The 144,179-nt window shown below is 41.6% G+C and overlaps 1 protein-coding gene across 1 annotated transcript; it reads right to left on the bottom strand.

The window, feature by feature from the left end:
- Window positions 1-46,729: 46,729 nt before the first annotated feature.
- Window positions 46,730-112,937, bottom strand: fn1a (fibronectin 1a). Its single transcript, XM_063006450.1, has 114 exons — window positions 112,693-112,937; window positions 107,949-108,074; window positions 107,720-107,857; window positions 107,508-107,639; window positions 106,881-107,018; window positions 106,417-106,575; window positions 105,239-105,436; window positions 104,931-105,113; window positions 103,404-103,580; window positions 99,969-100,124; window positions 98,832-98,960; window positions 98,363-98,506; window positions 94,839-94,960; window positions 94,573-94,741; window positions 94,306-94,491; window positions 93,095-93,223; window positions 92,489-92,578; window positions 92,202-92,402; window positions 90,309-90,587; window positions 88,781-89,044; window positions 88,573-88,667; window positions 87,496-87,664; window positions 87,301-87,375; window positions 86,755-87,012; window positions 86,436-86,530; window positions 85,961-86,129; window positions 85,790-85,867; window positions 85,261-85,518; window positions 85,048-85,142; window positions 84,781-84,949; window positions 84,610-84,687; window positions 84,243-84,500; window positions 84,057-84,151; window positions 83,678-83,846; window positions 83,516-83,593; window positions 83,155-83,412; window positions 82,967-83,061; window positions 82,641-82,809; window positions 82,479-82,556; window positions 81,410-81,667; window positions 81,173-81,267; window positions 80,788-80,956; window positions 80,630-80,707; window positions 80,269-80,526; window positions 80,078-80,172; window positions 79,745-79,913; window positions 79,582-79,659; window positions 79,221-79,478; window positions 79,033-79,127; window positions 78,680-78,848; window positions 78,505-78,582; window positions 78,143-78,400; window positions 77,955-78,049; window positions 77,602-77,770; window positions 77,427-77,504; window positions 77,065-77,322; window positions 76,874-76,968; window positions 76,524-76,692; window positions 76,363-76,440; window positions 76,004-76,261; window positions 75,816-75,910; window positions 75,463-75,631; window positions 75,301-75,378; window positions 74,942-75,199; window positions 74,719-74,813; window positions 74,331-74,499; window positions 74,167-74,244; window positions 73,804-74,061; window positions 73,623-73,717; window positions 73,235-73,403; window positions 73,071-73,148; window positions 72,712-72,969; window positions 72,524-72,618; window positions 72,203-72,371; window positions 72,064-72,117; window positions 70,975-71,232; window positions 70,786-70,874; window positions 69,422-69,590; window positions 69,227-69,304; window positions 68,560-68,817; window positions 68,380-68,468; window positions 68,047-68,215; window positions 67,867-67,944; window positions 67,506-67,763; window positions 67,325-67,416; window positions 67,039-67,207; window positions 66,893-66,961; window positions 66,027-66,284; window positions 65,847-65,941; window positions 65,588-65,756; window positions 65,403-65,489; window positions 64,972-65,163; window positions 62,774-63,046; window positions 61,361-61,552; window positions 61,182-61,271; window positions 60,600-60,866; window positions 59,427-59,543; window positions 59,180-59,344; window positions 58,776-58,931; window positions 58,511-58,624; window positions 57,374-57,643; window positions 56,948-57,138; window positions 56,716-56,803; window positions 56,430-56,609; window positions 56,239-56,328; window positions 55,947-56,135; window positions 54,080-54,169; window positions 53,389-53,840; window positions 51,864-52,002; window positions 51,593-51,760; window positions 50,203-50,328; window positions 49,117-49,223; window positions 48,452-48,568; window positions 46,730-47,561 (listed from the first exon to the last, which is right to left on the bottom strand). Exons 1-114 carry the CDS (start codon window positions 112,823-112,825, stop codon window positions 47,493-47,495), a joined length of 17,595 nt encoding a protein of 5,864 aa, XP_062862520.1. The 5' UTR covers window positions 112,826-112,937; the 3' UTR covers window positions 46,730-47,492.
- Window positions 112,938-144,179: the final 31,242 nt, after the last annotated feature.

Below are 144,179 nucleotides of genomic sequence, written 5' to 3'. Positions count from 1 at the left end.
AGCGGACGTGGTGGTACTTGGTACACCGGGTGAGGAAGTGCAGCTCCGTCTCTACTGTACTGAGAGTGCAGTGCTGGCACAACCTCTCCTTCCGGGGCAGCCAGGACCGGGTGTGTCGCCCCGTCTCCACGGCCAGGTCGTGTGTGCTCAGTCTGTACCTCGTCAGGGTGTTTCTTAATTTAGGGTCGGATACTGTGCTCAGATAATCTGCTGCACTGTAGTGTCTGTTTAGGGCCAAATAGCACTGCATTTTACTTTGAGTTTTAGTTTCAGTTTCCCAATAATTCAGATATTTAGTTCGGATTTTTTGTGTAATTTGGTTTATTCTAATTGGGTTTACAGATTTCTCTTGTTCCTGAGTCTTTATTGTGTTAGTGTGTGTTAGTGGTGTGTCGGCGTGTGTTATTACAGTGTCTGTGTGTGTTACTTGTGTATCTGTGTGTGTTAGTGGTGTATCTGTGTGTGTTAGTGGTGTATCGGTGTGTGTTACTGGTGTATCTGTGTGTGTTACTGGTGTATCTGTGTGTGTTAGTGGTGTATCTGTGTGTGTTACTGGTGTATCTGTGTGTGTTAGTGGTGTATCTGTTTGTGTTAGTGGTGTATGGGTGTAGTGACTCAGGACCAGTTGGATGAGGGGACTGGTATGTTTGCTCAGCTCTTGGTGTTTCAGGGCTTTATAATGATAAGACACACACACACACACACACACACACACACACACACACACACACACACACACACACACACACACACACAGGGTTTGTAGTTTTTGGCTGAGCCACTTCGTCCCTGAATGATGCATCATGCATCAGTACAGTGATAATGAACTCAAAGTCTCAGCCTTCACTGTTTTCTCTAGAACAATTTAAACAACTTGTTAGACGTTTCACATAGTCCTGGTCTGTTTCATTACAATACTACATAACATTTGGTGCAGGAGAGATACTGTATAAGGAAACCTTGATGGCGCATGTGAATCTCTGCAACCCACTAGGCATTACTATTATTATTTTTTTTTATATTGGTTAATAACAGGCATTTAACAAGACACCATTATTACAAAACACAGACCACAGCAAACACATAAAGAAATATAAAACCTAGGACGGATCCAAACCAATATTTTTAAGGGGGCATTTTGCTAGGAAAACACCTTAACAGCCCCGGTAGGAAAGATTTCCAGCAGTAATTATCATTCAGCTCGCAGCTTAACATGTTTCCTAAATGACTGAATAAATTATTTAGACTAAATGTTATACCATCTTAGGTCTTACAGCTTTCATGTTCCCCATTTGTCACCCTATACGTGTCTGATAAATTTTATAAACATACCAATAAAAATACATCTCTCCTTTAAATCTAAATGATCTGAGAATTAGATACGAAACATGAACCATGAAAGCAACATATTTTGTAAACATCAAGAAAAAGGTAATAAACACATTCTTGTAAACAGTAATTGCCCATTTAGTTACCCAAACAACTAGTTCACTCCATTAATTTGTTTAATAGTCAATTTAGTTAATTAAATACAGCCGGGATAGATTTCAGCTTCGCAGAATATTATTCGGTGCGTGGCACTGTGGCTCGGTGGGTAGCACTGTCGCCTCACAGCACGAAGGTCCTGGGTTCGATCTCCAGGTGGGGCAGTCCGGGTACTTGTGCGGAGTTTGCATGTTGTCTGCGTGGGTTTCCTCTGGGAGCTCCGGTTTCCTCCCACAGTCCAAAAACATGCAGTCAGGTTAATTGGAGACACTGAATTGCCCTATAAATGAATGGGTGTGTGTATGAGTGTGTGTGTGTGTGTCTGCCCTGCGATGGACTGGCGCCCCGTCCAGGGTGTTACTGTGTGCCTTGCGCTCATTGATAGGCTTCAGCACTAACACCCCCCCCCCCCCCCCCCCCATTATAGGATATTATAATGGATCATCCTAAACTTTGCTATGAAAGTTGAGCAGTAACCTTAAAGCTTTCTACATAAACACTATGCCACGATCTAAGGATCATTTCTAAATGATCTGCACTGTTTTAAACTGCCTGTACATCTGTGTTTGATACTCCTGATACCCTGGCATGAAAGGAAAATACATTTATCATGATGTATTGTTATATATTGGTATTATTGGTAGCTATTCTGTGCCCTATGATCATGTAGTGTTGGCTTTGCCTTACAACCTGTATTTTCTTTTCTATTTTATTTATGCATTTTCTCCCATTTTCTCCAAATTTAGTGTAGTCAGTTTGTCTTTCGCTGCTGGTGGATCCCTGATTGAAGTTGAAGTGGGTATATTGCTGCTCACACCTCCTCTGACCCACACGTCCTTAAAGGAACCCTTTTTCATCCATGCACTCTGCACAGACGCCTCTCTCTGCCAGTCAGAGTCCTTGCACAGCGTTTGAAGACCCCACCCACGTAGTCCGTGCATCCCGCCCTAGCAGAACCGTGTCTGCTGCAGGCACTGCCAATTATGCCCGCTAGATGGCACCCAGCCGACCGGTGGCAACGCCGAGGAGTTCAGAATCTCGGCGCTATTGTGCTAGCGGAATATCCCGCTGCTCCAACAACCTGTATTTTCTGTGCTATTAAAGGTTGATTAGGTTTTAAAATGGTCATTTATGGGTTGCTGGGTTTTTTTCACAGACTGCGATGCCTAAGCAGGGTGTTGCTGGCACGTTTTAAGGGTCACTGGCATGCAATTCAGGCTTTTTCTGCATATCCCAGCTTGTTTGAAAGCTGGTGTCAGATCGCAGGGTCAGTCATTGTACGGCGCCCCTGGAGCAGACAGGGTTAAGGGCCAGAGGCTGGATTCAAACCAACAATTCTGATTGATAGCCCAAAGCTCTACTCACTAGGCTACCACTGTCCAAAAATTTCCCAATTATTTTAGAAAGGTGAATAAACAGTACAGTGAGTGTTTGTGCTAACAGGATTTACAGCAGGACTGCGGAACAAGAAAACCTTAGGTGGTCGTGGCCGGACTCCAAAGAAAAAATGCTTGGATTTTGGACTGTCTGTTGCCCAAAGGAAGGGAACACTGACTGTTGTCCAAAATGCTGTTACTGTAATTAAATCCATACACTTTATTTACACTTGTACACTATTTACACTGTCCTTCGCATTGTAATGTATATTACATTTGGGTAAGGCAGTAATTGTCTTCATACTTAATGGACTAAAGATAAATAGCTTTTAATAACTAGACCTTATTTGATTTATATTGACCCCATATTTATGTACCTCAATCTCACTGATCACCTCTGGGATGAATTGCAGTGTCTAATACGCTCCAGACCTTATCACCCAACACCAGCGCCTAACTACTAACTGCCTCATTACTCCCACTAGACACACTCCAAAATCCTGTTGAGGGCCTTCACAGAATCAGTGTTGTTATTCAAGATCCAGGATTCTTTATTGTCACTACACAGAGTACAGTACAGGGAAATTAAGCAGTCCTACTAGTGCAATCCTGTTAAATCAATGTGGCTTGAGCTATTAAATCACAGTACACTGCATTACTGAAGACAGGAAAGCAATACAGTGCAGGCGGTATGCAGTGCAATCAAGGCAGTAGGTTACTGCTCGGTAGTGTGCAGGTAGCAGGAGTGCAATTGTACATTTATAGGTTAAAAGGTGCAGTGAAATGTGACCATACTGTAGTTACACAGTATATCTGCAAAAGAGCAGAGGGAAGCAAATCTACACTGATCAGGCATAACATTATGACCACCTTTCTAATATTGTGTCGGTCCCCCTTTTGCTGTCAAAACAGCCCTGCAACTGTGATGCTCTGTGTATTCTGACACCTTTCTATCAGAACCAGCATTAACTTCTTTAGCAATTTGAGCTACAGTAGCTCGTCTGTTGGATCGGACCACACGGACCAGCCTTCGCTTCCCACGTGTATCTATGAGCCTTGGCCGCCCATGAGCCTGTCGCCGGTTTACCACTGTTCCTTCCTTGGACCACCTTTGATAGATACTGACCACAGAGCTGCAGTTTTGGAGATGCTCTGACCCAGTCGTCTAGCCATCACAATTTGGCCCTTGTCAAACTCACTCAAATCCTCACGCTCGCCCATTTTTCCTGCTTCTAACACAGGGGTGGGCAAACTTTTCGGCTCAAGGGCCACACTGGGTTTTAAGAATTGACAGGTTGGAACTAATATAAATGACATGTGAAAGCCATGTGAAATATAAGGAGTAAAGATTGCCCACCTACCTTATTCAGTTTCAGTAGGAACAGTGTTGTTGGTCACCCTTTTTTGACAGTGTATTGAAGTTTGGTGACACTCAATACTTTATTTTCGTGATTAAAGGATGAATTTTTGAATATAAATGAAACTCCAGACTCATCACATTATGTGCATGTTTACACATGCGTGAATGTGATTTTTTTTAAATGTATTTTTTATTATTTTTATCATTGTTTCTACTTGGTGTATCACCGTCTAAACAAAACCAATTCTGCGTTTAAAGCAGCACTTTCAACATAAGTTAATGGTTTATGTGTGACGTTTTAAACCAGCCAAGTGGTTAAATCACGCTGGGGTGATGGGTGACCCCAGAGGGGTAGTAAAGCTCAGTGTGATGGCAAATGTGACGAATGAATAGTGTAGACCAGATAGACTCGGCTTTAGCAAAGATCGGTAGTGTTTGGCGTGCACTATCTAGTGGAATCAATTGAAACGCAGGGTATTTTAGGAAAAAGGTCAAATTAATGCGATTTTAGGACAATTTTGTAAATACACAGCGGCTGGATTAAACAGCCTAACGGGCCGTAGTTTGCCCACCACTGTTCTAACATCAACTTTGAGTATAAAATGTTCACTTGCGGCCTAATATATCCCCCCCACTAACAGGTGCCGTGATGAAGAGATTATCAGTGTTATTCACTTCACCTGTCAGTGCTCATAATACTATGCCTGCTCGGTGTATTTTAACACTAGTTTTAGAATAGGATGTTTAACGGATAGGTGTCCATATACTTTTGGTCATATAGTGTATATAGGAAAGAAAGTCAGAAGTAAAAGAATGTAAAAGAGCAAAAAGTGAGAAGGAATAAGAGTGCAAGCAGGACGCTTATGGAACCTGAGAGAGCAGCTATCGCCAAACAAAAGTAATTACACATGGGTTGCTTTTCCTGACGTTATTGCATTTGTGTAGTTGCACTCTGAGGGAAGTGGGGAAAGGAGGGAGTCATCCATCAGGGCCTGATTATGTAATTTTGGGGGTAATTGCCCCCTCCCTCTCGGTGTCCCTCATCTCTCCTGGCAGTGTGTCGGTGTGCCTGTGATCTCTGCGCCGCGCTAACCGGCAATAATAATTCTGTTTATCGGAACTGGCTGCCATATGCATATCCGCCCTGCTCCTCCGGCAATCAAATTACGGCCACCCCGCAATAAATCACTGACAAACTGTTTATTAAACAAAGAGGCTGCGATTGAATTATTAATGACAGAGATTAATTTGAGCCCCGCTGTGTAGAAGGGAGCACAACCCCTTGAGCCTTGAGGTTTATGGGTAATTTGATGCATGACTTTTATGTGTGGTTGATGCAGCGTTCTGATGAAGATGGTGTAAAAATAAACAAGATCGGAAACGTACTTCACCGTAACAACGTTATGTGTTCCAGATATGGAGATGAGGCTCGGTGGGTAGCACTGTCGCCTCACAGCAAAAGGGTCCTGGGTTCGATTCCCATGAGTTTGCATGTTTTCCACTTGTCTGTGTGGGTTTCCTCCCACAGTCCAAAGACGTCCAAGTGCATTGAATTGGAGATGCAGCAGAGTCCGAGAATTTCCATCAACAGGTTTTCAAATGCCAACAGGTAACCACGTGTATGAATCTACTCACCAGTTAAAAAAACAACATGATTATGATATATTATTTTTCATGTTCTGTGGTAATTTGAAGCACATCACTGCATCACATGTGTTGTAGGAACAATCCTAATAGGTATGAGTTTGTGTGTGTGTCGCCCTGCAATAGATTGCGTCCAGGGTTTGTTCCTGCCTTGTGTCCATATAATTGAACTTCTTTAAATAAGTAATTGATTGTGTCTTGCACCAACTAATTTACAGGCCCTGGTGTGATGTCACAGACCCTTTATGTCATTGACTGTAATAAAACTGATTTTCCAGTACGAGGAGAGGAAGAAATGGCTGTTTATAGTTCCAATAACTAAAATAAAATACTATATATACCATATAGAAGCACTTTGTAGATCTACAATTACTGACTGTAGTCCATCTGTTTCTCTGCATGCTTTATTAGCCCCCTTTCATGCTGTTCTTCAATGGTCAGGACCCCCACAGAGCAGGTATTATTTGGGTGGTGGATCATTCTCAGCACTGCAGTGACACTGACATGGTGGTGGTGTGTTAGTGTGTGTTGTGCTGGTATGAGTGGATCAGACACAGCAGCGCTGCTGGAGCTTTTAAATACCGTGTCCACTCACTGTCCACTCTATTAGACACTCCTACCTAGTTGGTTCACCTTGTAGATGTAAAGTCAGAGACGATCGCTCATCTATTGCTGCTGTTTGAGTCGGTCATCTTCTAGACCTTCATCAGTGGTCACAGGACGCTGCCCACGGGGCGCTGTTGGCTGGATGTTTTTGGTTGGTGGACTATTCTCAGTCCAGCAGTGACAGTGAGGTGTTTAAAAACTCCATCAGCGCTGCTGTGTCTGATCCACTCATACCAGCACAACACACACTAACACACCACCACCATGTCAGTGTCACTGCAGTGCTGAGAATGATCCAGCACCTAAATAATACCTGCTCTGTGGTGGTCCTGTGGGCCACTTGAAGAACAGCATGAAAGGGGGCTAACAAAGCATGCAGAGAAACAGATGGACTACAGTCAGTAATTGTAGAGCTACAAAGTGCTTCTATATGGTAAGTGGAGCTGATAAAATGGACAGTGAGTGTAGAAACAAGGAGGTGGTTTTAATGTTATGGCTGATCGGTGTGCTGATTCTTTACTGCAGTGCTTTCAGAAACTAGATTAAAATATACCACGTGCAGCTATATTAAATAAACGACAGTAAAGACTACTTCAAGTGATTTCTAAATACTGTGCACATTTCTTATAAAATGTCATTAGATACATTATTCATGCACTACTAGTTTTAAACACATGATGCTCAACCCAGCACTAACACTTCATTATCTAAAATGCTCCTCAATGCTGCTGCACTGATATCTGTGACACACACACACACACACTGCCATGTCACTACCATGCCAGTGTTACCACTGTGCTGAGAAAGGTCTGCCACTCACAGCTGAATAAATGGTCATCTGGTTTATCCTGGTTATTAATGGACTGTAGAGGGAAGCTAACAAATAGGAAACATCACTCTCCCTTTGTCACAGAGGTAAATTATTCCCTGTAGACTCATCCCTTAGTCCTTCAATCTGTCCATCCATCATCCCACCCGTACAATGTAGTAACTGTATTAAACAGATAATGTACTAAGTGCTAGAGGTTTTAAGTGGGTTGATTGATGAGCGTCCACTTTCCCACTATTCCCACGATACTGGGAGATCTACAGGACACCAGATCACTGGGACACTGGCGGCAGTGACCCTTCATTGCCAATCACCATCTACTGGCTGAAGTCTGTAAGGGTTAGGGATAGCATGTGCTTCCTCTAAGCCAAGTGAAGCCCCTTTTTTTAAACAAATACAGTTCTTCTCCCAGTACTTCTCCCCTGCCTTTAGGTACATGTAAATATCATTTACATTTAGCGGACACTTCTATCCAAAGCGACTTACAATTATGACTGAACACAACTTTAAACAATTGAGGGTTAAGGGCCTTGCTCAGGGGCCCAACAGTGGCAACTTAGCAGTGGTGGAGCTTGAACCGGCAACCTTCTGATTACTAGTCTAGTATCTTAACCACTGAGCTACCACTGCCCTACAAGAAAGACGTGGCCTTTACATTAACGTTGTTATTTTTTTTAGCATAAGTGGTCCAACAGTGGCAACCTGGCAGATGTGGGGCTTGAACCAGTATCCTTCCAGTTACTCGTCCAGTACCTTAATCGCTGAGCTACCACTGCCTCATCATCAATGTTTGTACAGTATATAAAACATTTACCTTTGAAATTAATACCTCAGAAGTCATCAAATATGCTACGCAAGCAGATTAATGCATATGTGCTTCATAAAATGCAAACAAGTGTACAACACTGGGCTGTACATGAGTGAGACATTTATTTTATTCATTATTATTCCTACTGTCCAGAAATCACTCGAAGCAAGGTAGAAATGCATCCTGGACAGGGTGCTAGCTCTTGGCAGGACATCACATGTTTACTCACAAGTTCCTCACACCAAGGGATAAATAAGACCAGGCAGTTTGCTAAGCTGGCGGGTGTTTGGGATGTTGGACTAAACCCAAGTACCCACAGTAATCCCACACAGTCACAGGAAGAGCTCTTAATTATAAGAAGGATGCAATGAATTTTTAAAATACCCCATTAGGTGCATATTCTGGGGCTCTGTTGGACTCTCGGCCTCATTATTTGAGATGAAACTAGAAACCTTGACTGGTACAGTAAAACTTTTGTGCCATTTGGGAACCACACTGGCAGTAAACTTTTCCTGGATTGTTCTGATATTTCGAAAGGGAGCGTGTAGATAGTGCTGAAAACATAACAGTGACGTTGCCTTTCAGCAAATCTGACATTATCTAATCTGTCAACCAAAAATCCAATGCAATAGAGACACAAACAGTTTTCTACAAGGCTGTTACCCCAATAATTACTAAAAAAAAACATTCCACAGATGACTTTTACCCCATAAATGTTACTGATAATGTTTTCATTTATAGACATGTAGTCAGTGCCTAGAGCAATAAAAGCCCAGACATGGACATGCACATACAGCATCTTTTCCTCAAAGAAAAAACAATCAATATAGCACTCATTCTGGGTTCATTCTGGGTTTAACCCAGAGGTTCACACACTGAGTTTGTTGGTTGTTATCAAGCTAAGCTAATTTGGCATCCATAAATATTAAAAACCACACGGAAATATAATATATGACATATATGCCGCTAAATCAATAATGTTTTTTTCACATACACTGATCAGACATAACATTATGACCACCTCCTTGTTTCTACACTCACTGTCCAGTTTATCAGCTCCGCTTACCATATAGAAGCGCTTTACTGACTGTAGTCCATCTGTTTCTCTACATGCTTTGTTAGCCCCTTTCATGCTGTTCTTCAATGGTCAGGACCCCCACAGGACCCCCACAGAGCAGGTATTATTTAGGTGGTGGATCATTCTCAGCACTGCAGTGACACTGACATGGTGGTGGTGTGTTAGTGTGTGTTGTGCTGGTATGAGTGGATCAGACACAGCAGCGCTGCTGGAGTGTTTAAACACCTCACTGTCACTGCTGGACTGAGAATAGTCCACCAACCAAAAATATCCAGCCAACAGCGCCCTGTGGGCAGCGTCCTGTGACCACTGCTGAAGGTCTAGAAGATGACCGACTCAAACAGCAGCAATAGATGAGCGGTCGTCTCTGACTTTACATCTACAAGGTGGACCAACTAGGTAGGAGTGTTCAACAGAGTGGACAGTGAGTGGACACAGTGTCTGATCCACTCATACCAGCACAACACACACTAACACACCACCACCATGTCAGTGTCACTGCGGTGCTAAGAATGATCCACCACCCAAATAATACCTGCTTTGTGGTGGTCCTGTGGGGGTCCTGACCATCGAAGAACAGAGTAAAAGGAGGTTAAAAGAGCATGCAGAGAAACAGATGGACTACAGTCAGTAATTGTAGAACTATAAAGTGCTTCTATATGGTAAATGGAGCTGATAAAGTGGACAGTGAGTGTAGAAACAAGGAGGTGGTTTTAATGTTGTGGTTGTATATATATAAAAAACGAAAAACTATCAAATGTGTCACCTCAGTTTTACGGCATAATTTAAAATCTGGTTGAGTAATAATTCATAAAACCTGAGCCAGTACAATGCAAAATTTTCTGTTTTGTCACTTATTGGACCTTAGAAATCAACTCAGCAAAGCAATTGGTTGACAAAGCAAATCTACAGGTGAGAAAACAGAACTTTACACAGAGTTTTGTTTGCTAATGACAGTCATGAATCCAATATAGCTAAATAAAAGCACTTGGTATATTTCACATACAAGAACTTGGTGTGATCACTGAGTAAGACCGTGGTAAATCTCACAAAGATGCTGCTTTTTAAGTCAAATCTGAATACTGATTAGCTGCAACCTATTTTAAAACAATTAACACTTTCAATATTTTAATAATAGTGTAATTTGTAAAATTAAAATTGATGAAACGCTGGCACTTGTAGCCTTGTGTTGTCGAGCAGTGTGGAGCTCTCTGCCATTGCGGCGGTGATGATCAGTTCTCTCCAGTCTCATTACAGAGACTCAGAGCAGCTGGTGATACGGTGGGGGTAGAGGGAGACATTTGTGCTGTATTTGCCTGGTACTCTCATGGCCAGATGGGTGCTGATTATTGGGAGGAACTGGAGAAACCATCAAGCCAATCTGAAGCCCTCCCTGGGGCCCACATTAGAGACCATAAGCAAAATCCAATTGAAACTGGAGCACACGAGGCTTTGAAAAGCGGGATTTCTGGCACTTTTAATGTGTTCTCTGTCAGACAGATTAGAGTTCTGGAAATGTGGGCTTAATAAGCCACTGTTCAAAATGGAGAAAAGCATTTTTCTTTAGTAGTTCTACATATGCATCTGTGAAAGAATGCTTAGGCTAAAAAACATTAACACATTTTCTCTCACTCAGAATGAAGCCAATCAGCAAAAACGTTTGATATATGATGTATGCTTACGTTAGCAACAAGGCTAAACAGATCTTAGTGTAATGTCCCCACCTGAGATTGCTCAGTTTGGTCTGCTAGGTGGAGGAAGCACAGTTGGACTGCATGCAATTGAGCAATGTACTGAATCCTCTGACTCCCTGAATCACTCTCTGGTGTTTTCACTAATGTCCTTGCTTGCAGTTCTTGCAGTCCATTCTTTAGTTCTTGTTTCCAGGGACTTAGCTGGTGAACAGTGGTGGCATTCCTGCAGTGTAGCTGTCATAATCATCCCGCAGGTTTGAGTTATTGAGTTATTGGCGTGGCAGTTCACTGTGTTTTTTGCAGCTACTAATTTGCTGGGTTTCCCTGTGTGGTTCTATGGTGAACATTTGGCTTGGACCTCAGTGGTGGACTGTGTAGCTCTTTTCGCCCATGCACTCTACACAGGTGCCTATTTTTGCCAAGCAGGGTCCTTGCACAGCGTTTGAGGACCGTACCAACTTAACCCTGCTGTAGGAACTGCCAATTATGCCCAGCCGATCGATGGCAACGCCGAGTTTCGAACCAAGGAGTTCAGAATCCCAGCACTGATGTGATAGCGGAATGTCCCGCTGCGCCACCTGGGTGCCTAAGCTCCTTTTTCTGTTAATTTGTCCACCATTTGTGATTGTATTGAATAATTTTACTATATTTCTATTGCTGCTCATTTTCCCTGATTGTGTTTTATGTTCTACATAAAATCCAGCTAATGTTAATGTCTTTTTTTGGACCTAAAAATGCTTCTGGCCAGGATTTCTAAATCACCAAATATGTTTTTGCTTTTGTCGCCTGTACACGCTATACCTTTCTCTTTAGGTCCCGCCTTCTCGCACTTTTTAAAAAAAATGCCAAAGCGCAAATGAAAATTCACAGACGAATTACAGAAAAAAATTGTTTTTTTGTCTCGGTCGGGATCTTTGATGAGCACTAAAATAGCGGTTATTGTAACACCGTGACAGCGCCACATTCTGTCAAAAAAGCTCTATGGGTGAACTATTTTATTTGTTGTTTTTATTGTTGGGTGGCACTGTCGCCTCACAGCAAGAAGGTCCTGGGTTCTATCCACAGGCAGGGCGGTCCGGGTCTTTTCTATGCAGAGTTTGTATGTTCTCTGTTCTCTGTGTGGGTTTCCTCCGGGAGCTCCGGTTTCCTCCCACAGTCCAACGACATGCAGTCAGGTTAATTGGAGACACTGAATTGCCATATACAGTAGGTGAATGGGTGTGTGTATGTGTATGTGTGTCTGCCCTGCGATGGACTGGCGCCCCATCCAGGGTGTTACTGTGTGCCTTGCGCCCATTGAAAAGCTGGGATAGGCTCCAGCAACCCCCCACAACCCTGATTGGATAAGCGGTTAAGAAAGTGAGTGAGTGAGTGAGTGAGTTTTTATTGTTGAATTGAAATGCTAAATTGAAAGTAAAATGATTATCTGACCATAAATGCATTTGTTAGTTGTCTTGTTAAAAGGTAGCTGGTCACTAACATAGTTGCATGGTTATTGATGCATTTGTCAAATATTTAAACTCCTACTTTATACACATTGCCACAGTGCCACCAATTACATAAAATTACTTTACTAATCCAACCCCTGGAGAAAGTGTCCTCTTTTTTGAAAAGTCACCCTAGTTAACAAGGACTCTGGAACTGTGTCTTACTGCACGTCTTACTGCATCCTGATGCAGCCTAATTATCTTCAGCTGACAATCCAACAGATATTTTCCTGATAAAGGTGTCCTGGAGTTCATACAGGATAGGATGAGGAGCGTTCATCCCAGCTGCTGTACATTAGCCAGTCTGGCATATATTCCAGATGTGTTTGAGATCCTGGAGGGATCACCTCAGCCAAGTGAGCAGATGTGTCCTGTGGTTTTTATATCATCTGACAGCATGTTTTGCGAGCAGTAAAATTCAGATCTGGTGGCTAATGACAGCGCTGTACACATTCCTTTGTGGTGTGGAACCTGGTCTGTCTGCAGCCTCCTGATATTTACACGAATGTAGCCTCATGATCACCAAATTCATGAATCGTTTTAGTTAAATGTTACAATAGTGGTGAGTTGTTGGCTGTGTAATTATTGAGAATGTGCTACCTTAATGACAACCCCACAGCATGACGCCAGACAGCTAGCCATATTGATTACTCTGTGGAGTTAGTTAGCTAGCGGTGTATGCTTAGCAAGCAAAAACAACACAGAGCAGCTGTTTACTGGTCTAAGCTGATGTCTGTGGCTCTAATGATGGCTAAAGCTGGCCAACGCTGGTTTTATTCTGAATGAGCAATAATTCGTGGTTCTTAAACACAAAGAAAACCAAAATAAAAAACAGAATAAATAAAATTGGATTCTATACCCACACAGAAATGTAATATATGACATATCTGCCGCTATATCAATATTGTTTTCTCCACATATGTTAGCTTCCACATAATGTTGCACAATTTGCACCTTAAAATAACTGCTGCTGTATTGTATGTATTTATGCTGTATAATACTGCAATAATTTCTGCACCTTATGTGACTGCTGCTATATGCCTTCTTTTTTAACTGCCTTAGTTTATTTCTATTTTTTTTATTCCTCTGTATATAAAACGTCTTTTTTATAGTTTAAATTTATGTATCCTTTAAAAAAGTTTTTTTATACTAAGTGTTTTTATTCTGTTAGTTTAATATTGTTTTTTTATGTATAATACTTATTGATGTTTGGAGGACGAACAAAGTAAGAATTTCATTGTACAGTGTAACTGCCGGTTCTTCTGTGCACATGACAATAAAACTCTTGAATCTTGAATCTGTATATAGTATTATAACATACATGTATCCTCTGGATTTATGTAGATGTAAGCTCATAACATATATGAACTACCCATAATAAAATGTGTGTATGTACATATATTAAATATATCTATAGGACTTATTTTTATATGGTCTTATATGCTGTATCCATATATGTTAGCATATATAGTTCATTTATATATGCAATTTTTATTAACATAACATATATTCAGGTGACGCAGTTCCCAGGTTCATATCTCGGCTCTGGTACCAGTTGGCTAGGTGCCCAATATCAGGCGTAATTGGCTGATGCCTTCAGCAGACAAAACTGGCTTCCAGTCTGCTGGGTGGGAAAAAACGGACAAAGGGAGTTTGTCATATGTATATCATATGTCTGAGTAACTTATACAGTAATCCCTCCTCGATCGCGGGGGTTGCGTTCCAGAACCCTCCCCGAAAGGTGAAAATCTGCGAAGTAAAAACATGTGTTTAAATGATTATTTTTATAACCCGATTCCATCGGCTTTAGCATTTAGCATCTTGTCATTAAAACCAATGGATTGAGGTAGCACAGCACGCTAACGTCAATATAACATCTCCCTTCATGTACCGATAACGGTTACATTTCCTGACAAGCCCGAACTTGCAAATAAAAACACTCGGTACAAGTTTATACAATTTAAGAATCAGTAATATTTTATTTACGTTTTCTGGTGTTATTGGAGACTTTTGGAGACTCGAACGTGAAAACACACATTGTTCTGCAGTTACTGTCCTCAAGCACGGGCGGTCAGTATCACAGTCAGTGTTGCCAGATTGGGCGGGTTTCCACCAAAATGAGCGGATTTTGTTGGAAATTGGCAGGGAAAAACACACTTTGGCAGGTGGACAAAATTTGGGCTGGTTTGTAATTATTTTGGCAGCTTAAAATATAAATAAAAAAAGCTATTGCTAAAGCAGGTGGAATATAAATAGGTCTCCCTTCTCCCTACCTTCTCCCACTACATCCAACCCGTTGTCAAAAGTTTGATTGACAGGTTATTCTTTCCAGTCCAAGACACGGTTGCCACGCCCATCAATACAGTGATTCATATGTTAGACAAGTGATTTGAGTTGAATATGAAGGTAAGCAAGTCTCATATGTACGAGAGGTTGAACTTTCATTGCTTGCAAGTTTATTTTTATTTACATGCAAAGGGTTGTGTGTCCTAACAAATAATGCATTTTACAAACTTGGCAGGCTACTAAAAATTTGTCCTTTATAATGTATAATTACTGATCTGTACATTTCAAGATATTAATTTGTAGGTCATGATGGTTTAACTGGTTTATTATTTGTGAAATGCTAAACACCATCTGCTTATCCTGTGTTTTGGGCGTTTTTTCATGCATTTTGGCTGAAAATTACTGTCGCAATCTGGCAACCCTGCCCAGAGTAGCTCAGTATTTTCTTAAAAAACAAAAACAAACCACGAATTAACAGAAGAATGTTCATTTGTAGTTCTAAACATATTTAGGGTGTTTTTTTACCCACTTTTTGTCTTTCCCACGTTGTTATTCCTCTTCTACAGCGTCAATTACATGCAAATCATATGCAAATTAGGCAATGACGTCATTTAGCGACTTCTAGCGACTTTTAGGACAGCCAATAGCTACTTTCCTTACTGAGGAGTTGGCAACACTGGTAGAGAGAGAGCTAGCTTTTCCAACACCCCCCCCCCTTGTCTGCAGAACTTCATCAGGTTCTCTTTCTCTCCCTCCTGTTCGTGTGCACGCTGTCTGTGCACGCAACTACGCATCTTGACCAATCACGTGCGGCTTTAACAGAAAAAAAACCCGGAAAAAAAACTAATCGGCTCCCAACCAGGAATCCCGTCGATTTATATTTAGACATGCTTGCAAATAAAATCCGCGATAGAGTGAAGCCGCAAAACTCGAAGCGCGATATAGCGAGGGATTACTGTACGTAGAAAAAAGCATTTTTGACATATGTTACATACACCGATCAGCCATAACATTAAAACCACCTTGTTTCTACACTTTGTAGTTCTTATTACTGACTGTAGTCCATCTGTTTCTCTGCATGCTTTGTTAGCCCCCTTTCATGCTGTTCTTCAATGGTCAGGACCCTCCCAGGACCACCACAGAGTAGGTATTATTTAGGTGGTGGATCATTCTCAGCACTGCAGTGACACTGACATGGTGGTGGTGTGTTAGTGTGTGTTGTGCTGGTATGAGTGGATCAGACACAGCAGCGCTGCTGGAGTTTTTAAAACACCTCACTGTCACTGCTGGACTGACAATAGTCCACCAACCAAAAATATCCAGCCAACAGCGCCCTGTGGGCAGAGTCCCATGACCACTGATTAAGGTGGCCGACTCAAACAGCAGCAATAGATGAGCGATCGTCTCCGACTTTACATCTACAAGGTGGACCGACTAGGTAGGAGTGTCTAAAAGAGTGGACAGTGAGAGGACACGGTACGGAGAGGACTCATACCAGCACAACACACACTAACACACCACCACCATGTCAGTGTCACTGCAGTGCTGAGAATGATCCACCACCTAAATAATACCTGCTCTGTAGTAGAGAAACAGATGGACTACAGTCAGTAATTGTAGAACTACAAAGTGCTTCTATATGGTAAGTGGAGCTGATAAAAGGACAGTGAGTGTAGAAACAGGGAGGTGGATTTAATGTTATGGCTGATCAGTGTATATACATGTATTACATTTGCATATGGGTAGGGACTTGGGTTTGATCCCTGCCTTCGGTTACAGTTCACAGGGGACTTCCTGAGCTCTTGTAAGTCTCCTCTAGGCACTACAGTTCCCTCCCACCTCCTAAAAAGAAGGCATATTGGCTAATCCAAATTACAACTAGGTCTAAGCAAGTACAACAGTCTGCCATGACACCGCGACCCTGACCAGCATAAAGTGTATAGCTGGAAACCAGTTAATGAATAAAGAAAAACACAGCTCAAACACTGCATCTATTTAGGTGACACTAGCCCAGTTAGCTACAGCAGTGGCATTTCACAGACCAGCTGGCCATGATGATAAACAGCATTTGTTGTCTTTTGAACACGTTTCCGCTGGTCTCCCACTAGATTCCCGCTGGTGAAGATCTCCCAGCATCAACTAATGTGCCTACTTACCAGCTTAGTCAGAATTACACCAGCAGTGATTGATTTAAACCAGTAATTGGCTAGTTTTTGGCAGTAGAAACCAGTGTAAACCAACAACTAGGTACTACTGGTCCATTATGGTGCCATTATTCATTCACAGAAATACTAATTTAACTCTTACTAGCTCATTTAGCACTGAGCTAACAGTCAGACAGCATACTTTAGCTAATATTCTGTACATACCGATAGATCATAATGGAAGAAATGGGCGTCTTAGTAATATTTCAGGTCAGCGCAATCCACCAGGGCGGCTGTAATGAGTCTCAGCATAGATTTTACAAGTGTACTGTACTAGAGAGGGAACACACATCGACTAACCCCTCATGCCCTGTGGATGAAGTCATAAGTCAGAATAACTACGTATTGATTTGCGGTGCCCCCGTTCTCTGAGGGAACGGACACTTACCATGCAGTACATATTTTTTCTCTGAATTTGCTACTTGTCTATATTAATAAATGGGATAAATGTGTTACCTTTGGGGGGTAACACATTTCAACACAGACCTCCCCGTGTCTGTGTGGGTTTCCTCCGGGAGTTTCCTACCATAGTCCAAAAACATGCAGTCAGATTAATTGCAGACACTGAATTGCCCTATAGGTGAATGGGTGTGTGTATGTGTGTGTGTGTGTCCAGGGTGTTGTTGTGTGCCATGCGCCATTGAAAAGCTGGGATAGGCTCCAGTAGAATGAATATAAAAGTGTAATTAATAGGAAAGGTGATGTAACACAGTGGTAAACACGCCTCTGTCCCTACTTTATGAGTGTGTTGCAGGCATCAAATTCTGAATTTGCTTAGAATTGACAAAATTCAACCAAACTGGTCAGCAAAAACATTGCAAATCTTATTTTATTTCTACTTTTGCCAATTAAATAAATGAATTAAACAAATCACAGATTCTGGTTTTATTGCATTTTAGAAAATGTCCCAACCGTTCTGAAAATAGGGTTTGAATATGTGGGCTACATACTGGGCTGTTTGTATGTTCGTATATCATTACGAAGACTATATTTGGTATAAAATGTTAATATGTTAATTCTCCGCACTAATCAGATCAAATTAACTTTAAAAGGAGAATAAATATAAACTAAGCAATTACAGGGACCTCTTTAATATTCCATAATTTAATTTCCTGTTGGATAAGAAAGCTTAAAGATTTGTTTATGCTGTTTTTAAGCAGAAAAAAAAAGGTTTTCTTGGAATAGAAACAATCTTCAAGATGTATGAGCTAATCAAATGGCTGTAAAGACGATGTTTGTAAAGAGCTGCATACTTTAACCAAACTTTTATCATCATTATTGTTTTGTTTTATGAGTTGCAATCATTCACGAGTTGCATGAGTTGCAATCGGGCCAGCGATAGCTCAGTGGTTAAGGTACTGGACTAGTAAACAGAAGGTTGCCGGTTCAAGCCCCGCCACCACCAAGTTGCCACTGTTGGGTCCTTGAGCAAGGCCCTTAACCCTCAATTGCTCATTGTGTAAGTCGCTTTGGATAAAAGCGTCTGCTAAATGGTGAAAATGTAAATGTAAATTCACTGTGACGAATGTGCCACAACAAAGTGGATCAGTGCAAAATACAAAAGAAAAACTAATTACACAACACTGTCATTTTAAAACCATAAAACGGAATTGGCCGAGCGAGCGGAATGTAACATCTGGCTAGCCATGGTCCAGTCCAAGTATATGTTCTTTACAACATCTCAATAAGGTACCACACCCATCTGTGTCATTTCAGCAGTATAGATTAATCAGGGAAAGCAACCCTTGTTTTAGACACTCAGCAATTACGAGCTCGCTCGCTTAGGCCATAAAGAACCAGCATCAATAACTTTGAGCTTCTGCTCTGACATGTACTTTTAATAACCTCAGTCAGCAGGTTTACAGCCACCGATCGTATCTGTGCTATTCTGGGCTATTTGCGGTAAGCTAAAGAATTGAGACAGGGACTTGGACGAGTCTAAGAACAGGTCTGGCACCTGTCTGGCACGTCCAGACTAATGAACTTCAATTAATTCAGACATTACTGGTCATTACTAATTACACAATGAACCAAGTAGAGCACAATTACATTCAAAATATAAATCACAATGATCTATCCAATCCATTTCCACTTGCAAAACTGCAACAGTTACTATCCTCAGTTCTTAAATGAATATAAAAGTGTAATTAATAGGAAAGGTGATGTAACAGTGGTAAACACGCCTCTGTCCCAACTTTTTTGAGTGTGTTGCAGGCATCAAATTCTGAATTTGCTTAGAATTGACAAAATACAATTTCCATTTCCATTGGAAATCTTTTATTTTTAAGTAAATAAACCAAACGTATGACTTTTAAATTGTAGGTTCATCTTTTTTATTCATACATTTTCTTATCCACTTATTCAATTAGGGTCGCTAGGGGGGTGCTGTATCCCAGCTTTTCAATGGGCGCAAGGCACACAGTAACACCGTGGACGGGGTGCCAGTCCATCGCAAGGCAGACTAACACACACACACACACACACACACACACACACACACACACACGATTACTTACAGGGCAATTTAGTGTCTCCAATTAACATTACTGCATGTTTTTGGACTGTGGGAGGAAACCGGAGTTCCCGGAGGAAACCCACACAGACACAGGGAGAACATGCAAACTCCACACAGAAAGGACCCGGACCGCCCCACCTGGGGATCAAACCCAGGACCTTCTTTCTGTGAGGCAACAGTGCTACCCACCGAGCCACCGTGCCGCCTTCATCTTTTTTAGACACACCCAATTAGGTTTATTGGCAGTTGATATTGAGTCTTGCTCAATGGCCCAACAGTGACGACCTGGCAGAAGTGGGGCTTGAACCAGCGATCTTTTGATTACTAGTACCAGTACCTTAACCACTAGGCTACAACTGCCCACCAGGATTAGTAATTAGAAGGTCATTGGTTCAAGCCCCAGCAATGCCGGGCTGCCACTGTTGGGCCAATTTAAGCCTCACAACTGCCAGGTTGCCACTGTTGGACCCTTGAGCCCTCAATTGCTTAGACTGTATACTGTCACAGTACTGTATGTAAATATGCTATTAACTTTAAGGAAAATATTTTGGCCTGTCTTCCTGTTCAAGCATGACTGCACCCCTGGGTACAAACAAGATTCCATAAAGACATGAGTTCACAAGTTTAATAAGGAGTAACTCCAGTGGCCTGCACAAACCCTGAGCTCAACCCCACTAAACTCCTTTAGGATGAATTGGAATGCTGATTGTGAGTCAGGACTTCGTTCAATGCCAGTCACTGCCTGACCTCGCAAATGCTCTTTTGACTAAATGGCCACACATTCCTGGTGACACGGTGGCTCGGTGGGTAGCACTGTCGCCTCACAGCATGAAGGTCCTGAGTTTGATTCGCAGGTGGAGCGATCTGGGTCCTTTTTGTGTGGAGTTTGCATGTTTTCCCTCACAGTCCAAAGACGTGCAAGTGAGGTGAACGAAACAAAATTGTCCATGACTGTGTTTGATCTTGTGTAACCAGTGTAACCACCCACAGACCAACTCCAAAATGCTTTTCCAAAACAATGCAGCCACAAAGGGATACGATGGGTTTATGGGGGCCAACTCGAATTTGGGCATTCAATCAGGTGCCCAAATATTTGGCCACATAGTGAACATTCAAGAGCAAATCTCCCCATGTTATAGACTTAAGATCGATATACTTGTATGGATTCCTGATGTAGTATTTTAAAAGCAAAGGATCAACACTCAGTATGTAAGTGTACACAAATTAGTCCCCAAGCATGAGTGTTTCGGTGTAGTTTGAATGATAAGTAGAGAGCTCTTGAAAATCTGTTTTGACAGATGTTGAGATTTGTGGGTCGTGCTACCACTCATCTTCAAGGACAGCCAACTTCCAGAACGCCACACGGCATACGAGAGAGGTGGCAGCAAAAGAGAGTATCGCAGATACTAAGTGGTTATACTTGTGATCCTGTACGGCACTATAAGTGCTTCTCAAAGAGCGAATTTATAGAATTCGGTAAAGAGGGTGGTGCTTTAAGAGCGGCTAATACAGAGCAGAGCATTAGGCAGCTTTGATCCGTGCTGAAGTGCCTCCTCATAGCCATGAGATTGATGTCTCTTTTCCAAGATGAGAGAGTGAAATTGCAGGGTCTAATAAACACATCTATCGCAAATTAAAAAGACCTAATAGGCTTCAGCATAATCAATTAAGACCTGCATCTTCTTCCTCAATCAAAATTACTTCCATATGTGAGCGGCTCGCCTTGATAATCACACAAAGACTAAATACAAGCTGCACTTTAATTGTTTTTTGATGTATAATGAGAACTAGATAATAAAGAAAATCAGATGCAAATAGATGAAAGGAACGAGTCTCTGAATATAAATGTATCTAAAAGTTCTGTAGTCTGTAAGTCTTCAGGAAGACTTATCATCTAAATAGTGAAGATACTGAGACTTTTGTGTAATTTATCATCACCTAGTGCACTGATGTCCAAACTGTGGCTCAGGGGCCATTTGCGCCCCGTTACCATTTTTGAAATGACTCGTGAGGTATTTTAGAACTAAAATCCAATTTGGCTCACTATTACGCAAGTTAAAAAACAACAGCTTAAACTGTTTAAACTCTGGGTGTCGCTATCGCATAAAACAAATCTAAAATGCACCCCGTCTTCTTTCCCGGATTCTAAACATTAATGTTATAATTAGGGCTGGCACCGATCCGATACTCGGTATCGGTCCGATATTGGCCCAAATCACTGGATCGGATATCGGAAGGAAAAAAACGTGTAATTCGATCCGATACTACTGCTTAATGTAAATAACACTTAATGTAAATAACACTTAATGTAAATAAGGCCATTGGTTGTGTGTAAAACAAATAACACACAAAGATACGTTCCAACAGAGCGCCGTTTATTACCAGCTCACTCTTGATGACATCATTAACATGTGCCTCTGATCTACAACGCATCTGCAACAGCCATTTAGAAATTAAAACACACTGATCTACTTCAAATTTTAGCATTTAAAATAATCATCTACTACTGCCACATCTAAACACAATGTTTAAACACAATGAAAATCATCTACTACTGCCACATCTAAACACACTGTTTAAACACAATAAAAATCATCTACTACTGCCACATCTAAACACACTGTTTAAACACAATAAAAATCATCTACTACTGCCACATCTAAACACTGTTTAAACACAATAACATTTATTTTCTATTAATCCATTAGTATTACAAAATAAACAAACTACACCGTTTCCCGTTTAGCCACAGACGTCCTCTTCAAAATCCAGCAGGTTTTTTAAAAATAAGTGCGCTTTGGTTTTTAATTATCTAAAAACGTGACAGAACTTTAATGAAAAATCTCAACTCTGCGTCAATTCTAATTGGTCCATCATGTTTGATTGACATCCACATCTTCCAACTGTAGACACTTTTGTTAAACGAGCCAAAAATGCTGCTAAATGTTCTGTGTGTAAAAGTGAAAATAAAAACAGCAGTTTTGTATAAGTGTGATGTTGTAGCTTCTGTATTTATTCCTTTAGAATATGTGTTGCACAGTCTGAGCGTCGTTATTTAGATATCTACTTTAACCATGGTGCATTGAGACGTGTATTATTACTGCTTAGTTGTTTGAGAGGAAAAATGACGGTATGGGATTGGTATCGGTATCAGCAGAAATGACAAGATCATAATGATGTCGGATCATATATATATATATATATATATATATATATATATATACAGTATATATAATTGTCACACATAACTAATGTTAACACATTAATGTGAACACATGCTGCTGACGGCAACTGAAGGCAATCCCAGCATTCAGTGCGGCACGACTTTTCTCACAAAGAATAACAAACATGGCGGATGAATGCGCAGCAACCAATGGAGTTCTTTCACAGTGTAAATAAATTCTTATTGATGTTTAATCTGTATAAAGGAGCACAAGTGAAATTTATTTGTAAATTCAGGCTCGTCAGGGACGGTTCAATTGTTTTCAGTACACGGAGGGAGACGTTAGGTGGCGTGCTAGTGGGTTGTGCCGCCTCAGCCCATTGGTTTGAATGGCCTGAGGCTAACTGTGTTAGCTTAGTAAGCTAAAACTGTGGTGACATAATCATGCATCTAAATAATCTGCCTTATGAGTTTGATGTCTTATTAGAATCCTCTCTACTGAAGCAGCTGCCCAGGTAGGCAGTAGGCAGCATGGCAGCTCACTAGGTTTTCAGACAGACCCCATGATGTACATTATTTCCTTCTCAGTCATTTCCTTTAAATAGAGAAGAGGACAGTACAGCTTTTAATAGCGTTTATTCATTCCCTCTGGGTAGTGTTAGCACAGGGAGAAGAGCAAAGGGAATCCTTCTTATTGTGGCGGAGGAAAGTTTCTGTTTCATTTTCACTGCAGTGTTTTTAACACACACACACACACACACACACACACACACACACACACACACACACAGCAGTAAACACATTATATCTTACCAGCTTTTATATGCACACGTATAAATCTTAGCACAGCAACCGAAAAGTAATATCTTTTTAACACACTATAAAATAGCCTGGTTCTGCAGAAACACACCACTGCTCCCACTCGCTCACACACACCCGCATCCCCATATCCCAGCAGGGGTGCAAACACCAGTGTAGAAAAACACACACAGTAGCACAAACCTAATCTCACCCTAAGAGGTCTGGCTGCCAACCGGCAGAAATCGATGTGTGTGTACGTGCGCTGAGATCGCCCGAGCTGTGTGAACACGAAATGTGGATCGGCTTTGAGAAAAGCAGCACTACAGGTTTTCCTCTAAAAGAGCAGGAAATACACCGCCCGGGGTCTTTTCTGTGGGTGTTGTTGGACTGCAGGTCTCAGAAGCTGTCAGGCTGCTGACACAAGCATCACCAGCTAATATGCAAGATCCTGAACCTCTCTGAACATGGTGTTCCCTTAGGTAAAAGCTCAAGGATCCAACACTGAGACACGCTGTTAACTATGAAGGTAGAGCAGAAACAATTTCAATTATCACCAAGCCTTTCTACAGCAAGCATATGCAGTAGGAATTTTGCTATTTAATATAAATACAGCACAGTTATCCGTTGCTTTAATGCAGAGAGAATAAAACCATAAAAGCTATTTTAAACGTACAGCCAAAACAACTTGACTGGGTTCTAAAGAAGGATTCAGGTGCTTTCATGGTCAGCCAATTACCAAACTTAAATTTCACTAAAAACTTATGAAGAATTTGGAAGTCTAACAAAGAAACGCTCATATATGCTTTGCATAAACTTAAGGGTGAAACACACTAGCACACCAGAGCTGACATTTCTAATGCGCCGGTTCAAAACTCAGCTCTGCCATCTGGCTGGGCTGGGCGGCTACATGAACAATGATTGGCTGTTGTTCATACAGGGAGGGAGCCGGACAGGGGCCTTATTACTGATGCAATTACGACCTCTGCTGGCTGGTTGATGGCGTCTGCACAGAGTTGAGGATAATGTGTGATCAGGGTGTGGCTCTCCGTCCACAAAGCTGATCCGCATATGAACTCGCCTCATGCAGGTGAACAGATGCAGTTGGCTACTGCACACGTGCTGGAGGGGGCATGTGTCAGTCTCGCTCTCCTCAATCAGAGCGGGGATCAGCATCAGTACAGATAGATAGATAGATAGATAGATAGATAGATAGATAGATAGATAGATAGATAGATAGATAGATAGATAGATAGATAGATAGATACTTTATTGATCCCGAAGGAAATTGAGGAGCTAGTGAGCAGGCAGCCACTTGCTGTGGTAAAGAGGAAGCGTAACTCAATTGGGTAATTGAATACGCTAAAAGCTGGGAGGAAAAGGGAGAAAATGCATAAACAAAGCTAAATCGCTTTATAAAATTAGACATGCGTATGTATTTACAGTAATTTAAACTACTGGCAAAAACACAGTAACGTATCACTAAATAAGTTGCAGATTTCAAACATAAATGTGTGACTGGCAGGACATAAAATCTGTAAGAGACTGTATCTGTCACCACAAGCTGTCAAATACAATGCATGTGTAAATGACAGAACAGGAAGAAGAAATAGAGTCGGTGACAGCGGAGGAGGAGAAATAAATCACATATACACTCAAACACACACCCACCATGTGTCCTCTTGTGACAATGACATGTGGTCTCCAGCTGGGTTAAAAAAGTAATTATTGGCTTTGGGAGGCATCGCTTTGATTGGCAGGCTGGACTGCAGGGGTCATGAAGCCCACAGTATGAATTCAGATCTCTTCCACGGCCCCATCACACAGTCAGGCCTCAGCAGGCATGTCGAAACCCTGGAGTATTCCCACCCTGGCTCTGAGTTCAAGAGAAAATGCTGTCCATTTCTCTGCTCCATTAGAAACACTTTAACTCTGTAATCACTGCTTACTGGGGCGTGGTGCAGGGAGGACCTCTCTGGGGCGCACACTAAAATAAGGATTGCAGAACTGCAGCAGCGCTTTACAGATGAAACGGAGTGACGACTGCACTTGATGCAAGTCTTTGAGAAGACATCAGGTTACCTGTTGTGCATGCTACACTGATCCTTTACATTTAGGGCGCATTCACCGCTTTTGCACCGACTGTGCCATTGTTTCCTATGTTGTTGCCCTTCCTATGACCCAGTTTGACACTGGCAATTTTTCAAAGCTCCTCCAATGAGACGAACTGTTTGATATGATGCAGTAAAAGTGACTCAGGCCGTACGAACAACTCGAAAAGTGACTTATTGTACTGCAACCACGAGTGAGGAATTTCATTAGTGGAGAGAACTTATGAGCAGTAATAATGAAGAGAAGTTTAGTGCTCCTGTGTCTGTATTTTAGTACATTAAACCACGTTAAGCTTAATTTTTTTAATGATAAACGTTTAGACTCTGGGAGAAGCTGATTCTGATTCTCACAATTTCTCAGAAGCTCGAGCTGTAACACAAGTTTAAAAGTGAAACAGGGAGGAAAATCCAGATAAACACAGATACATGTGGAGCTTTCAGACTGGATTTGATGGTTATTCCACACAAATGCAGATTCGTCTCATATTCGCACTTTGATGACGTTTTACCGCACTGCTCGCGATGAGCGAAGCACAAAATGCTTTTACAGTGGTAAAGAATGGTGTAGATATTATAATTTACCTTCCACAGTGAAAAAACACTATACTCACACTCACTGGCCATATTTTAAGAAACACCAGTATGCCTAATTATGAAACACTACATGGCCAAAAATACATTAAATAAGTGCATGCCTATCAGTGAGCTTCTTAGACATTCTGTTGCAAAACCGTGGGAATTACATGAAGATGACACCACTTCTACGGCTAGATCATCACTTTTTACGTCATCCTGTGCGCGCTCCCGATTAGGAGGCTGTTCCAAATCCTAGATGCCTTAATATCCTCACTTCTTAACGTTTCAACGTTATTTTCACTCAAAAACGAGTGAGCATCCGACGCTGCCTTAGTGATCAAGACAATCCCAGAATTCATTGCGGGTCAGGTGCTCCTCTCTCGCAGAAAAATAAACATGGCTGACGGTACGGACAAACGCAACCCCCGCAATCGAGGAGGGATTACTGTATAAATAAATTTGACTTGACTGCTTTTCACATCCAGGTAAAGCTGCCTCAGGCTTTTGTTGGGATTTACTGCTTTAAAATATTAGGAAGCATCTAAACCAAATAGAATAACAAAAATAATAGTAAAATGATTATATATTTATTAGGATTTGTGAGAGTGAAGCGACAGTGCTACCCTCTGAACCACTATGCTGCCAAAACATTTTTTAGCCAGTACAATCCAAATAATAATCTGCTAAAATGCCCTGACTTTCTTTCCTGGATTTGGTTTGGTTCATTTTTAATTATTAATATTATCTGTTAGATGTATAGCTCTTTATTTTATATGCAAAACCAATCATCCTCCATAATCAAAGATTTCTAAAACAATTTACTCCAAGAACCTCCAACTCAAGGCCCTGGGAATCTACTCCATGTGCTAGATACTTCGAGACCTTGTTCATGTGTGATGCAAAAAGAAAACATTAGAATAACTAGCGGATCAATAAATCAAGTCCATCGGATTAGTGGCAGCAGTTTTGCGGTCACTGTACCGTTCTATGTTATGGGTCAGATAATGTCACTGTCCATGGCTTACAAATATAGTTGCAAATACAGGTGACAGAAACGAGGATGGTTTTGCTTAGGGCTGGCACCGATCTGATAATCCTAATGACAGAATAAAGAGCTTAGAGCAAACCAGCTGCCCCAGTTGAAGTGGGTTAAAAATTTCAGAAGGATGCCGCCTGGTCCCAGTGGAGCTGTTTTATGCTCATCTAACTAGATAGACCCAAGTCCCACTGGGGGGATTACACAAAACATTTGGGGATAGCCATTAAAAAGCCAGGAATGAAGAAGTCTGGACTGATCTCAGCCTGATACAACTGTGATCTCTCTGTACTGTGATATGTTATGAGTCCTTTACCCATTCTGCAGAGCCTGATGTGGGAATGGCTAGCAGGAACAGAATCTCAGGAACTAGTTAAGGAAGGCTGTTTATTTGCAGCCTCCGTGGTCATAAAACATTTCCTGACACTGCTGCACTGCTGCAGTGACACAAGACTGGAATAAAGAATGTGGGCCAAGTACAGTGATTTATACTGTAGTAATAAAATAATAAGCACTTTATTAGGAACACCTATACTGTACGAACATTTATTATTATTTTAGAAGCTACACCTAATATATAGATAAACTTTAAGGGTATACAATTACTGCCCTTTTTGCCCTGAGGAACCATTTTTCAGTTTAAATGTTTTCTTGAATGGAAATTTCTCTACCTTTCTCTCTTTTCTCTTCTATTTTTTTCTTATTTTGATGTCTTTTTGTTTTTGGTAACCAGATTTTTCATTAAAATGAGACATGATCCTCCACTCCTCACTCCTAATTCACTGGATGGACCATTAGCGAGTGGACTGAAGGTATTTCATGTAATAGATGGTGGGTCTTGCGCAATACAGAGTCTCTCTGGATGTTTACTTTCTGCCAAACAAAGAAAACAAAAAGTAAGTTTTAGTCGCTCAGGTGGTGCAGCGGTAAAATACGCTAGCACACCAGAGCTGGGATTTCGAATACATCGTATCGAATCTCAGCTCTGCCATCCGGCTGGGCTGGGCGGCTACATGAACAATGTTTGGCTGTTGTTCATCCAGGGAGGGAGCCGGAGTTAAGAGGGACCTCATAACTGATGCAATTATGACCTCGTGCAGGTGAAAAGATGCAGTCGGCTTCTGCACACGATTCGAAGGGGGCGTGTGTCAGTTCCCTCTCCTCAATCGGGGCAGGGGACAGCACCAGTAGAGAGGAAGCATGGTGCAATTGGGTAAAAATTGGACGCGCTAAAAATCTGGAGAAAAAGGGACAAAATGCATAAAAAATAAATAAATACAAGTAAGTTTTAAATGAAATAATTAGAAATAATAGGCTCTCAGAATCATCCTAACACCGCCCCCCAAGAATACATCACCCTTGGGTCCAGACATTGTAGTATTCAATCCCAAGTGAAGACTCACATTCAGACGAGAGAAGTCAACGCCATGTCAGAATTCAGAGACTGTAGTAACAGGTAAAGTCCAGGTAATGACACATTGTAGTGACCCATCGCTGGTCAAAACTAAAACATGAACATATCAGGTCCATGTCAGAGACCGGGACAGGGGTGTCCAAACTTTTCTTGTTGGGGGACAGATGGAGTACAAATATGCAAACACAGGCTACACAGACTTTGTTGTCATAAAACAAAAAAATATATAACAGAGCTCCTGATTACCAACAATTCCACTTATGACTTATTATATCTGTTACGAATTCAGCCCCTCTGTTCCTTGAATCACTCCTGGAGAGTGCCTATGTGCCACGCCCCTCTCTCCAACGTGCCATGCCCCTCTCAACACCCATTTTGTGATTGGTCTCCAGCTAATTAGGCTAATTGGTTTCATTTACTCCTGCTTATTTTGCCTGTTTGCTTTGTGTCTGTCTGTCAGCTTTGCCTTTTTGTTTAGGTTGCCCTGTTTGTTTTGTTCGTCCTGTTTGTCTTAGTCTAGTTCTTGTTTAGCTCCTGTTTGTACCTGTTAGCTACTGTCGGTATATGCCTTGTTTTGTCTTGTTCCTGTCAGTCAGTGTAGTTCATGTTTAGTTTAGTTCATGTGTTTAGAATAGTGTTAGCTTAGCTTTGTTCGTGTATTAGCATTTAGCCTAGTACATGTGTGTTTAGTATTGTTCATGTTAAGCATTAGCATTTTTAGTTTGTTTTGTCTTGTGTACCTTTGTATTGTCTTTTGTTATCATTAAATCTAAAGGTCCTTGGTTCGATCCCCAGGTGGGGCGGTCCGGGTCCTTTCTGTGTGGAGTTTGCATGTTCTCCCCGTGTCTGCGTGGGTTTCCTCCGGGAGCTCCCACAGTCCAAAGACGTGCAAGTGAGGTAAATTGGAGACACTAAATTGTCCATGACTGTGTTCGATATAACCTTGTGAACTGATGAATCTTGTGTAATGAGTAACTACCGTTCCTGTCATGAATGTAACCAAAGTGTAAAACATGATGTTAAAATCCTAATAAACAAACAAACAACATGAAACGTACCCACTTCCTTCTAAACTCGACGCGCCTGAAATCTTCTGCATTCGTCGTCTATAGTTTTCATTTCATTTGGAGCCGCCACGTTTATCCAAAAACTCGGGAATGCTAATGTAGGTGTAACGTCAAGGTTTTGGGTCGGGGGAAAGAAGATGGAGAGCGATAACCTGCTTAATAGCGGGCTTATTCTAAAATATGTCGCAAGTCGTTTTAAAAATGGTAACAGTTGGCTGTAGTTTGGACATCCCTGGTCTAGTACTTACACAAATCAAGCCTTTGACCGGTTTAGTGGCCTGGTCTAGGTCAATAACACAACAGTCAGGAGTAAGACCGGTACAAATGACGTCCAAGCCAAGACTAAGATCTAGTCAACTCATGTCCATGTCAACAATAAGACCAACAATCAGAATAAGATAGATTAAATCCAAGCAAGATTAAAATGTATAGCGAGATGTTGTCCCAAAAGCTGACCTCTAGGAGGGGTGTGAAACGAGGTGATAACCATTCATCCCAGAAATACTAAGTAGCACAGAGAACAATACTTGGCAACCATCATTAGTATCCCAGGCAGGTTCTGCTTTACTGAGCAGCCATCGATTAATACATAGGAATCGGAGCTACAACAACAACCTGGCCATTTATTTCACCGGCTCATGTAGAAATATGGTTCATTAGGATTATTCATGCTCTAAAGGATGTCAGAGGTTCCATCTATAAAGCAGATAAATGTCCGTAATTTTATTTAGGTGCTGCTGGGAGATGAATGTTAAATGGAAAATAAGTTGAAGAAGCGAAAGGCTTTGTAAACCACAGTGCTGTCTCTCATACAGAATTAAACTAAAATCCATCAGACCAACAGGCTGCTTTATTGCCGAGTCCTCACAGGAGCCAAACAGCCATTTAGATGCAGGCTAACGAGTGAGACAGCTCTGTCTGTGGCCACTGGTTTGTCTAAATGCTAATTTATGTTCACAAGGCAGTTCGATGTGCCAGAGAGCTCATCAGTAGTTTCAGTGCCTGATTGCAGCGAGACATCAAGCCGCTCTCTCGGAGACGGAGTGCACAGGTCCGGGAGGGTGAGACAGCCGCACTGCGTTCGAAGGGTTTTCTCCACCCAGTGGCAAAAGCCAGATTAGATTTTGCTAATGGAAATATCTAATAGTGCTCATTATGCCCGTAACGAGGGCATGATTTCGTTAGGTAATAATATCGCAGCTTATTTGCATAATTATAAAGGTCTTATTTGGCACTTTGTCATCCTGGAAATAAAACTGAGAGCTGAAATGTTCTCTGAAAATGTCAAAATAAGGTCACAGCACGGGAAAAAAATGAAGTAGGACTTTTCAGGAGCAGAGGCACTCTTATACACGGTGCAATACACATACACACATAGTTTATAGGTATAGGAGCAATGTATAACACTAAATGAGAAATAGTGTCATGTCATAAACAATGTCAGGGTCCAAAGATTGTACTTTACAAGCAGACCTAATATAGTAGCCAAGTTTAATTCAAGACAAAGACTAGACAAATTGAGTTCAAGACAAGACCTAGAGTCTGTAGTAGTAATAACTCCATGACATGATGTAAATCTAGTTTAATAATCATACCTGGACAAATAAAGTCAAGGTAAAAGCTCATTTGGACATAAACTATTTAAAACAGTAAATAAAATATTCACAAAAGTATTCAGACTCTTATTCGACACTTTTAAAAGCTACATAGGCAGAATTTACAGAAATTTTACACTTATTGTCCATTTTATTAGCTCCACTTACCATATAGAAGCACTTTGTAGTTCTACAATTACTGACTGTAGTCCATCTGCTTCTCTGCATGCTTTGTAAGCCCCCTTTCATGCTGTTCTTCAATGGTCAGGACCCCCACAGGACCACCACAGAGCAGGTATTATTTAGGTGGTGGATCATTCTTTCTCAGCACTGCAGTGACACTGACATGGTGGTGGTGTGTTAGTGTGTGTTGTGCTGGTATGAGTGGATCAGACACAGCAGCGCTGCTGGAGTTTTTAAACACCTCACTGTCACTGCTGGACTGAGAATAGTCCACCAACCAAAAATATCCAGCCAACAGCGCCCCGTGGGCAGCGTCCTGTGACCACTGATGAAGGTCTAGAAGATGACCGACTCAAACAGCAGCAATAGATGAGCGATCGTCTCTGACTTTACATCTACAAGGTGGACCGACTAGGTAGGAGAGTCTAATAGAGTGTACAGTGAGTGGACACGGTATTTAAAAACTCCAGCAGCATTGCTGTGTCTGATCCACTCATACCAGCACAACACACACTAACACACCACCACCATGTCAGTGTCACTGCAGTGCTGAGAATCATCCACCACCTAAATAATACCTGCTCTGTGGTGGTCCTGTGGGGGTCCTGACCATTGAAGAACAGGGTGAAAGCAGGTTAAAAAAGTATGTAGAGAAACAGATGGACTACAGTCAGTAATTGTAGAACTACAAAGTGCTTCTATATGGTAAGTGGAGCTGATAAAATGGACAGTGAGTGTAGAAACAAGGAGGTGGTTTTAATGTTATGGCTTCATTTCCTGTTGGCATGTCTTTCTGCTGAGGAGGGACAAAGTCAGGGAGTTCGAGCCACAAAATCATCACAAAGGGGAAAACTGTTCACTGTTGGAGGGAAAAATCAAATTTTTATAGAGCTAGTTTTCATTACAGAGGAGATCCCTTTAGATAATAGTTTAATAACATATTTCATTACGGCTTTGAAAAGAGGAATGCAAATGTGGCTCAAATATGTTAATGTGTGACAGTCTATGCTGCATTTGAGGAGAAAGCAGAGCCAACAGAATCCAACTTACACCTCTCTCACATAGTTGTGTCTTCCTCGCTTTGCATTTCGACTATGTGACTCGTGCCTGTGCATTGTGCACGGTGAGAAACTGCAAATGAATTCACACGGTTCACAGATGAAACCGCATCAGCCTGTATTTCATTTCATAAACCCTGAATATGACTAGACCTGAAAAATCTACGAACACATAACGAACAAGATTCTGCTGTGAAACAATCTTCCCGTGCAGACAGGTAGTATAACATAAGCTGGGCAGCGTAATGAAACCTTTTTGTTCCCCGGCTCTCATATAACAAAAAAAAAGAAACAGCCTCGTACCGAACCTGATTTGAGCTGTTAACCTCCAGTATAAGCTAGATGATCTCATCTAATTCTTGATAAAAGAAATGGCAGGTCATATTTTTTTTCCCCAGCATGGAAGTCCATCTGGCCTGTAAGTAAATGGAGTACTACTGGAATGGCTTATATTCTTTATCCGCAGCGCAGAGGAATTGCTAAATGAATGCACAATGCAATAATCATAAAATAAAACATGGTCAAACGCAGAAATATTTCACACCTGCTGGCGCTCGACTATTACACAAAGTGCACTCGGTGTGAAATGGAGTCCATTCTGAACCTATCCACAAGAGCGGGGAAAGATGGATGAAAGCAATTAAAGCCATTTTAACGAATGGAATGCAAGGCCTCAGTCTTTTTCTATGTCATATTGTGGAATACAGTTCAGGGTAATGATGCAATACTTGTGTTTTATACGAGAAACAGATCGCGCCGTGTTTATAGCTCTTGTGAGTTACCGGTTGTACAACTTGGTGCTGTGATATTAGATTGGTAGAAAGGAGAGATGTTAGCATAATATATGGAGCTGATTCCAAAGACTCACTTACTTTCTTAACCGCTTATCCAATCAGGGTCGCGGAGGGGGGTGCTGGAGCCTATCCCAGCTTTTCAATGGGAGCAAGGCACACAGTAACACCCTGGAGGGGGCGCCAGTCCATCACAGGGCATACACTCATACACCTATCTCCAATTCACCCCACTGCATGTCTTTGGACTGTTGGAGGAAACCGGAGCTCCCGCAAGAAACCCACACAGACACAGGGAGAACATGCAAACTCCACACAGAAAGGACCCGGACCGCCCCGCCTGGGGATCAAACCCAGGACCTTCTTGCTGTGAGGCGACAGTGCTACCCACCGAGCCACCGTGCTGCCCTGATTCCAAATACTAATCAAAGTCAAATCTAAGTTATTAAGCAAGAAAAATTAGAAGCTGACCCCAAAGAGTTTGTGTTGATACCATATAAAAGTAATCTGGCCCAAGTTAGCGTGACCATACGTCCCCTTTTTCTCGGACATGTCCTTTCTCTTTAGGTCCTGCCTTCTCACACTTCTTATAAAAATTGCCCAAGCATAAATGAAACTTCACTGATGTTTTTGTTCTCGGTTGGGATCTTTGGGAAGCACAAAGCATGACCTGCAAAGCTGAGGGTCAAATAAAGGTGCCAGTACAGCAAAACACAAAACCGCATTTGTTAGCTGTCATGTTAAAAATAGCTGTTTATTTATTAAAGTTCATTAACATAGTTGCATGGTTATTAATGCTTTTGTAAAATATTTAAACCCCTACTTGGGAGGCACGGTGGCTTGGTGGGTAGCACAGTTGCCTCACAGCAAGAAGGTCCTGGGTCCGGATTCTTTCTGAGTGGAGTGTGCATGTTCTCCCCGTGTCTGTGTGGGTTTCCTCCGGGAGCTCCAGTTTCCTCCCACAGTCCAAAGACATGCACTCAGGTTAAATAGTGATACAAAATTGTCCATGACTGTGTTCGATATAACTTGAATCTTGTGTAATGAGTAACTACCGTTCCTGTCATGAATGTAACCAAAGTGTAAAACATGACGTTAAAATCCTAATAAATAAATAAATAAACCTCTACTTTATACACTGCCATGGTGCCACCAATTACATGAAAATACTTTGCCAACCTCCCTTCCCGAACCTGCCATCGTCTTTTTTGAAAACCAAAATATGATCATTTACATTTAAGGCTCTCCATGGCCTAGCACCATCATATTTCACTGACCTTATCCAAATCTACACGCCCTCTCGTACGCTCAGATCTTCTTCTGCTTTTCAGCTTTCAATTCCCTCTATACGTCTGTCCACTATGGGGGCCAAAGCTTTTAGTCACTCAGCCCCTTATCTTTGGAACTCTCTCCCGCTTGAAATTCGAACTATCGATTCCCTCTTCACCTTCAAATCCCACCTAAAGACTCACTTATTCAAACTAGCCTACCATTAATTCACTTGATTGTTCAGTGTTAATTGTATATGCCTTGTATTGTCTGTGTATTGTTGTTTAACTGCTCTGTAAGATGTAAGGTGCCCTTGAGTGCTTTGAAAGACGCCTATAAATAAAATGCATTATTATTATTATTATTATTATTATTATTATTATTATTATTATTATTATTATTATTATTATTATTATTATTATTATTATTATTATTATTATTATTATTATTATTATTATTATTATTATTATCACCCTAGCACAAGTGCTACTGCTAAAGCTTTTTATCCCTTAGCATTTTTATACTAACACTAATAATACCAGGGGATCAGTGCATACTTTATACGTATGATCGTACTCAATGGTACATAGTCTGGACACGAAGTGGTAAAACTGTGTACAGATTAAAAGCTCACACTCATGTAGTTGGCAGATTTACTGTCTACACACAGAGTAAGAATGTAAAGCAGTGCTAATCTTATTGTATTATGTAATAAATCACAGCATGTACATTTACACATTAAACCAGGAGCTGTCAAACATTTTTAGGTGAGTGCAGGTTTCAACAATGCATTAATATATTAGAAAAGCACATAACACAGTATAGAAGTGTGGGTCTATTTATTAATGTTAAGAACGAGTTAGATGACGTATCTAGATAGACTTTTGATAAGAGCAACATTACCATCTAGTGGAGATACAAGAAACACAAATAACAAGCAGTTGGCGATCTACGTAGACCATTTTTACTGGGAAGGCAGAATAAGGCTGGTTAATTAGTTAAAGCCCAGCTACATTCATTTTGTACTTTTATTCTGAAGATATTAAGACGTTTTACATTTACATTTTCTGCATTTAGCAGACGCCTTTATCCAAAGCGACTTACAGTACTGTGATAGTATACAGACTGAACAATTGTGGCAACAGTGACAACCTGGCAAAGGTGGTGCTTGAACCAGCAACCTTTTGATTACTAGTCCAGTACCTTACCCGCTACTGCCCTACAACTGTTTTAGTCAAGACTGTAGCCATGACTTAAACTTTGCATTTACATTTTCAGCATTTAGCCGACGCTTTTATCCAAAGCAACTTACAGTACTGTGACAGTATACAGTCTAAGCAATTGAGGGTTAAGGGCCTTGCTTAAGGGCCCAACAGTCGCAACCTGGCAGTGGTGGGGCTTGAACCAGTGACCTTTTGATTACAAGTCCAGTACTTTTACCACTAGGCTACAACTGCCCTAAACTTTGAAACCCACATGGACACAGAGAGAACATGGAAACTCCAGACAGAGAGGACCCTGGCTGCCCGGCTGGGGCATCGAACCCAATCGCTTTTTGCTGTTGTAGATTTTAGTATTTTAAGAGCCTTAAGACACATACAGCTGACTAGTAAAATAAACTAAACTATGTAAATAGAATACTGATGTCACATATTTACTACAAACCAGACCATACTGTTACCTCCTATTTGAACTGAATGATGGAAACACTGACAGATCCTAACATTACACAGTCTAGTAAGTGAAACATTCATTTATTCATTCATTCATTGTCTGTTTTACCACCGCTTTATACTAATCAGGGTCTCAGGGGGTCTGATTTACTGGGTGAAAGGTAGGACACATGGCCAGACGATCGGTCCATCACAGGGAATGAGTGCATTATGTTAATTTTTAACTTTTTATTAGTATATTGGGGGACATTTTGAGCATTCCTAAATATTCTAGGGTATCACTTACACTTAGGTAAATTTTAGTAGCTCCATTTAACCTGACTGCATGTCTTTGGACTGTGGGAGGAAACCAGAGCACCTGGAGGAAACCCACATGGACACAGGGAGAACATGCAAACTCCAGACAGAGAGGACTGTAGCTGCCAGGCTGGACATTGAACCTGGGCGCTTTTTGCTGCGAGGCAACACCATCGTTCCGCCCTACATGTAGGATTAGTTTTTATTAAAGTACATTTGTAAAGGCAATGTACTTTTTCTGTTTTGGGGCAGAATCCCAAATATAGATCTACTGGTTGTATAGTGCACTACGTAGATAGTCTGTAAAGCACATGTATTGTAAGCAAAAAGACATTTCTAATTTGATATCAATCTTTTAAAAAATGTATTCTGTTTGTACATAAGGCAAATAGCTGAATAGTAGTAATTACAAAAACATGCCTGGTTACAATTTACTTCAACTAGGCTACCTGAGAAAGTTTTTGTTGATGAGGGAGACTCCGTCTCATGTCTTGGGAGGTCCAACTTGTTTACTATTGCAATTCTGCAGTCACTGGTTATGCGTAATCATTTTAAATGACTCCCTCCCCATTGGTGGAGGCACAAAAGGGTCCAAGCTTGTTGTCACGGGGGCTCTTTTAATGACTCCTTGAGTATTTATGCATCCTGCACAAAGCGAATTATGCTGCCCACCGAGTCCTCTTTATCAACTTTAACAAAACTATCAGCCACTGAATGAGCACTTTTACATTGTTTCTCACTTTAAATGCTCGCTCTGCCTGGCCTTGGCAAGCTTCGCCAAATTAAATATTTGGCCTTCTATATATCACAGTGTGCGCGACAGTAAGTAGTGGAGTGTGTCACAGTGGGGGAGAGTTGGTTCCTGCCGACACTACACAGATTGATTTACACTGGCAGTGGGCAGTAAAACACTAGCCAAGGGAGGGAAACTGCCAACCACCAGACTGTAATTTATTAAAACTATGTTAGAGTAAGACACTTGAGGACACAGAATACATACAACCCGCTTCGTTCTCTCTTCTCTTGATGTTGAATTGGTTGTAAATAATGCATAACACTGACTTGTTTCCTTTCATTTATTTGTGTATAATCCCCCAAATACACCAAGTGTTTGAGACCAGTCAAAACCTGTTAGGTGTCTAAAGTTTGCTTTTTTAGTTTTTAGTACTTTAAGAGTTGTAAGACTGATACAGTAAAATAACAAGTAAAAGAAACTAAACTCTGTAAACAGAATGCTGACATTACTCTACCATACCATGTTTATTACAGACTAGATCATATTGTTGAGCAATTGTAAATAGAATGGTGCATTCTGAGTACAGCTCCCTGGTTTAGTCAAATTAGTAAATTTACAGTCCTAAATGAATTTAGCAACACATTTTATTACTATAAAAAGAGTAAGATGTTCAGAAAGCATGTAAAATACATTTCAAATGACATATGAAACATCCAAGACACATCCAAGTTGTAACTAATAGGGATGTAACGATACACTCTACCCACGATGCGATACGATTCACAATACTGGGTTCACGATACGATTTTTTCCCGATTTTTTAAACAAAATTAAATTAAAGACAAATTATGACAAAGTTTCCTTTTATTATTTCTCTTAAAAAATAAAATAAAATCTTTTATTTATCTAAATAATCAATGTCCTTTTATTTCTAAGGTAGGTACAAACTATGCAAAACAATGCTGCACATTTCCCTTTTTGTGTAAAAAAAAAACAACAGAATAAATAAATGAATAATACAAATAAAGAAAGTATCCTCACATAAATAAATTTGGCTGGAAAATCCCGTACAAGTCTGTGTAGTGATGTCAACCAGGCGAGGTGAATAGCGCCCTCTGCTGTTTAAAGTGAATATCGATTCATTTTACATGAATTACCGATTCGAATCATGGCACATGTGCACCGATTTCTAACTGTCTTGTGGAGCATCGTTACATCCCTAGTAACTAACATTGCATTTGTCAAAATACAGAATATGTTAGGATTCGCCCAGCACTTACCTTTTTACTTTCGTTTTCCCCGGTGGTTTGTTTTTATTTTGTTTGGCGTTTTGTTTTCCTCCGCGTTTATTTATTCCCCGTTAGTCCGGTCGGGTTTTTGTTCTTGTTAGTGTTTGCGTTTGTTTTTCCTGGTTGGCTCCCTTCTCCCCCTAGCGGCCTGGAGCGGTACTGTTCCCGGAGTTGGCTGCGGAAGCCAGCCAATAGATCGCTGGAGGGCGGACTCTACTCACCTGTGCCTCGTTTACCACCTCATCAACCACTGCATATAAACGCCGGCTTTTCCTCTGCTCTTCGCCAGATTGTCTGCTTGCCAACACGGTACACAGACGGCCGACTCATGCCTTTTGCACTCCTCCGTGAGTAATTGTTCCTGTTTATTTTTCATCCCTATTAACATACTTCGCTCCTGTCACCGTTTAGATTCTGTTCCTTTGTTCCTGGCATCCTGGTTCCACCGCTCCTGGTTTCCCAGCGTTCCTGCCGCCTCCCGGACTTGGTTCCTTCGTTCTTCGCATCCTGGTTCCACCGCTCCTGGTTTCCCAGCGTTCCTGCCGCCTCCCGGACTTGGTTCCTTCATTCTTCGCATCTTGGTTCCACCACTCCTGGCGCCCTGGTTCACCGCTCTTGGCTTCCTGTTCTCCTGTCCATCTCACAGATCCCCTGCACCATCAGTACCGCTCCTGCCGCTTCCCCTGTGTTCCCAGTCGTCTGTTTTGGTTATTTATTTATTTTCTTTGTTCCGTTATTGTTTAATAAAGTTTTGTTTGTTACTTCTGGTTTCTGGCCTCTTTGTGCATCTGCCTTTTGGGTTCCCATTAGTCTCGGGTGGTTTTGCGACCCGTAACAGTACAATCTGGCCATATGGAACCCACAGATGCACGAACGGGTGAGGACCTTACCGTGGGGATGGTCCTGAGCCGTCACAACCAGATGCTGGAGACACTCAGCCAGCAGCTCGTGGACCTGACCCAACAGGTAGCTCGTTTGGGACCTCCTAACCCTGTTCCTTCTGCTGTCCCTCAGGTTCTTGTAGTACCGCCCGTGTCTCCTACGGATCCCGTGGTTCCAGGGGCCCCCGTGGAAACGCCCATTCCTAATCCCGAGCCTTTCAGTGGAGACCTGGAGAGGTGCCGAGGTTTTCTGTTTCAGTGCCAGTCCATTTTCCGTCAGCGCCCCACTACGTTCGCCACTGAGGCCAGTAAGGTGGCCTTTGTCATTGGTCACTTGAGGGGCAGAGCCCTTACCTGGGCAGAGGCGGTGCAGTCACAGGCGGACCCTCGAGAGGGCGTGTTCTCTGACTTCCTCGCCCGGTTCAGAACGGTGTTCGACCACCCGGATCATTCGGGGAGTGCCTCTGCTCGACTGTTTTCCCCGCGTCAGGGCTCCCGGTCTGTCGCCGAGTATTCCATAGAATTTTGGACTTTGGCCGCCGACTCTGGGTGGAACGAGGAGGCCCTTCGGGAGGCTTTCCAGAGAGGCCTCATCGATCCCCTGAGGGACGAGTTGGCGGTAAGGGAGGATAGCCCCGACCTTCACTCCCTGGTTGCCCTGGCCATCCGCCTGGACAACCGCCTCCGTAGCCGGCGCCGGGAAAGGGCAGCTAGACCGGGTTCCGTGCTTCCTTCCCCCCTGGTCTTGCCGGGTCCCTCGGAGCCCCCGGGTGGCTCTTTTTCAACCCCTTTGCCCCTTATACCACAGCCCGAACCCATGCAGCTGGGGCGTGCCCGGCTAACCCCTGAGGAGCGGGCTAATCGCTTCAGGGCCGGGCAATGTCTCTATTGCGGTCAGGCGGGCCATATTCTGCGGGCGTGCCCTGCCCGGCCAAAAGAGGGGGCCCGTCAGTAGCCGTGGGGGTACTGGCGGGCGATTCTCACCAACCCCCACTTCCCAGGCAACTCCACCTCCGCATTCAGGCCACCCTCTGTTGGCACGGTTGCTCGGTCCCTCTCCAGGCCTTAGTAGACTCGGGTGCCGAGGACAACCTGTTGGACGAGGGACTGGTCGCCCAGATGGGGTGCACCCTGGAACCCCTTGATCCTCCTATCACTGCGCGAGCCCTGGATGGACGGATCATTGCCCGGGTTGCCCACCGTACTACGCCTCTGGCCCTGATCCTCTCAGGAAATCACCGGGAGACCCTCACCTTCGCCGTGATCAAGGCCCCACAGACCCCCCTAGTCCTGGGCTACCCCTGGTTGGCGCGCCACAACCCACACATCGACTGGGCTCTTGGGCGAGTGGCGGCGTGGAGTGACTTCTGCCATGCCAATTGTCTGGTCTCCGCCATTCCACAGGCTGGGGACAGGGCTAGCACCACCCCTTCTGCAGTATCCGTTGACCTGTCCAACGTGCCCCGGGAGTACCATTCCCTCCGTGAGGTTTTTCGCAAGGACCGGGCTCAGTCCTTACCCCCTCACCGACCATATGACTGCGCCATCGATCTGCTGCCGGGCGCCCCACTGCCTACCAGTCGGCTTTATAACCTCTCTCGTGCCGAGAGGAACGCCATGGAGAGCTATATTTCCGAGTCCCTCGCTGCCGGGATCATCCGCCCATCATCCTCTCCCTTGGGGGCGGGGTTCTTTTTCGTGGAGAAAAAGGACAAGACCCTGCGGCCGTGCATTGATTATAGGGGTCTCAACCAAATCACTGTTAAGAACCGTTACCCCCTGCCGTTAATCTCTTCAGCTTTTGAACCTCTGCAGGGAGCCACGGTATTCACCAAGTTGGACCTGCGCAACGCATATCATCTGGTACGAATCCGGGAGGGCGACGAGTGGAAGACGGCGTTCAACACCCCACTGGGCCACTTCCAGTACCTGGTGATGCCGTTTGGGCTTTGTAACGCCCCCGGAGTTTTCCAAGCACTGGTGAACGACGTGCTCAGGGACTTCCTCAATCGGTTTGTGTTCGTGTACCTAGATGATATCTTGATCTTTTCCAGATCCCAGGAGGAACACAGAGCACATGTCCACCAAGTGCTCTCACGGCTTTTAGAGAACAAGTTGTTCGTAAAAGCTGAGAAGTGCGAGTTCCATGTTGGCTCAGTAGAGTTCCTCGGGGTCATTATCGAGAGCGGCCGGGTCAGGGCCGACCCCCACAAGGTCCGTGCGGTGACGGAGTGGCCTATCCCTACCTCGCGGAAGGAGCTCCAACGATTCCTAGGTTTTGCTAATTTTTATCGGCGCTTCATCCGAAACTACAGCCAAGTCGCAACACCCCTCACTCGCCTTACCTCTACCAAGGTTCTTTTTACCTGGCCCTTGGAGGCCGAGGAAGCCTTCCTCCGGCTCAAGGCCTTATTCACTTCCGCCCCTATCCTCACCCAACCCGACCCCGACAAGCAGTTTGTTGTGGAGGTGGACGCCTCTGATACTGGGGTAGGGGCAGTGCTCTCCCAGCGGGCGGGGCCCGATAACGGTTTGCACCCTTGTGCCTTCTTCTCCCGTCGCCTTTCTCCAGCTGAGGCCAATTATGATGTCGGTGACCGTGAGCTGCTGGCGGTGAAGCTGGCCTTGGAGGAGTGGAGGCACTGGCTGGAGGGGGCCGTTCAGCCCTTTGTCGTCTGGACGGATCACAAAAATTTGTCTTACGTCCAGACGGCAAAGAGGCTGAACTCCAGACAGGCAAGGTGGGCACTTTTCTTCGCCCGGTTCGACTTCACGATGACCTACCGCCCCGGGTCACGGAACGTCAAACCGGACGCCCTCTCTCGCCAGTTCGCCTCTGAAGAAGGCGTCACCTGTCCTGAAACCATCCTCCCGCCCAGTCGAGTTGTTGGGTTACTCACTTGGGATGTTCATCGCATCGTCACCGAGGCCCAGGCCCAGGACCCAGACCCCAGGACAGGACCACAAACCCGCCTCTTCGTCCCGGCCACAGCTCGCACGCCCGTCCTACAATGGGCCCATGAGTCCCGCGTCGCCTGCCATCCTGGAACTGGTCGTACCTTATCCCTCGTGAAAAGACAGTTTTGGTGGCCATCCATGGAAAAGGACGTCAAGGAGTTCGTGGCTGCCTGCACCACCTGTGCACGCAACAAAGCCTCTCATCAGTCCCCGGCGGGATTATTACAGCCTCTCCCGATCCCGAGTCGCCCATGGTCTCACATCGCCCTAGATTTCGTCACTGGTCTACCAGAATCCAACGGGAACACAGTCATCCTAACCATAGTTGACCGATTCTCTAAAGCCGTGCATTTTGCAGCTCTGCCGAAGCTCCCCACAGCCTTCCAAACGGCAGAGCTCCTTATTAATTTAGTTTTCCGCGTGCACGGAATTCCAACGGACATTGTGTCGGACCGAGGGCCCCAATTCACCTCCCAGGTCTGGAGGGCTTTCTGCAGGGTGCTGGGCGCCACAGTCAGTCTCTCCTCCGGCTTCCACCCGCAGTCCAATGGTCAGGCGGAAAGGACTAACCAGGGCCTGGAATCGGCTTTGCGTTGCATGGCTGCTCGCAACCCCAAGGCCTGGAACTCCCATCTTGCCTGGGTCGAATACGCCCATAATTCCTTGGTGTCTTCGGCCACAGGACTGTCCCCCTTCGAGGCCTCCCTAGGCTACCAGCCACCTCTGTTCCCAGAGCAAGAAGCTGATGTGGCAGTTCCCTCCGTTGGGCACCACCTCCGCAGGTGCCGAAGACTCTGGCGCGTCACCAGGACCTCCCTCCTTCGCACTCGAGATGCCAACCGGCAGTCTGCTGATCGCCATAGAAGACCGGGTCCCTCCTATGCTCCTGGCCAAGCAGTATGGCTGTCTACCCTTCACATCCCCCTGCGTGCTGAATCCAGGAAACTCTCCCCCCGCTACATCGGCCCCTACACCGTTGAGAGGATCATCAACCCCACATCTGTACGACTGAAACTTCCCCGCCATATGCGCATCCATCCCACGTTTCATGTCTCCCAGCTCAAACCCGTGGTTTCATCGACCTTGAACCCTCCAGCCGAACCCCCACCACCCCCCCGGCTCGTCGATGGGCATCCGGCGTACACGGTTCGCCGGTTGCTGGACGTCCGTAGACGTGGTCGGGGCCTCCAGTACCTCGTGGATTGGGAGGGTTACGGGCCAGAGGAGCGGTCGTGGGTCCCCCGGGCTGCCATCCTCGACTCCAACCTGATCCGAGAATTCCACCGCCTACGTCCTGATAGACCCGGTAGGCCACCTAGAGGCGGCCGTTGAGGGGGGGGTACTGTTAGGATTCGCCCAGCACTTACCTTTTTACTTTCGTTTTCCCCGGTGGTTTGTTTTTATTTTGTTTGGCGTTTTGTTTTCCTCCGCGTTTATTTATTCCCCGTTAGTCCGGTCGGGTTTTTGTTCTTGTTAGTGTTTGCGTTTGTTTTTCCTGGTTGGCTCCCTTCTCCCCCTAGCGGCCTGGAGCGGTACTGTTCCCGGAGTTGGCTGCGGAAGCCAGCCAATAGATCGCTGGAGGGCGGACTCTACTCACCTGTGCCTCGTTTACCACCTCATCAACCACTGCATATAAACGCCGGCTTTTCCTCTGCTCTTCGCCAGATTGTCTGCTTGCCAACACGGTACACAGACGGCCGACTCATGCCTTTTGCACTCCTCCGTGAGTAATTGTTCCTGTTTATTTTTCATCCCTATTAACATACTTCGCTCCTGTCACCGTTTAGATTCTGTTCCTTTGTTCCTGGCATCCTGGTTCCACCGCTCCTGGTTTCCCAGCGTTCCTGCCGCCTCCCGGACTTGGTTCCTTCGTTCTTCGCATCCTGGTTCCACCGCTCCTGGTTTCCCAGCGTTCCTGCCGCCTCCCGGACTTGGTTCCTTCATTCTTCGCATCTTGGTTCCACCACTCCTGGCGCCCTGGTTCACCGCTCTTGGCTTCCTGTTCTCCTGTCCATCTCACAGATCCCCTGCACCATCAGTACCGCTCCTGCCGCTTCCCCTGTGTTCCCAGTCGTCTGTTTTGGTTATTTATTTATTTTCTTTGTTCCGTTATTGTTTAATAAAGTTTTGTTTGTTACTTCTGGTTTCTGGCCTCTTTGTGCATCTGCCTTTTGGGTTCCCATTAGTCTCGGGTGGTTTTGCGACCCGTAACAGAATAGCTATAAGTATGATTTATTGATGTATATTATAAGAGCTGAACTGATTAGTATTAGCCTCTGTTTCAATTAGTTTGCTTCGTGATCCAATGATGCACAAAAGCTGTGGTTCATTAGCACTGGTTTTCTGTATCATTGGTACACTTCTTCCTCTCACTACTGTGACATTTAGAAATGCACAAAAAATTCTGACTTTTATGCACAGTGGAAGCTGTATGTCAACAATGCCTCTTTACTTGGAAAAGACTAAAAGATAATAAAATATTGTGGTCTAATTAGTCAAACTTTCAGACTGTTGATGAAAATAAAAGATGTTTTTTCAGACTAAATAAGATCCAGATTGGTACCGAAGCACATCTGTAAGGGCGCTGTTACTGGTAAATCTGTTCATTTTGGATGTGTATTTAGATCATGTGTACTAAGAAGGACGTTCTTGCATATTTTAACATGTCAACACAAAGCAACAGCTTGGCCACGAAACCCCACGGATTGTGTAGTTTAATATACAGTATTATATTACGTATTTAATATATTGGTATTTCATTTACATTTTTGGCATTTAGCAGACGCTTTACAGCACTGTGACAGTATACAGTCTAAGCAATTGAGGGTTAAGGGCCTTGCTCAAGGGCCCAACAGTGGCATCCTTGCAGTGGTGGGGCTTGAACTGGCAACCTTCTAATTACTAGTCTAGTACTTAAACCACTAAGCTACAACTGCCCTACATTTCACATAATTTCATATAATTGTTATTCTGCGTATATTATGAGAAGTAAAAATTAAAGATAAGAGTTTATACATTCATAAATGTTTTATATAAAATACTAACTAAGGATATACTTAGTTATACAGTAGAATACTAATATAGAAAACTAAGGACTTTTAAATTGGTCATGTGACCCAATAAAGTTTTATGGCCTCCTGAGCCGTGTAAAGTGTTTTATCAAGTTTTGTTAACAATATATTTTAAAATAAAGTATATGAGATAGAAGATACATCCCAGTTCAACACAAACGTCAGGTTTACTTTATACCCTCAACATGTTTACCTTTCAGCACAGCTCACGCCCAAAAAGTCCAAGAACAAAAGACAAGACAACTCCGCCACCTGCTGTTTAGTTAGAGTAATTCAGCCCCCGAAGATAGTAAACACACAAAATGAACGATGTAGTATTTCAGACCAGCAAGACATTTTGTAAATAATGCCATGTCACAATTATTACCCCTACAGCTGCTTCCTGTAGGCCATCAGAATGCTTCTCAATCATTCTACCAACATCCACATACCATACACTCATACACACCACATATACACACTCACACATAATATCACTATCACATCACCTCAAAGCTAAAGTTTGGACTTCATCTATTGCACTAAAAACAGCAGTTTTAAATCTTGCTTATGTTTACAGTTAATAATGAATATCTGCACTTTACAATGTTTAAATGATTATATACACTCACATACACCAATGAGGCATAACATTATGACCACCTTCCTAATATCGTGTTGGTCCCCCTTTTGCTGCCACATACGCAACAAACTGTGCTGCACTGTGTATTCCGACACCTTTCTATCAGAACCAGCATTAACTTCTTCAGCAATCTGAGCTACAGTAGCTCGTCTGTTGGATCGGACCACACGGGCCAGCCTTCGCTCCCCACGTGCATCAATGAGCCTTGGTCGCCCATGACCCTGTCGCCGGTTTACCACTGTTCCTTCCTTGGACCACTTTTGATAGATACTGACCACTGCAGACCGGGAACACCCCACAAGAGCTGCAGTTTTGGAGATGCTCTGACCCAGTCGTCTCGTCAAACTCGCTCAAATCCTCACGCTCACCAATTTTTCCTGCTTCTAACATCAACTTTGAGGATGAAATGTTCACTTGCGGCCTAATATATCCCCCCCACTAACAGGTGCCGTGATGAAGAGATAATCAGTGTTATTCACTTCACTGGTCAGTGGTCATAATGTTATGCTTGGTCGGTGTAGGACAGGCAAGCAATCCATAACAGGGTATCACAACTCCCCCACTTGTTCCCTCACAGCTAGGGGACAATTTATTATAAACAGTTTACTGACGTGTCTTTGAGAGGTGGGATAAAACTGAAGTACCTGGAGGACACCCAACCCAAATTCCTCAGTCAGACCAGAAATGAGATTCAAACCCAAGTCAGATTTGTGGTGCCTACGCAAGCTGTCATTGCACTAGAATAAGAAAAAACAAGCTGCTTTTCAGTATAATGAAACGAACATGACATATTTTTTATAAAAAGTTTATTAAAAAGGGAATTTGTCCACAGTAGTTAAAACTTTGGCACCAAAAAAAAAAACATAAAAAAATAAAAAAAGTGTACATCCAAAATTGCATTCTATAAAAATGCACTGATAAAAGGGATAAATAAAAATAAAACGTGTGTATCATTAATACAGTGCTTTCCTTAGGGAAGCAAAGGCCACAGATTCAACCCAACCAATTCAGAACGGGGTTAATACTACATAATACAAAATGCCTACAAGGCACAGAGACTTTCATTTCAACACAGTGCTGCTTTTTTAATTGGTCTCATTTTTTTTTTTAAAAGACCACGTACAAAAATAAATGATGGCCGTGAGGTTCAGTCGGAACATCATCGTGTCTTACAGAGGCACAAACGGCAACAATGGCAAGAGCAGATAAAGTTATAAAGTCTTTGGTTTCTGCTGGTTCTGCTGATTTGAAGAAAATAAAAACAAAACTAATAACACAGAGTTTAGAGAACTTCCACATCTCTCCAGTACTTAAATGATTCTGTCCATATTGAAGGCTTGAGTGTATTTAATGTTGTGGTGATCAAAAGATGAGTAAAAGCATTCCGTCCTTGTCACTGAGAGAGGGGTGAGGTGTATCAGGAGTGGGTGTGCAGCGTGGGACAGCAGGACTGAGAGGAGACAGAAGAAAGGACACTACAGTAAGGACGGTCTCTATGTGACGCTCCTCTCTAGCATGGAACGGAATAGAATTTATTTCGAAGGGCTTTGTGCATCTGCAAGCAGGTCTGGTCTGAGGCACTCGATGGGACACTGGATGTTCTGTAAAAAAGAGAACAAGATATTTATATAATGTGTGACTGAAAACAAAGGACTACACAACCATACCAATATTTATGTACATTTAGACAAGAAACTTGACATATTACAAGCGACCAGTGGTTAACAGTTTTGCTTAAAAGCCCAACAGTGTTGAACTGGTAGTAGTACAGTCTGAACCCTTAATTTATTGATTTATTTATTTATTAGGATTTTAACATCATTTTTTACACACTTTGGTTACATTCAAGACAGGAACGGTAATTACTCATTACACAAGATTCATCAGTTCAAGTTTTTAACGTCAGACACAGTCATGGACAATTTTGCATCTCCAGTTCACCTCACTTGTCTTTGGACTGTCGGAGGAAACCGGAGCTCCCGGAGGAAACCCACACAGACACGGGGAGAACATGCAAACTCCACACAGAAAGGACCCGGATCGCCCCATCTGAGGATAGAACCCAGAACCTTCTTGCTGTGAGGTGACCGTGCTACCCACTGAAACCCTGAATTAAAAATCTAGGACTGGGTGACCAGTTGTCTTTAAGATATTAAAGCCATAATATTGGTTACTCTAATGTTTTCTTTGCTATTTAAAGGTGCAATCAATGCTATAGTGAATTATAAGTGAAATAAACTGTCGTTTACTTGTCGTTTACAAGGCAGATACTCTAAACAGCTTGCTAAAACTATAGTTTGTTGACTTGGAATCTGTGGAGAGAATATATTTGAGTTTAAATGACTTCAACCTAAGTATATGTAAACTTATGACTTTAACATAATGATGAACTTTGTTATAGTGTGTTATTATGACATTTGGATGAACAGTGATGCATAAATCATTACTGATACAGCTCAATGTCAAACAGAAATTCAGTATCAAGACCCACCAGTTTACGCAGGGCGTTCTCTCTGTAGCGGTTGTAAACATCTGTGTGCACTGGAGGCTGGTGGAGATCTACGTCTTCGATAGCGCCAGGTCGACGGCAGTTCTCGCAACGCCAACCCTGAGAGGACAGCACATGGTCAGCATTCATTATCAACCCAGTTACACATCACCTGTTCGCTTGTGTGTGTGCACTGGCCATTTTTAATGGCAGTTTACAATATACGTACAGTCTACTGTGTGATTTAAATAGATTTGTGTTACTTTAATTTGTTCACCCTGGTGGATTCACCCAGAGGGCCGAGCTATGCCCCATGTGAATCCACCACCACTCGTGCCATTGCCTTGACCGGATGCAGAGGTTGCATTTTTGCAGCAGCAATGAGAAGAAACCCCACCTGAACTTCCCTCCCTCAGACGCCGCCAACAGAAAATACGTGTCTATCAGCCACATATTAATAAATCTATGAACCTTTATCAACCATCCTGTCTGAACTTAACTAAGTCAATGCATAAACTTGCTAGTGCGAATGCATGGTTGGACACGGTATGTTTACTAAACGAAATTTCTATGCCCGTATTTAGTGTTACACGAATGCAGTGATGAATGAACACATTATTCTAATAGACTTTAAAAAACACATGCCAAAAAAGAGAGGTAAGTGTTACCTGCTGTCCACCGAAGCATGTACAGGTACAGATGGAGCCGAGGTATTCCTTCTGCCACTGGTTACCAACATGGTAGATCTTTCCTTCATCGTAGCAAGTGAGCTCATCTAAAAACACAATTTAAGATAAAATTAAACTTTATTGATCCCCTTAGGGAAATGAACTTGTTACAGAAGTAGAAAGAAGGGTGGTAAAGAACAGAAAGGACAGACAAATATAAAATACAGGTTTAAAAGCTGCCAGACAAACTGCACACATAGTGGGAAGTTATTTACAGTAAAGGGTTCCCTTTTAAAAAAAATAAGTAATGTACTTCATTTGTTATATATTATTATAAATATACAAAATAAACACATCTATAATATGCATACTATAGTACCTATTGTTATACAAATAATTTAGTAGACCTTTGTATTGCACTTATATAGAAGGAAGATAATGGAATAGGGCAGTTGTAAGATAGATAGATAGATATCCTTTATTTGTCATATATACATATACAGATGTACAGTACAATGAAATTCTTTCTTCGCATATCCCAGCTGGTGTTGGAAGCTGGGGTCAGAGCTCAGGGTCAGCCAACTTACGGCGCCCCTGGAGCAGACAGGGTTAAGGGCCTTGCTCAAGGACCCAACAGTGGCTACATAGCAGAGCCTGGATTTGAACCGCCAATCTTCCGGTTGATAGCCCAAAGCCCTACCCACTAGGCTACCACAGGCCCTAGAAAGCGGGACGCGAACCCGGGACTGCGGCGTGACTACCGGGAGCGTTACCAACGCGCTATTGCAGCGCTAATAACCTAGCTGTTAAAGTACTGGATATATAATATACTGTCACAGTACTGTAAGTCGATTTGGATAAAAAGCTTCTGCTAAATGCCGTAAATGTAAATAAATAGAAACTGATATTGAGAGTATAGAGTCTGATGAATGGTCGGTCATTGGTTATGGGGTCTGCTTGTTACTGTAAGCTCTGGAATGAAGAACCTGCATTAGCACAGTTTTTTACACAGAGGGTGGAGGAGTCTGGTGCTGAAGGAGATTGTTAGAAACCCTACAGGAAGTGCAAAACACAAAAAACACTTACGTGGCTCGCACTTGAACTCGCCCTTCCCGTTGCCCAGGCAGGTGCAGCTCATCATCTGTCCGCTCTCGGCCTGGCGGTCCCACTTCTCTCCGACCCTGTAGTTATGACCGTTATCGTGACACCACTCTGCAAATTAGAAAAAACTATGGGTCAGATTTCATTCTTGCCTGCACGATACGAAGATCCTCTTGCACAGTGCAAACAGAGCTGTGATCGACTGGCTTATGGGTTATTTCATTTACAGCTAATTCATCCATCATACAAACACACACACACACACACACACACACACACCCAGGATCTACAGATCCAGGATCTCTAGATACAAATCAAAGATGAAACACATATTTGTCAAAGTTTAATTAATTACTATTATATTTCTTTGCGACCGATTATTTTTGTGAAAAAACTTGGCCTAAAGGATGCAAACAGTTGGCCAAAAACTTGTTGGACATCTCATTCCAAAGCTAATATGCCAAACATAAAAATTAAGTTGCCTACACATCCTTCTTCCTTACAGCTTTAACAGCCTCCACTCTTTTGAGAAGGCTTTCTCTCTATCTCTATCTCTTCGGCTGCTCCCGTTAGGGGTCGCCGGCGGATCATGATCTGCATTATTGATTTGGCACAGTTTTTACGCCGTATGCTCTTCCTTAAACAACCCTCCCTATTTATCCGGGCTTGGGACCGGCACTACAATGCACTGGTTTGTGCATCCTAGCGTCTAGGTACCTATAGGACAATTCAGTGTATTAGCCTTGCTGCATGTTTTTGGACTGTGGGAGGAAACCCACGGAGACACGGGGAGAACATGCAAACTCTGCACAGAAAGGACCCGGGCCGCTCCACCTGGGGATCGAACCCAGGACCTTCTTGCTGTGAGGCGACAGTGCTACACACTTAGCCACCATGCCGTTGAGAAGGCATTCCATAATATTAAATCTAGATTTAGATTTATTTCCTTGCAAATTAATATGAAAGAATGTTTCTTTGACCAAACCAATAGACAATAGATATTTATTTATAAAAGTTTTAACATTACATTCATGACAGGACAGGTAGTTACTGCTTACACAAGATTCATCAATTCAAGTTTAATGTCAAACACAGTCATGGACAATTTAGTATCTCCAGTTCACCTCACTTGCACGTCTTTGTAGTGTAGGAGGAAACCGAGCTTCTACAGAGACAGGGAGAACATGCAAACTCCACATAGAAAGGACCCAGAAAGCTCCACCTGGTAATGGAACCCAGGACCTTCTCACTGTGAGCAACAGTGCTACCCACCGAGCCACCCAATACAATAGAGATGCTTTAAAGTGTGTTTTACAGTTGCCCATGTTAGTGAGATGTGGAGTTTAGTGTTAGACACGTTAACTCAGTCACTCACTGGATGAATCACATCTGAAATGGCCACTGCCCAGCCCGAGACACCTGCACCACAGCTTGAATCCCGTCTCAGACATGCGCTCCCATTCGGCGCCGACCTCGTGGTAGATGGCAGTGAATGTGTCGTAGCACATCTCCTTGCCCGCGGTGACCGCTCCAGTTCCTGCAACTGCAAAACAGATCGGATTTAATACGAGACTCATCAGATAACGTTTCACGTGAAAATAACCAGACCGGAACTGCTGAGTGAATGATCTTAAAGAGAGATTTACCGCTGTTGCTGACCGTCACCACATCATCCAGGACTTTCTGCTTGTGATCTCCATTGACCGACTCTACAACTATTTTATAGGAGGCTCCTGGGGTGAGACCAATTAATGTAGCACTGGTGGAGGAGCCAGGAAGGTGCATCTGAAAGAAAAACACAAGAAACGACCCTTAGTCTGTAGCCGAGTAGAGAAATCAAATAACATAAACTGTTTTTTGTTTTTTTGTTTTTTCCATTTAAAAAAAAAAAAAAACACTTTGGTTCTAACAGGTTTCAGCAAATTTGTGTTCTTTGACTGTTGGTTACTAAAACTTGAGAAATGAAATGTTCACTATGGAAGCACTTCTGTAAGTCGCTCTGGATAAGAGCGTCTGCAAATGTAAATGTAAATGTCATTAAGATTAAGCACAAACATGTACAGTTCTTTGTTTTAACATGAACGTTTTAATCTACTAATAGTCAGCATTTGGTTTGTTAAATCCTGTCTACTTATAAGTAAAGGCTTTTGCAGACCAATACAGAACTCTTAAAAAAAATCTAACTGACTTGACTGTGGACTGAATTTATTTTTTTAATAATTTAGAGGGTCCAACAGGAGCTAATTTACACCATTCAGACCAGGCTTTGGTAACTTCATACATCTAAACAGTTCAATTACATTATAATTGCACTCCTTCTACTTTATAATGACTGAACTCGCACTATTTTATGTGCATAAAGGAGTATATGGGGCTGTGTAGTTGCAGGTCAGTCAAGGTGCCCATTCAAATTCCCATCCAGCTTTAAATGCACCAGCAATGGGCAGCGGACATCAAAACTGGACATCAGACCAATGGATGAATGAAAGTTTAACTGGTCTGACATAGTTAGTTTTTTCCAAGATCATGCATGTGTATAGCATTTACCCTGGAAAGCTGGCACCAGTATACACTGTAGGACAATCATTCATTCATTATCTGTTTTTCACTGCTTTATCCTGGTCAGGGTTGCTGTGGGTCTAATTCATTGTGCAAAAGGCATGTAACACCCCAGACAGATCGCCAGTCCATCACAAGGAACTCCAATTGGTCTGACTGGATGTCTTTGGACTTGTGGGAGAAAATCCACACAGACACAGGGAGAACATGCAAACTCCACCCGGCTGGGGAGTTAAACCCAGGTCCTTCTTGCTGTGAGATCTGTTGGTAATGTTCTGGTACCAGATACCATGGGACTATTTCAGATGTTTTGTGAAGTTCATGTGTCAGCAGGTCAAAGCTGTTTTTGACAAAATATTAGGTGGGTGGTTCTAATGATTTGGCTTATCTATGTACAGGTATATACTTTTGTTGAGAATCTTATGCAAAATGTCATGTTTTGCTAATATTATTTTTAACAACAATTACCATCTTAATAGAACCAACTTAAATATAGGTATTTATGTAATGTATTAATTTATATTCTATTAACTGTAATTTGATTGCTGGGTGGAAGTAAGGGCAATATTATTATGTACATCTTTCATCTCTGTGTGTACTCTCTATTCTCACCTGAAAGCTCTGCTCATCCACTTCTGTGATAGGACTGCAGGACACCACGTACTCCGAGCTGTGTGGTGCTGACGGCCACGTGATGGTGGTCTGGGTCTGGGCTTCCTGCGGCAGCTCCGTTTCATTAAAAGGATTTTCGAAGGGGAAGCCAGAACGAGCACTGTCAGCCACTTTCACCACTGGCACTCTGTGCCCATCCTCCCCTGGCAGGGGGATATAGACCAGTGGTTTGCTGTGGTGTGGTGCCAGGGGCTGCAGCCGCCCATTGTTGGTCAGGCCCAGGCTCTGGTACTCGGTGTAGACGTGCTGGCCCTGCTGACCGGTTGTGTCATGTCTGTCGGGACCCACCAGGTACACGTGATTGCTGTTGAAGCCTTCGTCCTCTGGTACGTCCAGCACGCCTGGTCTGGGCCGATGGGAAACTGGGAGCTGAGGGGACAAGTCTTCCACTTCTGGAAGAAGGAAAAGGGTTAGGAGTGAGATCAGTGGCAGAGGAGCAATAGCATGTAAATGCCTGTAGAGGGCACTGTGGCCATGTATTTTACATTGACAATCAAAAAGGGGCAGAAAGTTTACAAATGTTTGAGTACTGATCAGTTTTAACTTAAATTTGTTTAACATCATCACAACATGCATAAAATAGCAAAAGCAAGATTTACAAAGCACAGATTAATAAAGATTAGGTTCTTACGGGTTCTCGCTTTGCCCACAAGAGGAGTGCTTCTTTGGCCATTGTTCAGAGCAACAATCTTGATGATGTACTCAGTTCCTGGCTTTAATCCTGTATTCAAATAAACAAAACAAAAAGCCCTTTCATTTACTGATTGTGATGAAAAACAGCTGTGGGAAAAATTAAAACAGAACAAAAACACTATTGTTTCATTTTAAAAGACTAAAATCTTCATCTAAAAGGCACCATATAAATTTTTAATACATAGACAATATAGGTAACACTAAAATATTAATACAAAGAAAATGACAGCACACATTTTCTCTCTTGAATTATCTGAACAGGGAGAACCTCAAGGCTATGTGCTCTTTCCTTTCTCCTTCTTGGAAACAAATGCTTGTATTTCCAGTAATCCCTTATTTAAAATAATTAAGTATATAATTAAGACTGTGCATGATTCCCTTATACACTATATGGCCAGACGTTTTTGGACACCTGACCATGAGCTTGTTGGACATCCCATTTAAAAAATAAATGGTGGCAGAGGTTATTACACCTGTTAGCAATCGCTGTAGCTGAACCACATGAATTTAAAAATTAGAAGGGGTGTCCCAATACTTAAGTTTATTTAATGTAGGTCTAATCACAAACAGAGATGTAGGTATGCACCATAAAGCAGCAGATCGTCCGACAACACAGTAAGCCATCAACAACCTGGGTCTCAGTAATCATTCCCTCAATTTCTATTATCAATTAATAAATTTAAACTTCATGTAAATGGGTCTGGTTAACTCTAAATAATCGGTCTCAGTGCAGTAACACACCCCAGACAGGATGCCAATCCATCATGAAATCTCGGCCACTTCAGACATACACAGTCATGCCTGTACGTAGACGTATAAATGGTGGATAGCACCACTGTGGATTCGAACACTGGATTACAGTGGTAGGGTGTTCTAGTGGCACAGCGGTACATTGTGCTAGCCCACTATCAATGTATAAGTAATTGGGTTTAGCCTTCTATCACTTGGTACTGCACTACTATGATCCCTTTAAAAAGCATCCCTGTATTTCATTGCCTTGTACTTCTACCACACAACAATACTGCTCAATCTGTCTATATATCCCTCAGAATGGTACAAACATGTCCAATGATTTACATTCCTGACACAGACTGATACGCTATTGTTTTTATGTGTTGACATGGTGCATTGTCCGTAAAATACCAATATAATTGAGTTTAAATGGCCATGGAATGGCACCCGTCCTAGGTGTATTTCTGAGCCACCTCCATTGTTTTCTCCACATTCACCCTGATTAGGATGATGCAGTTACTGAGTTAATGTAAGTAGGAGTATGTAGATGCATTCATAGTGCAGAGCTACGCCACAGTCATACGCACACAAAGTGCCCTTAAAAATTCCATTTTGGCCCTTTCTAAGCACCACAGTAAAGGTTTCCATCTACGAGGGTTCTTTTAAAAAGTTTCTGCACTTTTTTAACTCGAACCAACTTTTTAATGTCGTTTTTGGTTGAGCGCGTAGCCACTGATGCAGCGCTGCTTTCACATCATCATCACATGAAAATATTCTTCCCCTTAAAGCTTTTTTGTGCATCCAAAAAGGTAGAAACAAGGTGGTGCTAAATCCGGACTATAAGCGTCTCTCAGACACGATCGATTACTACTCCTCCCACCCTCACCGCTTATAAACCCAAATTGTGGGAAAAGTGCGGAAACTTTTTAAAGATCATACTCATACATGGTAAAAAGGTACAGAAACCAATGCTTCATGCTTTCGCATTATGTAAAATGTATTCAGAGAGGGTGCAGAAAAAAGTCTGATCCCCACTGTCTTGATAAAAAGACAGAAATTAAAGAGACCAGTACCAGAAATGCTGGCAGAAGTTCGGCCAGCAGCAGGTCTTGGGGTAAGCTCTCGTGGGACACCCCGGATGTCCTCGTAGGTAATGTAATATCCCGTGATGATGCTGCGTGAGGGCTCCCAAGAGAATGAGATGGTGCTCGGGGTCAGAGAGGTGAAGCGAATGTTTGTCGGAGGGCTGATTACCGGTTTTGCTAAGGATAAACACAAAGTCCAAGATTTACCCAAGAGTACTGGAGGAAGGGCATTATTTTCGATCAATAAAGCTCTATGTATTGATAAGCTGTCAGTTATTACCTGTGGTGGCGATGATAGTAAAGGGTTCGCTGCGGCTGTTTCCATTTACAGTGTAAATATTTATTTTGTAGGGGGTACCTGGCTGCAGACCTGTAGAAAACAGACTCAATCATGTCAGTATAATCATCAAACTTAGAAACATGTGCTTTTACAGCTTTGGCTGGTGTTAAACCAGTATATAAATACTCTACCAGTAATGGTGTAGGTGCGAGAGTCAGATGGAACGGTGATCTGCACAGGGTTGTGACCTCCAGAAGTGGGCGTGGCCTCTACCAGGAAGCCAGATATGGCATCAGTCTTTGAGCGCCAGGTCAGCGTGATGGACGAATCCTTCACGTTCGAGATGCGAACGCGGCGAGGTGGGCTGATGTCTGCAAATCAGTACAGATACAAAACGGTTACAGATCTGCCCAGCAAGTCTAAGGATTATTGGCAAACTGGTAGAGGTGATGTGAAAGATTTGGGGAGACAGCTTACTGTCGTGAGTAGAAATGACTCCTTTGATTGGGCGGCTGGTTAGAGAATTCTTTACAGCATAAAGCTCAACCTCGTACTCAGTTGCAGGCTGAATAAAAAAGCAAGAGATAAATTAAATAAACAATAATAAAGAATAATTCGTAGAACATTTGGGTCTGGATTAAGCCAACCATCCTTGATGTACCATAAGACCAATAATGAATATATTAAAAAATATGACAGTGAGGGTTACCGTAAGTCCAGTGGCGTGGTATTGGGTGGAGTCCGGTGCAATGTGAATTTCTTTAGTGGGGCCATTCTTGGTTTTGGGAGTTATGGCCACACGGTAACCAGTCAGCTGGACGTTGGCTCCTGAATACCAGGACGCAGTAAAGGAAGTGGGGCCGACTTGAGAGAACTGGAGATTGGAAGGGCCCGGAATAGCTAGAGGGAGGAGAAACATCAAAACTTTAGAGAATGTAATAGTATATTATACACAGACACTAACCCACACAGATACAGGAAAAACATGCCAACTTTACACAGAAAGGTGTGGTGACAGTGCTACCCACTGAGCCTCCAATTGTGCATATGCTTTAAGATTCTACTTTTTCAGCCTATCAAGCTTATTTAGACCAGAACTGGATATTAATTGAACTAAAATATAAAACCTGTGTACCTGTGGTCTGGGTTCCCACCAGCGGGGGGCTGGGAGTACGATCGTGAAGGGCGATGACTTTAACGGTATACTCGCTACCAGGACGAAGTCCATGCAGCACCGCAGATTCATCATCGCCGTGTGGAGCGGGGTACAGCTCTCTCTCGCCCTCATCTGGGGTAAAGTACAACACTCTGTACGAAGTCACCTGGCCATCAGGGCTATCCCAGGAGATCCGCATGGATGTGGAGTCCACATCAGTAAAGCTCAGGTCTTTCGGTTTGTCCACAGCTGAGGACAGAGGAACAAAAGGAAACAAAGAGTGGATCAATGTTTACGTTTTCAGTATTTAGCAGACGCTTTTATCCAAAGTGACTTACAGTACTGTGACAGTATATTGTGTAAGCAATTGAGGGTTAAGGGCCTTGCTCAAGGACTCAACAGTAGCAACCTGGCAGTGATGGTGCTTGAACCAGCAACCTTTCGATTACTAGTCCAGTGCCTTACGCCCTTTTAATTTACATAAACAATACATAAATGATGTGATGTTGAATAGTTAATAAATAACTATATATAAGCCCCTAATTCACAGGCGTGACAATTGCGTGTCTTTTCCCCATGTAATATGCAATTTGCTGTGAAATTCAACATTTAAGGTTTGTGTTTAGCGATTTAACATTTTTCATTCGCATAGCTTTCAAGCACCTCAAGTTTACTTAATTTGCACTATGAGGCGTCCTAGCAATCCTACGGCAATTCAGTTAGCAATCGGTTAGTCAAAATGTCCAAGATGTCGAAGTAATTGAGTAACAGTGGAGTAACTGAGTTTGGAAAACTCCCAACCAATTCTGTGGACGCGGGGGTGGGGGGTGGGGGCTGTCTTTGAGACAGAACATGACCGTCGCTGGATGTAATAGTTTACATTTAACTATTAAGGTAGCTGTGCTGTGTATGGCTGTGTATTGTAGTTTCCATTGATTCTATCATTCAATATAATATAATATAATACAATAATATAATATCAAATAATATAATTCAATATAATATAATACAATTACCAAACCATTTTATTTCATTAAAAAGCATCAATATCAGAGCTGAAAGGATTGAATTCTATTCCAATTAAGAATTCTTGCATTAAATCAAGAATGAACTTACCGGTAAGGATGGTCTCTACCAGCGGAGGGCTTTCTCCATCCTGTCCCAAAGCATAAACACTGACTGTGTACTCTGCTGTGGGCATCAGTCCAGAAAATGTCATCTCTGTCTGGTCTGCAAAATGACAAAACGATAACAGGAGTGAATAACTATGTTACTAATATTAAAAGAAGTGTTAAGGGAACTATTTACTTGTCACTTAACATCAGAATTATGTTTCCAACTTGGTTAAACGTATTTTTACTAGTTTAAGTTTTTTTTTTACCTGGATCGACCACTTCAGAGAAAGATGGTCCGGTGCCGTTGCGAGGAGTTCCAGTGATGCGATACCCAGTAACTGGACCAGCAGCTGGTGTCCAGCGCACCGTTATGGTGCTGTCCTTCACATCAGTCACCTCCATCTCAGATGGAGACTCAATGTCTGTAAAAGAACAGACCAAATCATCAATCACCATACCGTAATATCAAAAATGCCAGACATGATAGGGCTTTGTCCATAAACTCCTCCTGAATTAGCCAGTGATGACTTGGTGCCCTGTCCTCTCCTGATATTCCTTGCGCTCAGTGTTTACCAATAAGACGGGACCTGCTGTGACCCTGACTAGGATAAAGTGTTTGATGAAAATGAAACAAAATAATATCAATATGAATTAACGTATAAATGTGTACCTGTTTTGTATGTGACATAAATAGGGGTGCTTGAGGCAGGACTGTCCCCTCTTCCTGTCACAGCGTACACAGTGATGGTGTAGTCGGTGCCTGGCCGCAGACCGTCGATGGTGGCGCTGGTCTGGGAGCCGGGGACCATGAATTCTTTAGGAGTGCTGTGACCACCTGAGAGAGAAAAATATTCAGCTATTAAATAATGGCAATATAAACGGCCTTAGAAAACAGGTTAGTAGGAATATTTATTTACCTGATTCTCCGTGTGTAATCTTGTAGTACCTAACAGTAACAGAGGGGGCGTCCCAGTGAATGGTGATGCTAGTAGGTGTTGAAGAAGTGACCACCAGATCAGTAGGAGCGTCAGAAACTATCAATGAAAAAAGCAATGTCAGGAGTGTACAAGGAGAATACCACCACTACTACTACTTCTACTTTTACTGCTGCTGTTAGTACCGCCACTACTGCTACTACTACTGCTGTTACTGCCACCATTACTATTACTGCTACTGTTACTACTAGTACCACCACTGCTACTGATGCTGCTGCTACTACTACTACTACTGCTACTACTACTGCTACACGTAACTACTATTACTACTGATACTCCTACTGCTAGAACTACTTCTACTGCTATTGATACTGCTACTACTAATACTACTAATGCTACTACTACTACTACCACTACTATTACTACTACTACCACTACTATTACTACTACTAGTACCACCACTGCCACTGATGCTGCTACAACTACTGCTACACTTACTACTACTATTACTACTGATACTCTTACTGCTAGTACTACTTCGACTGCTACTGATACTGCTATTACTAATACTACTACCACTACTACCACTACTATTACTGCTACTACTACTACTACTACTGATATTACTATTACTACTACTACCACTACTATTACTGCTACTACTACTATTACTACTACTACTGATATTACTATTACTACTACTACCAATACTATTACTGCTACTACTACTATTACAATTACTACTGATACTCATAGTGCTACTAATAGTGCTACTACTACAACTACTACTATTACTTCTACTACTACTACTATTGGTACTACTACTACTACCACTATCACAACTATTACTAATACTGCTACTACTAATAATGATAACAATAACATCTGGATTTATACAGAACAGCTAACAAATTGCAATATCTGATTTTTTTAATCTGGATAATATTGAAGAAGAAGAAATATGAATCCAAACAAATTTTATGGCAGTAAACATATAAATAGTTATAATAAGTATGTCTAAAGTTTTGCATGGATTATTTAATAATTAGCAGCTTTGCAAATTATTATTGAACTCACCATACTGGCCTTAAATGAAGTGTTTTAGCCACAGCATTAAGTGTTACAGCGTTAGCATAAACAAACAGTATTGCTCACTTGTTGACTGGGTTCTGGTGAGGGGGAGACTCTCGTGAGAGCCGCTGACAGCGTAGACGCTGACGATGTACTGAGTCTCAGGATTCAGGCCGGTCAGTGTGAAGTGGGTCCTTGAAGGCGGCAATCTCTCCTCCTTAAAGCGCCCTCCGCTGGCCATCTGATGGCGCAGGCGGTAGCCAGAGATGCTGGCCTGAGGGGGCTGCCAGTGTACAGTGAAGGAGTTGGTGCCGACATCTGAGAAAGTCAACTTGACCGGGGAATCCAGGACTGCACGGTGGAAATAGAGAGTAAAATTAAGACATTGATAAGAGAACAAAAATTCTAAATAAATAGAAAAAAATCATTGAAAAGGGATAAGAATATAAGAACATAAGAATGTATTCCATTCATTTCTTTATCACTCATTCTTCTAAATAACAAAGTTATTAATTTAAGTTCTCAATTAAACTGTTGACTATTGATGGTCGGTTAACGGTTAAAAGAGACACAATTTGCATCCCTAGTATGTGTCAGACCCACGAGAGTACAGAAGTTTAAACTGGCTTGGTGTAGCTGTAAATTTGGAGAAAACCGTGTACCCACCTGTTCTCTGGGTGCTGATTGCAGGTGAGCTCTGCCTGCCTTCGTATACACACAACACACTCACTAGGTACTCGGTGTTGGGCATCAGGTCTGTAATCATAAACACAGTAACAGAAGTTATGAAGTTGTAAACATGGAGCTCTAGCAGGAAAACCTAAATAATTACACAGGGCACATACCACGGAGAATGACATTACGGATGTTCCCATCTACATTGCGCTCGGTGATGTCATCCTCGTCGTCGATCGGATGGTAGCGGATGATGTAGCGGCTGATGTCGTTTGGTTTAGGGACGCGCGGTGCAGTCCATCTCACCGTCATGCTGTCAGAAGTCACGTTACTGAACTTCAGGACTGAGGGAGCTGGCACGGCTGTGGAAGAGCAGAAAAGATTATAAAAACTGATCTTATAAATCCAGCCCACAAAGCACAGCCTGCTACTGATAAATAACAGCCAAGCTGTCTAGACTTGGGTTTTAAAACCAAATAAGCCACTTATTAAGCCACTAGTGGGGAAAAAGGGGTTAGAAAATGAGCACCAGGTTGAGACTTGTGACTGGAAAACGACAGACAGGAAACGACTTTTTACAGACCACAGAGCCTTAATAACTTTTACTGTAAGACAAGACACGGCCCCCCTATCCACTCACCCCATCTGTCAACTAGTCAACAGATCTGATAAAAATAAGGCAGCCAAATGTACTATACATGATTTACACATATAAACTTTATATTTAACATGTAAAGTAGTTTTATACTTATACTGTAAAGGCAGAGCGACATGACATATTATATCAAGTTTAATGTCTAATTTTGATTAGCCACAAGGCATTAATTGTCTCTAACAGCACAGCTCAGGCATTGTATAAATATAAATTAATATATAACTAAGAAAATTGTAAATTATTGGTCTAATATATTGCTAAAATATATAATTTATAGCTTCTATAATAAAGCTGAAAGTCTGGCGCATCAGTTATATAAAAATAAGTAATTAAGTATGTTGTAGGAATGAATCACTACACGTCATATCAGTCCAAATCTAAATATTTTCTCCTACATTTAGTTATTTAGTTCCTACATTATTAGATAAAAGAAATTTATATGCTTTCAACTTGGCAGCAACAGTTTAGGGAAGGGCCTTTCCTGTTCCAGCATGACTGTGCCCCTGTGCATGAAGCAAGCTCTTTAAAGACATGATAAACAGCTTTGGAATGAACTGGAACATCAGTTGAGACTGTCTAGACCAACATCAGTGCCCAGCCATATGAACGAAATTTTGACTGAATGGGCACAAATTCCCACAGACATACTTCAAAGTCTTGTGAGAGTTTAGCTGAAGAGATCACACAGAGGTCACCGTGTTTTAATACCATCTGTTTTTTAAATGGAATGTCAAACAAGCTCATGGTCAGGTGTACAAATACTTTTGGCCGTATACATAAGTACTGTTATATCTTAAATTATTCTGATTGATCTTTTCTTCTGTTAGTCGTTAAGTTATTTATTATAATAAATATTTTTATAAATCAGTCACCCATCAGACCAGATAAATAAACATGTACATGCTTGTTATATCTTGCACATGAATACCTGTTTGCTGTGTAACTGTAGTGGGCTCGCTCTCGCCGTTTTCGGACATGGTGATGATGCTGATGTCATAGTCGATGCCTGGCTCCAATCCGTGCACAGTGTAGAAGCTCCTGGTGGGCTCAACTAAGTCCTCAAAGATGGGGATGCTCTCGCCAGCAGCCACCACGGTGATGCGGTATCCCGTTACGGCCGTGGAGTTGATCGGACTCCAGGTAAGACCGATGGTGGAGTCGGTGACGTTAATAAAGTGAAGGTCTGTGAGCTGTGGTACGTCTGCGGGGTTAACAGAGGACGGGCAGAAAGAAAGAGCAGCACAGAAAGGAAAAAAAGAAATGAGAGTTAAACACACAACCTCATGGTTCAGAATTTTTACAATAATTGTGAAACATGGTGCTAAGGATTAATTATTATGTGTTATGTAGACTAAAGTGAGATCAAGAATTTCCAGATTTGGGAAAAACAAGTAAGATCAGTGAGATTGTGGTTTGGTATCTCACTGATAAAAGATAAAAATACCATTAACACCCAACTGTCCAGATGTAAACCATCTCTGAAAAGTGAATCTGATTATTTTCCAAAGGCTAGAAGCTTTTTCTTATTATTTGTACTTTTTAATTCCATGTTTTGGGAGATTTAAGAACCGCTTTCATTGACCGCTCTACTCTTTTTGGAAGCAAGGCAGAAATACCCAGGACAGGGACCCAATTCATCACAGGGCTTTTGCTACTTCCCCTCATACACAGCCAGTGGTGTCTGTTTAGATGCCCAGCTGGCCGATAGCACCACCAAGACACTGGGCTAGAGTAGCAGACCGCCATGCCACATCTAAGCGCCTCAGTTTATTATGTCTGTCGATATTTTGTGAATTCTGTGGGCAGTTGTAGCCTAGCAGGTAGGGTACTGGACTAGTAATCAAAAGGTTGCAGGTTCTAGCCCCACAAATGATATATTTCCACTGTTGGGTCCTTGAGCAAAGCCCTTAACCTTCAATTGCTTAGACTGTATACTGTCACAGCACTGTAAGTCGCTTTGGTATCTGCTTAAAGTGTCTGCTAAATGCCGTAAATGTACATGTGAATTTTACTCATACTGCTGCACAAGCAACACACAGAGGTCCAGTCTATTAATTTAAATTCATTTTCATTGACCACTTTATCTTTTCTGGAAGCGAGGCTGGAATACCCTGGACAGGGTGGCAATTTATTGCAGGGCTTCAGGTACGCCCTTTCAGACACAGCCAATCGTGTCTGTTTAGATTCCCAGCTGGCTGACAGCACTGCTAAGATGCTGGGCTAGAGTAACAGACCGCCGTGTCATTCGAGCACCTGAGTCTAATATTTCTGTCAATTGTTTTTCCATGGTACTACTGATCATTTTCATCTAGTGCCATCCAGCATGGAACTTACTAGTTGCATAGCAGGAGTCACTTTGAGGGAAATCTGGATAATAGAGGTTTAAACGGTGGGGTTTTGGACTTATGTCAGAACAACATGGTTAAAAAATATATTTTTATTGTCATTGCTATATTGACATTTGCAATACTGATATTGTATAAGACTGCAATGCAACATGCCAATAATGACAAATGGTTTGTGTTTGTGAGCCTGTGAGCTGGTTGAAACCCCACCAGTGCCAGGTTGCCACTGTTGCCCCTTAACCCTCAATTGCTTAGACAACATACTGTTACAGTACTGTAAGTCGCTTTGGATAAAAGCATCTGCTAAATGCCCAGTTGAGTGTTTTAATCCTATTTAACAAATCAACAGATATTAAATCAAGGGTTTGTTGATGTGTTAGATATTTAGCAATGCTTTGAGATTTTGTCAGCATACAGCATTTGTGTTAAGGGTTTTTTTTTTTTTAATGTAAACACCATTTGGTGTTGGAGACCAAGTGTGTGTGTGTGTGTAAAACCACTTTTTTGCAGCGTCTATTTGTGTGGTTTTACACACAAGTGCTATGATTAAACCAAATGGAGTTACTGGCAGAGCACATGTTTGCAAGAATCTGAGGTTAAGTCAACTTTCAAGAGATTAAGTCAGACAGCATCTCCTAAGTGACATACAGAGCAGTCAGAACCTGATGTACATTCCTGCTTTGTTGATATAAACGATTATCAAAGTGACTTTTAATAATCCTCATGGCTCAATTCAACATCCAAGCAGTAATATGAGATTGCAAAAGAACGGTTCATGTACCCAGAGTGAACGTTCTGGAGACGGGTAAGCTCTTCATGCCGCCCTTCACTGTGAACACACTGACGTTGTACTTGACTCCAGGACTCAGGTTCTCCAAAGTGGACGAGGTGTGACCCGCCCTCACGAAGTCCTCCACAGAGTTACCCTGCTGCCCGTTCAAAGGAGTGCCTGTCACCCTGTAACCTGTGATATCTGAGCACAGAGACACAAATCGTTCACTAAAATGTCAAGTAAATATTAAATATCCTACAAAATATCATCCTAAAAAGTATAAGCTTATGTTTCTGTATAATTCACTGGAAAATAAACAAATATAAATGCATCAAATGATCAAAACTGCCATCAGCGGTTAGTAGTAACAACTTCTCACAAAAGAGATCACATACAACTCTTATGTCAACAGCATATATTAATGATTATAAAGTTCTGACCTGGAATTTTGGCCTCCCTCCAGTGCACCGTTATCGTTCCGGTTTCTGGGTTAGTCTTTAAGTTGAGATCAGTGGGAGGAGAAAGTGCTAAATAGAAAGAAACACAATAGATATGATCGCATCAGCAGCACGACTGAAATGTCAGAATTTCAGCAATACTATGTAAACCCTCTATTCTGTCTTACGTGTGAGGACACGGCGAGTGACGGTGTTGCCCTGCTCGTGTCCGTTGATGACCGGCTGGACGCTGTAGGTGTATTCCACTCCAGGGGTCAGACCTGAGATTGAGATGCTGCCTGATTCTGAGGTTTCCTCTTTGGGGGCTTCGCCACCTTGACTGGGCCGCACAGTCATCTGAGATGAGAGAAAAGTGTGATAGTGAGGTCTTGGTTTGGACACAGGGTTGTTTACAAAGCCAGATATGTTTTGGAGCTCAAGGAGTACCTTATATCCTAGTCTGGGGACTGGAATCCATGAGATGACGATTGAGGTGTCAGTGACATTGGTGTTGAAACGAGGTGCATTTCTCATCGGCTCGGCTACAAACACCAAGGAGCAGAACTGGTTAGAAGTGAAATCTAATTTCACCAAGTTTTGTCATTTATTGAATAGTCTGATGCTTACAGGTTCTGAAGGTCACTGTGGCTCCTTCACTGAGCACGTTGTTCTTTTCCGAGTGCAGTGTGGCCGTGTACGGTGTGTCCGGCTGCAGGTTCAGCAGCTTGTACTGAATCAGGTGGTCAGGTATGCGTATCTGCTTGGGGTTTGAACCCTCCACGGTCAGGAAGAGCCTGTATCCGCTGATATGAGCTCGGGGAGCTGACCAGATGATAAGAGCACTGTCCTCAGTCACATTGGACAAGTGCAGGTTGGTTGGGGCGTCTGTTTACATGCAGAAAAGACAAATATTTTAAGGTGTTACAACACGCCCATGACTGAATGTGCTTTCAAAATTCTTTCATAGGTGCAGCACCAAATCACGATGAATAATTCATGACGATTGGCTAAGTCAAGAGTCCCTAGAAATTTTACATGTCGACTGATGGCTTTGATGTTTGATCTCTTGGGTGAGCATCAGTTGCCCTATACAGTCCCTAGCAGTCCCTTGCATTCTGCACAGGCGCCTCTATCTGCTAATCAGGGTCCTTGCACAGCGTTTGAAGACCCCACCCACATAGTCCAGCCATCCCACCCCCAGAGTCTGCTGCAGGCACTGCCAATTATGCCCGCTAGATGGTGCCCAGCTGACCGGTGGCAACACCGAGTTTCGAACCGAGGAGCTCAGACTCTCGGCGCTAAAATCAATATTTTAAATAAATAAAAAAACCTTGTTGTTGTGATTTTGAAAGCTGACCTACATGTGCCAAAATTATGGACAAAGGTACAAGTGTATATCTTTAAACATTTTGTTCTTGGTATTTCTTAATATATATTTTTCCTATTGGTGTGAATGTTTTAAATACTTTGATAGATGCATTAATAATTCCGACCTGGATTTTTGGCCCATGTCGAATCAGCTCCGGAGCTTGAAAAGTCATCTTCAGCATCTGGAGACAGAGCTAAAAGAGAAATCCTCGGTTAGATATATTTCTAACATCATGCAGTGCACTGGTATAGAACAGTTCGTTTGCCTTACGTGTTACGAAAGTGCGTATGATGGGGTCGCCTTCCTCGTGGCTGCTGATGACCGGCTGAGCGCTGTAGACGTATTCCACTCCAGGGGTCAGACCTGAAATTGAGATGCTGCCCGATTTTGAGGTTTCCTCTCTGGGAGCTTCGCCACCTTGACTTGGCATCACTGTCAACTACAGAGACAAGATGAAGTATTTAAGTGAGGGTGTGCGTCTATAAATGTGACTTGTTTGTCAACTGTTCTCCTTAAAAACGAAGAAACTATCAAGCAATAGGAGCTTGAGCAGTACCTTATATCCTAGTCTGGGTACAGGAACCCAGGAGATGACCAGCGAAGTGTCGGTGACATCAGTGCTGATGCGAGGAGTGTTTGTTGGCAGAGCTTCAAGGTAAATGAAGAGTGAGACTGTTAAAGACAGAACACTTTCCAAAGCAGTCTTCTGAAACAAGGGTGTGTAGACTGAAACTCACAGGTTCTGAAGGTCACTGTGGCTCCTTCACCGAGCACGTTCTCCTTCTCTGAGTGCAGAATGACCGTGTACGGTGAGTCCGGCTTCAGGTTCAGCAGTGTGTACTGCTTCAGATGACCAGGAATATGAAGCTGCTTGGGGTTTGAACCCTCAACGGTCAGGAAGAGCCTGTATCCAGTGATATGAGCTCGTGGAGCTGACCAGATTATCCGAGCGCTGTCCTCGGTCACGTCAGACAAACGCAGGTTGGTTGGGGCGTCTGTTTGTGTGCAGAAAAACAGAAACCATAGAACGTTTTTATTGTATGACGTTAAATCATCATGTTGATAGATGCTGTAGGGTTCAAGTGAGATCGTGCTGACCTGGACCTGTTTTATCTCCATTCAGATCTACTTCATTGTCTGGATGGGTGTCGAAGTCATCGGTGAGAGGGGACAGAGCTAAAAAGTAAAACACTCAGTAAGACATGACTGCATCAGCAGCATAACATAACAGATTATGTTACTTAGTGAACCAGGGCAATAAAGCCTCATTTGTCTTACGTGTGACCACACGACCAGTGATGGGGTTGCCCTGCTCATGACCGTTGGCGACCGGCTGGATGCTGTATGTGTATTCCACTCCAGGAGTCAGGCCTAAAATAGAGATGTTGCCCGATTCAGAGGTCACTTCCATGGGGGATTCGCCGCCCTCACTCGGCCTTATGGTTAACTGTGTAGAGAAAATAAAGCGTGTACATGAATGTCTGTCCAAAATAGTTATGGAGACATTTAGATTGGAGAGAGAATATGTTCGCAATTCACAGATTACAGAATAAAGATCTTTTTTTACATAAAAATACAAAACCATTCACACATTGCTTGCTGGACGAGTACCTTATATCCTACTCTGGGTACAGGACTCCAGGAGATGCTCATGAAGGTATCTCCGACATCAGTGGTAAAGCGAGGGCTGTTTGGTCGAGCTACAAGGCAGAACGATAAAAACAAAATAAATTTGTGTTCAGTCCAACACGTCATTTTTTTTTAAATAATGCTGCGTAATCTGAAACTCACAGGTCCTGAAGGTCACTGTGGCTCCCTCGCCGAGCACGTTGCCCTCCTCCGAGTGAAGTCTGACAGTGTGCGGCGTGTCCGGCTCCAGGTTCAGCAGCGTGTACTGCGTCAGGCGACCGGGGATGCGCAGCTGCTTGGTGTTCGAGCCTTCCACAATCAAGAAGAGCCGGTACGCTGTGACAGGAGCACGAGGGGACGACCAGATTATCCGAGCGCTGTCCGCGGTCACGTCGGAAGAACGCAGACCGGTAAAAGTTTCTGGTTTTGGGCAGAAAACAAAAATCACAGTGGGTAATGCTTTTTGAGACAAGAACCAATTAAGGGTTTTTTCTATCAGTCTTCCACTGCTGGGGATCCCGATTGCATTCGAGGAGGGTAAATTTACCTGCTCCATGCCCCTTCCAGCGCAAACGCAGTCCCTCAACCCCTTCTTTTTCCGTGCACAGCGTTTGAAGACCTCACCCACTAATTCCTGTCTTTTTCCACACAGCAGACTCAGCTGGCCAATTGTGCACACTAGATGGGGCCCAGCTGACCGGTAACCGGGGTGTTTAGAATCTCAGCACTGGTGTGCTATGGAACAATTTTTAAAATGCTCCTCTTGGTATGGATGCTAAAGATACGGCTAAATAGTGTGTGTCAGATGCTTATCGTATATTGAACTGACCTGGAGTCTTCTCTCCATTCCATTCGATTTCAGTGTTTGAGTCGGTCTCCGGTTTGAGAACGATGGGAGGGGACAGAGCTAAGGAGAAAATCATTATTACTAAGACATGACTGCTTTAACATAATGGATCAAAAATATATTTTAGTCAGCATCAGTATGAAGTGAATAAATGCTAAACAGCTTTTTTTGTCTTACGTGTGACCACACGGCGAGTGATGGGGCTCCCCTGCTCGTGTCCGCTGATGACCGGCTGAACGCTGTAGATGTACTCCTTTCCAGGGGTCAGACCTGAGATTGGGAGGGTGCCAAATTCGGAGGTCACTTCCCTGGTGGCTTCGCCGCCCTGACTGGGCCTCACGGTAAACTGAGAAAAAGAATGTTATAGGAAACTTTAACCTGCTGATATGTGTTTATTATTCATTTACTGTAGATCAACTCATTTAACTAAGTGTCTGATATACGAGGGATCTAAGAGAAAAGCAAAACAGTAACCAAAAAAAAAAAAAAAAATAAATAAAAAATAATAATAATTACAGAGAAGGCAGATCTTAAACTGTCAGGGATTATTGTTGGGTTACATTTCCTTAAATGTCCTTATCATTGATATTTATAGTCCTTGAGGTTATAACAGGGATGGATCATTGACATTACAGAAAGATATACAGTCCCAATTATAAGTCAGACAGAGCATAGGCCTTTATACACAGATAAATTATGTACAAATTATTATAAAGGAGTAAATAAATCCTTTCCACACTTTTTTAATGCATTTTTTCTCCCCTTTTTCTCTCTTTTAGCGCGTCCAATTGCCCGATTGCGCTATGCTTCCTCTCAACCAATGCCGATCCCTCTCTGATTGAGGAGAACGAAGATAACCCACACCCCCTCCGACATGTGGGCAGCAGCCGTATGCATCTTGTCACCTACACTTTGACGTAATTGCAATAGTTATGAGAGAGATCCAATCCGGCTTTTTAAATATCCCACCCCTATCTGAACAACAGGCCAATCGTTGTTCATGTGGCTGCTCAGCCCAGCCGGCAGGCAGAGCTGAGACTCGATACGATGTATTCGAGATCCCTGCTCTGGTTCCAGCGTGCGTTTTAGTGCTGCGCCACCTGAGCAGCCAGTTTCCACACTTTTATATTTTGGTTATAAGCGATGAGGGTGTAGTAGGGGGAGGAGTAATCGATCGTGTCTGAGCGACTGAGAGACGCTTATATTCCGGATTTAGCTCCATTTGATTTCCACCTATTTGGACGCTCAAAGAAGCTTTAAGGGGAAGAAGATTTTCATGTGATGATGATGTGAAAGCAGCGCTGCATCAGTGGCTATGAGCTCAACCAAAAAAGTTTTTGCCGATAGCATTACAATGGTACGACGCTGAGAAAATACATCGGAATGTGACTGTGTAGAAAAGTGATGTCATTTGTTTTTGAAGAACCCTCGTAATATCTTACACAAGACGAGAGCGGACAGCATTATTACATTATAAAATCTAACAGCCTATAATTCTAATTATTCTAAATAAAGAATGGGAAACGTTTTCTCAGGAGTACCTTAAATGCTAGTTTGGGTGCAGGACGCCAGGAGAAAAGAAGAGTGGTGTCTGTGACGTCGGTGGTAAAGGGAGGAACATTTGGCGGAGCTACAAGGCAGCAGGAGAAGAAATTGTTAAATACACAAAAATAAAACCGAGCTGAGCTTTTGAGTTTCAGATTTAATCTGGTGTGTAAATTGTAACTCACAGGTTCTGAAGGTCACTGTGGCTCCTTCACTGATCACGTTGCCCTTCTCCGAGTGCAGCGTGGCCGTGTACGGCGTGTCCGGCTCCAGGTTCAGCAGCGTGTACTGCGTCAGGCGACCGGGGATGCGCAGCTGCTTGGGGTTTGAACCCTCTGTGGTCAGGATGATTCTGTATGCAGTGACGTGAGCTTGTGGAGCTGACCACATTAATACAGCACTGTCGTCAGTCCTGTCCGTCAAGTGCAGGTTGGTAGGAGCATCTAGTTCCACATAAAAAAACAACCATGGGTCAAGTTAGGTCATAAAGCATTCTTGGGACAAACACTGTATGCTGAAACACTATATGGCTGTATATAAGTATTTGGACACCTGACCATGAGATTGTTGGACATTCTATTTCAAATGTGACCTTTTCAGCTATAGCAACAGCCACTTTTCTGAGAAAGCTACACACAAGTTTTAAAGCATGCCTGTTGGAATGTGTGCCCATTTAATCAATAGAGCATTTGTATGGATGGGCACTGATAACGGTCAAGAAAGTCTCAGTTGATGTTTTAGTTCATTTCAAAGCTGTTAATTGGTGTTGAGTTCAAAGCTCCGTGCAGGACACTGGAGATTATTCAAGTATTTATAAAGCTCGCTTTGTACACAAAGGCACAGACATGCTGGAACAGGAAATGGCCTTCCCTACACTGTTGCTGCAAAGTTATATAATAAAGGAACATAACCGTTATGGGACAGATATGACCTGATTCGTTCCCACCACATCATTATTTTGATATAACTGATGCACCAGACTTTCTGCTCCATAACAGAAGTTAAAGATTATTTACATATTTATATTATTATATTATATACATGAGCCATATAATCCTTTATATAATGGATTTATTACACCTGTTAGCAATTGTTGTGGCTGAAACACTTAATTTCGATAATTAGAAGGGGTGTCCCAATTTCTTTAAATAGTTGCTTCTTGTTAAATACTAGCTTGTGAGAGCTTTTTAATACCATTTCTCAATGTAAATGTATCTAATGGTATACATAATAAAGCATATTATCTATCAGATTATAATGAATTTGAATCTGACCTGGAGTTTTGGCTGTGTTACTGTCCTCCTCGAGATCTGTCGGTGGGGACAGCGCTAAAGAGAGAAATGCTCTGTATTACATGACTGAATCAGTAAAAAAAGAACTACACTACTACACTAGTGCAAAACACTGTCTTACGTGTGACCACACGGCGAGTGATGGGGTCGCCCTGCCCATGACCGTTGATGACCGGCTGGACGCTGTAGGTGTATTCCACTCCAGGGGTCAGACCAGAGATAGAGATGCTGCCTGATTCAGAGGTCACTTCTCTGGGGGCTTCACCACCTTGGCTGGGTCTCACGGTCAACTGAGAACGGAAGATAAAGTGTGTGAGTGAGGGTTTGGAAATCAATATTTATTAACTATTACATAACATGTGTTTATAATTACAAGACTGGTAAAATTATACCATTAAAAGTTAATATGTAACGTGAAAAAGTCACATATAAAATTTAGTACCTTATATCCTTGTCTGGGTACAGGACTCCAGGAGATGACCAGGGAGGTGTCGGTCACATCAGTGTTGAAGCGAGGAGTGTTTGTTGTTGGCAGAGCTACAAGGTAACAGGAGAGAAGAATTTGTAAGATCCCAAATATTCATAAACTACCAAAACATTTACAATTGTGACATCTTGTCTGTAACTCACAGGTTCTGAAGGTCACTGTGGCTCCTTCACGGAGCACGTTGTTCTTCTCTGAGTGCAGTGTGGCCGTGTACGGTGTGTCCGGCTGCAGGTTCAGCAGTGTGTACTGCTTCAGATAACCAGGAATATGAAGCTGCTTGGGGTTTGAACCCTCCACGGTCAGGAAGAGCCTGTATCCGCTGATATGAGTTCGGGGAGCTGACCAGATGATCTGAGCACTGTCCTCAGTCACGTCAGTCAAATGCAGGTTGGTTGGGGCGTCTGTTTCCACACAAGAAAATATATGATCACGATCTCTCTATCACTATTATTTTTGTATACATGAATATAATATATCAGTTTAAGATGAATGTAGTGCTGACCTGGAGTTTTGTCTCTGCTCCACACCCCTCCAGTGTTTGGGTTGGTCTCTGTGTCAAAATCGGTGGGTATAGACAGAGCTAAAGTAAGAAATGTTTAGTTAGACGTGACTGCATTACAGAATGGAACATTTATTTTAACTTTTTTTTTTTAGCTTTTTTCTTACGTGTGACGACACGGCGTGTGACGGAATTGCCCTGCCTTTGACCGTTGATGACTGGCTGGACGCTGTAGATGTATTCCACTCCAGGAGACAAGCCTGAGATAGCGATTCTACCTGATTCTGAGGTTTCCTCTCTGGGGGCTTCACCACCTTGACTGGGCTTCACTGTCAACTGAGCAGAAGGAATAAAGTGTGTGAATGAGGATGAATGTCCATGCAAATGAAGCTACAGTCACCTGACAATGTATCGCTTAAATACACTGGTTAGATTATAAAAAGCTCAGTTCATACGTAAGTCGACATTATAAAAACTACAAATAGTTTGTGGGGTAAAAGGCATTATAAAAATGTTAAATAATCTGTATAATCTTTGTACTATCTTGAGAAGTACCTTATATCCTTGTCTGGGTACAGGACTCCAGGAGATGACCAGGGAGGTGTCGGTGACATCAGTGTTGAAGCGAGGAGTGTTTGTTGTTGGCAGAGCTACAAGGTAACAGAAGAAAAAAATTGGTGAGTTGGTAAAATCCAAAGTTTTGTAAATGATCAAAATTTATGAAACTTGAACTCACAGGTTCTGAAGGTCACTGTGGCTCCTTCACTGAGCACGTTGTTCTTCTCCGAGTGCAGTGTGGCCGTGTACAGTGTGTCCGGCTGCAGGTTCAGCAGCGTGTACTGCTTCAGATGACCAGGAATATGAAGCTGCTTGGGGTTTGAACCCTCAACGGTCAGAAAGAGCCTGTATTCGCTAATATGAGTTCGGGGAGCTGACCAGATGATCTGAGCGCTGTCCTCTGTCACGTCAGTGAAATGCAGGTTGGTTGGGGCCTCTGTTTTTAATAAATAATGAATGATCATGATCTCTTTATTGTTATAAATACTTTGGTTACAGATATACGTACATTACATCAGATTATAATGAATGTAGTGCTGACCTGGAGTTTTGTCTCTGCTCCACACCCCTCCAGTGTTTGGGTTGGTCTCGGTGTCAAAATCGGTGGGTATAGACAGAGCTAAAGTAAGAAATGTTTAGTTAGACGCGACTGCATTAGCACAATGTGACATTTATTTTAGCTTTTTTTTTTAGCTTTTTTCTTACGTGTGACGACACGGCGTGTGACGGGGTTGCCCTGCCTTTGACCGTTGATGACTGGCTGGACGCTGTAGATGTATTCCACTCCAGGAGACAAGCCTGAGATAGCGATTCTACCTGATTCTGAGGTTTCCTCTCTGGGGGCTTCACCACCTTGACTGGGCTTTACTGTCAACTGAGCAGAAGGAATAAAGTGTGTGAATGAGGATGAATGTCCATGCAAATGAAGCTACAGTCACCTGACAATGTATCGCTTAAATAGACTGGTCGAATTATAAAAAGCTCAGTTCATATGTAAGTCGACATTATAAAAACTTTAAATAGTTTGTGGGGTAAAAGGCATTATACAAATTTTAAATAATCTTAATTATCTTTGTACTATCTTGAGCAGTACCTTATATCCTTGTCTGGGTACAGGACTCCAGGAGATGACCAGGGAGGTGTCGGTCACATCAGTGTTGAAGTGAAGAGTGTTTGTTGTTGGCAGAGCTACAAGGTAACAGGAGAGAAGAGTTGGTGACACAATGAAGCTGAATAAACAGTTAAGCTTTAAATATTATTTCAAATCCCAAGTTTTGTCACTTGTTAAAACTTTTGGTGTGTAAACTGTAACTTACAGGTTCTGAAGGTCACTGTGGCTCCTTCACTGAGCACGTTGTCCTTCTCCGAGTGTAGTGTGGCCGTGTACGGTGTGTCCGGCTGCAGGGTCAGCAGTGTGTACTGCTTCAGATGACCAGGAATACGCACTTGCTTGGGGTTTGAACCCTCAACGGTCAGAAAGAGCCTGTATCCGGAGATATGAGTTCGGGGAGCTGACCAGATGATCTGAGCACTGTCTTCAGTCACGTCGGACAAATGCAGGTTGGTTGGGGCGTCTGTTTTCAATTAAAAATGAATGATTATGATCTTCCTATTGCTATGAATGTTTTGTATATAAGTATATAATACATCAGATGATGATGAATGCAGTGCTGACCTGGAGTTTTGTCTCTGCTCCACACCCCTCCAGTGTTTGGGTTGGTCTCCGTGTCAAACTCGGTGGGTACAGACAGAGCTAAAGTAACAAATGTTTAGTTAGACGTGACTGCATTACAGAATGTGTGAATCTCTACAAAAAAGTAAACTAGTTTTGCCTTACGTGTGACGACACGCCGTGTGACGGGGTTGCCCTGCCTTTGACCGTTGATGACCGGTTGGACGCTGTAGATGTATTCCACTCCAGGAGACAAGCCCGAGATAGCGATTCTACCTGATTCTGAGATTTCCTCTTTGGGGGCTTCACCACCTTGACTGGGATTTACTGTCAACTGAGCAGAAGAAATAAAGTGTGTGAATTAAAAAGAATGTCCAAGCAAATGAACTTATAGTCACCTGGAAATGTTTTACATATATACAGACTGGTCAGATTATAAAAAAGCTCAGTTTATTTGTATAAGTCATTATAAACATTTTAAATCATCTGTATTATCTTTGTACTATCTTGAGCAGTACCTTATATCCTTGTCTGGGTACAGGACTCCAGGAGATGACCAGGGAGGTGTCGGTCACATCAGTGTTGAAGCGAGGAGTGTTTTTTGTTGGCAGAGCTACAAGGTAACAGGAGAGAAGAGTTGTTAAAACCCCGAGTTTTTATAAACTATTAAAACTTTTACAGTTGTGACATCTTGTCAGTAACTCACAGGTTCTGAAGGTCACTGTGGCTCCTTCACCGAGCACGTTGTCCTTCTCTGAGTGCAGTGTGGCCGTGTACGGTGTGTCCGGCTGCAGGGTCAGCAGTGTGTACTGCTCCAGATGACCAGGAATACGCACTTGCTTGGGGTTTGAACCCTCCACGGTCAGGAAGAGCCTGTATCCGGTGATATGAGTTCGAGGAGCTGACCAGATGATCTGAGCACTGTCCTCAGTCACGTCAGTCAAATGCAAGTTGGTTGGGGCGTCTGTTTCCACACAAGAAAATAAATGATCATCATCTCTCCATTACTATTATTTTTGTATACATGAATATATTATATCAGTTTATAATGAATGTAGTGATGACCTGGAGTTTTGTCTCTGCTCCACACCCCTCCAGTGTTTGGGTTGGTCTCTGTATCAAACTCGGTGGGTATAGACAGAGCTAAAGTAAGAAATGTTTAGTTAGAAACAACTGCATTAGCACAATGTGACATTTATTTGAGCTTTTTTTAGCTTTTGTCTTACGTGTGATGACATGCCGTGTGACGGGGTTGCCCTGCCTTTGACCGTTGATGACTGGCTGGACGCTGTAGATGTATTCCACTCCAGGAGACAAGCCTGAGATAGCGATTCTACCTGATTCTGAGGTTTCCTCTTTGGGTGCTTCACCACCTTGACTGGGCTTCACTGTCAACTGAGCAGAAAGAATAAAGTGTGTGAACGAGAACCATGAAAATTAAGCTACACTCCCCTGGAAATGGCAGAGTGGTCAGATTATAAACAGCAAACATTATAATCAAGTTAAATACTTTGTAGGGTAAAAGACAAACTCTTTGGCACAAAAGAACAAAGCTCTGTGCTATCTTAAAGAGTACCTTATATCCTTGTCTGGGTACAGGACTCCAGGAGATGACCAGGGAGGTGTCGGTCACATCAGTGTTGAAGCGAGGAGTGTTTGTTGTTGGCAGAGCTACAAGGTAACAGGAGAGAAGAAGAGTTGGTAAAATCCCAAATATTCATAAACTACCAAAACTTTTACAATTGTGAAATCTTGTCTGTAACTCACAGGTTCTGAAGGTCACTGTGGCTCCTTCACTAAGCACGTTGTTATTCTCTGAGTGCAGTGTGGCCGTGTACGGTGTGTCCGGCTGCAGGAACAGCAGTGTGTACTGCTCCAGATGACCAGGAATACGCACTTGCTTGGGGTTTGAACCCTCAACGGTCAGGGAGAGCCTGTATTCGGTAATAAGAGCTTGGGGTGCTGACCAGACGATCCGAGCACTGTCCTCAGTCACATCGGACAAATGCAGGTTGGTTGGGGCGTCTGTTTTCAATAAAAAATTAATGATTATGATCTTCCTATTGTTATAAATACTTTTTTTTTTACAGATATACAGTACATCAGTTTAAGATGAATGTAGTGCTGACCTGGAGTTTTGTCTCTGCTCCACACCCCTCCAGTGTTTGGGTTGGTCTCTGTATCAAAATCGGTGGGTACAGACAGAGCTAAAGTAAGAAATGTTTAGTTAGACGTGACTGCATTAGCACAATGTGACATTTATTTTAGCTTTTTTTTTTAGCTTTTTTTTAGCTTTTGTCTTACGTGTGATGACACGCCGTGTGACGGGGTTGCCCTGCCTTTGACCGTTGATGACCGGTTGGACGCTGTAGATGTATTCCACTCCAGGAGACAAGCCCGAGATAGCGATTCTACCTGATTCTGAGGTTTCCTCTCTGGGGGCTTCACCACCTTGACTGGGATTCACTGTCAACTGAGCAGAAGAAATAAAGTGTGTGAATTAAAAAGAATGTCCAAGCAAATGAACTTATAGTCACCTGGAAATGTTTTACATATATACAGACTGGTCAGATTATAAAGAAGCTTAGTATATATGTAGACATCTTTATAAAAATGTTAAATAATCTGTATTATCTTTGTACTATCTTGAGCAGTACCTCATATCCTTGTCTGGGTACAGGACTCCAGGAGATGACCAGGGAGGTGTCGGTCACATCAGTGTTGAAGCGAGGAGTGTTTGTTGTTGGCAGAGCTACAAGGTAACAGGAGAGAAGAGTTGGTGAAACCCCGAGTTTTTACAAACTATCAAAACCTTTACAATTGTGACATCTTGTCTGTAACTCACAGGTTCTGAAGGTCACTGTGGCTCCTTCACCGAGCACGTTGTCCTTCTCTGAGTGCAGTGTGGCCGTATACGGTGTGTCCGGCTGCAGGGTCAGCAGTGTGTACTGCTTCAGATGACCAGGAATACGCACTTGCTTGGGGTTTGAACCCTCCACGGTCAGAAAGAGCCTGTATCCAGTGATATGAGTTTGGGGAGCTGACCAGATGATCTGAGCACTGTCCTCAGTCACGTCGGACAAATGCAGGTTGGTTGGGGCGTCTGTTTCCACACAAGAAAAAAAAAAAATCACGATCTCTCTATCGCCATGCATGTTTGGTATACAGGTATATACTATATCAGATTATAATGAATGCAGTGCTGACCTGGAGTTTTGTCTCTGCTCCACACCACTCCAGTGTTTGGGTTGGTCTCCGTGTCAAAATCGGTGGGTATAGACAGAGCTAAAGTAAGAAATGTTTAGTTAGACGTGACTGCATTAGCACAATGTGACATTTATTTTAGCTTTTTTTTTTAGCTTTTTTTTAGCTTTTGTCTTACGTGTGATGACACGCCGTGTGACGGGGTTGCCCTGCCTTTGACCGTTGATGACCGGTTGGACGCTGTAGATGTATTCCACTCCAGGAGACAAGCCTAAGATAGCGATTCTACCTGATTCTGAGGTTTCCTCTCTGGGGGCTTCACCACCTTGACTGGGATTCACTGTCAACTGAGCAGAAGAAAAAAAGTGTGTGAATTAAAAAGAATGTCCAAGCAAATGAACTTATAGTCACCTGGAATTGTTTTACATATATACAGACTGGTCAGATTATAAAAAAGCTTAGTATATATGTAGACATCTTTATAAAAATGTTAAATAATCTGTATTATCTTTGTACTATCTTGAGCAGTACCTCATATCCTTGTCTGGGTAAAGGACTCCAGGAGATGACCAGGGAGGTGTCGGTCACATCAGTGTTGAAGTGAGGAGTGTTTGTTGTTGGCAGAGCTACAAGGTAACAGGAGAGAAGAGTTGGTGAAACCCCGAGTTTTTACAAACTATCAAAACCTTTACAATTGTGACATCTTGTCTGTAACTCACAGGTTCTGAAGGTCACTGTGGCTCCTTCACTGAGCACGTTGTCTTTCTCTGAGTGCAGTGTGGCCGTATACGGTGTGTCCGGCTGCAGGGTCAGCAGTGTGTACTGCTTCAGATGACCAGGAATACGCACTTGCTTGGGGTTTGAACCCTCCACGGTCAGAAAGAGCCTGTATCCAGTGATATGAGTTTGGGGAGCTGACCAGATGACCTGAGCACTGTCCTCAGTCACGTCGGACAAATGCAGGTTGGTTGGGGCGTCTGTTTCCACAAAAAAAAAAAAAAAATCACGATCTCTCTATCGCCATGCATGTTTGGTATACAGGTATATACTATATCAGATTATAATGAATGCAGTGCTGACCTGGAGTTTTGTCTCTGCTCCACACCACTCCAGTGTTTGGGTTGGTCTCCGTGTCAAAATCGGTGGGTATAGACAGAGCTAAAGTAAGAAATGTTTAGTTAGACGTGACTGCATTAGCACAATGTGACATTTATTTTAGCTTTTTTTTTTGCTTTTGTCTTACGTGTGATGACATGCCGTGTGACGGGGTTGCCCTGCCTTTGACCGTTGATGACTGGCTGGACGCTGTAGATGTATTCCACTCCAGGAGACAAGCCTGAGATAGCGATTCTACCTGATTCTGAGGTTTCCTCTTTGGGGGCTTCACCACCTTGACTGGGCTTCACTGTCAACTGAGCAGAAAGAATAAAGTGTGTGAATGAGAACCATGAAAATTAAGCTACAGTCCCCTGGAAATGGCAGAGTGATCAGATAATAAACAGTTAAATACTTTGTAGGGTAAAAGACAAACTCTTTGGCACAAAAGAACAAAGCTCTGTGCTATCTTAAAGAGTACCTTATATCCTTGTCTGGGTACAGGACTCCAGGAGATGACCAGGGAGGTGTTGGTCACATCAGTGTTGAAGTGAGGAGTTTTTGTTGTTGGCAGAGCTACAAGGTAACAGGAGAGAAGAAGAGTTGGTAAAATCCCAAATATCCATAAACTACCAAAACTTTTACAATTGTGACATCTAGTCTGTAACTCACAGGTTCTGAAGGTCACTGTGGCTCCTTTACTGAGCACGTTGTTATTCTCTGAGTGCAGTGTGGCCGTGTACGGTGTGTCCGGCTGCAGGAACAGCAGTGTGTACTGCTCCAGATGACCAGGAATACGCACTTGCTTGGGGTTTGAACCCTCAACAGTCAGGGAGAGCCTGTATTCGGTAATAAGAGCTTGGGGTGCTGACCAGACGATCCGAGCACTGTCCTCAGTCACATCGGACAAATGCAGGTTGGTTGGGGCGTCTGTTTTCAATAAAAAAATTAATGATTATGATCTTCCTATTGTTATAAATACTTTTTTATACAGATATACAGTACATCAGTTTATAATGAATGCAGTGCTGACCTGGAGTTTTGTCTCTGCTCCACACCCCTCCAGTGTTTGGGTTGGTCTCTGTGTCAAACTCGGTGGGTATAGACAGAGCTAAAGTAACAAATGTTTAGTTAGACGTGACTGCATTACAGAATGTGTGAATTTGTACAAAGAAGCTAGTTTTGTCTTACGTGTGACGACACGCCGTGTGACGGGGTTGCCCTGCCTTTGACCGTTGATGACTGGCTGGACGCTGTAAATGTATTCCACTCCAGGAGACAAGCCTGAGATAGCGATTCTACCTGATTCTGAGGTTTCCTCTCTGGGGGCTTCACCACCTTGACTGGGCTTCACTGTCAACTGAGCAGAAGGAATAAAGTGTGTGAATGAGGATGAATGTCAGTGCAAATAAAGTTACAGTCACCTGAAAATATATCAAATATATAGACTGGTCATATTATAAAAACTTAAGTTAATATGTAAGAAGACATTATAATGAAGTTAAATACTTTGTGAGGCAAAAGGCAAACTCTTTGGCACAAGGGAATAAAGCTCTAAGCTCTCTTAAGAAAGTACCTTATATCCTTGTCTGGGTACAGGACTCCAGGAGATGACCAGCGAGGTGTCGGTGACATCAGTGTTGAAGTGAGGAGTGTTTCTTGTAGGCAGAGCTACAAGGTAACAGGAGACAAGAGTCAGTGAAGACATATAAATACAAATTATTGAGCTGTCAAGACCTAAAACCCAAAATAATAACAAATCTGGTCAGTCTGTGGATCTTTTGAAAACTGTGACATGTAGTCTGAAACTCACAGGTTCTGAAGGTCACTGTGGCTCCTTCACTGAGCACGTTGTCTTTCTTCGAGTGCAGTGTGGCCGTGTACGGTGAGTCCGGTTGCAGGGTCAGCAGTGTGTACTGCTTCAGATGACCAGGAATATGAAGCTGCTTGGGATTTGAACCCTCCACGGTCAGGAAGAGCCTGTACCCGGTAATATGAGTTCGAGGAGCTGACCAGATGATCTGAGCACTGTCCTCAGTCACGTCGGACAAATGCAAGTTGGTTGGGGCGTCTGTTTCCACACAAGAAAATAAATAATCATCATCTCTCCTTAAGCAATAGAACACGAGAGGGAGTGTGTACTAGCCTTCGGCTCGTGCCTGCGACCGAATCACAGCCGTGATGTTATTCGCGATAACACACGACCTCAAGTGTTCTATTGCTTTTATACAACAGTTTTTACAAAAAAAAGAAAGAAAATAAATCAAAGAAGCCCTAAATTTCATAATAAATATGCTTTAATATTGACAATACCTTCCGCCAAAAAGTAGCTCCACAACGAATATAAAGTTTAACACTACAAAGCAGACATCCCAAGTTGCAAAATCTCATTTCAGGGAGGTAAGAAGAACAAGAAGAAGAAGGCAAGAACCTCCGAAGGGTAAAAAAAGAAATAAAAAACCTCTTGCACACACCAAAGGATTATGGGTGATAACAGAACTTTTAGGAGCTGTTAACTGGGCTATTAAGCTAACTGTTCCCTACATAGTGCACTAGATAGTGAATTAGACAATTGGTTATGTTCCCTACACAGTGCACTAGATTGTATATCAGATAACGGATTTAAAACGTGATCGTGAAAAAAGTCTGTGTCGCCTGCGTGCGCGTTTGTGTGCATGAAGCTCGACGTTACTGGCAACGCGTCAGCGGAGTAATACAGTTGTGGTGTGAAAAGGCCGTGCTGTTATCACAAACATCAGCACAGTTAGAACGCTTCTCAACCAATCAGATTGTAAGGTTGGAACTAACTGTTGAATAAATTACTATAATTTTATTGTATACAGGTATTTACTCTATCAGTTTAAGATAAAGATAGTGCTGACCTGGAGTTTTGTCTCTGCTCCACACCCCTCCAGTGTTTGGGTTGGTCTCCGTGTCAAAATCGGTGGGTATAGACAGAGCTAAAGTAAGAAATGTTTAGTTAGACATGACTGCATTACAGAATGTGACATTTATTTTAACTGTTTTTTAATCTTTTGTCTTACGTGTGACGACACGGCGTGTGACGGAATTGCCCTGCCTTTGACCGTTGATGACTGGCTGGACGCTGTAGATGTATTCCACTCCAGGAGACAAGCCTGAGATAGCGATTCTACCTGATTCTGAGGTTTCCTCTCTGGGGGCTTCGCTGCTTTGACTGGGCTTCACTGTCAACTGAGCAGAAGGAATAAAGTGTGTGAATGAGGATGAATGTCCATGCAAATCTGATTGTGCAGACTGGTCAGATTATAAAGAAGCTTAGTATATATGTAGACATCTTTATAAAAATGTTAAATAATCTGTATAATCTTTGTACTATCTTGAGCAGTACCTCATATCCTTGTCTGGGTACAGGACTCCAGGAGATGGCCAGCGAGGTGTCGGTCACATCAGTGTTGAAGTGAGGAGTGTTTGTTGTTGGCAGAGCTACAAGGTAACAGGAGAGAAGAGTTGGTGAAATCCCGAGTTTTTACAAACTACCAAAACTTTTACAATTGTGACATCTTGTCTGTAACTCACAGGTTCTGAAGGTCACTGTGGCTCCTTCACTGAGTACGTTGTTCTTCTCTGAGTGCAGTGTGGCCGTGTACGGTGTGTCCGGCTGCAGGTTCAGCAGTGTGTACTGCTTCAGATAACCAGGAATATGAAGCTGCTTGGGGTTTGAACCCTCCACGGTCAGGAAGAGCCTGTATCCGGTGATATGAACTCGGGGTGCTGACCAGATGATCTGAGCGCTGTCCTCAGTCACATCAGTCAAATGCAGGTTGGTTGGGGCGTCTGTTTCCACACAAGAAAATAAATGATCATCATCTCTCCATTACTATAATTTTATTGTATACAGGTATATACTATATCAGTTTAAGATGAATGTAGTGCTGACCTGGAGTTTTGTCTCTGCTCCACACCCCTCCAGTGTTTGGGTTGGTCTCTGTGTCAAAATCGGTGGGTATAGACAGAGCTAAAGTAAGAAATGTTTAGTTAGACGTGACTGCATTACAGAATGGAACATTTATTTCAGCTTTTTTTTTAGCTTTTGTCTTACGTGTGACGACACGGCGTGTGACGGGGTTGCCCTGCCTTTGACCGTTGATGACTGGCTGGACGCTGTAGATGTATTCCACTCCAGGAGACAAGCCTGAGATAGCGATTCTACCTGATTCTGAGGTTTCCTCTCTGGGGGCTTCACCACCTTGACTGGGCTTCACTGTCAACTGAGCAGAAGGAATAAAGTGTGTGAATAAGGACGAATGTGCATGCAAATGAAGTTACAGTCACCTGGAATTGTATCACATAAATATTAGATCTCTTCAGAAGAATTAATCTGTACACTGGTCAGATTATAAAAAGCTAAGTTTATATGTAGATGAGATTATAAAAAATTTAAACAGTTTGTATAATCTTTGTACTATCTTGAGCAATACCTTATATCCTTGTCTGGGTACAGGACTCCAGGAGATGACCAGGGAGGTGTCGGTCATATCAGTGTTGAAGTGAGGCGTGTTTGTTGTTGGCAGAGCTACAAGGTAACAGGAGAGAAGAAGAGTTGGTAAAATCCCAAGCTTTCTCACAATTTTTTTTAAATATGTGATGTATAGATTGTAACTTACAGGTTCTGAAGGTCACTGTGGCTCCTTCACTGAGCACGTTGTTCTTCTCTGAGTGCAGTGTGACCGTGTACGGTGTGTCCGGCTGCAGGTTCAGCAGTGTGTACTGCTTCAGATGACCAGGAATATGAAGCTGCTTGGGATTTGAACCCTCCACGGTCAGGAAGAGCCTGTATCCGGTGATTTGAACTCGGGAAGCTGACCAGATGACCTGAGCACTGTCCTCAGTCACGTCAGACAAATGCAGGTTGGTTGGGGCGTCTGTTTCCACACAAAAAAAATTAATCATTGTGATCTTTCTATCAGTTTCGATTTTGTGTAAATAGATATACAGTATAATGTATCAGATGATGATGAATGTAGTGCTGACCTGGAGTTTTGTCTCTGCTCCACACCCCTCCAGTGTTTGGGTTGGTCTCTGTGTCAGATTCGGAGGGTACAGACAGAGCTAAAGTAAGAAATGATTAGTTAGACACGACTGCATTAGCAGAATGGAACATTTAGTTTATCTAACATCAGCGTGCAGTGAACTTTGTCTTACGTGTGACGACACGCCGTGTGACGGGGTTGCCCTGCCTTTGACCGTTGATGACTGGCTGGACGCTGTAGATGTATTCCACTCCAGGAGACAAGCCCGAGATAGCGATTCTACCTGATTCTGAGGTTTCCTCCTTGGGGGCTTCGCTGCTTTGACTGGGCTTCACTGTCAACTGAGCAAAAGAAATAGTGTGTGTAAATAAGGACGAATGTCCATGCAAATGTATCATATATATACTTTGTATTGTTTTTGTACTATCTTGAGCAGTACCTTATATCCTTGTCTGGGTACAGTACTCCAGGTGATGACCAGCGAGGTGTCGGTCACATCAGTGTTGAAGTGAGGAGTGTTTGTTGTTGGCAGAGCTACAAGGTAACAGGAGAGAATAGTTGGTGACACAGTGAAGCTAAATGTAGCTAAATTAGGTATTTTTTGTCACTTATCAAAACTTTTTAAAATTGTGGCATTTGGTCTAAAACTCACGTGTTTTGAAGGTCACTGTGGCTCCTTCGCTGAGCAAGTTGTCCTTCTCTGAGTGCAGTGTGGCCAAGTACGGTGTGTCTGGCTGCAGGTTCAGCAGCGTGTACTGCTTCAGATGGCCGGGGATGCGCAGTTGCTCAGGGTTCGAGCCTTCCACAGCCAGGAAGAGCCTGTATCCAGTAATATGTGCACGGGGAGCTGACCAGATGATCTGAGCGCTGTCCTCGGTCAGGTCAGACAAGCGCAGGTTGTTAGGGGCGTCTGTTGACATGCAGAAGAACGAGGATTATAAATACAATATAAGCAAGGTTACCAGTACAGTCCTGGCCCATACGAAGACACTATATTTTTAATGTCACTCAAACATTACATTGATTCTATATAAATAAATAGACAATTTAAATTTATTATTTAACTTGTACTGAGTACACAGTCAGTTTTCCATTAATACAGACGTTTTTCTGATTATTTACAAGGCTGGAAAAAAGCATAAGAGGACTTGACAATAGAGGACTTGGCAATAGAGGCTGACCTGGAGTTGAGGCTCCATTCCAATCCACTCTAGTGTTTGGGTTGGTTTCCAGGTTGAAATCAGTAGGTGGTGACAGAGCTAAAGAGAGAAATTCTCAGTAAGTGCATCAGCAAAATGTAAAATCACTTCAGTATGCCTGGAACTACAGCAAAACAGCCTCTTTTGTCTTACGTGTGACAACACGGTGAGTGATGGGGTTGCCCTGCCTGTGGCCGTTGATGACCGGCTGTATGCTGTAGGTGTATTCCACTCCAGGGGTCAGGCCTGAGATTGAGATGCTGCCCGATTCAGAGGTCACTTCCCTGGGGGCTTCGCCGCCTTGACTGGGTCTCACGGTCAACTGAGTAGGGAGAAAAAAAATTGAATCAATCCATGCAAATGTGATTGAAGTAACTTTAACCCAAAGCAAACGTGTCGAGTATGATAATTGGGATTTAGTATATTAGTTTAGTACATATAAGAGCGCATATATATATATATATATATATATATATATATATATATATATATATATAGATGATAGATAGATAGATACATATATACATACATATAACAAAATACAAATAATGCTCTTTATGTTCAACATCAAACAATTAAAGCATATAAAACTGCTTAAACTGCTTAAACATGGTGCCAGCTTGAGTACCTTATATCCTAGTCTGGGTACAGGACTCCAGGAGATCAGGAGCGAGGTGTCTGTTACATCAGTGCTGAGACGAGGAGTGTTTCTTATTGGCTGGGCTACAAAGCAAGCACCAAAAGGGCAGAGATTACATTTCTTAGCTGCTAAGAAATTACATAAACACTCTATGTAGCCTGAAGAATATCAAAAAGCGTCTTAGTTAATTAGGTCAGATGCTTCAGCCACACACTTTTCTAATATGTGTATAAAATGAATCATATAAGAAACATTATAAGCTGTGTGGAAACATTTCGTTCATATTGCTCTGTAAAACAAAACTCACTTGTCCTGAAGGTCACTGTGGCTCCTTCACTGAGCACGTTGTTCTTCTCCGAGTGCAGATTGACGCTGTACGGCGTGTCCGGCTGCAGGTTAAACAGCGCGTACTGCGTCAGATGACCGGGGACGTGAATCTGCCTGCTATTTGAGCCCTGTACCGTCAAGAAGAGCCTGTAACCGGTGATGTGACCTCGGGGAGCTGACCAGATGATCAGGGCACTGTCCTCGGTTACATTGAACAAGTGCAGGTTGGTGGGGGCACCTGGTTTTGTGCAGAAGAAACAACAAGATTTGGTTTTAGACTTGTTCTTTGACCTCTATCAACGCATATTTCCAAACAGTTGCTTTTCTACTTGGTTCAAATCAAATACAAGACTTACAGATACAAAAAGTGGTTTTAAATAATATAAATATAATCTAATATATGCTGTTGACCAAATTAAATATGGATTTAATCCAAATCCACTTTTTTGAGTATTTAAACCAGTTGTTTAGGGCAGATGTTTCACACATAACAGTTTGTCAGAGGAAGAGACCATACAATGCTGACCTGAAGTTTTGGCTTCGTTCCCGTGCTCGGTCAGGTCGACATTGTTTGGATTAGGATCAGTGTGTGAAGGAAGAGCTGAAAAGAAACATAATCAGTAAGATTTGGCTGCATTAGTAGCTATAAAATGTATTAATTTAAACTAATATAAAATCAAATCTTTTTAGTCCTCAGTAAAAAACAGACTGTTTCGCTTACGTGTGACCACACGGCGAGTGATGGGGCTCCCCTGCTCGTGTCCGCCGATGACCGGCTGGACGCTGTAGACGTACTCCTTTCCAGGGGTCAGGCCTGAGATTGAGATGCTGCCGGATTCAGAGGTCACTTCCCTGGGGGTTTCGCCGCCTTGACTGGGCCTCACGGTCAACTAAGAAAAGAAAATAAAGTGTGTAAGTGAGGGTTTGTGTGCACGCGAAAACAGGATTTAGTCTCGTTAAACTTTATAAAACACATTTAATGTGTGAATATACAACGAAACTAAAGGTAGGTAGTAGTGCAGAAAAAATACACACTAGCACACCAGAGCTGACGTCTCAAACTCGTGAGTTTGTATCTTAGTTCTGCTACTAATAGGCATAAATACGATACCCACAGTAAAGTTTATAATGTTTTTGAATTGTTGTGACTGCAAAATATTTGGCTCTACTTTTAACCTAGGGATTTTAGGAGTGATACGTTTTTGACATGCATTATTACAGCACAAAACAATTCCAACACAAAAATGAAGTCTGAATTACAAGTTAAAGGCAGTGGATAAGATAAGATGCCTTTAGTGTCATTGCACAGTGTACAACGAAACTGAGCAGCAATTCAACGGCGCTTTTACATACAATAAGTGAACATAGGAACAAGAATTATATACATATACACAATACACACATGTATGTATGCCTAAAAAATCTTATTTAAAAAGAATTAAGACTAAAACTACAATTATAAAAAAGACAATAGACAATGGTTAAAAACCACATTGAGGCAGCAGTGGGGTATTGCACATGCCCTGAATAGCTCAAGAAGATATTGCACTGAATATATTGCACACTTTAGAAGCAATAGTGCAGTCATAATAAATATAACTATGGACAGAGTAGAGTGGAACATTGTGCCGTGTTTTAAAGAAAAGCCAGTTACCATGAATTTGTTTAGGATTTTTGACAGAATTTGGATTTTTGATGAAGGTGTAAACCAAAATGTAAAGTTTATGGAGACACTTTAATAAAATACATCATATAATTAGGTTAAATTTTCCCTACAGAAGTAAAAAGCCACTTATACCTTATATCCTACTCTGGGCATGGGACTCCAGGAAATAACAATAGAGGTGTCGGTGACATCAGTGGTGAAGCGAGGGGCGTTTCTCATCAGCGGGGCTACAAGAAAACAGTAAAGAGCAGAACTGGTGAGAACCCAGAAACAAACCCTTCCCAGCTTGTTAAATCTGTGTGATTCTATAGAAAACGAAGCTGCATAATCTGAAACTCACAGGTCTTGAAGGTCACTGTGACTCCCTCACTGACCACGTTGCCCTTCTCTGAGTGCAGTGTGGCCGTGTACGGTGTGTCCGGCTGCAGGTTAAGCAGCGTGTACTGCTTCAGATGACCAGGGATGCGCAGCTGCGTGGGGTTCGAACCCGCTAGAGTTAGAAAGAGCCTGTAACCAGTGACCTTGGCTTTGGGAGCTGACCAGGTCATTAAAGCACTGTCCTCAGTCACGTCTGACAAACGCAGGTTGGTGGGTACGTCCGGTTCTATGGAGAAAACACAGTGCTAAGAGTAAATATCAGTGCAAGGAAGTGCTGCTTTTTTCTGACTTTTTGGATTTTTAAAACAGCAAGTGTTAGCTTTAGCCACCATACACCAAAAACCATTGTGTAAACCCTTCAAGTATCTCCAAGTTTGCTGATATATATTTACGTGCATAACCATGCCCATAACACAAAAGAAAGCCATGTAAATGCTAGTGCAAGCAGTAGAACTTTATGTAGAGGATGATACACCTTGTTCTGATTAGTTACATGCTGGTGTTCCACACCCACATGATCTTTGCGGTGCCCTAGTTTCTGTAAACATGTGGAAAAAATTTATGTGACCATATATTTTATATGACAGCTGCCAGAACGTTGAGGATATCGCTGCCAATTATTACAAAACCTGTTCTGATGAAAAAAATCTGGAAATGATAAATTTACTTGCTGACCTTAGCAACAAATCTGCTTGCATTTAGGTTGCACAATGCAAAGTTCTGTTTGTTGTTTGCACCAGGCTTCTCACACCAAAAGAATTAAGTCAGTTCAGTAGAAGTTTCACATGAAGTAAAAATTGTGTGAGGTTTGGTGAACTTTGAAAGACAAATTTACAGTGGTAAACATTAGCAGAATTGTTTTGCTCCAACACCTACTGAAAAAGCATCATTAAAAGACCACATGGTAATTTAGTTCACCGTAAGTCAGAAAGACAAACAAGTAACAAAGAGAACAAGGATAATTCTGCATTTTCTTTTGTTATTTTGATGCTTTCTTAAATTGGTGGAAAACAAAACTCAGAAGACACAGTCATAAATACACTGATCAGCCATAACATTAAAACCACCTCCTTGTTTCTACACTCACTGTCCATTTTATCAGCTCCACTTACCATATAGAAGCACTTTGTAGTTCTACAATTACTGACTGTAGTCCATCTGTTTCTCTGCATGCTTTGTAAGCCCCTTTTCATGCTGTTCTTCAGTGGTCAGGACCCCCACAGAGCAGGTATTATTTGGGTGGTGGATCATTATTAGCACGGCAGTGTTTGTTCATTATCAACCTCTACATCCTTATGTCTGTTTCTGTGACCATGGCTAAAGACCTGATGTCTTCCATTTGTGTACACTTTCTACTCATGGTTAGGGTAGGCTTCTGTTTTACCTTGTGCTAGAATCTAACTGTGGAAGCACTTCTATACGTCGCTCTGAATAGGAGCGTCTGTTAAATGCCGAAAATGTAGACACCCTGCCATTTAGTAAGTACTTACTGGTGGCGTGCTCTCCAACCAGCGGCTCGCTCTCCTCTCCGTCCTTGATGGCGAAGACGAAGAAGCGGTAGAGGGTTCCCGGCTCCAGCGGGCCGATCTCCGCGTAAGTATTGTAGGTGACGGGTAACTGGGCCTGTTTCTCGATCAGTCCATCCGAGCCCACCAGACCCACGGATACACGGTAAGCAGAAATGTCCGGGGAAGGAGCGTTCCAAGTGATCGTGATCTTTGATTCGGAAACCTCGAAAAACTGCAAGTCGGTTGGCGAGAGGATTACTTCTGTGGGATAAAACACAGTAACAGTCAGATTAAACATGTAAATAAAAAGAGGGGTAATTTCTGATGAGAGAGAAACTGCATAAAAACTCAACCAAACTCAAGTAGCTTTTCAAAAATATTTTATTATAATATAAAGTGGACTCATTCTTTTAAACATTGCTTTGACTCATTTAGGATCAAAGCTAAATTATACCCCAATTAAACAAGGTTTTAACTTGTAATTTCCGTTACAGGCTGTAAATACAGGCTTTATTTACCATCCAATAAAACTCTTCCATCTGAGAAGTACAATCCAGTCACCCTACAGCCATTCAAGATGCACCAAGAGAAAAGAAAATATACTTGCACTGGGAACCCACATATGGTTTGTTTTAACTGGCTTTAATGTTTGCACAGATATTAAAAAACACACACATTCCCATATACTGGTAGTCAAAAAGGCTACATACCTGGTACCTGGCAAATATGTGTTTTACCTATATCATTAACCAAAACTCCTACAGTTAATAGTCTTACTTACTTGAGACCCTTATAAATTTAAATGTGTTATCATAAAACTGATTTACAAGCTTGGTGTTTTTTTTGTTAAGCGCTCTACAGAGTTCACTCAAGTCTGTGGAGCTTTTTTTACTGTATGAATCCTTCGGGTAGTCCGTATAAATCTGATAGATGGATGGATAGTTTTATTGGGATTTTAATGTCTTGTTTTACACACTTTGTTTACATTCATGACAGGAATGGTAGTTACTCATTACACAAGATTCATCAGTTCACAAGTTTAATGTCAAACACACTCATGGACAATTTATTATCTCCAGTTCACCTCACTTGCATGTCTTTGGACTGTGGGAGGAAACCAGAGCTCCCGGAGGAAACCCACACAGACACAGGGAGAACATGCAAACCCCACACAGAAAGGACCTGGCCCGCCCCACCTGGGGATCGAACCCAGAACCTTCTTGCTGTGAGGCGACAGTGCTACCCACTTAGCCACCATGCCACCCATATAGAAACCTGGTATCGAAATTCTGTTAAATTCTCTATTCTGATTGGTTGGAGGGTCGGCACTGGGACCTGTAGGTTTAGTTTGGTTATTTCTGGCAATGTGGTTTCCTCTAACCTCCCATAAATAGAGTGAACGGGCGACTGTGAGATCCCCTTGACAGACTTTCTTCTGGCTGCTTCCATATTTAGGGCTCGCCACAGCAGATCTGGTACGCATACCACACATACCGGAATTGTCACAGTTTTTACGCCAGATACCCATTCCTGGCTCAACCCTCCTGTGTTTGTCAGAGCTAGGGACTGGCATTGAGAGTGCACTGACAAGTGAGTCTGCCAATGGCTAAGCTGTTTCAGCCAGTGCCCCACTTTTATAGGGTAATAGCACCACTGAGATTTGAACCCTGGATCCCTGGATTTCGGCAGTAGTGAGGTAGCGTACTTTACCCCTGCAACACCCAAGCACCCAATTTAACACTAATCATTGATTATTTTAATTCGAATGTGTATCAGTTTGAAGCTAAGTACACTTAAAATACCTGTTTAAAAAACTGATTCTACATAAAATTTATAAAACTGAAATTCAAAATATTTCATTATTAATAAAAGTACCTGGCCCTGGTTCTCCAGCAGTGTTGACCTGCATGAACACAGGCTTGCTCTCCAGATCCTTTTCTACAGCAAAGATGCTGATGTTATACAGATGTCCAGGTCGAAGGTCACTCAGAGTCACAGATGTCTGAGTATTGGGAAGGTTTAGCTCAGTGCTGCCGGAGCTTCCCTCCACCGATGGACTATAAACTACACGGTAGCCTGGGGACACAGAACACACGTCAGCACAGTTTCCCTTTCACGTCCAGCACGTTTAACACGGTTTATATCAGTCAGACTGAACATACCTGAGATGGGAGCCAGAGGTTTAGACCAGCGTAGTGTGATGGAGGTTTCATCAACATTTTCGACCTCATGATCCGTGGGAGCATCAGGTGCTACAGAAAGAACAAGATTAGAATAGTGTTATAATAGTGAACTGCTGTATAATAGTTAACCTCTAATAATTATGGACATAGAATTTAAACGTAAATAATCTTTTAATTGCAAACATTGTATGCAATTACTAATATAAAATGTTGCATGAAAAATTATATAGTCTCAAGACTGTACATTAATTGATCAAGACTGATTAATTAATTAGACATTTTATAATTGTTGAGACCAAGGACTGCTTTGCCACCAAACCTGTGTCTGGGTTGCTTTCATAATGCAAATCTGGCAACCCTGATCTTTTTATTTCCATCATTTAATTCCCTCTTTTATATGAGCGCTTATTGTGTAGTATGGTTTAGTGTTTCAATTCATTAAAAAAACAATACCCTCATTTAATAGCATCTCATTAATACGGATTCCCCTTTAGTCCAAGTTTTGGAGTGCTTTATGGATCTCTGTAGCTCAAATAAAGCACATTAAGTATGCGGTGGCAGTCAGGGTTTCACACTAACACATACCTGTAATTTGGGAGGTGGTCAGGATTAGGTTGGAGTCGCCCTCATTAGTAACTTCATACACGTTGACGGTGTACTTCCTGCCTGGCAGCAGCTCGTGTAGATTTACAGAGGTGGTCGTGTGGGGCAGATCTGTAGAAAGAAAATAAAAATGTAATATATTACATTAATATTATGGGCAACAGAGAAGTATGTGGCCGTATGTCAAAAGAGCAGGTATTTAGTCACAAAATTTATATATTATTGACATAGCAGAATGATGAGTACACTTACAGTAAGCACATTGCTAGCCAGCTAGATAACTGCTTGCAGACCAATTCACATTTATGACACGTAAGGCAATTGTTATTATTCATTCTTACAAGGACGTTTTAGTCTTTGGGTCTTGATTTGCACTGTCAAATTTTCCACAACTTATTTACAATGGATAATCTTGTCAAGAAATACCATAAAAATCTAGATTTGGAATATTTTGCACCATTAAACTAGATTAGCAAACAAAGTTAAAATGTACTAAGGTGTTCCAGATGTGGTATGGTAAGACTAAGTAAGATCTGCAAATCATCATTCATGTTAAATTGGCTCTGTATCTGTTCCTCAGGTTTGGAAACGTTTGGAAACGTGGACAACAAATTTTGAATCGTCATAATATCCAGTTCGAGTAAATGTGTGTCGTAGGTATTTAATCATGTTTTTAAAATTCCTTTTCTTCATTCGATCATGTCAATCAAGTTCAAATTTCAGCTCTGCTACCGGCAGGCTGGGCGCTCATACAGACGATAATTGGTTAAACAGAGGGTGGGATTGCCAGAGGGGATTCCTCAATTCTGCAGTTACGACCTCTGCTGGCCGATCGATGGCACATACACAATGAGACGGGGGATAATGGAGATCTGTGCGTGACTCTCCATGTGAGATACTGCACACGTGTTGGAGGGGGTGTGTGACACTTGCGACCCTCCTTGGTCAGGAGTGGAGGTCTGCAGCAATAGAGGTGAATTACGGTTGGAAAATTGAATACGACAAGATTGGGAGAAAATTGGGGGGACGGGCATAAACAGAAAATATAAGAAAATAGCTGATATTACCTTAATCTTAAAAATATAAACCAAAATTATAAAAGTATATAATCAAAATCAGTCGTAGGGGGACTTAAAGACACATCATATAAAGCATTAATTATTTAAAGTTCTAAATAATGAAGTGTTACTGACTTAGGATCATTGGCTGGCCTTGGTTTCCTCTCTGCTCGTTGAGCTCATACTCCACTCTGAAACCAGATACAGTGTCGGAGGCAGAAACCCAAGAGATAACGAAGCTGCTGGAGGTGATCTCGGTCACGGATTCTGAGATGTCCACCTCTGGAGGCGGGGGGGTCGTCTCTCCTTCAAATACGCCCACTTAAGACACAAAGCAGTCAGTCAATATGAAGTCAGTAAAATAAATTCATTCCATACATTTGAACTGTGTGGAATACTCACAGGAACCATAGGTGGTGGTGAAGTCAAAGCGAGTGACCTCTCGATGTCCGAGGCGAAGGATGCTGATTAGCTGACCCTCATAGGTGATGCCTGGCTTCAGTCCAGCAATGGTGTAAGAAGTTAAATGACCTGGAATAATAACCTCCCTCCATGCAGTATGAGAGTTTTTCTATTTAACACAAGAAGACGTGTGGTTACAGAGACACTCAAATACGGCCATGATAATGATCCACGTTTTTTAAACAGGAACATTTTACAACACTGACCTCCCTCCACTTAAGTATGTACTGGCTGATGTGAGTGGAAGATGGAGCATTCCATTGGATAGGGTGCGAATTGGGCTGGTTGCCAGCTTCTGTAATAATCACCTGAACTGGACGGGAACCACCTGGTGGAAAAGGACAAGAATTAATTTATTTTAAAGCCCAAATAATCGGATTTCCATAATCAAAATAAATAAACAACATTTATAAGCCATTTATGTTGAAGCATATGAAAAACATACACAATGTGCATCGCCATATGACAAGAGCAATGCAATCCGACACTGTGCTAATAAATTTAAATCTTTTATATGGTTTCTATCCTTGTAACATTAACTAAATATATGTATTTATAATGGTAGATATAAAATCTGATTGCTTTATCACATAATATGCAAATCAGCTCGTAACATTAGACAGCTAAACATCTTCCTATGCTGATGATTGACGCATAAATGATATAAATGTTATTTAGTTACATTTATTAACACAGTCCTAAGTAGTAACTATAATATTTAATATTTGGTCATGTATTAAATTAATTACATTTTTGTCAGTATGTTTTATAAATAATCTTGTTTTAGTTGGTTTATTATCATGAATTTAATTCAGTCATTATTTTTACTTAGCTTTCTTAACTTCACTCACTCACTTTCTTAACCGCTTATCCAACTAGGGTCGCTAGGGGGTGCTGGAGCCTATCCCAGCTTTTCAATGGGCACAAGGCACACAGTAACACCCTGGATGTTCGCAGGGCAGATACTCACACACACACACACACACATTCACCTATAGGGCAACTCAATGTCTCCAATTAACCTGACTGCAGGTTTTTGGACTGTTGTACTGAGGGAACCCATGCAAACACAGGGAGAACATGCAAACTCCGCACAGAAAGGACCCGGACTGCCTTGCCTGGGGAATCAAACCCAGGACCTTCTTGCTGTGAGGCGATAGTGCTACCCAGCAAGCCACCATGCCACCCGAATCTTTCTCAACTTAAAAATTAAAAGTATAAATTAATAAATAAGTCGTGTATTTAAGTAAATTTTTTTATTTATAATTAATTTTATTAATAGTTCAGTGAAATGCTTAAAGTATTTATATAGTTGAAGTTTTTTTATTTAATTTTAGTCTTTGTGTTATCTATAATTAGCTTAATTGGGAACATTTGGTTTGTCACTTGTCTTGAAAACACGGATCTATTAACACTCGTGTAAATCTGTTTTTAATACGGATACACTGCTGGCGATCAGGCCACAAGAAACGAGACACAATAAGGGTTAAAGAGCCCAGAGAACATAAAAATCTGTCAGCGAAAACACAGGAAAGTGAAAGATCACTGTAAGAGAGGGCAATCAAGGGTTCAAAACGGGTCAGTGTTCTTCTGCTACCTTATTTCAGTGAGAAACAAAGTTGGCACACGTCTGTGAGATTCTTTGAGTGGTTTTAACACTCGCACATGGATGTTGGTGGTTTTAATGCTTTACCAACCCACAAATCAAAAAGTTCCTTTACATTTGCTTAAGCGAAGGACAACAAATAAACTCAGATTTACACATATATTATTATTTGCTTTGTCCTTTCAGGCTCAAACTCATCTTTCTGTGAAGCATAAGGTATATTTACATGGCACCACGTTTGGGGAAAATCTGTTCTGTGTGAAAGAGCAGTGGCTGGAATGTGTACACAGCAGCATTTAAATCCCACTTAGTCTGTGTTATGTTACACCACCCTGCATCAGCCCAGCCCGCTCTGCTCCCAGCCCTCACAGCTGCATGTCATTATACAGGGTTATTGTTCTGGGGTCCCCTGTACTTACGCACCCAGCTCAGTCCTGACCCTGTTCACATCTCGCAAAGAGAGAACATTCTCAGGAATTAATAAAACTTACAGTTTTCTTTGGTAAGCCTTCGATGTACATTTCACAGCTTTTCACAATACTAACTGTGGATATTTGAGAGGGAAAAGCACTAAATTTGGTGTGAAAGCACAGGAAATGGAATAAGTGTCATTTCATAACAATTTCTTCTGTAAGTAAGCCATTAACAATGGAAAGCAAATCCAAAATAAAGTGAGCCACTTCACAGATGTTAAAAGTGCTGCAAACAGCAAAGACGTGTGAAAAAGTACTGACACTTACTCAACAAAAACCTAAAAAAGAATCCCTAAAGGCCGTGGCAAAGCCAGACGAAGAATAAAAGACCGGGAGGCAAAGGAGGAAAGAGTTAATTAGATCTCTTTTCCCTCTATCATGACTTCAAAGCCCGAGAAACGAGCAGACTCGGGCGCAAATAAATGCAGGATGTGCACGACCGCATGGTGATGCATTAAACACCGATTTCAAAGAACACCTCCGAAAAGCCGAGTACCGGTGTAAAACAGAGCGACTGCTCATCTAACACATGCGGAAGATCTCTCAAATACACGAGAGAGGAAATAACGAGCCTTGTCTATCACTCGCTTCTCTGTACACATCTGGAATGATTTGACTTCTCTCAGAAGAGCAGTTGTAGCAGCCTTGGCGTGATTTGTACCTGTGCATGTGTCGATTCACATGCTTCATAAAGCTCACACGAGGCTGTTTTACAGGCTTTTATTTTCTCTGTATGAAATGACAAAATTTAGGAGAAAAGCCACATACGTATGGCTTCGAATTTCCAACACTTTATGTGGCTTCCCAATTAAACAGGGCGACATTTATCCATTTAATCCATTGACACAGACACTCATCGATGCTGATATTGAATGTAAGTTCAATGAAAACAAGCACCGATCTTAAGTCTATTTGGCTATAAGCTATTTGGGACAGTGGCAGCCTAGTGGGTAGAGCTTTGGGCCATCAACTGAAAGGTTGAGAGTTTGAATCCCAGCTCTGCCATGCAGCCACTTTTGAGCAAGGCCCTTAACCCTCTTTGCTCCGGGGCGCCGTACGATGGCTGACCCTGCGCTCTGACCCCAGCTTCCAAGCAAGCTGAGATATGTGAAGAAAGAGATCTGTACTCTACGTCTGTATATATGACAAATAAAAGTGTTCTATTCTATTCTATTCTATTCTAGCCTTTCTAGGTCTGTTCTCACATGTCATCATTTTCATTTTACTATGAGATCAGCTTCTCAAATATAATTCAATTAGGTAAAGACACACAGGAAAATAATACTCAAGCATCAAGAGGAAGCAAGAACAATCCCATAGAGACCAAGGTGTTGTTTATTTATTCGTTCATTATAAAATGAACTGCTTTTTCTTAATCAGGATTGCAATACATTCTGCATCACATAAACACTGGACCCAAGGCAAAAATGCAATATGGACAGGATGCCAAAATATCGCAGGGCACCACCCACTCATGTATTTACTCACACACTCGCACATCCAATGGCAAATGCTCCTTCTAGGGCCTTCCTACATATATAATGGAATTTACTATATACCTAAATAAATTGACAGACACTTCAGTGTCTGCTTCTTTTCTTTGTAAGGATTTAGTAAAGAAGTGTCCCTGTTTAGGACACACTAAACTTACCACGGAAAGAGTGCATGGGCTCACAGCTCATCTCTCCAACCCCATTACCATGACAGTAACACTTGTAGCGGATTCCATGAATGACTTTGTCCCATGACTCTCCAATCTGATAAAAGACTCTGGTTTCTGGTTCCTGGCACTGGTCTGTAATAGGAAATGTGTGTTAGACGATTACCCAGTTATTTAATTAGCCAATCTAGGCTAAATTTGTTTAAACCTAGAGGCGAGGAAGTGGCATTGTGCAACAGTCACAGGGAAACACATGCAACACAATCTTATTTATAAAAGGTCTGAATGTGGGAAAGCATATGCAAACCTCTTTATCAATGTCGCTGTTGTAACCAGCAATTTATTAGGTCATGTGATTTAAGTAAATGCTCATATACTGTATGTGTGAATTATTTTCACTCAATCCAATCTTTCTTTAAACATTCAGTCATATTTTAATTAATAGTGAATGTGAACTCACCAATGGCATCGCACTTCCAGCGTCCCCGGCCCTGGCCAAAGCAGGTGCAGTTCATCATGTAACCTTCATCGTGCCGCTTAGTGAAGGTTTGATTCACCTCATATGTCAGGCCATCCACAACGCACTGATCTAAAAGAGGTAGAAGCATTATGAGAACTCCAAACATTCAAAAATAGCCATTTCTGATTATACTTGGTCTGCAGGCTTGTAGGCATACACTGATCAGGCTTAGGTAGGAAATGAGAGTGGATTAAATGTTGATGTAGTGCATTATTAATGTAAACAAAAGAATGTCCTTGTTTATGCTTTTTAACTAATGCGAAAAGCCTGTTGGCTGTACTGATAGATCAGATTTCTCCAACGCCCTCTGAATCATGCCACTTGTAGCAGACTAGCCCTGATAACACAGTCCATGTTGTGATATCTTATACTTGGTCTTCCTCAGCTTCTGAGTCCTTCCACAAGTCTTGTCATAACACTGCCATTAATGTTCTCATGTGGGTGCCTCATCACATGCCCAAAGTAACATAACTTGTGAGACTTGTGGTTCTGGCTTCTTTCATGTTCTGGCCATCTCGTAAACTTACTCAGTGGTGACCATCTTCCTTCATTTTGCAGTTATTTGATGTGCTTGTTCTCAAAAACCTGAATAAATTTTCCTTCCTCGTTCCTCAGTGTCCAGGCTTTCATCAGTTGTATCTTGGTGATGGTGCTAACTGACCTTTCTATTTTCTTTGTCAATTTGACCATCAACACCATACCCATTGCCTTTCTTGTTTTTTTGCAGGTCAAACAAGGGTTGAATGAAAAATAAGCTACAATTGTAATAAACTGAAATTACTCCAAAAAAGTACAGGCCATTACATTATTTTTATGTTTTTTTAAAACAGGCTTAGTTGTAGCCTAGCGGTTAAAATACTGGACTAGTAATCAGAAGGTTGCTGGCCAGGTTGCCACCACTGGGTCCTTGAGCAAGGCCCCTAACCTTCAATTGCTTAGACTGCATACTATAAGCCGTGTCTGCTAAATGCCGAAAATGGAAATGTCGTTATTCTACCACCCCAACATACTTAATACACACACTAGGTACAAAAACTATCGTTACAACTAAGCCATGATGTTTAGTAGTATTCTTACCTTTAAGCTGCGAGTAGGCAATGCAGCTCCACTCCCCTCGTCCATTTCCAACGCAAGTGCAGCGCATCATGTGACCCAGGACATCATGGCGTTTGTCCCACTGATCCCCCACACGGTACATCACTCCTTCACTGGAAGTGCACACCTCCTCGTTGGCTGAAAATACAAACATTGGAGTGTTCAACATTAATTATCATATGACGTCAGAAAAATCTGTCACTCAGCGTAAAGGCAGACAGCATCACGGCTGTGACATTTAAACTCATTCTGGCTTGAAGTGTCTTATTGTCAGCACACACAAAGTGCATAACTGTTCATCCGACCTTTCAGAGAGTGTGGACATTCATAAGCCAAATATTCATGTATGGATTACAGACATACGGCTCTTTTGGTAATAAATTATGAAGACAAAATGGTTAATGACGTTTTATATTTTGCCTTATGAATGGGATATTTTAAATAACACAGACTGCATAACATCAGTGAGCAACTGTATGAAATTATAATAATAAAATAAGCAGTTTATCTAAATGATATGCATGGTGAAGATAACATTATTTATAATATAGTATATCTTTTATTGTCTTTTTTTAAAGCACAGATACACATACACATTTAATAACTGGATTTCGTCTAACAGTGTAGCTAGAATAAGTATTTGCTTTATTTAATCAAGCTGGTAGCATCTAATAAACAAATTAATGTACTGCTCCTTTCACATCATCACCACATGAAAATCTTCTTCCTCTTAAAGCTTTTTTGAGCATCCAACAAGGTGGCACAAAATAACCAAACTACTGGGCCAAAATCTACTTGTCATTACCATAAACAGGAGTAAAGTAATAAACAATCAGGTAACTTCTGAAATCTGATAACTGATCGGATAATCAGAGTGAATGTAAACCCGCTCAACACACAAAAATTTCCAGAAGCGTACAATAACACGAGCGATAAGCCGCCCATCTTCAGATTCTACATGGGTCGTGTTGCAAAATGGTCCCATTGTTGCGAGTTTGAGCAGAACTGATTGACCTGTTGGAGGAATGAAAGGGGGATGAGGGTTGAGGAAGAACACCAAGGTTGAAGGAGGTTAGCTGAAGGAGGAGCCAGCAGATCTGAGAGCAGCTGCCCTGGACGCCAGCCAGTTTCTTAATGCTTTACTGACAACCAGACCTCCACCATCTGCACACCAGAGCAGATATGGGGCCACAGCTTTCCCAAACATCATTTCGTAGGTACTGCTGCCAGAGAACTGTGGTCCGTTATCCACGGGTTTAATTACTCCTAAAGTGACATTCGGGGGTGCTTGTAAATGGCTAATTATTTCCAAATTACCTGTACAATTTAGCCAGGTTCAAAGCATTAAAAACACATGTGGATACTTTAATATTAAACACAATTTAAACTAAAAGAGAAAAGCAATCCTAGAGGCAGAGTAGTGAGTGCTCTTCTACGTTTACAGACACAATACTAAATCAATTACTGCCTGATTTAGGTAATCTGATTATTAAAATCAGTGCACTGTAGACCACTTTGTATTTTATACTTTATACCAAATTACATCTCCATATGTACCTACAGGCCCTGTTGTTGTAGTGTGTTTATATGCAGGTACTTGTCTGTCTACTGTGAATCACCTTTGTTATATGTAACAAGCTACTGAGGCCTTAAATTTCGGGATTAATAAATTATCTATCTATCTGTCTGTCTGTCTGTCTGTCTGTCTGTCCCTCTGTCTGTATGTGTCTGTCTGTCTGTCTGTCTGTCTGTCTAAATATTTGTCTGTCTGTCTGTCTGTCTGTCTGTCTGTCTCAAAAATTGTTACCAACCTTCAATTCTTATTCAAGTTTATGTTATCGGACAAAGTATAGCATTGATCTGATTTTGAGAATTCCAATAAATACACCTAAATATTATTTTATTAATCAGGTCAGTCTGTGTATATATTCTGTTAACTAAACCTCTGAACTTGTGCATATATGAACATTACAAAAAGACCAGTTGCTTCCAAAACCAATTATTATGCAGTAAATAATCCATCAGAATAAAAACAAGCTTTGAAACAAAGCACTTGTTTTTGTCTTCTCATTAAACAAGAGACCTACGGTCCACAGAAAACACTACATGCATTTATCAACAATAAAAACTCCCAAAATATTGGTGTATGAGTAAAGCTCCTTGTTAGGGGCAGAAAACTTGTTTTCTTAATTGTGCTTTCGCCAATTGACAAGTAACTGCCTCTATTACATAATGGATTAAAATATCTTTAAAGTACGTGTGAGTACAGTTAAGTACAGTTTATAAACACTTTAAATAAATGTCAAGTAAATAATTAAAAACTACTAGCTATTTGAAGAAAAAAGACGTACTGACACAACAGCCTCACTATCGTAAGGTAAACTACCATCATTACTTGTAGCCACATCATTGTTATAGATTTTCCATAATAAGTGTGCTAAAGTGAAACTTTGTGTATTATTTTGTACCAACTTCCTCAGTCACACGTGACAACTAATGCATCAACCAACATCTAATGCTAACGTTCCCAACCCTATCACGAAAATTCAATCAATCTACTATTTGCAGCGGTCTGCGAGATCCTGTCTGGCCCCTCTTAATTAGCTCTTAGTAATTAGGAGTCGTCGACACCCATCAAAGACCCCATTCTGAGCCGAGTGTTTATGCTAATGTGGCTGGATGGGTGCAGACTGATCCTTTGTTCCCCTCCGGTGGCACCTTCTTATCTCTTATTGTGACTCCTCCCAGTATTAGGGACAAAAGTTGATGGTTTAGAGAATACACATGAATGTATTTACAGTATCTTTGCAATCTGTAAATAAACAGGCTAATTGAAAAGAACTACGAGAACGTAATACAAAGCAAACAGAAGAGAGGTAAAGCATGCTGAGTACTGTCGTCTAGAGGTTGACTTAAATCTGACAAGACTAAATTACATTTTTGTGATGTATTTATTGTTGTTTTTGCATAAACCATTTAAAATCACCCGATATATGTGTGCAATAAGCAAAAATCTTAATTCTTCACGACTATTCATGTATTGCAGCCTGATTCTGTCGCCATCAAAACTGTATTCAGTCGTAACTGTAAGTTGCTTTGGATTTAAGCGTCTGCTAAATTCTTTGAATACAAATGTGAATGTAAATGCATTTTACAAACTACAACAATGAAACAAATCTACAACAAATGATTAACCATCTTCTCATAATACAAATTAGTTGTGACCACAATAGACAAGCCTCACACACATAGTTTTAGGATCAAGTCAGAATCCCAGGACACAGATTTAAGAGACGTACGGGACTGGTGATAATAACCAGATTCTGAGTATGCACTCAGGTTAAGAAGTCGACCATTAACCTCTTAACCTTTCCTCATTGCAGAGTTCCAAGTAAAATGTTTTACTAGCACACTCACCAGTCATGGGACAGAAGCCGTACTGCTGTTCTCCATCAAAGTTATACGTGGTTCCGCACCACTTCATGCCGTCCCTGCGTCCATCAGCAGTGCAATCAGTGTAGTTACGGCCGTGGTAGAGGAAAGGAAAGTGGCACAGAGCGCCGTAGGAGTTTCCTCCTCTGGTTGAGACCAAAACTGGAACAAAAAGGTCCACAGAATGAATTATACAACTGGCAGTCAAGTCAATTCAATATAAAAAGTGGGCGTTGGAGGCCAATATCATCCTGAAACACTGGGTACTACTCATTACCCAGAACCATGTATTATACTTGGTATAATATAATATACTTATAAGATAAGATAAGATAAGATAAGATAAGATAGCATTTTATTATCCCACGGGGGAAATTTGCAGTGTTACAGCAGTTTTCAAGAATAGAAAAATAAAAAATACAGTGTGTACACATATATTAAAAAGTAGAAAAGTAAGAATATGTTAAAAATTACTTAATTATAAAAATTACTTATTATATAAGTCATGTAATAGGTCTGATAATTTAATAGAAGTCTGATGTTATACAACAATTCTATTATATATGACTGTATGTTTGTATGTTTATTAGGATTTTAACGTCATGTTTTACACTTTCGGTTACATTCATGACAGTAACGGTAGTTTATCGTCACACAAGGTTCATTAGTTCACAAGGTTATATCAAACCCAGTCATGGACAATTTAGTATCTCCAATTCACCTCACTTGCATGTTTTTGGACTGTGGGAGGAAACCGGAGCTCCCGGAGTAAACCCACGCAGACACGGGAAGAACATGCAAACTCCACACAGAAAGGACCCAGACCGCCCCACCTGGGGATCGAACCCAGGACCTTCTTGCTGTGAGGCGACAGTGCTACCCACTTAGCCACCGTGCCGCCCATGACATGTATGTGGAAAATAAAGAAATTAATGTCATACATGCAGGTTATCAGGGCAGTTGTGGCCTAGTGGTTAAGGTACTGGACTAGCAATTGAAAGGTTGCGGGTTCAAGCCCCACCACTGGTAGGTTGCCACTGCTGGGCCCTTAAGCAAGGCCCTTAACCCTCAATTGCTTAGACAATATAGTGTCACAGCTCTGTAAGTCGCTTTGGATGAAAACGTCTGCTAAATGCTGAAAATGTAAATGCACATTCCTTCTACTGGTCCTAATCCAATTAAGCAGTTGTAGCCTAGCGGTTAAGGTACTGGACTAGTAAGCAGAAGGTTGCTGGCTCAAACCCCACCAAGTTGCCGCTGTTGGGCCCTTGAGCAAGGCCCTTAACCCTCAATTGCTTAGACAGTATACTGTAAGTCGCTTTGGATAAGAGCGTCTGCTAAATGGCAAAAACGAAAATGTTAGTATATTAAAACTGTTGTTGAAATGATTTTTATAACTATTAAAATAAAATAACAAGCATATTAAATAAATAGCTGTAAACATTTAATCCTCTCAGTTTTCTTTACCAGATAAAAGAAGCAAAATGCCTTTAATTGTAAAAGTAATCTCACCATTCTTCTCCGTGCAGAGGGAAAACTTGTGATCTTTCTCAAAATCAGGGGTAGTGCTGCACCACAGCTGGCCATCACTGCGTCCATCCGTGGTGCACGAGTAGTAGGTCTTGCCCATGGACACAAAGGGGAAAACGCAAGGCTGTCCGTTGGAGTTACCGCCAAAAACCCGAGCGTGACCCTCTGTGCAAAAAAATACAAAAATCAAGTATTAAAGAGCTCGAAAACCTTTTAACGTGGTACTAATTACCCAAACTCAACAGCACCTGGTGCCACTTTAAGTGTATAAACTACATTTGGAAACTGACCCCAGTCTTCACAGCTGACACCATTTCCCAGGCAGGTACACAACATCTGCTTGCTGCCCTGAGTCTTGATCCAGCGCATTCCCAGACCATAAGTCACTCCAGAGTCTGTCACACAAGTGCCCTCAAGAGGGGCCATAGGAATGGGCAGGGGTTGGAACACGGCCGGCTGTACGTTGGTAACCACACGGGAACCGGTACCTGCAGGAACCAAAACAGTGTAAGTAAGTGTTTAAGTCGTCGTGTATTTTACTTGCTGTCTTGCTGAAGGAGAGCAAATGAAATATGTGTTGGATCCTGAATATTTTAGTGCTCAAAACAATCCAGCATGAATACCAAGGGGACCTGCATTTCATTTGGCTTTCAAACTATTTGCCTGATTAATTCCAGGTTTTAAATTCATGCCACAATAAATTACTAACAGAAATGTTGCTAAGTACTTAATAAAATGTCTTTTTATATATAAATACTATATTTTAAAGGATTCCAGTATCTATTGCCCATTGTGTGATACTGCAATGCACCCAGTGATTTGGAGGGAAACTGACCAACTGCAACCCTGACCAGGATAAACATAAAAATAAAAATAAATTGTATTTTAAGCATTTAAGCATCCCTATTTATCTGGGCTTGGAACCGGCACTACAATGCACTGTTTTTTGCATTCTAGTGGCTAGGTACCTATAGGACAATTCAGTGTCTCCAGTTAACCTGGCTGCATGTTTTTGGACTGTGGGAGAAAACCCGGAGCACCCGGAGGAAACCCAAGCAGACACAGGGAGAACATGCAAACTCCACACAGAAAGGACCCGGACCGCCCCACCTGGGGATCGAACCCAGGACCTTCTTGCTGTGAGGCGACAGTGCTACCCACTTTGCCACCGTGCCACCCAGTAAAGCAATTCATTTACTATAAATAATAAACGTATTTCATGGGCAGTGACAACTCAGTGGTTAAGGTACTGGACTAGTAATCAGAAGGTTGTCAGTTCAAGCCCCGCCACCACCAAGTTGCCACTGTTGGGTCCCTAAGCAAGGTCCTTAACCCTCTAAATAAAAGCATCTGCTAAATGCTGAAAATGTAAATTAATACTTTTTGCCTGCATACGGACATGGAAAAAAAAAAACACAAATGTTTGGGTAGACAGTTTAACATTCCCTACCAAGTGAGCAGGTCTTACCCAGGCCGGACGTGTGCAGAGAAGCATGCCTTTCACATTTCCACTCCCCACGGCCATTACCGGTGCACAAACACTGCAAGATGTTTCCACGGGCGTCTGTCTTAGTCCAAGTATCTCCGATGCGGTAAGACATGCGTGTGTCCTGGTCATTACAGCGATCTGACGATGCCAAACACACAATCAGAGGTTTCACACCAGTCAAACTAACCTGACAAAGTCTCAGTGAGAAACAGCAGAACTTTCCGGACACACATTTAAAATAAATCCAAATAAAGGTTTACAGAGCAGTGTGTGTGTTTTCTGTACGCTGGCTCTACAAAGAGCCGCTCGTAATCCCAGAGGCTTTTACTGTAATTACTTTTATTAGATAATTTAAATAAGAACCAGCTGGATTCAGACCGAGTGGTTCAGACCGTTTTAATCATGTAAAGAAAGTTTTTTTAGTCATCCATAGGTTCTCTTACTTCTTGATGTGCAAGTGATGCGTCCGCTTCCCTCCCCCAGACAGGTACAGTCTACGATCATCCAACCCTGGTAGGGTTTCTCCCAGGTATCACCCACCACGTAAGAGGTGCCAGCTGCATTGTCATAACAGCGCTCCGCTAATAAAGAGTGAAATAAACACACCAAAAATGGAACAGCATTACAATGCATCAATATTTATTGCTGGTTTGTCATATACACACTCATGATACTCATTTTGTCATATACATACTCATGATGACATGGACAGTATCAGTATGTCCAGCTGAGGTCCAGGTTGATCTGGCCTTATGGTATTTTTACTCTATTTTCTCTTCAACTCCCTAAAGACTTTGCTAACTGCCACTTTAGCCATCAATAAGGGGTGGTAAGGCTAGCATGTGCTTCCTCCTAGACACATAACGCCACTCAAAGCCTCTTTTTATAGAAGGATGTTGAATGCTCTGGAATCTGGAAGAAATATCATCCCTCCCTTTCAGATAGTTAGGGCCAATCAAGGCCCGACTTTCACCATGGATGGTTTGTGTCATCTACACATTTTAAACTCCTCTGATCTTGATAAAAAGAACTATGGTGCCTTTGATCAAACATTTATTGTAGAATCTTACCAACAGGTTTGCACGTCCATTCTCCTTTGCCATTGCCCAGGCAGAGACACTCCAGCATGTATTCTCCAGTGTCATGTGGTCTTCTCCATGTGTCTCCAATCTTATAAGAATTTCCCCCTTCATGACAACGGTCTGTAAAGGTATAAAAGTAAGTAAATACAGCCTGCTGCACCTGGAAAGTCTGACACTCACAGAGTCGAAAGTCTACCCACTGGCAATGGTGCAGCTAATTTTTCCTCTGCCAGAGCCAATGCATGTGCAATCCCAGATCATTCCGTCCTTCGGCCTCTCGTAGGTCTCTCCCACTCTGTACGAGCGAGCGTTCACTTTATCGTAGCAGATCTCCTCGGCTGAAACAGACACAGAATTCGAGTAGGTTCGATTGCAAAACAAAAAAAAGCAACACAGCTGCTGTTTTAAGAAATTAATATACGAACTTACATTCAGGTTTCGTTTCACACTGGATGCCACTAACTCCATAGCAAGTGCAAAGTAGCACCCTGTCCCGATAGGACCGCTCCCACTGCTCACCCAGTCCATACACCCGTCCATTCTCAAAACACTCATCTGTGGAATACACGGTGGAAAATTACAACAAGGCTTTCCAAACACTCCAGACACTTTGAACATTAAAATGGTAAGAAAAAGATTAAAAACTGAAGTGCCACATGAGTAAGCACTACAAAGTCCTTGATCACAGCATAACTGCATTTTAAATGAATTTAATAGTAGTTATGTCATAGTACTTTTGTAGAAAGAGTGTTTAAAAATCACTTCCTTCTAAATAAAATCTTACTTGTCTTAGTCATATTACCATATTACCAATGGATTCAGGACATATTAGAACCCCTTGACTTTTTGGACGCTTAATTGTGTTGTGGATTTAATTCCAGCTGAATATAATTGCCAATTATCCTATTTATTCAGAAATGAACAAATAAATTATTAACAAAAGTATTCAGACCATTTATTGTCATACATTAAATTGTGTTCAGGTGCTTTCCGCTTTAGTTGTCATTGAGATGTGTCTAAAACTCAACTGGAGTCCATCAGGTACAGATAAACTGGTAAGAATTTAGGAAATGCAAGCCAAAAACAGGTACATCCTTATAAGAAGAACTTCTCCAAAACACAAGCAACTTCATTCAGGAATGAATTTACTCTTTAACATGACAGTGACCCAAAGCATACAGCCAAAACAACACCAAAGTGGCTTCAAGGTAAGTCTCTGAATGTCCGTAAGTGGACACATCTCAAGAATAATCAAAGCAGTAAGCACCTGACCACAATTTGATGATTGACAGCAAATGGTCTGAATACTTTTGTTAATAATTTATTTAATAATTTTTTAACAACTGTAATAAATGTCCATCATATCCAGTTAAAATTAAATTCAAAGCCCAGACTTAGACCCAATTGAACATCTTGGGAGAGAACTGAACAATACAGTTTGTAGATGCTCGACATCTAATCTGATACAGCGTTATAGGATCTGGCATGAAAACTGGGATAAACTGCCCAAAATCGGGTATACAATGTGTATGCAATGAGTGCTTGCAGTTGTAACTGCTGCCAAAGGGGCTTTTACAAAGTAACAGGTAATAATAGGTCTAAATAGGTCTAAATGTGCATGAGAAATTGTATTTTTTTTATTTAAAAAAAAACTCTAAAAAATAAGTTGTCACTTTGTCATTATGGGTGATTGAATTTAATTTTGAATGAATAAAGATGCCAGTTTTACAAATTAATCCACTCTTAACCCAGTGTGCAAAAGGTCTCAATACTTACTTAATGTACTGTTTCTATACTGTATCTCTAGTCAATTTGATACAAGCACTACTGATTTGTGACAGATGACCATATAGAAGGTGGAGCCAAATATTTACTGGCTTTCCTGACTTTTCTGCAGACAATACAAAATCATATCATACACAATCACATTTCTCAAACTCAGTATCACATATGAGAAAACTGTTGTTACTTGTATTATGTATTGGGAGAATAAAAAAGCTTTTAACTAAAGCTAGGAAGTTAAGCTTTGTTTTTCATAAAGCTCCTCTGAAAAACACAAGCATATGAGCTGCTTAAACTCCGTCCTGTGCTCCATAAGTAATTACATTTGCCTGCCAACTACGTTTGTCTTTTTTTTATCTTGTTTACAGAAACTGAAACGACCACAAAGTTTTTTTCTTTCTTTCAAACCAAAAAGTTTTCTAAGTAGCTGGCAGTCTACCCACTTCTAAACCTAAACAAAGGGCACGCACAGCTGCACAGATGCTAAATGCCAGTCTTCTCAAGCTGGTGTGATGCCCTTCCTGTGTTTTTCCTAAAATATTTACATCAAGGACGAAGATTTGGCTTTGCTATAGAGGTTTAAAATTCAGAAAGGAGAACTGAATCTGTTCCTGCTGAACATGTCGAAGATGTTGCGGTCTGAGCAGCAGTGATGTAAAGGAAGGGGCTGCTGACTATTTCATTATCTACTTTGTTCTGGTCCTGGAAGTAAAACAGTATACTTTGTCCTCTTGCAAATCAACAAAAAACTCAAAAGAAAACACATGTTGACTCAGCTTTCAGTATTTCACTGCCTTTGTTAGAGACGGTCTGTATTGTTTCTAAAACTTTTTCCTCCAGTTTAGTCATGCCAGTTTCATCTCGCTAGTTAATTCTCACCTAACACAAAACAGCTAACTGTCTTGGAAAATGGTAGAAACAGTGGTAGCTTAGCGGTTAAGACACTGGACTAGAACTTAGAAGGTTACTGGTTCAAGCCCCACCACTGCCACAGTGAGCAAGGCCATTAACCCTCAATTGCTTGAATTGTATTCGGTCTTAACTATAAGTCTGGATAAACGTGTCTGCTATATGCTGCAAATGTAAATGGAAAGTGAGACCTTCTTCTTTCTTCTAGTATGAGAACCTCTAGCCATCATTGTGTAAATGTGCACAGCCTCACATATGCCAGACACAACTGTTTCCTAATAAATAGGTGAGACAAGAATGTCATCCCAACTTTCCACTAAAAAAAATTAGGACAATTATACTATTTTTGGGTCCTGTGGTCACAGATGTCTATGACAATGTCAAGAAGGTTTAGAGTTACAATATTTAGATAAGTGGGAGAGTGCTTTATGTCTCCAAAAGCCCCCATCTGGATTTTGTTTCTGAGTAACCGCAAACAGCACAGGAAGTCGAGACATCAAATCGTTCATCACAAATGTCATTTAAAACATGCTATTGATACAGCATATATTAATGATCTTTCTTTACATAACATTACATAACTCTTTCCTTCAATAAAACAGCTGAATTTGAAACGAGAAACTCATCAAATCTGACTAGGGTTGCAGTGATTCAGAATCTATGCAGGAACAATGTGGAATGCAGCTGGAAAACACCACACCACACATGGGCCCATATTCATATGCATGTCATCAATGAGGTTTTGGGTCATCCTGCTGCAAACCATGTGCTACTCACTTTGTTAACACTAAAACTGGAATCTACACCCTTTTTGCTTTATAGTTAGTATCAGTACAGATGGACGACCGGGGGCAGCTCAAACATGACCGCAGGGGAGGTGTTTTAATCTGTGATTAGACACAGATTCATGAATTCATGAGCTTCCATTTTTTAAGAATGGCTTTTGAATTTGACTGGTCAACTTAACCAATCAGGGCTTAATATGCAGCTTAGACCCTCCTGCTTCCGAGATCATTGGTCAGGCTGATGTTTAATTACACTGACATGTGGTTGCAGTTGTGTGAGGTCTGTAAAAAAGTGTAGAATTGATCTTGATTGTGTGGGCATTCTTATGGGACAAACTTTTGTAAGAGCTTGGTAACTGCAGATACTTGGCTATTCAGACGTAACTGTTAAAATAGTAGAATAAGCAATCTGTGCCACATTAAACTGTCTTACCAAATAAAACAATACAAAAAGACTCAGAAAGAGATGAATAATCATTACATATAACCAAGTTTTTAAGACAATAAAAGTACATTGGTACATCTGACTATCAGAATAGTTAAGCATTTACAAAGACCACTCTGTTATCCCACCAGGTACAAAAGTCATCAGTCATATATTTACATATTTTCTGATATTCTCCTAAGGGTTATATGCATTAAATAAGGTGGTCAAATAGTTAACTGTATTAATTTAACCATTTGCTTTGTAAATTGCATGTGACCAACTACATAACAGCAACCATATAAAACGTATTGATTCAACTGAATTCCACAAACACAGCAGATATACAGATTAAAAGTTGCTGGTCCATTTTAGAGCCACACCCACTTACTCACTCATTCACATTTACTTATTTTAGAGTAACTACTGGCATGTTTTTGGTCATTGGAAAAGGAAAATCCATACAAACAAAAATATGTTTGTTTTGTTTTATTAGGATTTTACACTTATTCATGACAAGAACGGTAGTTACTCATTACACAAGATTCATCAGTTCATGACATCGAACACAGTCATGGACAATTTAGTGTCTCCAATTCACCTCACTTGCATGTCTTTGGACTGTGGGAGAAAACCGGACCTCCCGGAGGAAACCCACGCGGACACGGGGAGAACATGCAAACTCCACACAGAAAGGACCCAGACCGCCCCACCTGGGGATCAAACCCAAGACCTTCTTGCTGTGAGGCGACAGTGCTACCCACTGAGCCACCGTGCCGCCCACAAAAAGATGAAAAGTTGTAATCCAACCATGCATGGTTCGTTCATCCATGTGCTGCTATCAATGGTACAACCCATTACTTATTTTAAAGCTTTCATTTAAGAGACGAATAAGCAAAAAAAAGTCTTTTATCATAGTTGAGTAAAAGGTTTGTCTAAGGGGGGCACGTCTGCATTGTAATTTGCAGAATTAATGTAATAAAGTCTGTGTTTTTTAAGATGCTGCTTTGTAAGTCTAATGATGAAGATGCGTTCAACAAAAAGTTTCTGCAGAAAATAGTGCAACTTTATTTTAGTGTGATCATTATTTGTAAACCACAATAAAAGTTAAACCAGAAAAAAACCCTAAAAGTCCCAGTAAATTGAGTTATAGTATATATAACACACTTAAGCAAACTTGTGTGAATTATTTTGTTCAAAACAAGATCAAAAGTCAAACTTAACCCAGCGCTTTTATACACCAGAAAACCCAGCAGATCGCAGGTAAACCCACCTTGTGAGACGGATGGTACGGATCGCGGCGGTGCCTGCCTCCTGCTCTTTCTCAACCCGTTGGGCATGCAGTGCACGGCACCGGTGATCAGCACTGCCACTGCCAGCACTGTACCCACACTGGCACCAGCCATCTTCACAGCTCCACCGGCCACAAGCTCCTCTCCTTTGTAGTGGATGACACTGAGAGAGTTCAGAGAGCTGCAGCTGACTCAAAACTAGCGTTCCTGATCGTTCCTGTTCCCCCTGTCCTCCTTCTCCAGCACCTCTGCCGGGAAAAAGAGCTGCAGGACGCTTTTATTCAGCCTCCACATTCCGCCGGGGAGGAGCGAACACGCGAACGCGCACGCACGTCCATTTACATTTTCGGCATTCAGCGGACGCGTTTATCCAAAGCGACTTACAATTATGACTGAACACAATTGAGGGTTAAAGACCTTGCTCAGGGGCCCAACAGTGGCAAGTTGGCGGTGGTGGGACTTGAACCGGCAACCTTCTGATTACTAGTCCACTGAGCGCACAATTACAATCCTAGCGTTGGTTTCTGCACATGGTGTCAAATAATCAATGAATTAAAAGCTTTACTGTGCTGGAATTTAAATTAACAAACAGAACCAGGTCACTCATGTTTCAGCTGCATGTAATTTACAACATCCTTGTTTCTGCGGTTCCTGAATTACAGTTGACCATAAAAACTTCCTCTCATTTATAAGAGTATGTATTTATTTGATTTAAGGATTTTAACGTCATGTTTTACACTTTGGTTACATTCATGACAGAAACAGTAGTTACTCATTACACAAGGTTAATCAGTTCACAAGTTTAATATCGAACACAGTCATGGACAATTTCATATCTCTAGTTCACCTCACTTGCACGTCTTTGGACTGTGGGAGGAAACCGGAGCACCCCGAGGAAACCCACACAGACACAGAGAGAACATGCAAACTCCACACAGAAAGGACCCGGACCGCCCCACCTGGGAATCAAACTCACTTGCATGTCTTTGGACTGTGAAAGGAAACCGGAGCTTCTAGAGGAAACCCCCACACACAAAGGGAGAACATGCAAACTACACACAGAAAGGACCCGGACCGCTTTACCTGGAAATCAAACTCAGGGCCTTCTTGTTGTAAGGCGACAGTGCTACCCACCGAGCCACCGTGTCGCCCTCCTCTCAGAATAAACTTTGAGTGTTCTTTTACAGCTTTGCGAATCAGACCAATGCTCCATTTACAAACCCAGTTTTCATAAAAGTTAGGATATTTGGTAAAATGTAATAAAAAGAAAGAATCTGATTAGTTAATTCTCTTAAACCTTTACTCAGCAAACATAGAAAGTTTAATGTTTTTTTTGACCATAGATAGATAGATAAGATAGATAGATAGATAGATAGATAGATAGATAGATAGATAGATAGATAGATAGATAGATAGATAGATAGATAGATAGATAGATAGATAGATAGATAGATAGATAGATAGTATTAAAGTACTGTTGTACACACTATGTAATTAAATAAATAAACTTTATCCTGGCAGTAAATATTGTTAATATATATTGTAATATGCAATATACTAAACTGTTGTAAAGTGTTCATTGCAGTAAATATTATCAGATGTGTAGTATAGTCTCTATAAACAGAGTGCTAGATCATGCCCATGAGTCTATCCTGATAGTAACTCAGTGTTCGATGATGATGTCCTAAATAGATTTAGAATTTGATGTCTATAACAATCATTTAAATATAAGAGTGGAAAGGCTATAGAATATTCAAGTTACATTGTTTTCAACCATTCCACAATCAAAACAGATTGTCATTTTTTAAACAAATCTCACTTAATGTTGGGCAAGCCTGGAAACCACTGTTGAATGTACCTTCAAGAATCTACTGTCTGAGAACCTCAGACAGCTTTGCATGAGATGCAGTAATGCCACTGTTATTAATAGTCAAACTAACTCAGAAGTACTTCAGAAAACCATTGTCACCTAACAACTTCTACTGCATCAAAAATGTAACCTGTAATCACAAAAGGAAAGTCTGAGCTCATCTCGGACGGCTTGAAAGATGGAGATGGAAAAAAAAATAAATGTTGAGTTTTCTGTGCCAAGGACAAAAAGGACCATCAAGACTTATCAGGGAAAGGTGCAAAAGCCAACATTTGCAAACGTGTGAAGGTACCGCTGATGTAAAGGTGTGTATTGGGAAGTTAGGGAGACACATGCTGCCTTTAAACCAATGTCCTTTCCTGTGAAGTCCATGGTTATTTCTTTATTATGCATGTGCTATAAAGTGTGGCTTCATAGACAGGGAGTGCCTGTGTGTGTGTGCATGTCTAGCTTGCCTGCAGTCCAGATCTGTCTCCTATTAAATACAATCATAACACATTATAAAAAGGAGAATTAGACAACAAAAGTCACAGACTGTTGAGCAGCTGAAGTTATAGATCAAGCAAAAATAGACAAAATGCCAAAAACTATTAGTGTCCTCAGTTCCCAAATAATTAAAAGGTGTTCATCATATGAAAGTTCTAAGTGTACTGCAGACATTAAATTTGTTTTTATTTCCAAAATACAATGAATTGGTCAGTCAAATTGGAAATCCTTCCCTAGTACTTTTTCACACTTGCTTAGAATTACTGCACTGGAAAGTCTCAGAATCACCAAGTTTCAGTTTCACCAGAAGGCATAACAGTCCTTGTCAGAATGCCATGGTATTTTAGTAACTCTGTGATGCATGTCACATGTTATGCTTATGCTTCTGGTCACAAGCATCACCAGCTGATGCCCAAACAGTTTAAATTCATCACTCCATAGAACTGTGTCCTAAAACAGTGTGCCCTACTGTGACAGTACTGTATATTGTCTAAGCAATTGAAGGTTAAGGGCCTTGCTCAGGGGTCCAACAGTGGAATACTAGTCCAGTACCTTAACTACTAGGTTACAATTGCCCTAAAAAACAGAAAAAAATAATAATAGAAGGTAGAAAATATACATATAAAAATAGACATACTCTCAAAGCAACTTCACAGCGTCTAGGACCGTTAGACCAAAAACCCTCATTGAGCAAACCAAGGACTACAGTGGCAAAGAAAAACTCCCTTAAAATGACAAGAAGGAACCTCAAGAGGACTCAGCAGGGACCCCTGTCCTCTTTGGATGGCCTGAAGAATAATTTAAATAAGTTAGACTTACACAAATCATATATACTCTACATTTTAATTCCTTCTGGCATATTTTAGTCGACCCTTCCTGTGTTTCTTGGTCAAGAGTGGCATGTGCCGTGAAGTCCGACCATGAAGTCCTAGATTGTTAAGTAATCTTCTTATAGTGGCCACTGAAATGTATCTCAACCTTCATCAGGTCATCCTGTAAGTCTTTTGTAGTAACACAATAACACAAGGGTTTTTTTCTGCATTGTCCTGATAAAACTGCTAAGGCCTCTGGACAAAATTTTGGCCTTTCACCCCATAGTTAGGCAGGTTTGCTGCTGCACCTTTAGCTTGAAACTCATGGACAATACTCCTAATGGTGTCTATTGAAATGTTCAAGGTCTTGGAAGTCATATACTCGTTTACATTTTGATTTAATAGACTTAATTCCCCTCAGCTTTTGTGAGCAGCTCCTTAGTTTTCACCATGGTTGCAAAACACATTGAACACAGCTGAAGCCAATTAAAACTCATTATGGTGTTCTCAGTGGATTAATCATATCAGGATATGGATATTAAAAGATAAGGATTTGTGGACCCAAAGTGGAAATTATGGGAGACATGGGTCTGATTTCATCAGTCATGAAGCTTACACAACATTTCACTATAAAAACATCATACCAACAGTTGAACATGGTGGTGCTCTAATGATTTGTTGTTTTAGAGCCTAGAAGAATTGTTATTATTGCTAAAACCATTAAGTCTGCTTTTTACCAGAAATCTCTGAGAATGGAGAATGTCATGTCTACAGTAGTTCAGGCATATTATACACTTGCTTTAATCAGATAGTTTTAATGATTCTGATATGTGTACTTGTTCCTTGCTTATGATAAAATATTGACCAAAGCACCCTTTAAAATACAGCGGTACCTTGTAACTCAACTTCCCCTAAACTCAAAATCTTTGAAACTCAGCGTCCTTCGTCGAGAAATTTGTATCCTTAAACTCAACATTTCCTTTAAACTCACTGTGTTCACCTTTTTTGAAAAAAAAAAAAAAAATGAATAGCCGCTTTGTTTAGCACTTGGCTTTAGCGGTGCAGTAAAACGTCATCAAAGTGAGAATATGAGACGAATCTGCATTTGTGTGGAATAACCATTAAATCCACTCTGAAAGCTCCACGTGTATCTGTGTTTATCTGGATTTTTCTTCTGTTTCACTTTTAAACTTGTGTTACAGCTTGAGCTTCTGAGAAATTGTGAGAATCAGAATCAGCTTTTTTTTGTCTAAAACGCTTATCGTAAAAAAAAGCTTAATGTAACTTAATGTATTAAAATTATGAAATAGAAACACTAAACCTCTCTTAGTTATTACTGCTCATAGGTTCTCTCCACTAACTAAATTCCTTGCACGTTAAGCCTTGTGCAACAGTTATTTATTTTTTAACTGTTATCGATTGTATTTCAGTGTTTTTATATTATATTTGTGTTATTTTTAGTGTATACGTGTCAAAAACCACCCCATTATTTTACATCAGCCTAAAATATATGCAGTTCCACAGAACCATGGACGCATTAACAGATTTCCCAAACATCCTTAAGGGGAAAAAATACCTTGAAACTTAACGCCACTCCCAGAACCAACTGATGTTGAGTTTCAAGGTACTGCTGTATTATTAGTTTTAAAAATCAATACATATTTTGGAGTGGCCTTGCCAAAGACCCGACAAAACACTATTAAGATGTTGTGTCAGGAAACAGGCAGATCATGATTATCAAGTTAAATTAAAGCAATTCCACAGCAAATACTGGAACAGAAGCTTCCACAGTGATGTTAAGACAAGAATAGCTTTTCTTTAATACATACAATTATCTAGTAAAAGCTGTTCATTGTGTTCATGTATTTTTTGTTACTATCTGTTTGATTTATATGTTTAGTCCATTTAAAAACTTATTAAAAACTATTTTAATGTAGCAGTACTATTTTGTATGGGTAGCATGGTGGTTCAGCAGGTAATGTGGGTGCTATATAGGTGCTATATCCAAAGTTCTGGTTTTATATTTCATGTTTTATGAGTTCTCTTTCTGTCAATGTGGTTTTTTTTTATAGAGTCAGCTTTTTAAACTCAAAACTTTTCTTATTTAGGTGAATTTGGTTGATGAGTAGGTAAGTGTGTAATGCCCTGCGCTTGGTTTTGCAACATTGCCCACTATTCCTCACAGGAAAAAGGGCACAGGCATGAGAATGTAAATGAAAAGCACAAAATGAGTTTACCTAAGAGAATGTACTAGAGGAGTGTTGCTCCCTGGGCCTCTCTTCCCTGTGTCCATCTGAAACCAATTAGGCAAAGCAAGAGCTCAAAGTGTGTCTGGAAATGGCCAGATAAAATCTGACATGATTATTATCCTCTGAAAGAAAGCAGCTCAGCAGAGTGAAATAATATTTAGAATAGTACATTATTAATATAATAATTAATTTAAAAATGCTATTATAATACTATTATAATATAATTATATAAGATAATTATATAATTTAAAAAAGTCATAGTAAAGTGCCTCTCAAAGCAGTTTTACTGCAGCATGATATTTAGTGAAACTGTACTGAAGGGGTGGAACAACATTCTTTTAAAGGTTAATACATTGATTTGGGGTTTGACTATGGTGATGGAGAATGCGAACACCATTTCTCTAGATAAACAAAACTCTTTAAACGTTCCACTGGATTGAGATCTGGTGACATAACATACAACTTACATTCATTTCATTTTCATTAAGCTATATTGGCGGCACGGTGGCTCGTGGGTAGCACTGTCTCCTCACAGCAAAAAGGTCCTGGGTTCGATCCCCAGGTGTGGCGGTCTGGGTCCTTTCCATGTGGAGTTTGCATGTTGTCTGTGTGGGTTTCCTCTGGGTGCTCCGGATTTCTCCCACAGTCCAAAAACATGCAAGTGAGGTGAACTGGAGACACTATATTGTCCATGACTGTGTTCGATATAACCTTTAGAAGTCATGAATCTTGTGTAATGAGTAACTACCGTTCCTGTCATGAATGTAACCAAAAGTGTAAAACATAACTTTAAAATCCTAATAAACAAACTATATAGTAACCCATTGTTCCTTGTGGATGGGAGCAGTGTCATCCTAAAAAAAGATAAAATATTTAATCATATTGATCAGATCATCTTTTAGAATAACCTTTTACCTTTTTGTAGTGGCTATTGTCTATAAGGGAATCAATGGACCAAAATCATGCCAGCAAAATACCCTTATAACATGCCAGAGCCATCCACCACCTTCACTACCAGAGACAGAACTTACAAGCATTTATCAATCCCTTGGTGATCACCACACATCATAAAATGTAACATTTATTTATTTATTAGGATTTTAACATCATGTTTTTACACTTTGTTTACATTCATGACAGACACGGTAGTTACTCATTACACAAGATTCATCAGTTCACAAGGTTATATCAAACACACAGTCATGGACTATTTTGTATCTCCAATTCACCTCACTTGCACGTCTTTGGACTGTGGGAGAAAACCCTTGCAGGCACTGGGAGAACATGCAAACTCCACACAGAAAGGACCCGGACCGCCAAACCTGGGGATCAAACCCAGGACCTTCTTGCTGTGAGGTGACGGTGCTACCCACCGAGCCACCATGACACCCCATAAAATTGAACAAACATTAAACAATGATCACTTAGGGCAGTTGGAGCATAGCGGTTGAGGTAATGGACTAATAATTGAAAGGCTGGTTTAAGCCCAAGCCCAAGACCCTTAACCCTCAATTGCTTATACAGTATACTCTCATAGTACTGTAAGTCGCTTTGGATAAAAGCGTCTGCTAAATGCCAAAAATGTAAATGAATTTACTGTCATTTGTTGTGTTAAGGCAATTGTAGCCTAGCGGTTAAGGGACTGGACTCGTAAGCAGAATGGTTCAAGCCCCACCACTGACAGGTTACTACTGTTGGGCCCTTGAGCAAAAACCTTAACCCTCAATTGCTCAGACTGTGTACTGTAAGTTGATTTGGATAAAAGCGTCTGCTAAATGCAGTCATTGTGAGAAAGCTCCATCTATCTGTGACCCGATGATTAAACATACTTCAATTTCACTACCATTTCAGTTGTATTATTATTTAGATTCAAAATCAAGGTCCAAAGTGGTCATGCTCAGCATTTTTCTATCTGCCACAGTTCATGGTGAAAGAAGAGAATGGGTGCCAATATTATAGTCTGATTCTCATTATATACTTCTGAAAACGGTTACAACATCAGTTTAAGGCTCCATTTCTCCAGCAAACCACAGTCAGAGCCATAATTACTAAACTTTTCAGAAGTGGCTGGTCTACCAAAATCCCTCCAACAGTACATCAATGCTCATGGCAGCGTGTAAGGTTAGATTTAATTCAGTTAACTGTATTCAGAATTATTTTATCTTGTTTCTTGTCCACATAGACTCATCAGCCATAAGATTAAAACCACCTCCTTGTTTCTACACTCACTGTCCATTTTATCAGCTCCACTTACCATATAGAAGCACTTTGTAGTTCTACAATTACTGACTGTAGTCCATCTGTTTCTCTGCATGCTTTGTTAGCCTGCTTTCATGCTGTTCTCCAATGGTCAGGACCCCCACAGGACCACCACAGAGCAGGTATTATTTAGGTGGTGGATGATTCTCAGCACTGCAGTGACACTAACATGGTGGTGGTGTGTTAGTGTGTGTTGTGCTGGTATGAGTGGATCAGACACAGCAGCCAGATGGAGTTTTTAAACACCTCACTGTCACTGCTGGACTGAGAATAGTCCACCAACTAAAAATATCCAGCCAACAGCGCCCCGTGGGCAGCGTCCTGTGACCACTGATGAAGGTCTAGAAGATGACCGACTCAAACAGCAGCAATAGATGAGCGATCGTGTCTGACTTTACATGTACAAGGTGGACCGACTAGGTAGGAGTGTCTAACAGAGTGGACACTGAGTGGACACGGTATTTAAAAACTTCAGCAGCGCTGCTGTGTCTGATCCACTCATACCAACACAACACACACTAACACACCACCACCATGTCAGTGTCACTGCAGTGCTGAGAATGATCCACCACCTAAATAATACCTGCTCTGTGGTGGTCCTGTGGGGGTCCTGACCATCAAAGAACAGGGTGAAAGCAGGTTAAAAAGGTATGCAGAGAAACAGATGGACTACAGTAAGTAATTGTAGAACTACAAAGTGCTTCTATATGGTAAGTGGAGCTGATAAAATGGACAGTGAGTGTAGAAACAAGGAGGTGGTTTTAATGTTATGGCTGATTGGTGTGTGTATTCAGGTTAGGAAAAACAGAAATGCCTGTGGAAGATCACAGTGGGCTACATCATGGATGAGTGTGTCTGCAGCTGGATCTCATCACTGAGTTTATCAGCTGGGCAGTCAGTCCAGAAACCAGCACCCTTTCATTTCAAAACTCAGCCACTCCATCTCTGAATGACGATTACGGAGCGCTAACTTGTACTTAATTATACAGGTTGACAGGTTGTGTACCTCATCCTACAACACACACCAGTCGTATGTGTACAATGTATGAAGACGTCACACGGCGTCTACGACACGTGAATCAGAACCCGTCGGTCTTAAGACCAGCTGTTAGGTTTGAGTCAAGGTTTACCTCAGATTCACCCCCATACATTAAGCCTGTTTTTTCACCCTTCCCTAGGGGGGTTTAATCCATTTAGGAGCTAATACGCAATTCTGTTTCTTGATTGTTGTTGAGTTTTAAGGGCAGTTGTGTATGTTTACACCTCATGCTGATTTTAATCAACCAAACATTTGCTTTTAAAACAAGATAAATGCTCAACTACTTTCCCACAAATGGTATTTTATCATTTACAGATTAAAGTGAGTCATGTGGCTTGTTTTTCCTACTGTTTGTACTGCCACGACATACCTTCCCTTAATGAATCCTCTGCTCTGATGGGTTTTGAGACCTTTCTGTTATTAACCATTGACTAACTCACCACAGGAAATACTCAGCATAAAAGCTTATTAGACTTTTCTCTAGCAATGTTGGTGAAAGCTTAGTCAGAATGGAAGCAGAATCAATGAGTGATTCCTGGAAATGGAAAACGTTCTGGGCTCTCTAGCCGAGAACTACATAAGGAGTTTTGTGCTCGCACTCACCATGAGTCACAATAACATATTCCCATATATGAGATATAAGAAAGTCTAGCAAAGTCTAAACAGCAGGAACTCCATCAATTATTTGAAGAAACGATTTTCTCATTCTAAACAGTAGATAAACCACCGGTAAAATGAGAAAGGCCAAAGCAAATACACGCAGTACGTAGACTAACTGCTCACAAATATGGCAGAGTGAGCGATTGCTGGCCAGAAGTGGCTGTAATCTCTCCAGCGCTCTTCCAGACTATGACTTCACCCTCCCAGAGGGAAGAGTTGCAGCTGCAGCCCCCATCAGTTTGAAACCAGACTGCGTAGAATATCAGAACCCAGCATGGACTCATCCCGCCGTCGTCTGTGCTGAAACTTTAACCCGAGCTAAACTGTACTCCAACAATCTCAAGCAGTTTTCAGGGGTTTTTTTAAAAGTAAAAAGCAATGATTGTACATATACACATATACAGTGTATCACAAAAGTGAGTACACCCCTCACATTTCTGCAAATATTTCATTATATCTTTTCATGGGACAACACTATAGAACTAAAACTTGGATATAACTTAGAGTAGTCAGTGTACAGCTTGTATAGCAGTGTAGATTTACTGTCTTCTGAAAATAACTCAACACACAGCCATTAATGTCTAAATGGCTGGCAACATAAGTGAGTACACCCCACAGTGAACATGTCCAAATTGTGCCCAAAGTGTCAATATTTTGTGTGACCACCATTATTATCCAGCACTGCCTTAACCCTCCTGGGCATGGAATTCACCAGAGCTGCACAGGTTGCTACTGGAATCCTCTTCCACTCCTCCATGATGACATCACGGAGCTGGTGGATGTTAGACACCTTGAACTCCTCCACCTTCCACTTGAGGATGCGCCACAGGTGCTCAATTGGGTTTAGTCCATCACCTTTACCTTCAGCTTCCTCAGCAAGGCAGTTGTCATCTTGGAGGTTGTGTTTGGGGTCGTTATCCTGTTGGAAAACTGCCATGAGGCCCAGTTTTCGAAGGGAGGGGATCATGCTCTGTTTCAGAATGTCACAGTACATGTTGGAATTCATGTTTCCCTCAATGAACTGCAGCTCCCCAGTGCCTGCAGCACTCATGCAGCCCCAGACCATGATGCTACCACCACCATGCTTGACTGTAGGCAAGATGCAGTTGTCTTGGTACTTCTCACCAGGGCGCCGCCACACATGCTGGACACCATCTGAGCCAAACAAGTTTATCTTGGTCTCGTCAGACCACAGGGCATTCCAGTAATCCATGTTCTTGGACTGCTTGTCTTCAGCAAACTGTTTGCGGGCTTTCTTGTGCGTCAGCTTCCTTCTGGGATGACGACCATGCAGACGGAGTTGATGCAGTGTGCGGCGTATGGTCTGAGCACTGACAGGCTGACCTCCCACGTCTTCAACCTCTGCAGCAATGCTGGCAGCACTCATGTGTCTATTTTTTAAAGCCAACCTCTGGATATGACGCCGAACACGTGGACTCAACTTCTTTGGTCGACCCTGGAGAAGCCTGTTCCGAGTGGAACCTGTCCTGGAAAACCGCTGTATGACCTTGGCCACCATGCTGTAGCTCAATTTCAGGGTGTTAGCAATCTTCTTATAGCCCAGGCCATCTTTGTGGAGAGCAAAAATTCTATTTCTCACATCCTCAGAGAGTTATTTGCCATGAGGTGCCATGTTGAATATCCAGTGGCCAGTATGAGAGAATTGTACCCAAAACACCAAATTTAACAGCCCTGCTCCCCATTTACACCTGGTACCTTGACACATGACACCAGGGAGGGACAACGACACATTTGGGCACAATTTGGACATGTTCACTGTGGGGTGTACTCACTTATGTTGCCAGCTATTTAGACATTAATGGCTGTGTGTTGAGTTATTTTCAGAAGACAGTAAATCTACACTGCTATACAAGCTGTACACTGACTACTCTAAGTTATATCCAAGTTTCATGTCTATAGTGTTGTCCCATGAAAAGATATAATAAAATATTTGCAGAAATGTGAGGGGTGTACTCACTTTTGTGATACACTGTAAATAACTGAGTGTAGAACAATATAATTACACTGTAAAGCAGTGGTGTTTGTAGTGAGTATACAGAGCGATCACTTCCTTATTCAACTGAAGTCTAGAACAAGGTCTTTAATTTTTGGTCCCCACCGAGTATGAAAAAGGGTCATGTACTGCCAAAAAGGGCTGGATTGGGGATATGGCAAATTTTGCATATACGTGGGTTCTTCAAAAAGTTTCTGCACTTTTTAAACTCTATTTATTAACAATTTCAAAAACAAATCACATCACTTTTCTACATAGTCCCCTTCCGATGCATTTTTCCAGTGTCGTACCAACTTTTTAATGTGTGTAGCTCCGGATGCAGCGCTGCTTTCACATCATCATCACATGAAAATCTTCTTCCCCTTAAAGCTTCTTTGACACTCAGACACGTCTCTCAGACATGACCGTTTACTACTCCTCCCACTCTCACCTCTTCCAACCAAAATATTACAGTGCGGAAACTTTTTGAAGATTCCTCGTATTCAGACCATAATTTACTTATTCTAATAAACACAGCAATAGCCAGCACAATTTGTGAGAAATTTTATTATATTATAAAGTTAAAGCAGCAACACTGGGTTTACAATTTCTAACATTAAGTAAAAAAGAAAGAATTTATATGTATGTTATGTATGTAAGGGAAGTACTTTTTAAATGTACATACAAGAGAGAGATCTTCAAAGCTTCCACGCTTTTATATTTTGGTTAGAAACGGTGAGGGTCTGAGAGACTGAGAGACGCTTATAGTCCGGATTTAGCTCCATCTGATTTCCACCTTTTTGGATGCTCAAAGAAGCTTTAAGGGGAAGAAGATTTTCATGTGATGATGATGTGAAAGCAGCGCTGCATCAGTGGCTACGTGCTCAACCAAAAACATTTTTTGCTGATGGCATTAAAAAGATGGTACGACGCTGGAAAAAATACATCGGAAAGGAAGGTGACGATGTAGAAAAGTAATGTAATTTGTTGTTCTTAATAAATTTTCTTAAATAAGTTTCTTAAAAAGGTGCAGAAACTTTTTGAAGAAGCCTCATATTTATTCAGTTACATTAACAAGCAATTGCTATTTAAAAAAAAAAAATATATAGACTTCATCCCGGTCAGGGTCTAGAGCCAGACAAAAGCAGTGGACACAAGGTAGGAACACGCTGAACTTTGTATCAAACCACTGTTGAGTATCCAATTCACCTTCATGCACGCACCTCCATGCAAGAGGATGCACATGGACATGGGAGGAAACTCATCAAAACACACCTCACAGGGGCAGGGGATGTTTAGCACATCAAAATATCCAGTCCTGCTTCACCTTTTGGAAACGCTTCCAAAGTTTCTAAGTTCATGAAAAGGGTTGAAGACCCATTCTTTGTTAAAACCCAGTCCTTGTTAAGCCATGATGTATTCTTTATGATACTTTTTTCTCTGCTAGTGTCGATTACTGTGTTACAACCATAATTGAATTTCAAAATTGGTTGATTGTGGTGGACCACAGCAGCTTTTGTGGTAGGTCACTGGTTTTAAGTTGGAAGTCTCTGCTGTCGTAATCTGAGATCTGGAACACTTGTGTGTGGGTTTTTGTATTTCTCTAAACTCCTCAGGGTTTTAAGAGACCGGGCTGTGAATGGAAATACGTTACACAATGTGATTTTATTGGTATTTTGCTGGAATGGGTTTGGTGTAAACAACTCAGCGAGAGCTGTTCTGATGATGGCTGCCAGAGCATTAGTTATCAGCGTCAGTAAATGTGTGGACGTGTTTGTGTGTGAGAGTGACGGGGTGAAGGGTGGCTGTGTGGGTGTATGACAAAAGCGAGGTCAGGAGTGAAGGAGCACTGAGCACATGCAGTAAATCTGAAGCATGTCAGAGAAACCACAAACTTCTCTTTTACACTCTACAGTACATCTACATTAAGTTTAAGTGCACTTGTAAAATAATGCACTTAACTCTGTTTAAAATGTACTTTATCTAGGTAGGTTGAAAATATACAAATAAATGTATGTACTTTTTAAAATGTGCCAAAAAACTAAAATACATTTTACTATGTAATTAAATGTTTGTTTGTTTATTAGGATTTTAATGTCATGTTTTACACTTTGGTTACATTCATGACTCACAAGGTTCTATCGAACACAGTCTTGGACAATTTAGTATCTCCAATTCACCTCACTTACATGTCTTTTGACTGTGAGAGGTAACCGGAGCACCCGGAGTAAACCCATGCAGACACGGGGAGAACATGCAAACTCCACACAGAAAAGGACCCGGACCGCCCCACCTGGGGATCAAACCCAGGACTTTCTTGCTGTGAGGCGACAGTGCTACCCATGGAGAGAACATGCAAACTCCACACAGAAAAGGACCCGGACCACCCCACATGGGGATCGAACCCAGGACCTTCTTGCTGTGAGGCGACAGTGCTACCCACTGAGCCATCGTGCCACCTAGCGGGTAAGGTACTGGGTTAGTAATTGAAAGATCACTGGTTCTAGCCCCACCACTGCCAGGTTGCCACTGTTGGGCCCTTGAGCAAGGCCCTTAACCCTCAATTGCTTAGACAATATAGTGTTACAGTACTGTAAGCTGCTTTGGATAAAAGCATCCTCTAAATGCCAAAAATGTCAATCTTGGCTTAAAGTCTGCCGGACATTCAACAGTGAAATGATCCTGACTGGAGCTCAAGGGTTCATCAGCATGGTAATGCGTTCTGCTTTTTTTCCGTTGGCAGTGTTAGAAATGATAGATTTACTATTTCCATGTGATGACTGCTTCGAATGGGGGAGGCCTGTAACTATAGTTACACCAAAACACATGTGGAGAATTCCTTGGGTATGAGTGTGTACCAGCCGGTAAGAAAATGTTGAGTCACTAGCAGTAGTTCCTCATTTGTGGTTGAAACATTTTGTGCGAGAAGAGACTGAAGGAGGATGGCATGGATGTTTTCTTTAATATTCATGCTTGTTCAGAACCAGCAAACTTCGCTTTACAGTGTATTTAGTGTCCTCAAATTAATCGTAATACTCAACACTTTAGATAATTATGTAGAACTACTTAAAGAACGCTTTGGAAGCTGTTTTTAAGCTTGTATGGCAATTTTTGGATAGGTTCTACTTAGAACCATTTTTTGTAAAGATAAACATAGAACTCATCATGCAGTGGGTCCTGTATTACATAGCTGAAATGGGCCTTAACAATAGCCAAACGTCAGTCTTACAGGTTATGTATTGTATATATTTACTTTGAATATAATAAATAGGTGCTCCTATGTCCTATGTCCGGGCAGCTGCCCATCTGGTTTTTAACCAACCTAAACCACCGCCACATCACCCTACTGCTGCGTTCTTTTCACTGGCTTCCTGTAGCTGCCCACATTCAGTTTAAAACACTGATGCTTGCCTAAAAAGCCAAAAATGGACCAGCCCCAAGCTACCTTGTTCACTATGTTCACTATGGAAGCATGTAAGTTGCCCTGGATAAGAGCGTACACTAAATGCCGCAAATGTAAATGTAAATACTGTATAAATTAATCAAAATCTTTATACTTATTATTTAATTATGAACAAAAATGTAAAAAAAATAAAGCTTACAGCTTTGTGGCATCCAAGGTAAAACCCAATCAGCGTATAAACATGGTTTTATTTTGGCCCTTTTCACTTGGCAATTTCTACTTTATTCCCAAGTTTTAAGGGTTCCATTGATGGACTTTCTTTTTTTCAATAGTGTTAAAGTCAGAAGGTTTGCACTTTCCTCTGCATTCAGTTGCATTCCTAAGCTATATGGATTTATGTTTGGGTTTGTTGTGCAGATTTAGTTTATTGACCAATTTATTATCCCAGTTTATATTTATTTTGATCATGTTTTATGCCCTAGTACAGTTTGAAGAGAAGCAGCCCCACATCATGATTGTTTCACCTCCATACATTCCTGTGGGTATGATGTTCTTAAGATCATACAGGTTTAAATATGAGAAGCAAAGTTATTGTCCTAGGGTTCTATTTTTGTTTTATCTTACCACTGTTCTGATTTGTCTTTAAGTTCAGGAGGTTTTATTGTCCAGCAAACCAAACTGTCTTGAACCTGCCCTCCCCAAGCTGCTATTTAATGCACAGATCACTTTACATTCTGTACATATATATACTATTGGTGCAATAATAATAATAATAATAATAATAATAATAATAATAATACCTGTTTCTACTGTGATTAGATACCGGCTACACTGTTCTGTTTGTGCTATTCAACCATGTGTATACTGTATAATAATAATAATAATAATAATAATAATAATAATAAATTCAACTTATATAGAGCCTTTCATAGTACCCAAGGACGCTTTACATTGGAATCATAATCACAAACAAGATCAAACAGAAGACGAGTGAAAATGCTGAGTAAACAAGAAAGTTTTAAGAAGAGATTTAAATTTAGCAAGAGGAAGAGAGACGACGAGAGAGAGGAAGAGAGTTCCACAGTGTAGGGGCAGCAAAACTAAATGATCTACCACCCATGGTGGTCAACCTAAACCTAGGAGCAAGATGACCTTAACCTACGAGAAGGGACACAGCTGTGTAAAAGACTAGCCAGATACAAGGAGGCCAGACCATGAAGTGCCTTAAAAGTGAGCACTAAAATTTTATATTGAAGACGCTTATTGACCGGAAGCCAATAGAGTCGTTCTAATACCAGGGTGATGCTCATGTTTTTTAGACTGGGTCAGCACTCGAGCAGCAGCATTCTGAACGATCTGCAGGGGTCGGAGGGATTTTGAGGGAAGCCCATAGAGGAGAATATTGCAGTAGTCTAGTTTGGAAGTAACAAAGGCATGTACCGGGGTCTCAGCAACTTTAAAGGACAGAAACGGACGCAATCGAGCGACATTTCGAAGCTGGAAGAAGGCACACTTCGCCAGTGAACTTATATGTGGCTCAAGTGACAAGAGAGGGTCAAACAGAACCCCAAGATTACGGGCCTTGGAAGAAGTGTGTCCATATAGTTTTAAATCACCATGTAAAGACTCATATTTCTCCTATTTTCTAGCCTATTTTGTGCTGTACCGAGTTGTTATATTTTTTTGACTTATATATATTTTGAATTATATATATTATAATATTTCTTTTATTTTATATATCTTTTATTCCTATCCCTTATTTTTTTTTTAGCTATATACTCATTTCAGCTCAATAATTTCCTTCTGAATAAATAAAGCATCTATCTTCCTATCTCTATACAAGTACATAAGTGGGGCAGCACAGTGGCTACTGTCGCCTCACAGCAAGAAGGTCCTGGGTTCAATCCCCAGTTGGTGCTGTCCGGGTCCTTTCTTTGTGGAGTTTGCATGTTCTCCCTGTGTCTGCGTGGGTTTCCTCCGGGTGCTCCGGTTTCCTCCTACAGTCCAAAGATGTGCACGTGAGGTGAACTGGAGATACTAAAAAAAATTGTCCATGACTGTGTTTGATATAACCTTGTGAACTGATGAATCTTGTGTAGTGAGTAACTACCGTTTCTGTCATGAAAGTGTGTAAATCATGACGTTAAAATCCTAATAAACAAACGAACAAGTACATAAGTGGGTAATAAATACAAAGACTTACGAAGGACCTTTATCTTAATGCTATAGTGTACATTTAACACGAGTCTTTTTAAGCAGTTGAGTTGTTTTGCATTGGATGAAGGAATGAAGACGACTGCAGTGCACTTCATTGTTTAACTGTTGGATCTTCTGTTTTTAGTTCATCTCATAACTCTTTTTAAGTGATTACTGGCTTCTTTCTTTCTGTTATTATCATCAGTCTGAGAGCATGTTGTGATAATGTCTCACGATGATAACTTGCAGTTCCCACCACACTGAGAAAAACTGAATAAAACACAGTCTGTTTTGTTGAATTTTCTGCTGCTATTAAAAGTAATGAAATTCAATCTAATTTCTCAGCTCTGGAAATTACAATTCTAAGTAACACCATTTACCATTTTGTACCAGTTCCTGCTTTTATGTGTGTAGTTATTTCTGTTAAAACTGCTTAGGGAGAATTCTACATTCTACAGAACTTCTTCTCTGTTGTTGTGTTTACTTCTAATAAAATAAAATGCACATTTAAAAGATTTAGTCATGACCTCACTTCCTTTGCGTTCCAAAACCGGCCGGCTAAACTCCTTACTTTGATGGGTGGTGCCGATAAACCACAAACTGTGCTGTGAATGTGTGTCGAGGAAGGGGACTGGGTGGAGAGGAACAATCTGACCGCAGACCATGTTAATCCAGCTGATCCCCTGCTGAGGTGATAAGGGGAGCGCTTATCACTGCCGAGAGAATGGCTCTCGCTGCTGATCTCTATCATTGTAATTCCCCCAACACCCGCCCATCATTACATCCGCCTTTAAGAACGCCTCAGATTGATGAGTAGTTATTCTCATCGCTTTATCCGTTCACCCACGACGAGTTTGTTTGCATGTACTGTTCAAAATATACGTTGGTCTATAAGTTATTATAAGTTATATTATATCATATATTATAAGTTGGTCTGTTATTAAATGGAACAACTTGCCACTTGGGTGGCACAGTGGTAAAACACGCTAGCATATCAGAGCTGACATCTCGAACTCGTGAGTTCGAATCTCAGCTCTGCTACCGGCAGGCTGGGCGCCAATGTGGACAGTGATTGGCCTGAGGAGGGGATTCTAGCTGGTCAGTTGTAGTCTAGTGGTTAAGGTACTGGTCCAGTAATCAGAAGGTTGCTGGTTTAAGCCTCACCCCTGCCAGGTTGCCATTGTTGGGCCCTTAATGCTCAATTGCTTAGACAATATACTGTCACAACTGTAAGTCGCTTTGGATAAAAGCGTCAACTAAATGCCGAAAATGTCAATGTAAATGGTCAATGGCACCTACACAGAGATGAGGGGATTATGGAGATTGTTGTGTGACAGTTCTCATACATTAAAACCTTTTTAGCATAATGTACAGTATATGGTAAAAATGTACATATTCATAGTTGTATTAATTTTATGCATTTCATTTATGATTAGAATAGAACACCTTTATGTGTCATATATACATACATGTGTACAGTACAATTAAATTTTTTTTTTTTGTCGCATATCCCAGCTTGTTTAGAAGCTATTGTCATTCATCGTACGGCACCCCTGGAGCTGAGAGGGTTAAGTGCCTTGCTCAAGGGTCCAACAGTGGCTTCATGGCAAAGCTGGGAGTCAAACTCTCAACCTTTCAATTGATAGTCCAAAGCCCTACCCACTAGGCCACTGTCCCTTAGGTTCCAGTATTGCCTCAGTACAGTTCCATTAAGACCACTCTAAACCAGTCAACATGAATTGATTCACTATTCATCCTTCTTACCATAAGATAGAACCTTCTGGTTCATTCTAAAACGCACTACACTACTAAATATCACACCAGCAGATGAACTTTCACCATGACACTGTTAGTGTTTTCCATGAGGACTAATATTTCCAGCATTTTTCTGGCCTTTGCACACTACCATGACTAGGCAAGACAGGAAACCCCAACTTTGTTTTCCCACAGTGTTTCTAAATATTCACCAGCTCTACTTTTCCAGCATTGCAAAGACTCGATTAGTAGTGGGACATGGAGAGATGATCGGAAAGACTGGCTGTGTTTTTAATGCTTGTAGCACTAGTATGTGAAACAATCCCACAATGACTTTCTATGACTTGTACAATCTCAATTCTAACCAATTAATGTGTCACAACTGATGGTTAAGCATAAAGAGCTCAGTTTTAAGCCCTAAGCAACATTTCTGTGTTGTGTGAGATCCAGCACGTGTACAAGCCGGTGTGGTAGCATTATAGGTCCTATAAACCGTCTTTTATAATGTCATTATTTGCTTGGATCTTTGCAGAAACAAGCATTTGTGAGGCCAGGCACTGATGTTGAACGAGGTCTGGCTCACAATCAACATTTCAATTAATCTCAAAGGTGTTAAGTAGGGGCCGCTCAGGTGGCGCAGCGGTAAAAAGAAACGCGCTGCAACCAGGGCTGGATTCTGAGAAGCGTCGTATCGAATCCAGCCTTGCTTTACCGGTTCGAAGCTGAGTGGCTATATGAGCAACGATTGGCCGGTTGCTCATGTGGGGGGTGGGACAAAGAACCGGATGTGGGTCTCTCTCTGTCAGAATGCGGTTGCGTTCTCTGCCGGCTGATTGGAGGCGCTTACACAGAGATGGGAGGGGGTGCACTTAGGGTGTGTCTCTCCGCATGCAACGCTAGGTGGCGCCAAACTCGTCAATGTGTGGGTGGCAAAGATGCATCTGGCTGCTGCTCGTGTTTCGGAGGGGATACGGGTTAGCTTCAATCACCTCCGTCAGGGCAGGGTTCGGCATAGACAGAGAGGAAGCACGATGCTAATCGAACAATTGGATGCGCTAAAAAGGGGAGAAAAAGGGGTAAAAAAAAAAAAAAAAAAAAAAAAAAAAAAAAAAAAAAAAAAAAAAAAGGTGTTAAGTAGGGACTGAGGCCAGAAATATGTGGTGGCAACTGAAGTTCCTTCACACCAAACTCATCAAACCAAGTCTTTATAGACTAGGCACAAGGGCACAGACATACAAGAATAGGAAATTGACCTTCCCTAAACTCAACTGACAAGATTGAATGCATAGATAGTTTTTATTCAACTAACTTTTTGCACCTGTTAGCATTGGCTATGACTCAAACACTCAAAATCAATAACTGGGAGTGTATGTCCAAGCTCTTCTCTTTTAACCCACCCAATCTATTAAGCCATTCTTTACTGGTCTCTTTGATTGATTGATTGATTGATTGAGTGCTTTATTTATCCCCTAAGGGATTTGCCAGTACTCCATACAGCTTTCACAGAATTGCATCTCAGGAAATCCCTTCCTCGGATGCCCAGGTGGCGCAGCGGTAAAACACGCTAGCACACCAGAACTGACATCTCAAAATCACAAGTTTGAATCTCAGCTCTGCTACTGGCAAACCAGGTGCCTGTACCATGATTGGCTTGTCTAAAGGTGGGAGTGCTAGAGGGGATTCCTCAAAATTGTTGCAATAACGACCTCTTCTGGCTAATCAATGACACCTGCATAGAAACGAGGGATGGAAGCAGCAGAAAACTAATTGCACAGATTATACAGACAAGGGTGATGGATTTTATTTAACATCCTCTGTGATGCTAATCCAAGCCCCTCCACACACATCAGTTTAATATATAGTCAAATCTATTAATTATTCGCATGATAATATTATTATTTTAATGATTGATTTAGGTATAATTGTGCCTCCTATTACCATACAAACAATTTGCTTAAGTATACATAATAAGTATACATCATAAGTATAGTATAAAAAGTGCCTGTATGGTTTACAAAGACTTCTTTTGCGTTTATCAGAGCTAAAAACCAAATTAATATGGTGCATTAAAACAATAACAGTAAAAAATTTATAAAAGCATTCCACACATATAATTTTCCTTACACTACAGATGTGATACACAGAGGTGAAGCTAAAAATATTAAAATGATTTTTTTTTAAATATAGGACTAACAAATTAGAGCTTAAGCAATCATTTCATCTCTCAAAATGTATCTGCCACATAAATAATAAATAACCTAGACATTATATTATCAGATTCATTCAATTATACTTCATCAACAAAGCAGACTATTGTTGAGGGGGATCGCATAGGGGAGACATTGAAAAGGCCCAAAATGCACATTTGGAATGTCTTGGGAGTTATTGTTGCTGTTATGTGATCCTTGGGGGGTGGGGGAATGGAGCTGGAGTTGCTACAGCAAATGCACACACAGAAAAAAGAAGAACTGACGCTGATCTTCTCTCTAGCACAAATAATAAACCAAAAACTGAGGAACTATGATGTATTTGATAGTCAAAGACTTTTAAACATCTGCCTAAGCACAAGACTTTAAGTCTGCACTGAATAAACACACACAAGTGTTAGTATATAATAAAAACCCCTAAATAACCAAGTTGATGAATATTTATCAATAGAAGCATTTAACTGGCTGAGGGTCCAAAGTGTGTCAAAATAGTTTAGCAGATTATTAAAATAGATGTAACCGTGCTGAATTATACTGTTTAAAAAGGCTTAACTGTGCATTTTCCCTAAATTTCTTTCTTTTCATGTTCCTGTTGTATATACAGTACATTCAACACTTCCCTCTGTGCTGAGATCAGCTAAACTGGACTGTTATAAACACCACCGCAGGAGCAGAGAGACTAACGTAATTGTGCTGATCCGTATTTGGTAATGGTGTTGGGGGTCGTGAGTAGCACAGCATCATTTTACATGCAGATCTGTCCATTGGCTAAAGATAAGTACAGGAAAGGTTGTCTGAGTCTCACTTCCTGGGGCCTGACAAGCACTTTTGGCACATTCTCATTTACCCCCATTTACCACAGCACACACCGATAAGCTGGCCTCAATGCCCCCCATCTGGCGTCCCAGCGCAGTGAGAAAACTCCACAGGGAATCTTCTCTATCAAAGGCCTGGGGGATTTCCTGTTCTGCTCCGTCTTTTGAAGCATTTCCTAACCCTTATAAAAAAAACAGCTGATGTACAGTATAACTGTAGTCAGGTCACGACTGGCCCAGCATGTTCAGTGATCTGTTTTATGTATGAATATAAGTTGTATTTAAACAATCATCAGTGCAAAACAAACATTTGAGGGAAAAAAGGGATACTTAGGTTGACGGCACCACATTTAGGAACAAGACCCAACTTAAAATCATGAGATAAATGCTAAGAGTTAGTAAACTATGAAGCTTTTTACCTACAGTATGACTAAAGCAACTTAGGCTCAGGCTATTAAGTAGTTAGCATGACCAAAGCCGACAACCCGCCAGAAGGGAACAGCGACATTGCTGGCTGGTGGTGAGGAGTACAAGATTTAAATAAACTGAGTGGTTAACTCCCCGCATGTGTAACCACAAATGAACTCCCAAATTCATGCCCCAGTCTCCTCTGTCCGGTCGCTACTTTGAGCTAAACCAAACCCCACCGGTCACTCCATGGTCATGGATATTTCATATTTGGACACTGATAAGGAGCTATAACTAGCTATTTAGCTTAGCAGTTAAATGGCCAGTCTGTTAACTGTGTAGTAATATCACCAATATTATTATTAATTGGCCATGCTGAAAATGTTATAATGCAAAAGTAGTGGGCGGCACTAGGTGGTTTAGTGGGTAGTCCGGGTCCTTTCTGTGTGGAGTTTGCATGTTCTCCCCGTGTCTGCGTGGGTTTCCTCCGGGAGCTCCGGTTTCCTCCCACAGTCCAATAACATGTAGTCAGGTTAACTGGAGACACTGAATTGCCCTATAGGTGAATGGGTGTGTGTATGTGGGTCTGCCCTGTGATGGGCTGGCGTCTTGTCCAGGGTGTTACTGTGTGCCTTGCACCCATTGAAAAGCTGAGATAGGCTCCAGTATCAAATAAAGTAAATACTAATATACAAGCCTCCAACTTAAGTCTTTGTAATACAAAGTTGGCTGCATCTAAGTGTAGGACAGTTGTAGCCTAGCGGTTAAGGTACCGGACTAGTAATCCAAAGGTTGCTGATTCAAGCCCCACCACTGCCAGGTTGCCACTGTTGGGTCCTTGAGCAAGGCCCTTAACCCTCAATTGCTTAGACAATATAGTGTCACTGTACTGTCATTCGCTTTAGATAAAAGCATCTGCTAAATGCTGAAAATGTAAATGTAAAATGCATCTCCAATGTCCCAGTATGAATGGAAACAAACTTTTTACAACATACAGTAACAATGAAGACTCATTAGGAAATAAAAAGCTAATATACATTTTATAAGACAGTCTGTGTCTCCTGAAGGCTGAAGTACAATAAATATTATGTCTAATTAGTGCACTTTTAATAGTTTATTCACACACTGGTAGGATATAGGATGCAGCTTGTGATGTAGCTGTGAAATCACTTGCGAGCTTCATGTGTCTGCTTATAATAATATGGGTAATTAAGGTGTGGTGCACAACAAGGCAGTGCGAATAAATAGTATTTGTTTATGGTATCATTGTCTTTAACATAAATCTCTGTACAGAACATAAAAGTGAATAACTGCATTGCAGCTAAACAATGGAAAGGACGACAAAAAGTCCAACAGTGCATCAAAACACTTTCCAAACAACTGAATTAAATGGTAAGTCTATTTGTAAGTCATTTACTTTTAAGACTTGGCAGGTTTACTTAAGTTTATAAAGCCTGTGTAGTGGATTAAACAGTGAATTCTCGAGAAACTGTAAATGTAGATGCACCCGATTTTAGTGCCGTTGAAGGATAAACCTTTCAAAGACATTCACCAGACCATCAGCTCTCATTAAGACAATAGCAACCTGGCATTGCAAGACTAGGAGACTACAAACATTCTGTTAAAGTATTAGGAGCTGAAAAGCAAACAGCATTTCTGCTTTCAGTGGTGTCACAGACTTATACCAGATGATTAAATTCAAAGAGGCAATGCATGAACACATAGCTGGCAGAGGCTGGCACTTTCTAGCTAACAGAGTTTCCCAGCACCATGAGAGTTTAGGATAGCCTTAGTTGTGAAGTGCCCTACCGGGAAGGAGGAGGGGACTTCATAGGAAAGGAACTGACAGGAACGTTTGAACACTGTTCACATATCCTGTACAAGAGGCAGAATATACCTAACGACTGTAATTATGCCCACCACAATAAAAGAACAAGTTACAGCAAATTACCACAATGCTACCATACTTTCTATTTCTTCTCAGTGTTAAAACAATTGGCTGAGCTGTCCAGATTTACTGGGTCGTTTATTATAGAGTGAGAGTGAGGGGTCAGCACACTTTTTTTTAAAGAAATGACTTATTTGTTTTGTGTCATTGCCTTTTTTCCCCAGCCTTTATAAATTATGTGTTGGACCATCAATATGTGCTCTCAGCAATAAGTAGGAGTATAAAAATGTGCTTTTGATTTGACTGTGCAACCCATCAGTTCCTGACCCCACAAATTCCCAAAATTCTGCCTAGAAGACGTATAGTAACTCTTACAGCCTTCCTAGAAGACTTACACTGACCAGCCATAACATTAAACCACCTCCTTGTTTCTACACTCACTGTCCACTTACCATATACAGTGTATCACAAAAGTGAGTACACCCCTCACATTTCTGCAGATATTTAAGTATATCTTTTCATGGGACAACACTGACAAAATGACACTTTGACACGATGAAAAGTAGTCTGTGTGCAGCTTATATAACAGTGTAAATTTATTCTTCCCTCAAAATAACTCAATATACAGCCATTAATGTCTAAACCACCGGCAACAAAAGTGAGTACACCCCTAAGAGACTACACCCCTAAATGTCCAAATTGAGCACTGCTTGTCATTTTCCCTCCAAAATGTCATGTGATTTGTTAGTGTTACTAGGTCTCAGGTGTGCATAGGGAGCAGGTGTGTTCAATTTAGTAGTACAGCTCTCACACTCTCTCATACTGGTCACTGAAAGTTTCAACATGGCACCTCATGGCAAAGAACTCTCTGAGGATCTTAAAAGACGAATTGTTGCGCTACATGAAGATGGCCAAGGCTACAAGAAGATTGCCAACACCCTGAAACTGAGCTGCAGCACAGTGGCCAAGATCATCCAGCGTTTTAAAAGAGCAGGGTCCACTCAGAACAGACCTCGCGTTGGTCGTCCAAAGAAGCTGAGTGCACGTGCTCAGCGTCACATCCAACTGCTGTCTTTGAAAGATAGGCGCAGGAGTGCTGTCAGCATTGCTGCAGAGATTGAAAAGGTGGGGTGTCAGCCTGTCAGTGCTCAGACCATACGCCGCACACTACATCAAATTGGTCTGCATGGCTGTCACCCCAGAAGGAAGCCTCTTCTGAAGTCTCTACACAAGAAAGCCCGCAAACAGTTTGCTGAAGACATGTCAACAAAGGACATGGATTACTGGAACCATGTCCTATGGTCTGATGAGACCAAGATTAATTTGTTTGGTTCAGATGGTCTCAAGCATGTGTGGCGGCAATCAGGTGAGGAGTACAAAGATAAGTGTGTCATGCCTACAGTCAAGCCTGGTGGTGGGAATGCCATGGTCTGGGGCTGCATGAGTGCAGCAGGTGTTGGGGAGTTACATTTCATTGAGGGACACATGAACTCCAATATGTACTGTGAAATACTGAAGAAGAGCATGATCCCCTCCCTCCGGAAACTGGGTCTCGGGCAGTGTTCCAGCATGATAATGACCCCAAACACACCTCTAAGACGACCACTGCTTTATTGAAGAGGCTGAGGGTAAAGGTGATGGACTGGCCAAGCATGTCTCCAGACCTAAACCCAATAGAACATCTTTGGGGCATCCTCAAGCGGAAGGTGCAGGAGCGCAAAGTCTCGAATATCCGCCAGCTCCGTGATGTCGTCATGGAGGAGTGGAAAAGCATTCCAGTGGCAATCTGTGAAGCTCTGGTAAACTCCATGCCCAGGAGAGTTAAGGCAGTTCTGGGAAATAATGGTGGCCACACAAAATATTGACACTTCAGGAACTTTCACTAAGGGGTGTACTCACTTTTGTTGCCGGTGGTTTAGACATTAATGGCTGTATATTGAGTTATTTTGAGGGAAGAAAAATTTTACACTGTTATATAAGCTGCACACAGACTACTTTTCATTGTGTCAAAGTGTCATTTTGTCAGTGCTGTCCCATGAAAAGATATACTTAAATATCTGCAGAAATGTGAGGGGTGTACTCACTTTTGTGATACACTGTACATGTACAATTACTGATGTAGTCCATATGTTACTCTGCATGCTTTGTTAGCCCCTTTCCATGCTGTTCTTCAATGGTCAGGACCGCCACAGGACCCCCACAGAGCAGGTATTATTTAGGTGGTGGATGATTCTCAGCACTGCAGTGACACTGACATGGTGGTGGTGTGTTAGTGTGTGTTCTGCTGGTATGAGTGGATCAGACACAGCAGCGCTGATGGAGTTTTTAAACACCTCACTGTCACTGCTGGACTGAGAATAGTCCACCAACCAAAAATATCCAGCCAACAGCACCCTGTGACCACTGATGAAGGTCCAGAAGATGACCAACTCAAACAGCAGCAATAGATGAGCGATCACCTCTGACTTTACATCTACAAGGTGGACCAACTAGGTAGGAGTGTCTAATAGATTGGACAGTGAGTGGACACAGTATTTAAAAACTCCAGTAGCGCTGCTGTGTCTGATCTACCCATACCAGCACAACACACACTAACACACCACCACCATGTCATTGACACCACCTACATAATACCTGCTCTGTGGTGGTCCTGTGGGGGTCCTGACCATTGAAGAACAGGGTGAAAGCAGGCTAAAAAGTATGTAGAGAAACAGATAGACTAGAGTCAGTAATTGTAAAACTACAAAGTGCTTCTATATGGTAAGTGGAGCTGATAAAATGAACAGTGAGTGTAGAAACAAAAAGGTGGTTTTATCCATATATCCATATATATTTTTAAACATTTACTTTTATACTCTCAATGTGACATTATACTGTCTTGTATTCTCTGTATCCTAAGGCAAAACCATTCAAAACTTGGATACCCTCTTCACCATGCTTGACAGTGTAAAAGGATTGTGTGTTTGTATCTAACTTTTGATTATCCTTCGTCTGACCTGTCTTTTTACCCCTTTAAGCATCTTCTTCTGGGGTCATGGTTCAAATACACCAATCATTCTGGGGAAAAGCAGACTGAAATTCTTGTATGTGTGCCTGGTACCGCCAGCAACTACTACAACTGTTCTTCATTACATTTAGCATTTTTACTTTGTCCTGTATTATAACTTATATAAACTTATATAAAGATCACACTGTATGAGCAATTCATTGGAAAATCGAGGTCACACTTTTTGTTAACAAGTTCATCCATTCATTGTCCGTTTTGCCACCACTTCAACCTGTTCAGGTCACAGTGGGGCTGATTCACTGGGCAAACTTAATGAATTAAATGTAAGTTAAATGTAAAATGTGAATACACACTCAGCTCATCTTTGTTACAGAACAGAAAGTTGGGCACTTCTGGGACTTTTGGTTCTGATATTAGAATAAAAATAGAAAGGAGGTTAATTAAAATGTATTTTGACAAGTGCTACAGTAGAAATAAATCAGATACTGCAGCAGGAAGGCCTCTAGACAATAACCATGACCCCTGTGAATTTTAGTGGTTAAAAATACAGGAATAAAAATACATGAATCTGACTCACACACTCCCCCTCCTCACGCATAGATTATTAAGTCAGAGGTCAGAACTGACTTTATAAAGCATAAATATGTTAGAACTAAGTACAATAAACTAACTGTGGGTAATGAACCTCTTTTCTCAGAGACTGTTAAATGCTGGACTTTCCGTATGGGAAAGACTCTATATTAGCATGATCTCTAAGGAGTTGTTCAGCTGCTTCAAAACAGTACTAGTCACTTCCTAGGAAAATAAAACCATTAATAATACTGTAAGTGTATGTGACAGATATGCAAAGCTGATGGTGTCTTTTTTTTCTCTTTAGTCAATGTTTTATCTCAAATGTTACAGAGAAGCAGTCAGAAATTCATTATAATTCCTGGTGCATTGGTAGTTTACAAAAAGTACATGTACAAAATAGTACATCTAAATAGCAGCAATGTAGCTGGTGGTGTACTAATGCAGCACACTCTTTAGTATTGTGATATATTTTGGACAATTTAGGCTGTAAAGAATAAAGTGCAAAAGTTTGCATTGTTCAAGTATTCAAGTGGGGAAAAAAATTTGAATTTATTTATAATAACCAAAAACCTTTTTTATCCTATGATCGTGGTTTCAAAGTGGTTGTGCCTACTTTGGAATCCTGTATGCTTTCATGGGGCATAAACCCAACCAAAGCCATTGTTAAGTTTAACATAAAAGATCAGGTTAATTTTGTTTCTTTGTCTGACTGATTACTTACCCAGCTCAATCACAAACAATTATCAAACAACACTGAAAGGACAAATGACATGAAAAACTCTGGTACACCATAAAAAAGAATACAAGGGGTTTTATATTGTGCATGTTGAAATACTCCTGGTGTTTGTACATTTTAGATTGGATATATTTAGATGAAATATTTTTGCAGGTTGAGAAAAAAGTAAGCATTAAAAAATAGAAGCATTAATTAACAGATCTGTTTTTGTCCCATATTTCTGACCCATCACATGACAGCTACCAATAGGAACTCACGTGAGGGCTGAGGGCAAATGTATATTTCAAGACTTATAACATCAGCCGGTCTTTTTTGCATCTTATGCAATTTATTAAGTCAGGCAAAGACCTAGAAGGTGCAATAATAACCCCATATTCTGTAGATGCCTAGTGTTGCTTTGATAATTTATGAGAAACCTCCCTCCCACAAAGAAACCAGGACCTGTTATGCTCTTTTAGCCTCTCAGTCAGTATTTTATGGCATTGTATATTTTAGATTAGATTGTACAAGTACAAGGCAACGAAATGCAGTTTAGCATCTAACCAGAAGTGCAATAAGCAGCAAGTGCAGGATAAACGGTATCTATGATATACACTATATACAGAATACGGGCAGTGGTATGAACAAGATATACAGGTGAATATATTATTGAATGTACTATAAACAAGATATATAGCTCAAGACATAATATACAGATTAAGGTGCATGATTAAGGTGATACAGATTAAGGTGCTATGAACATAATAGAGGAATGTATATATAAACATAGTAAACAGTTGTATACGGTATAGATGGAAATTATGAACAAATGAGGTATGTACAAATGAGGTATGAGGTACGTACCAATGATATATTATACTAAGCAGAAAAGGTTTGTAGTGCAACCTTTACCAGGAAGAGAGATGTGGGGGGTTAATGGGGGACAGAGTATATGGTTTGCTCAGGTTATTAACAATCAGCATTACCGCCAGTCCCACCGAAAGTACCAAACCGGATCCTGTATCTCTGTCACTGCACCTGAAACCTTAGCTACTGAATTAGATGCTGGTAAAATTAAGCACAGTTCCAGTTTCCTGAGGGTGAAAAGTACTTTGCAGTACAAAAAGCTTGAACAAACCCCCTGAATCCACTTTACCTCAAAACTGAAAGCTAACTCACAACTTTTATTGAGAGTAGTAACTTCTGCACGAGTCGATTCACCCTATAAGGAGACATTTGCAGCCTCAACCATAAAATCTAATACCTTATTTGTCCAGAGACCAGGAATCGCTTGAATTAAACGTGTAAATTTAGTGTTCTATTCCTGGGCAGAGAACGTGTCTGTGAGTGTGAACTGCTCATTTAAATCAATATCCATGTTTGGGAACATAATAACCAATGTAGTATGTTTTACTTTCATTTTTGACTATTAAACTATAAGAACTGTATCTGTATGTCCTTTTCCTTTATTAAAAATAATAAATACATTATTGTTCATTATTATTCAGCCAGGTTGTGTCTCAAACCACATAAAACTATAGTAAACACTGTGAAATTAGCACATTATTTATGGTGTTATTAGTGCTCATGTAATATGTAGTACTAACAGTATAAAATCTGACCAAACCTTTTATGTTTTACCCACCACTTAGCAGTTGATTTGAAGTGTAATCTTACCATCACAGTCTTGAGTTACACGTTTTAGAATATATCATAACTGATTTTATTGGCAAACCTCAGATCCAAAACAATTATTATGGAAAATATTAATAAAAAATGGAACGTAGTAATCAGTAAACTGAGTTTGGCCTATATTGAAATACAAGCAGTAAACAGAAGCCAGTTATAGCAGACTGTCCTAACAAGACCTGCTAAAAGCAAACACACACACACACACACACACACACACACACACACACACATACGCTTAAGTAAAATGAAACAGGGTAGCAGTAGCTCAGCAGTTACTTGTCTGTTTGAAACTCAGCTCTGCCATCCAGCTGGGCTGGGCTGGGCGGCTATATGAACGGCTGTTGTTCATACACGGAGGAAAAAGCCGTATAGGGAGCTCATTACTAATGCACCTACGACCTCTGCTGGATGATTGATGGCGTCTGCACAGAGTCGAGGAATAATCATTGATCAGGCGGTGGCTCTCCATGCACAAAGCTGATCCGCGTATGAACTCGCCTCGTGCAGGTGAAAAGATGCAGTCGGCTACTACACACGTGTCAGAGGGGGCGTGTGTCAGTTCGCTCTCCTCAATTGGGGCGGGGGTCAAAAATTGCTACAGGACTAGTAATCATGAAGTTGCCGGTTCAAGCCCCACCATCACCAAGTTGCCCCTAAGCAAGGCCCTTGTTGTATTCAGTGATTACTGTAAGTCACACTGAATAAAAACGTCTGCTAAATGCTGGAAACTTCTGGAAACACCGCCGCATGAATATGTCCCTGCATCAAACCCCAGTTCACAGGGTTCCTGTCGTCCCTCATACTGCAGTGGTGAAAACCCAGCACTCCCTGCATCGCTCGCGTTTGCTTTTATGCATGTGGACATTCCAGACTTCAGTCCTCACTGACACAAGGCGGAGAGAATGTGTATCTTAGAGCTAAGAGACGAGGCTGATGTCATCCGGATAAATATTGTTGGTTTATTAATTTAGTCTGCCGTTTAAGGAAGAAAAGCAGCGATGGGTTCCTGCATTAATAATCAAATAAAGGTCTCGCAGGCCTGAACGCTGGCACAGGGCGAGAACGAACAGGCAAAACGAATGGATCACACACACAACAAGCATGATGGATGAAACCAGAGCAGGGCCTGCATCTAGAAAAAAAGGTCTAAAAAGTAAGGGAGAGTTTAGGGAAGAAGGGAAGAGTTACAAAACAGTTATAAAGAACAGGGCATGAATTACTCTGTTCTGCTGTGGACATTCTGCAGATTCAGGGAAAAAATCAGACCAGAAAATTAATGAAAGATGTTAAAAGGCAGATATTTGGCCATCCAAGCTAGTTCTGCTTTGCACAAATCTCTCATTGTGTCCGTGTGAGTCACACATACCGTAAATAATGTTTTTTTTTTTTGTTTCTTTCTCATTCAGGCTCAAATTTCCATTGCTAGTCTCTGCAGTGGGAG

Source organism: Trichomycterus rosablanca, chromosome 12, assembly GCF_030014385.1.
Source record: "Trichomycterus rosablanca isolate fTriRos1 chromosome 12, fTriRos1.hap1, whole genome shotgun sequence".
In the NCBI taxonomy this organism is placed as follows: Eukaryota; Metazoa; Chordata; class Actinopteri; order Siluriformes; family Trichomycteridae; genus Trichomycterus; species Trichomycterus rosablanca.
The sequence above is the reverse complement of the archived record's forward strand: the minus strand, read 5'-3'. Positions and strand labels throughout refer to the sequence as shown.

What these genes read in the sequence shown, in the direction of transcription:
- fn1a (XM_063006450.1), bottom strand. Translation starts at nt 112,825, where the DNA reads ATGGCTGGTGCCAGTGTGGGTACAGTGCTGGCAGTGGCAGTGCTGATC. An exon ending in GTGTGAAACGAAACCTGAAT is followed by an intron (nt 107,858 to 107,948) that starts GTAAGTTCGTAT and finishes TGTCTGTTTCAG; the next exon opens with CCGAGGAGATCTGCTACGAT. An exon ending in GAGCAGAGACAAAACTCCAG is followed by an intron (nt 72,970 to 73,070) that starts GTCAGCACTACA and finishes GTGTGGAAACAG; the next exon opens with ACGCCCCAACCAACCTGCAT.